The sequence below is a fragment of the Triturus cristatus genome, chromosome 6, assembly GCF_964204655.1.
Source record: "Triturus cristatus chromosome 6, aTriCri1.1, whole genome shotgun sequence".
NCBI lineage: Eukaryota > Metazoa > Chordata > Amphibia > Caudata > Salamandridae > Triturus > Triturus cristatus.
Genome location: NC_140589.1, coordinates 810,559 through 954,737, shown reverse-complemented (window position 1 = coordinate 954,737; position 144,179 = coordinate 810,559).

Below are 144,179 nucleotides of genomic sequence, written 5' to 3'. Positions count from 1 at the left end.
AAGCTCACACTCGGCCCGGGTGTAGGCAGCACAAGGCCCTCCTGTGACCAGTGCAAACACAAACACCAAGACAACAAGGTCAGATATCTAGGACAGGAACTCACACTCACTGTCATGGCAGCATGCTCCATGGGAGGACAGCTACATCACCTGGGAGCCCCAGGGCCAAATCACACTACACACACCAGCAGGCCCTGTGACACACACCCCTTACACAAGCAGACACTCCCGGGACAGGCAATGGATTTACCCACTGCAACAATGGACATTTAACACAACAAGACCAATATATAGCCGAAGAAGCATCCAAGCCAAAAATCTACATGTCAAAGACTCAGGAGAACATATCAATCTGCCCCCCGCAACATACCCATCCACAAGTGAACATTGAGGAGAATGCTAGGCACATACAACTACCTGGAGGAACAGTGCCAACTCCAATGTGTATGAAACATGCATGTTGCATGAAACAGCATTAACATTGTCTGTCTCTCACACACAGGGCAACGTGATGAATCTCCCCCCAACAATGGGGGAGAAGAATCACAGTCCCAGGCTCGGGAGGAACCTGATCCCACCGGCAGCGACGCCTCTCAACACTCCGTGGATGACCCCGACCGACCTGGTCCCTCTGGTGTCCAAGCCCCTGCAGCACCTGGTTCAGGAACATCTGTGGCAACCACCACCCCCATTCCTGCCACATCCCAGGAGACACCGGGGAGCCCTGCCCGCAGTGAACAACTGAGCCAGTCTGACCAGGAGGGACAAGGTGCGGCGGGCACCCAGGAGGAGGCAGACAACACCGCCACTGTCATCCCTCAGGGGTCCCGTAGACCCAATGTGCCCACAACGGCAGGCCAGGCTCGTGTGGGCAGGGGTGGTGGGAGTGGAGGCAGGCGAAGGCGAGAACCTGACCAGCCAGCTGAAGGGACCGGTATGTCACACCTACACAACATCATGGATGCATACCGGCGTGACACCAGGGAGTTCAGCCAGGTAGTGGTGACCCTCACAGAGATGAAGAACCAGCAGGCCGAGCAACACGCCAGTCAACAAGAACACCAAGGACGGATGGAGGCAAGACTGGTTGAGCTCCTGGCGGTGCAAAGGGACATAAGCCATTCACTCCGTCAGATCTCCGACAACATGGGCAACCCTCCCTGTGCCACCAGGCGCAGACCACCACCAGCCACAGGGAGGGAGGAGGAGGAGGATTCGTCCAACGGAGCGTCCCAAGCATCGTCAAGGCCTGCATCTGAGGGTCCCGCGAGGAAGGTGGGTCATCCACGGAAAAGACCGTGAGAGGCAGCGGCCCATCCACATCTCCCAGGTCACCTGGCCTGGCACCTGGCCTTCATGTGCGACAGCATCACCTCATTGACTGACATCATCTGCCACATGGACCTGCTGGTCACAGTCTGACCAATGATGCCAAACACTGTGGTCTGGACTCTGATGACTTCAAATGGCAAGGATCCCATCTCCCCCTGTGAACTTTGGATTCTATGGTCCCTGCATTGCACCTTTTTCTGTGCACAAATCACGCCCCAGAGCTATAATTAAAAAATTAATACTTGAAATTTTATGTTGCAGTCATTTAGCATGAGTCCACAACATACGTGTGGGGATATGTACCTGACTTCTAATTCATCCAAGTGCCTAGACTCTTTCCCCTTGATTACTTTGGAAACCGCACAGACATTGGCACAAAAAATAAAATCCGGCTCCCCGTGCGACCCTGCCCCCCCAGGCCCACTGAATCTTGCCAGTACTGCTATTCTCCCCACGCTCCTGGAGCTCACAAACTCCTCCATAATCAGTGGGATAGTCCCTCCAACATGGAAGCATGCTATGGTGCGGGCCCTGCTGAAAAAACCTTCTTTAGACCCAGCTAATCCCAGCAATTATCGTCCGATCTCGTTACTCCCCTGGGCATCGAAAATTCTGGAGAAACATGTCAATACCACCCTGACAATGTTTTTTGAAGAAAACCATCTCCTCGACCCCTCCCAAACAGGTTTCCGTACCAAACATGGAACTGAGACGGCGTTACTGGCTGTGACTGAGGAGGCAAGACGGCTCCTGGATCGAGGAGGATCAGTGGCAGTGATCCTCCTCGATCTAAGTGCCGCATTTGACACGGTGCATCACAAAATCTTGCTAACTCGTCTTGCCAACCTAGGAGTGACCGGAGATGCCCTGACATGGTTCAATTCTTTTCTGTCCAACAGAACCTTTCAGGTCTTCGATGGCACATCACGCTCATCCATTCGTCCCTTGGGATGTGGAGTCCCCCAGGGCTCCTCCTTAAGCCCTACGCTCTTCAACGCTTACATGAGGCCACTGGCTGAGGTTGTCCGTCCGCATGGTGTAAAGATCATTTCCTATGCGGACGACACCCAGCTGGTGGTCTCCCTGGCAGAGAAGAGCGGCCTCCAGGCACCACCAGACCTAGCGGCTTGTCTGGAGGACGTAAAGAAGTGGATGATGAGCTCCTGTCTAAAGTTGAATGACGACAAAACTGAGCTGATGATCCTGGGCACAGCCTCCCCCGTCTCCATAGAGCCGAGCTGGCCGTCAAGCATGGGAGTGGCTCCACCCTCCAGAGATAACATCAAAAGCTTAGGGGTCTGGCTCGACAAGTCTCTGAGCTTTAACACACAGGCCACTAAGATCTCAGCCACCTGTTTTGGCCTCCTCAGAGTGATCAAGAAAGTCCTTCCCCTCCTCTGCTTCGAGGCCAAACAGATAATTATACAGGGCCTTATCCAATCCCGCTTGGATTTTAACAACGCCTTATACCTAGGAGCCCCGGATTACACCCTACAGAAGCTCCAACGCACCCAAAACTGTGCTGCCAGAGCACTGTTGGGCATCCCCCGGAGGACCTCAGTGAGAACCAGCTTGAGGACCTTGCACTGGCTACCTATCAGGGACAGAGTAAGATTCAAATCGCTCTGCATTGCCCACCAGACTTTTTGGGAAACGGGCCCAGACATCAACCGACCCCTGATTGCTCCCTATAGGCCGAATAAATCCCTCCGCTCTTCTACAGCATTCCTGGCTGAGATCCCCAGAACTCGCAGAGTTAGAGCAGGAGGACGCTCCTTCTCGTATAACGTCTCCAAACTCTGGAACTCACTCCCTTTGCAGCTAAGAAACAACCCCAACCTGACCACTTTCCGTAAACAACTAAAAACCCTGCTGTTTAATGCCTAGCTAGTAACCTCAAGAGGGTCCCGTCTGTTCCAGCGCCTGGACGCCTCAGGGCAACTGTAGCGCTTTATAAATCTAATTTTCATTTCATTTCATTTCATTTCATGTCAAAGTATGCCTGAGTGTGGAACTAACTCCAGCCATCCATACACTTGGGTCTGAGTCCGGTCGAGGACACACATGAGTCACAATGTATCACCAAATACAGACATGGAGCCCAATAGTCATCCGTGATGGCCTCAAGCTGCTGAGGGGGGGCTTGCAATACTGCTCAGACAGACCAATTTGGAAGAGTATCATGAAGGTGTAGAGGTCATGGGTCATGTTGATGTGCCCGGGGAGGGAGTCCCAGGTCTGTTTGGCGAGGTGGGAGAACTATCTCCTGCATGCAGTTTTTATGTGGATGTGATGAATGGTGGCCAGGCCAAGGTGGGCTGCATGGAGTTGGGCCAACTGGGTGTTGGATGACAGACGTCCAAGGTCGGTTTTGGGTCTAGGGTTGTGGACTGAGTGTGGTTGAGGAGTCTTAAGGTGATCCAGCAGCAGACAGTGAGCTAATGTAGCTATCTCAGGTGGACGGTGATGTGGCTGGGGCGGGGGATGTTGAAGATGAGGTGTGAGGATGCACCCTGAATGTGGAGAAGTTCTCCTGCAGTTTTGCTGTTGTTTTCCGTAGAGGCCGGTGCTGTAGTTGAGCCGGCTGGTGTCGTGGACCTGGAGGACGGTCTGTCTTGCCTTGGAGTGGATCTATCTGTGGATCATTTGCAGCATGTGGAGGGTGTTGCAGCATGAGGTACAAATGGTGGTGAGTTGCATGGTAATTGTGAGCGATGGGTCCGTGATGAACACCAGCTTGCATGCGTGGCCACTGGGTGCTGGTGCGGTGCCCAGTCCAGTGGGACACAAGGAGTTGACCCAGCCGTAAGGGGACAATCCTCAGATGAGGACCTCAGTCCTGTCCAAGTCCAGCCTCAGGTGGCTGATGTTCAGCCATTCGTCAATGGATCTCATGCCTTCTTGAAGTTTGGATCTGGCAATGGCTGGGTCTTTGGTGAGTTTGAGGAGCAGCTGGGTGTCAATGGCATACGAGATGATGATGAGGTCGTGTGCGCATGTGATGGTGGAGAGAGGGGTCATGGAGACAATGAAGATCGTCATGCTGAGAGAAGATCCCTGGGGCATGGGCCAGATGACCCCAGTGTACTACATGCTGCAGGGTGGAGGCAGACTCCCTGGGCCTTGCTGGTGAGCTACTCTCTGATTTAATCCTGGGCCCTCCTCTGGATACCAGTGTTGGAGATATGTGAGCTGACAGTGTGGTAGCACATGGTGTAGAATGCCGTTGAGAGGTCAAGGGGGGGTGGGCTCACCATTGTTGAGCAGGGCAAATTTGTCATTGGTGGTGGCAATGATGACGGTTGCAGTGGTGTGATTACTGTGGAAGATGGTCTGGTGCCGGTTGCCTGGAGCAGTTTGCGTGGAGGAAATTTGTCATTTGCTTGTTGAGTGTCTTTGTGATGACATTTGCTGGGTAGGGAAGCAGAGTGATGTTCCAGGAGATCCTGCGGTACTGCCGTCCGTTGTTTAAGAATGGCCTGGGTCTCTGCATGCCTCCAGCACACATGGAATGTGGCAAACTCAAAGGAGACATTCATGACGCGCTGGACGTGGGCTTAAAGGATGGGGAATGATGTGGTTGAGATGTTGTGTGGGAAGGGGCCTGATGGAGAGCCAGAGTGGATGGTGCACATGACCCAGATTGTGTACTTGCTGCTGACGGGAGTCCAGAACCTGAGGGGGGTTTGTCCTGCGGATAATAGTGCTGTCTGCCTTTGTGTGCCAAGGCTGTCGCGTATGGCCATGAGCTTGCAGTGGTACAAAGTTGCAAGGGATGTGATCTGCCTTTCAAGGGTGGGGTGTCTTGGATGGAGATCTGCTGTCAGTTCACTCACAATGCTGATGAGCTCCTTGATGTCGTGTGTCTAGGTGTCTCGGCACTATCTGAAGGATCTCCTTGCTGATGATATGGTGATGGCTGTGTGTGGTGTTTTCCAGGGCTGTAAGGTAAATGATGGCTCTTTGTGTTGCAAGGTTTTCTCAAGAGTCCGGCTAGGTATGTAGGAGTCCAGTAGGTCAGCCTTGTCCCAGGTGCCTTAACTGTTGTTGTGCTCCACAGGAAAGTCCGTCAATGTGGCAAGATTGTTGGATCAGTTGCTGATCCAGTGCGTGAGGTTGCAGGGTGTGGCGGTGGTGTTGTTTCGAGTGTCCCACACAGCTTGTCTGTGGTGACTTACATCAAGCATCTTTGGGGTATCGGTAGCGGGGTGTGGGGCAGTGTGTTGCTTGTCGGAGACGTGGATTAAAATGTTGATGGACCAATGATGGATGGTGGTGTGGTTCTCCTCCAGCAAGAAGTTACTGGCCCCCAGCCACATGTAGCCTGTGGAGGTGAAGGCGTGCGTGCAGATGTACGTGTTGATGGCTTAGCGGAATTGTGGATGTAGGCCTGGAGATCTGTAGATGAGTGTTACTCTGAGGGTTGCCAGGGAGTTGCTGCAAAACCGGATTTGTGACTCTGAGGGTGTACTTGTGAATAAATTGCAATTCATCCTCCGGGATTGTCGTTGCCGTCCCTGCGGGTGATCTTGGATCCGTCTGAGATGGCAATGAAGAAGTCGTGTGCTGAGGATGTTTTTGTCCAGGTTACTATCATGAAGGCGATGTGTGGGGCTGTTGTGTTGAGGAGGTAACAGAGTCCAATGGCGTGCTGGTGGACGGAGCGTGTGTGGAGTAGGAGGCACATGACCTGGTTGTTCTGACAGGGTCTGGTAGGCTGGGCAGCGCTGTGTAGGCAGTTGGAGTTGCACATTCAGCATGCGAAGGTGTCGTGTGTGCGCTTAGAGGTTGCCTGATAGCAGGCGGATGAATGTCTGGAGGACATTGCTTGGAGTTTGGCTGCAGCATGAGCCTGTTGTGTGACGTGGGTCATGCAAAGACCAGAGGGTCATGCACTGTGCACATTGCAGGCGCAGACGGTCCTGCCTTTGGCACGGCGTTGGCGCAACAGTGGCACAGAAAAGCTGCTGGCTGCATTTAGAATGGGTGGAGGGGGAAGGGTTCAGCATTTTGGAGGCGTGTGGGTTGCAGAATCAGGGCACACGGTGGGGCGGTGCCACAGGTGAGGCAGCAGCAGGTGGAAGGGGTGAGAAATTAGGCAAAAAGTAGCCCACAAAGACAAGGAGGTCAGAAAGGCACAGTGCAACAGGTGTATGTAAAGGAAGGAGTGTCAGGTTACTCATAGGTCACTCCGGGAAAATGTATGAACAATCACCAAAAATGACGGCCACAGGATCAGGCAACAAAATGCGGAGCTGCGCACAGGAGACACACCATCAGCAGGTGTTCACGTCCTGTTGTGGGGAGCAAGCTGCACAAATACATACACAACCAGGTACTTCATGCACAATAGATATTATTAGCCATGACGAACTGCATGCATGTTGCCGAAGTACACATACACATATATGCTCAATCTTTGACATTTATGCCATAGATGATGCATGCAAAGTGGCAAGAGGTCTGCAGTGACAGAGATGAGGCACTTTGGATTGTGCTGAACACCTTTATTGTTGTTGTTGTTGTAGTAACTTTATTCGATATAAAAAAAATATCATAAAAGTATAATACGGTGCATATAAAACAGTTTAAAACCCACTACAACAATGGCTTCATTCTTTATACAGATAAAACAGTAAAAAATAAATAAATATATATATATATATATATATATATATATATATATATATATATATATATATATATACAGCATTTTCCCACTCCCCCGTTGCATGATGAAAATAGACAATGGTGTTCATGCAGGGTCAGGAGGGTAGATGGTTACACTTATGGTTGGTACGCCTTAAGGAGCTTACGTCTTATCCTCCAGGCCCAGCCCAGGTATTTGGCAGTACCACAGATAACACTGGGGACTGATGTTTCATAGGTCAGGAGGCGCAGCGCCACCCTGGACGACCTAGTGCCCAGATTATTACAAACCGGTTTCAGCCATCTTAATCTTGGCTGCCTGTACGCCTGACAAGAAAACATAAAATGGCCAATGGACTCTGCGGGCGAAGCACAGCCTGGGCAGCCTTTAGGGCTCTCAATTACCTTACTCCAGCCAGATTGAAACTCATGAAGTGGGAGGGTACCATATCTCATTTTTAGGTATAGTAACCTATCTCCAGGAGATTCGATCAGGTCCATAAGGGGTTCCATACTGGGAGCGGGTTTCACGTCTAGAAAATTCCCAGTTAGGACACCCTTCTGATTTCTTAGAGTGTCGATCGTGACCCATTCCCAATAGATCTTTTTTATCGTTGATTTAGGAGGCGGGAGCTGACTCTCCCAAGCCTCTTCCAGGCCTATCTTCTGCAGCTGTTTTTTCAGATTCGATACCCAGGGGATCTTGTGCTCTGCTCCAAGTTTTAATAACTCGTCCAGGGCAGAAGCATAGTGGTAAAGTTCAGAAGACCTTCTAAGCCTTGTGCAATATAATATAGGGCGCAGCCTAGCCACATTGCTGATGTTATGTCTACCGAGATCACTGCGAAGCGGAACTAGCGGGGTAGACAGAGGAAGCGAGACTGTGTCCCTAAAGAACTTATTCTCGGATTTAAGCAACTCTGTTAGATTTTCAAATCCCCACAGTTCCGCCCCGTAGAGGGCCGCTGACATGGCCTTCCCCTCATAGGCATTGACTGCCGCAGCTATTGGCCTGCTGTATGAAAGCCTCTGATGTTTCGCTATTGCCCCTGAGACTCTTTTATGGATAAGGAGCATTTTGGACAAATGGGGGGCCCATTTAAGCTTATTATTGACCCTCACTCCTAGGTAATCAAAAGCCTCCACTAGCTCCAGTGTAGTGTTATTTATCTTGATGTTATTCCTAAAGCTTTTTGAGGGTGACAGCGTCATCAGCTTGGTTTTTGTTGTATTTATTTTCAAGCCCCTGATGTCGCAGAACTGGGAGAAACGGGACAACAATCTTTGTAAGCCCATAGGGCTTTTTGATATCAACAGAGTGTCGTCAGCAAAGAGCAGGGTAGGTGTTTTTTCCCCGCACAGGGTTGGGGCGTCGGCCATGTCGTCTTTCAAATGGTCTGCCACCCCATTTATGAAAAGAGAGAACAGGGTCGGGGCTAACACACTACCCTGGCGGACCCCTTTCTCAACAGCTATCTCCTCTGTGAGCTGCCCCTGGTGTCCCCACCTGACTTTTGCGAAATTGCCTTCATGGAGGCATTTGAGGAGGTCCAGGATTAGTGGAGGGATGCCCAAATCGCACAGCACCTGCCACAGTTTTAATCGTGGGACCAGGTCGAAGGCCGTTTTTAAATCAATAAACGCCAGATAAAGGCTGCCTTTTTCAATAGTAACAGATTTCCAGTATATTGTGCAAAATCTGAAAACCTGGTCAATAGTTCCTACTCCTTCCCTAAATCCTGCTTGAAAATGACTCAAAATACCCTCCTTGTCTACCCAAGCCTTGATCCTGGTCAGGAGGACTCTGCCAACCACTTTTTGTATCACGTCGATTAAACTAATCGGTCTGTAGTTGGCAGGGTCCTCCCTGTCACCTTTCTTGTAGATGGCCACCACCTCCACCCCTTTCCATGAATCCGGAACTGGGTATCCTGAAGCTAGTTTGTTTAGAGTCCGAAGGATGAACTCTGCCCAAAGATCTTTTTCATGGAGCAGAAGGTCGCCAGGGAGACCGTCGGGTCCAGCAGCCTTCCCCGGAGCGATCATATTGATCGCAGAAAAGACCTCTGTTAGCCCAAACTGGGCCCCTATCTCCAAGGATACAGAATACTCTGCCACCGGGGTCTGCTCTTCTAAAACCGCTCTTTCCCTATGTGAGTAGAGATCAGAGAAATGTACATGCCATTGACTCCCCGTAATGTGATTCGGGATTGGATCCGCCCCTCCCCTATCACTGATGTTAATAAGATTCCAGAAGGGGGTTGAATCTTTCAGTAAGGCTGCAGACTTTATTTCCTGCCAGTGGGTTTCATCCCACAGTCGCTTTGCCTTCCTTATAGCTTTGTAGTAGATTTTCCGGGCATTGACAATGGATGGCTGTTCCTTGGATTTTATGGCTCGAGATAAAATCTGTCTCTTTTCCCTGCAATCAGGTGAAAACCAAGGGTTTTCTGTCTTTGGGGGGGGGAAGCTTATGGACCCCCTTTTCATGCAACTCAAAGAACTTCCCCACCCTTGCCACAGTCTGTTGATATGCTTCTAAGAAATCTTTAGAAGAAAGGGCCTGTGACAAACAGCCCATGGGCGTGTCCAAAGCTACTGTACCTTCATTCACTATCCTTTCAATTTTACTCGGGTCCATCTCTCGCTTTACTACCCTAGGCCACTTGAGGCGCCTATTGCAGTTAGTCGGGACAACCTCTCTTGCCCCAGGCCTCTGCTTATTTGAGGGCTCAATAGAAGTAGTGACCGGCTCGCGCCTGAGTTGCATGGCCAGCGGGTTGTGGTCGCTCTCACACTGAGATAACTTCCATGTCGATAAGATCCGGCCACAACTCGGTGCCCAACAAGATGTAATCAATGCGCGAGGGGGCACCAGTTCCCGTGAAGGTAGGGGCTCCCAAACTATCTGAACGAGTTCTCCCATTTATCGCCCTCAGATTAAACTCCAGGGTTAAAGCGTTGAGTTGCACAGCTCTCTTAGTCCATTTCTTTATTGGCGGGAGAGTTAGTTGGGGTATACCCTGCTTAGAGTCAGCATCTCCAATGCCCAGGATGTCATCGCTGCTCAGGGGCTCAAAAGTACAATTGAGATCCCCAGCAACGATGACATCCGCCTGAGTGGTAATGGCTGTGAGTTCAGACTCAAGAGCTGATACAGTAGAGCTTGCTTGTGCACCGGGGGTCCCTCTAGCATAGATATTAAATATTTCGAGGGGAGATTGATGGCCAACCCCGTTGATGGATATATGCAGAAAGTCAAAAGACTCTTGACTGCCCAGTTCAAGCTGATGTTGACCCAGATTAAAAGGCCCCCCGAGGGTCGTCCTCATATGGACCTAATTGCGGGGATAGAGAAGGTAGTGAACCCTGATCTATGCAGGGGGACCAGACTCCAGGTTTCCTGAAAGAGGATGACATCGAATTTATCGATGAAATCACTCCAGACAGGATCTATGAGATTCCTCTTTAGCCCTGCAACATTCCACGATAAAAACTTAATGACTCCCGGGGGAATGGGTATTGAAGGAGTCCCCACATCCACCACCATGCTAACTTGGCACCCCTCGCCAGCTACCATAGTCTCGACAATTTCACCCAGACCATTTAGAAACATGTTGGGAGAAGAAGTGGTGTTCAGGACTGGCCCCTCGTTAGTATGAAATACATGTAAATGTAAGGGGGGTCTTGTTTGAGAATTAGATAGTCAGTCCACTTGTCTTAGACCAGAGTCCTCTCCCTCCCTCAGGTGGGTCCAAGCAGGAAACCTGCGAATCTGAATTGAAGAGTGAGCGGGGGTGATGACCTGTACTCAAGTAGTAATAAATTATCTGCTAGGGCAGGGTCCCTAAATGCAATCTCTACACAATCAGTAATAGCATCCGCCCGTGATAACCTTCTTACCCGTATTATGTCCTCTCTAATAATCGATCTACACCCTCTAACATGTCTCAGCCAGTGGATAGCTTTGTTATGTAGTCGTGTTAACTGGCGTATGAAGTGATAGATTGTTATTACTCCGTCTAAAAGGCAGGAGAAAACTAGAGGGGCGCCTATTGAGAGAATTTATAATTGGGGTCCTTGCTGACTCGGGGCGTCTTGTCATGTCTGCATATGACTCAATAGGGCCAATTATTCTGATATTATTATCCTCACTGTGAGCCCCCCCCCCCCATATACGGAATCAACATTGGTTTTTGAGGGGATTAGCTTTGGTGGAACAAACTTCTTCATAGAAGGGACAACCCCAGAAATTGGTGAAAGAACGGGGGGTGTCGGGGGAGGTACTTGGCTTGCAACGAGGCTCTCCACCCTCTTATTAAGATCCCCCACCAGCTCCTCTAGTCTCTTAATTCCATCTTGAAGCGCCACCAGGGTATCGACATCAGACCTGATAGAGGTCACAAGATCCACATTAGGCTTTTCTGCAAAATTAGTGGAGTAAGATAGATCAGAATCGAGGGGGGCAAACCTATTAGAACATAGAATAGGTTGAGGGGCACAATCAAGGATAGCTGGGCCAGCTTCTATATCATTCATAGTGCCCGTAATCTGTGCAGGGGTGACTTGAGGATCAGGGATTGTTTTGGTAGGGGCGGAGATGATACATTGTTGTTTGTTCAGACGCTGACTAGAAAACATAGATGGAATTGTATTCTTATGATTTGGGGCGGTATTGACTGTCTTACTCCCCACCTGCCCACCGCCCAATGATTTCTCACATTCATTAACAATCTCCTCAATTCTAGTCAAGACACAATTCATGACAGCGTGAGTAGTTTTCTTCGCTTTTTTACCCTTTTTGCTACTGCCCATCAATCCTCCCTCTGCAGCTTTCCATTTACCCATAGTGGGAGCCCAACACCCAGAGAGAAGGACACAAGATGAATGGCAACACACAATGTTACGAAAACTGGGTCGTGGATAGTTGACAATGTCACGAGCCCCCACGGGAATACGTATATTTTCCTTGGGCGGGACACAGTACCGTAGCTCTTGGGCAGCTAGTAATCGTCAGTATCCTCGGGTTAGGGGGGTGGCTCGGCCCGGCCTCCTCTGGCCACAGACGGCCCGCCCTTTGCCCGGGCTTAGCCCGGCGCACCCCGCGCGCATCCTCGCAGGACGAAGGTACAGGCTCAGTTTTAAGCGCTTCCTGGCGCGTTGTTATGAGGCGGCCGCCCCGGAGGATCTTGGGTCTTGTAGTCCGGCGTCGCTGGACCCAGCCGGCCAAACCAGAGTGCTAAGACCCCCAGAAGGAGCAGGTCGTCGGTCAGAAGAGCGGAGCAAAGCCCATCCCCTTAGGAGCAGGTAAGAAACAGCGGCAGACCCGCACTGCCAGACAGGGACCAACAGCTCACCACCGGACTCTGCAACAAGCCCAGTTTTAAGCACCTCCTGGCGCGTTGGTATGAGGCGTCCGCCCCGGAGGATCTTGGGTCTTGTAGTCCGGCGTCGCTGGACCCAGCCGGCCAAACCAGAGTGCTAAGACCCCGAGAAGGAGCAGGTCGTCGGTCAGAAGAGCGGAGCAAAGCCCATCCCCTTAGGAGCAGATAAGAAACAGCGGCACTGCCAGACAGGAACCAACAGCTCACACCTTTATTCCACATACACACACAAAGGGAAATGCATCCATATGAACAGATTTACAGGTCAGTTGACAGAACATGTGAGACATACGCTGGCCCCCCCTTCACAACACGGATAATGTAAATCCCAATGTACTGGCATACAAGTTAAGGGGATGAGCCAAACACATCCTGCTGCACATGGAGAGGCTGCAATTCCCCATAGAGCCTGTTGTTGTGATGTCCCACACTATGTCCACCAGTAGAATCCGCAATGTTTCAGAGGCAAGGTTTACACACATTGATGCCTACATCAGACGCCATACTCCACTACAGATGACTGTGAAGAAGGGTGACTATCATGTCATGGGAGTGATGCTACATGTTATATGCTCCATGGTGAGAAGACATGTATGCATGTTACCACAACATGCACAGAAGCAGGCCCACACATTCCCAACCCGTACCAACACCAAAAAGCCTTGCTGCAATTCTTACCCAAACTGACATTTCCACATGTCCGTGCATGAAACGCTGATTCAGCACACGTTGCAATCCTCATGAGGAATAGCAGGAGGACAACGATGACACGAGCAGACAACAGGCGCAAAAACCTGGGAATGACAGACACACAAGAAGTCACCGAAAACAATTCTCGCCGCACACCTGGACATTTACAAAACATGAACATTGTTGGACACATGTAAATTTCAAAGAAAGTCTCTCCGCAAAACTGTATGGCATGACATCATCACTCGAGTGACACATCAGAACACACATCAAAGTCACTTTGCATTCAGTCAGCTGGACACACACATTGCAACACATGCCACTCAATGCTACAAGCTTGCACACTCATACCCAGTGACTCACCATTATGAGAAAAAGTTGCATATGAGCTGACTCCGGATATCATCATCCTCCTCCTCCTCCTCATTAGCCTCATGAGCAAGCCCTTGATCCTCCACGGGTGGATGTTCCTGCTCATCCGGATCCAGGATGAGTGGCACTGCCTTCTCAACTGCCATGTTGTGCAGCATGCAGCACACAAGGAAGATTTGGCACACCTTCTCTGGGGCATAAGGGAGGGACTCGTCTGTCTTGTCCAGGCACCGGAATCGGCTCTTCAGGAGTCCAAACGTCCTCTCAATCACTCGCCTGGTCTGCCCGTGTGCATTGTTGTACCGGTGATCTGCAGCTGTTCTTGGGTTGCAGAGAGGTGTCAGCAGCCATGGCATGTTGGGATAGCCAGAGTCCCCTACATGGTAACATCATGTAAATAAGTGGGTCAGGAGATGCTGTAAGAGCCAAAGATACCGCACCACACAGGACAAACAGAGTATACCCACCAACAAGACATGCTCATTCGTTGTGCAGCCGCAGCATCATTTGTGGCACCCTGCTATGCCTCATGATGTAGGCATTGTGTGCTGATCCTGGAAAACGTGCACAGACATGGGAAATCAGCATGTTAGCAAGACACACCACAAGGGCCTTTATCGAGTGGTAATGTTTTCGATTGCGATAGGCTTGTTCCTGTGCCTGTGGTGGTACCAAAGCCACATGTGTACCATCAATGGACCCAATTACATGGGGCATCCCTCCCAGGGCATAGAAATCGCCCTTGACATCTGTCAACTCCTCAGGAGTAGGATAATTGATGAATTCATCAAGGTGCTCCAACATGGCTGCTAAAACATTATGCAGGACACGGCTGAACATTGTCTGTGACATCCCACCCACATCAGCTATAGTCAATTGAAACATACCTGTGGCAAAAAAATGTAGGGCTGACATCACCTTCATCTTGGGGGTCAGCGCAGTAGGATACCTGTGTCGCGGTTGGAGGTGTGGTGCCAGCTTGTCAGTCGAGTCCACAATCAACTGGCAAGTGAATCTGTAATGGCGGATGCAGGCACGTTCCCTCATTGCACCCAAGTCTGGCATTGTTCTTGGGACAGGCTGTGCCCTGCAAGAGATTGTTTGTAAGAATGAAGATTGAGAGTCTGCCAATATCAATGTCAATGAACATAGCACATGCTACACTGCTAATACACATCAGGTAACTATGGAGTCGGGTGTGTGCAATACATACAGGACACATATGCCAGCTTGCTGGCCCTCCAGATACACCTGTTGATTGTCAAGTCTACATGACATGCCCTGAAATGCCCTGAAATGAGCTGGGGGCCAGTCTGAGTCAAGAGCCACAGACATCACCGGAGTGACACACAACCACATAGCTGCATTGGAAGGATGTCATCTCATCCAGACAGCTGACTGCAAGGCACACGCACAGGTCACATGGAATGTCAAATGTACATATCAAACACAGTGTGATGAAGGTGTACACGTGACAACACAAAGACACAGCCATTAAGACAACGCACACATGTATGATTGGGAAAATATGATGTCCGATGCACACAGACCCTACAGCCGTGGGAATCCACATGTGGCATGGTGTGCGTAGATGTGTTCCATGCCCATCTCCACACAGACCCCTGTTGGATGCACCAACAGCAGATGCAGTTGACGGGACACTGACATCAAGCTCATGGGAACACATGACACACACCTGACATAGTCACAAAGGGGCACGCTGATCGTGACATGTCAGTTGATAGAGTGTCCCTGTCCCTGGCATCAGGAGACAGGTGCGGGTGTTGATGACTGTGCCATTCCACTGCTGCTGTGCATGACACAGTTGGACTACAGACACACATGTGGAAAGTGTCAAGGTGATGTGTGCCACATAGTGCCCCATCACACATGACATGTGTCCACAGGTCATCACACATCAATTGTGCAACTTGATGAGATGACCTGTGCAATATCACTGGCTAAAACCCAGATCTGTGACTGGGGGTGAATGTTTTGCCATTGTGCAACATTCCGTCCATCATCTTGTGTGTTTTGCTGTTCACCCTATGTGGGAAGGGTATGCTCAGACGTGAGTCCCGAGCTCACTACGCCACTGGAATCGAGCTATCCTGGCTGATGATGGCTGATAGCCAGAAACCGGTCCTAGGATGCATGATTCCGGTCCAAGGAAGACATGGCTTGGCAGTTCGGGCTGGACTGTTCCCATGAGGCACAGGGTCAAGACTGATTTGCATATGGCCATGTCTGAACTGGGGTGGCGTGGTGAGCAAAATAACGATGGATTAAACCCAGATCTGTGACTGAGGGTGAATGTTTTGCCATTGTGCAACATTCCGTCCATCATCTTGTGTGTTTTGCTCAATATCACTGGCTGCCACACCTAGGGCCTGCACATGAAAGTATGCAATGACAAGTACTTGATGGACATCCTTGTGCGACTCGTAGCCCTCCATTCCTGGCATGTGTACGCCTGTATTACCATTGTAAGCGTGTGAAATGCGTACCCGTACGTGTACTACTACTGCGTACACGTACATGTACTACTAGTGCGTACCCGTACGTGTACTACTAGTGCGTACACGTACGTGTGCACACTAGTAGTACACGTATGTGTACGCACTAGTAGTGCGTACCCGTACGTGTACTAGTAGTACACGTACGTGTACGCACTAGTAGTACACGTACATGTCAAACGCACTGTACTACTAGTGCGTACACGTATGTGTACTACTAGTGTGTACACGTATGTGTACGCACTAGTAGTACACGTACGTGTACGCACTTAGGGGCCGATTCACAGAACTAACTTAAGACAAAATCCTAAACTTACTACTTTTGGTATTCACAGAAGTTAGGATTTTGTCTTAAGTTTGTCTTAAGTCTGTCTTAAGTCTGTCTTAAGTCTGTCTTAAGTTTGTCTTAAGTTTGTCTTAAGTCTGTCTTAAGACTGCCTTAACTCTGTCTTAAGTCTGTCTTAAGACTGTCTTAAGTCTGTCTTAAGTTTGTCTTAAGACAAACTTAAGACAAAATCCTAACTTCTGTGAATACCAAAAGTAGTAAGTTTAGGATTTTGTCTTAAGTTAGTTCTGTGAATCGGGCCCTGAATGTACTTCTACACTTTGGTTGATGGCCGTTTTAAAATGTACTACTGAAGGGATAAACTGGTATTTCACCATGTGCAAGTGAGAACTGAGATATGGTGCAGCTGTGTTACAGGGGAGGCTACTATAATGTAAAAAGGTAACTAATAAATAAAGTTGTGTTGTGTTTTGGTTTGGTGTAGAAGTGCATGTAGTTATATAGCTAGGTTCATCTGTAGATTTCAAACTGCAACATAACATAAAAACTGCTTTTGTGTATTATTATGTGTGAGTCAGTAGTAATATAGTTGGTATATTGGCAAGAGTAAATATTAAAACATGCCTTTTTTGACAGAAAAATATCGACATAACTACAGTTAGAATGCGTACAAAAGCTCGGACGAAAAAGAAACAGAAGCAACTACAGTATCTCTACAGACATGAGACACAAAAGCAGGAAATGCTGAAACAGCGGTGAAAGAAAAAGAGCTACTGGTAAGAGGACAAAGTAATTTCTTGAAAATGTATTTGGACACCTGCAAAGATTACAAAATAATGAATATAAAACGTAAACTATGAGAAAGAATAAGACTTGACAATATCTGTATTATAAGAACAGGAAAGGACGTAACAAAAATAGACACACCTGAACCAGGAGACAGAAGCAGTTTAAGGAAATCAGAGCCAGGATATTTTGTAGTAGAGTGATTGTAAATCTACTGAGAAATAGGAAGAAGTATAGAAGAAGGAGAGAGGCACTGAAACAGTAAGAACAATTTGAAGTAGTAGTTGATAAGGTCTTGAAGAGGAAGCTTTTCATTTTGATTAGAAATAGAATGAAGACTCTTGACAAAATGGTGTTGTACACGAGGAGACAAAGCCAGAAGAAAATCTTAGTGAATAGAAGTTACTTTGGTACAGTTTTTAGTGGAGAATGGATGCATACTTCTACTATAAGCCGTTATTTAATTAAGAAAGATATCTATAAGATAACACATTGATTCACACTATTAATGAAAGAGGACAATTTTATGAAATGAAAATGGCACTCCAATAGCAAGAGGTGATGGTATCTAGAAATGTAGAACAGGTTATTGCAGAAGATGTACAGGGAAGGCACAGTCTGTATACAAACAGAATTGTAGAGGTGTTTGCAGTGTTCAACAGCAATCCATTGATATAGTAATAACATGGCTATATATCTTTCCAAGGGGAAGTTTGAAACACAAAATAAGTACTTTACAAGCACCGGTCCTTGCAAGGTTAGAAAAGATAGAAATTTGGAGGGACACTCCCTACCTTGTTTATCAAAGAACGTGTGCCAAAGCACCTTTAATCATTTCAGGATGTAAGCTGTATACCTCTCCACAATGCAAATTTTAGTTAGTAGACAGTGCTATGTGAAAATTCCTGCTTTATGTTTAGGAGAAATGAATAGAAAAGAGCAGAGGAGGAGGTAAAGAAGGGAATAGAGCGCCTATTGGTGCATCACGGTACAGATCAGAAAAGGAAAAGTACCTGTTTGTGCATTCTTTAGGTTTTGAGGGCAGGGAGGTTTTCAAGAATCTTCCTAGTTTGGTTCTGGGGCACTGTGACGAAATCAGAATAGAGCACTTGTGCATGGTACTGTGGAAAGGTTTGTGATGATGTGCAGTTTTTCTTTTGTCCAGAGTGGACTCTAAGTCCTCTTATCGTTCAGCACCATCCTCTTCAGCATGACCTCAAGGACTTATAGCCCTCTTTCTTCAATATTCATACCTTCTGAAGTTCATGTCAGCAGCTAAGCAATTGAAACAAATGCTGTGGTCAGTGCAGAAAGTCTTTTTAACACAGGATTTGACTAGAGTTACAGCAAATAGATGAAAAGAGTTTCTTTTATTACTCCTTGCACTAAGATCGATGAATGCTTGATATGGCCTGGTTTATCTGTGCTTGTTTAAGTTCCTGTAGAAAGACAAAACAATGTTCTTTGACTCTCCAGATGAGTTTAAGTGATTTATCCATCTTCATAAAGGAGAAGGAATTGACCTTGGAAAAACCTGCTTTTTCTCATAAGTTGCATATTTTAATAATATTGGTTGTTTGGTTGATTCTCACAAGGTTTTGCTTTCTTGTGCTTGTCTTTAACAGGGGTCTTTTTGTTATTGGACAGCTCCCTCTCCATGGTGTTCCCTGTTGTTCATTGTGTCTTCCTGCCCCTGAATCCATGTAGTATATTTTCCCTCTACGTTGGTAAGTTCTTCTACTTTCTTCCACAACATGTTTAGTATTGTTCGTTGTTATGTTCTTTAGCCCTACCTTCATCCTCTCATATTTCTCTGGGGGCCTCTATGACATATGTATGTCTTCTCTGTGTTTCACCTCCGTATTATTACAATGGTTTGCTTTTCACTTTATTCCTGTGCATAATCATTAAAGTCTTATTGGCTTCTGCACATCTCTTTTTCTTATCATGTCACATTAATTTCTCTTTCTTTTTTCCTTCCTTCCTTTTCTTACTGTCTGATACTAAATATTCTGTTTGATATTTATTTTCCATGCCTTTAGTGTCCTTTTCTCAAATTTTTTTTGGGTGTTAGAATAGATTTGCTCTTTAGAATTAACGTGCCGATTCCGATCCTGAAAAAACCGGGTACGAACCGTCGGTCGGAGTTTTTTCTCCGTCCGACTTGTACCCGGTAAAAAAAACCCTACAAACTTGCTAGTACGATTCGTATGGAAAGACCATTTCCGTACGAGTCGGAAAAAACACCGACCGACTGTAAAAACACATACCAATGTGATCCGGGACAGCGCCGACGTGACGTCGGGACGCATGCAGGCTGCATTTCACGAACCAGGAAGTACGATTCGTACAAACACCAGTCCGGACGGCAACATTTTTACGGCACCCAAAAAAGTGCAGGAAAAGCGAAGTACGGCGCGATGCGAGCGGAATTGGGGGCCCGGTACGCAGCGAACCCCCCCAGCCCCCGTAGGTACGTGCCGACCCCCCCCAGCCCCCGCATCTATGCGCCGTCCCCCCCCAGCCCCCGCATGTACGCGTTGTCCCTCCAGCCCCGCATGTACGCGCCGTCCCCCCCCAGCCCCCGCATGTACGCGCTGTACCCCCACCCATGTATGTACGCGCCGTACCCCCACCCGTGTATGTACGCGCCGGGGCTGGGGGGGACGGCGCGTACATGCGGGGGCTGGGGGGGGTTCGGAGCGTACCGGGCACCTGTTTGGATGTCTCCATGGTTGCTATAGGAGTTCGCTCCGGACGGTGTCTGTTCCATATGGTTGTAAAATCGGAAGGACGGGACGGATCGTACTTGCGCGGTCGGACTTCATATTTCCGATTCGTACGGTAAATCGTCCGGGGATGTGTCGGACACATTTTCCGACCCGAGGACGTGTCGGGGAATTTTCCCAATGCGATTCGTATGGACTTTTTCCCATACGAATCGTACTTGCCAGTTTGTACGGTACTTGTGCGATTCGTACGGAAAAAAATCCGGATACAATTCGTACGGGGAAAATTTTTCCAGGATCGGAATCGGCACCAAAGTGTTACCTTTTCATACGTACCCTTTCAACATTTGTCCTTACGACGATGAGTAAGCTTCGCATTGTCTCTTGAATGTAAAAGGTTTACGTAACCCTATCAAAAAACAATGACTTCTCACACACTTGTCTTGAGTGGGTCATATTTTATGTTCCCATTTGAAAAATAACAAGAATGGTTTGGTTGTTTTGTTTCATATATCTCTTCATCTGGTTATTTAACAAGAGATAAAAGATGCGGAGGTCAGGTGGCTCCTTTTTCATCTCACTTTAAATAATACTCTGTTTCCTATTTATAATGTGCATGGCCCCATAGGTACAGATGTTCAATTCTGGGAAACCGTCTCAATCAAAATAATGTTATGTTCAGAAACAAATGTTATTTCTGGGGAGGGGGGGGGGGGGGGTGGGGGGGAGTGCAATCAGCTTATGGATCACCTTACAGCCAGAAGTTCTACTGTAAAATATGTGCCCAATTGGATGTAAAAAGTGATTAGAGAGTTCTAGTATCAAGAGGGTTACTAGATGCATGGAGGTGTTACCATCCAGATGACATGGAATATACTTTTCACTCTCCAGTTCACTGCTCTATATCCAGGATAGATTATATCTTCCTGACCTATAAATCACTTTGCTCCTAAGCTAATGCAAAAGTAGGCCATGCTTTAATTTCAAATCATGCACCAGTTATATTTGATCTCGATTTATTGCTGGATGTCTCCCGTTCCACTAGATGGTGTTTCAATAATAGCCTTTTAAGAGATAAAACATTTGTTAACAATTTTGAACAGTTCTCATGAGAATTGTTTGCCACTAATGTTTGCCCGGATACCACTTTTAAATTTGTGTGGGCTACATTTAAGGCTACCACCAGAGGCTATATTATAGATTATGTTGCGACCAAGAAAAAGAAGGCACATAAATAATCTCCTTTATTTCTGGCTTGCATTAAATAATTTGAACACAAATATTACACTTTCACTAATGAATCTACTGTAAAAGGGTGAATGACCTAAATATCGATTCCAAAATATAGAATTAACAGAATATCGAAAATCAAAATATAGATAGGTCAGAATATCGAAATAGGGGGGGCGTGGCTAGGCGCCCGAGGAGATGGCGGCGCCGGCGTGAAGGCTCCGTCCGCGCCAGAGTTTACGGGCGGTTTGCGCTTACGAAAAGGACAATGGAGAACTGCCTCTCGTCTCGGAAGGTCCCCGGAGTGTTCTGAGCCTCCCTTCAATACCGCGGTAAACCTGCTTCCTAATTTATTCACCTCAATCTCCCGGCCGCGGCTCTGCATCGGCCGCGACCGCCATTTTGTGGATGTGCTCGCCTGTCTCTTCAGCAGCGCGTCTATCACGTGCTCCACTCCGGGTTGCTGCATTGGATTTCACTCGCTTTCAGCACCTCTAGCACCTCAATTGCCATGGTTTTTTACTGTTTGGTGACTATTTGAACTGTTATCTGACAAAAATGTTTCCTGGACGTAATTTTGTTTTGCTCTCCTCACATCTGGCGGCCATTTTGAGCCTCTGCATCTGCGTTTCCTGGCACTGTTGCTTTTCAGGATTGGCGCTTTTTACATATCAAGGCGCCCTACTTGCTTCCTTTTTTTTTCTCTTTTTTTCTCACGTATTTTGAACCCTGTAACGTAGTTGCGCCTGCCCCCGGTTTGGTAGTGGGTGTCCACATTTCGCAGCCGCATCTATGGCCGAAGGTTCCAGCAAGCTCCAAAAGCGTAATTACATCAAAAACTCTAAGCTCTTTACGGAATTGGCTCAGTTGGAAGCTTCTCGGTCCCCTCCTACTAATGAGACGGCGCTGGACATGGAACCTTCCTCACAGTCTTCAGGAAAAATGACGCCTAAGCGTTTAAAAAAAGATCCGCCTTCGCCTCCCAAGTCATCTTCGACCATTTCGATGGAGTTACTTCTGGAAGAGATACGGGCCCTGTGCCCTTTCATGGAAGAAACCAACGCCAAGTTGCAGGTTCTCACTGATAATTGGACCCGGATGGATGAACGAGTGTCATCGGTAGAACGTGACGTCTCCTCTCTTCAGGGTTCCGCAGCCAAGGTTACACATATCCATGCGCAGATCTCCTCTCTCCAGAAGCAGGTGGAGGACTTGGAAAACCGGAATAGACGCAATAATCTTCGCCTTTACGGCCTGGTGGAAGGATGCGAGGGGAGCGATCCCATCACTTTCTTCAAGTCTTTTCTTCCCAAGATTTTGCACTTGCCTGAGGATACCCCACTCAATATCCAGCGTGCCCACAGGCTTGGTCGAGCATCCACCTCTCTCTCCACACCAGCGAAGCCTAGAGGTGTAATAATGTATTTCTTGGAGTACACGGATCTACTGAAAGTTCTTTCTACGGCCAGAGCCTCTCCCCGTATTACTTAGTCGGGCTCCACTTTGTTCTTTGCACAGGATTACGCCAGTGCTACTGCAAGTCGTCGTAAAGCCTTTTTGGACATGAGACCTGACCTTCGTTCCATTGGTGCTAGATATGGCCTTTCCCATCCTTGCCTATTCAAAGTCACCTATAATAATAAGACTACGACCTATGAGGAGCCTACTCGACTTCGGAGTTTCCTGAATTCCTGCGGCCAAGCGGATATGGAGCTTTCTGGTCCTTCCTCTTCTCATCCAACGTGACTTTCTTCTGAAGTCTTATACTGATGCTCCAATTTCTTACATTTGTTGTTTCTTTTTGTTTTTTCTAATTCCACTGTTCTTAAATGTGTTTGTTCTCTTGTTGAGTGCTTGTTCTCCATTGCAGTATTTATTATTGCTGATATGATTCCTTGGTTTGTTCTATTCTTTGTTTGTCTTATGCCCTTGTCATCTGCCGATATCTAACCTTATTACCTTTCTTTCTCCACAGATCAATGTTATGCGTTCCGTCCCGTTTCTCTGGTTGGACGTTTCCCTGACCCCGAGTGTCCTGCCTTCTCCAGTTGGTCCTACCCCCCTCTCCCCGCATTCACGTACGCCCTTGTCTGTTCCTGTTCCTGATTGTATCTCTCCTCAATTACCCCTTGTGAGTATTCCTCATTCTTTTTCTGACATGTTTGTTCTTGTTTTGTTTTTCCTTATTTTGATTCTTTTCTTCACACTTTCAGGTTTATTGGTGTCAGTACCCTTTACATGCCCGTTTTCTTCTTTCCTATCTCTCTTCTCCTTTATCTTTATCACCTGTTGGCTTCCTTGGTCACATTTCCTTCGTTTTCAATATATTCTCATCCTGCTACTTCATTCCTCCCTTGACTCCTTTATATATTTTTCTTCTTCTGTTATTTTTTTCTCTTCTCCTATTCATTCGTTGACCTTTTTGTGCTTTTTCTTTTTTTTCTCTCACCTGTCCTTACTTACGGAATTCTTTGCACTTCTTCTTACCTTTTCATGGATCTTAACTTCACCTTGGCTTTTCTCTATCTTCATGATATCTCTTAATCCTCCTTCCCTCTTCCTTCTTTTGCACGCTTCATCCTCTCTTTATTCTTATCTCTTTTTTCTTTTTTCCTTTTCTTATGTTTTCACTTTCCATGAGGCTTTTTCTCGATGTTTTAATTTTTCTTTGCATTATTTCTTTAATTTTTCTTAATGGCAGTACGTATTGTTTCCTGGAATGTTAAAGGTCTCCATTCTCCTATTAAGAGACAAAAAATTATTTCACATTTAGCCAAGTTGAATGTCGATATTGCCTTTTTTCAAGAAACCCATTTGTCTGACATTGAAGCTGCCAAGCTTAAAAGAGGTTGGGTAGGCAATGTATTCTCTGCTCCTGGTGATGCTAAAAGAAATGGTGTGGTTATATTAATTCGTAAATCTCTCTCTCACTCGCTCTTGATCTCTGAGTCGGATCCCGAGGGAAGATGGTTGTACGTCAAACTTTCCTCGAAGGGTATCCCCATCTCCCTTCTCAACATTTACGCACCCACTGGGCGTGACCCCGCCTTTTGGCGCACAATGGCTTCTCGCATTTCTGAATACGTTGATGATAATTTTATTATGGCGGGAGACTGCAACTTGCCCCTTGACCCCTTTTTGGATAGACATTCCAAAGTATCTTATATCCCTAATAAGTCTCACAAATTGTTTGCTCAAGCAATATCCCAGCACAAACTCATTGATGCCTGGCGTCTTTGTAACCCTACTACTAAGGAGTTTACCTTCTATTCCCCATCCCACCACTCACAGTCCCGTATTGATTACATTTTCCTTTCCCATCATATCTCACAATCCCTTACTCACGCTGACATTGGCCCCATCTTGTTTTCCGATCATGCCCCAGTGCTAGCCAACATTGATATCTTACCCAGGTCCACTGGACCAAAACGTTGGCGCTTTAATAACACTTTACTCCAAGATCCCAAGTTCACCACTTCCTTTGTTGAATTCACCACAGAGTTTTTTGTCATTAATGATACGCCCACTTTGCCCAAGCATGCTATCTGGGACGCTTATAAGGCTGCGGCCAGAGGTTTCATCATTGATTATGTGTCCAGAAAACGTAAGATCGCTCGTAAAATTGCAAATGATCTCTTCCTCAAGATTAAAAATTTGGAGCACTCTTTTTATACCTCTCATTCGCAGGAAAGTTTGACTACTCTTATTGAGGCTAAGATGCAATTTAATAAACAATCCACTGATGATGCCTCACTATATTTATTGAAATCTAGCTCAAAATTTTATGGGGGAAAGAACAAGGCGGGGAAGATTTTAGCCAATTATTTAAAAGTTAAGCAACACAGATTGAATATTGAATCTGTTTATGATGTTAATTCTGTTTTAAAGCATACAGATGTTGATATTTTAGAGGAATTTTCCAGTTTTTACTCCACGCTCTACTCTTCTGAAACTCATCCCTCCGCTCAAGACCTAGCTACCTTTTTTCCACCATTAAGGCACCTCCTCATTTTCCTGTTGATCTCTCCATTCTTGAATCACCCATTTCTGTTTCTGAATTACACATTGCACTTCAGTCACTTAAGAAGGATAAAGCTCCAGGTCCGGATGGATTTACAGTTGAATTTTATTTACACTTCTCTAAATTTCTATTACCTAGACTGCATTCTCTTATTGATTCTTTTATACTTAGTGGCACTTCCTCTGGCACTTTCTCAGACGCCCATATTTGTATCATACCTAAAGAAGGAAAAGACACCCAACATTGCAAGAATTACAGACCAATCTCTTTGGTTCACATTGACTACAAATTATACGCTAAATCTCTTGCTTTAAGATTAGATCCTTTTCTCCCTGAACTGTTGGGCCCGGAACAATCTGGATTTGTTAAGGGTCGTTTTATTACAGACAATACTAGACTTCTGTTTAATGTCCTGTCCAAATCCTCAAAGTTCCAGGATTCGCTAGCGGCAATTGCTTTGGACGCAGAGAAAGCGTTTGACAGAGTAGAGTGGACTTTCCTCTTCTCCGCCCTCAGATGGTTCGGGTTTGGTCCTAATTTTATCTCTTTTGTTTCTTTTCTTTATTCCAGCCCCAGAGCAGCGGTCTGTGCTAATGGTCTAGTCTCTTCTTTTTTCAGCTTAGGTAGAGGAGTCCGTCAGGGTTGTCCCCTCTCCCCTTTTCTTTTTAATCTAGCATTAGAACCCGTTCTTTCAAAACTTCGCCAAAATCCTAATCTACATGGTTTCCAAACCGCCCAAACAAATATTAAACTTGCTGCTTACGCTGATGATATCCTACTCTTTATGTCCAACCCTGCCATCTCTATTCCTGCGTTTTTCAATGAAGTCCGCAAGTACTCCCAAATTTCTGGTTACAAATTAAATACTGACAAATGCAAAATTCTACCCCTTACTAAATTTACCTTTAAACCTGATTTTGTTGCGTCTAATTTCACTTGGAGTCCCTCACATATTAAATACCTTGGTTTGTATATTGCCCCTTCTATCCCCGATACTATCTCATTATGCCTCACTAAATGTACTCAGAAATTATCCGACCTTACTTCCAGATGGCACCCACTCTACCTTTCTTGGTGGGGTCGCCTCGACACGATTAAAACGATGCTCTCCCCAATAGTTCTATACACCATATCCAATATTCCAGTACCTATCCCAGCTAAGTTTTTTAAGAAAATTAATACTGTTTTTTCTTCTTTCCTCTGGTCAGGCAAAAAAGCGCGTATGTCTTTAGGCAGACTACGTCTTCCTAAATCAGAGGGTGGGGTTAACTTTCCAGATTTTCCCGCTTACCACAAAGCATTTCTTTTGCGACAAGCCACTCTTTGGTTACGAGATCCTGCTGTATCTTCCCCCTTATGGCTTGTTCTTGAACGTCTTGCTTTATCCCCCTTCACCTTCGCTGAGTATCTCTCATTTTCTCGTAAGCCCCAGGTTCTTTCCACTCCCATTCATAAGTTCACAACCAAGCTTCTACTCTCCACGTCCCCCAGTCCCCCCTCTTCTGTAGCCGACTTTCTCAACACCACCATCTGGTATAATAATAGTATTCTCATTCATCAAAAACCCTTTTATTGGAAATCTTGGAGACAAAAGGGTTTGATTTGGGTGTCCCATCTCTTTTCTGGTTCCGACTTCTTACCTTTCCTCCTTCTTAGTCAAAAATTTGATCTTCCTCACTCCTTCCTTCGAAAATATACTCTACTTAAGTCTGCAATTATGTCCACATTTGCCAAACTCTCTACTTCCCCCAATCATCTTGATCTTCCCAGTTCTTCTGCGCACCTCCATTCTCTGTTACGCTCCCAGCCCACAGCCTCCTCAATCTATCACTCATTCCGCGTCACTCTTGCACCTAGACCAAAATCCACAGTAGAAGAACAATGGGAATCTGATTTTGGCATTTCTTGGCCCACCTCTTTGTGGGATAGACTGTGGTCCAAGCTCCGCAAGTCTTCCAGAGCTGCTTCCCTCACACAAACCCTCTTTTTTATCTACAATAGACTTCTCTTCTCACCCCATATGTTAAATAAGAGGTTTCCTCTAGTTCCTGACCTTTGCTGGTCTTGCTCGACCTCTAAAGCTACTCTTTTTCACATGCTTTTTTCCTGTACCGCCACGCACAACTTTTGGAAACAAGTCTGGACCCAAATTAATGTCATATTTCACACTGCACTTCCCTTCTCCCTTGTTAACATTTTTTTAGGTAGTCTCTCCCCTTGTTGGGCTGATATTGATTTTAATTTGCAAATTGTTGATTTATTGCTAGCTGTTGCATTTCAGCAAATTACGGTCAATTGGAAAAATTCTGCTACTGTGTCTTTTAGAGCATGGTGGTATAATGTATGTCACAATCATCGGCTAGATACTGTGTTTATCTACCCCCTCAATCTGGACAAAAAACGATAGGAACTCTGGCTCCCTGTAACCCTATACCTTGATAAGTGTGCTAAACGCTCGTCTCCTTCGTTTCATTTGCCCCCCTCTCAGCAAGAAGTCTCTAAACCTCCTTGATTGACCTTTATGTTCCTTTGCATTTATTATGTTACTTTTTACTGCATATTTGTCTAGTGCTGCTTTTGGTTGTATCGCCTCAATCATTTGTTATCTTTTAGTCTCATGTTTCTTTCCATAGTCATTTTTGGTTTGCTGCTGTTCTGACACCTTTATTTGTTTAATAAAACTCTTTTGAACTAAAAAAGAATATCGAAATAGGGGTACAAAATATCGATTTCCATAATATAGAATGTAAAAATATAGAATTCCATAATATCGAATTTTTTTTAGTGTTATGTATGGTAGTATATGTGTTAAAATTATGTATTATTTTTGTAATGTATGTTTACATTTTTTAAACTAATGAATATTATGTAATTTAATTTTTGCGTAATTTTATTACGTAGCGGGTTGTGGGTTTATAGGGGAATAGGGTGGGAAGTAATTTAATTATGGTAAATTAAATATTAATTATATTCATATGTTTTGATAATTAATTGATTGACAATTAATTATTAATTGGTCATTAATTGTTATTAATTGATAATTAATTTATATTAATTGATTAATTGATAATTATGTTAATTTTAATTTTGATTGTTAGCAGTGGGTTGTGGGTTTATAGGGGAATTGTGTGGGAAGTAATTTAAATGTAATAAAGTAAATATTAATTATTTAATTTATGTGTATTGATAATTAATTGATAATTCATTATTAATTGGTAATTAATTTGTGTTAATGGGTAATTAATTTGTATGAATTGCTAATGAATTTTTATTAATTGCTAAATGATTTTTATTAATTGATTAATTGATAATAATGTTAATTGTATTTTTTAGTATTGTGACCTCAGGACACCCCCGCGCCGCACGGCCACCAGCTGTAGCGTGTGCGTTCCCCCGCTGCTGTCCTCAGCCTCGCTGAGCCCGCCACGTCGACCCCGCCCCCCGCCGTAATATCTTGCGTGTGATTTACTCTTGTGCTGCTTTTTCAGTTTTTGCCATTCTGTACTGTCCCCCATATTGACTGCCTGTTTCCCATAGTGTGTGCCTTATCGTTGTTCTGTGCCGTTCTCTGTGCCCCTGTGTTAGAAGGCGACCTCAGAGGGGCCCGGAGGGGGCCCTGACTGCCCTGAGACCCACCCTCGAAGTATCGTAGCCGGGCACTGGCGAGAGATTCCTCCGGGAGGAACCTCAAATCTAGGATCTCACACTCGGCACCACACGACAGAGGGACACCACACGAGGAGTTCTTACGAGCAAATCTTTATCAAGTTAGAGTAGTAGGATCTTTATGATCCGCACGGCAAATATATACAAGCAGAGCGTGGGCTCTCAGAGTCTTGGAGGGGGGTAGGAGGTAGCGGGACAGTCTTTGGGGATATGGATCAAATGCAGGAGCGTACCCGGCGCACAGCTCACAATCCTCGAGCTGGAGGATACGCTTGTCGTCGTGGGGTCCGGCGGGACCAAGAGAGTCTGCAGGAGCCGCGAGTCACTCAACAAGGCTCGGATACAAGTTCGGTGGTCTTACGATCTTCAAAGAGCCGCGAGTCACTCAGCAGGGCTCAAGCACAAGTTCGGAGGTCTTACGATCTTCAGGGAGCCGCGAGTCACTCAGCAGGGCTCAAGCACAAGTTCGGAGGTCTTACGATCTTCAGGGAGCCGCGAGTCACTCAGCAGGGCTCAGGTACCAGTTCGGAGGTCTTACGATCTTCAGGGAGCCGCGAGTCACTCAGCAGGGCTCAGGTGTTCCAAGGCGAATCTGCCGGACGGTCCCCGAGCACCCCTTGTTATAGGGCGACCCCTCTTTGATGTCCGGAGTCTGTGCAGGCAGGGGTCTTGTCACCTGGGGGGTTGCTTGTTGGGGTTTCCTGCTATTGTCTTTTGATCCTTCCAGGGCCGGGTCGGGAGGAGTCCCAGACACCCAGCAGGCGTGGAGCCAGCCCTCGGGGAGGCCGGCAGGTCGATCGAAACCCACCGTCCCAGGGAAGCGCAGAGGTGTGATAGAAACTGCTCCTCCCTCTCTCATCCCAAGGGGAGCGTGATGTCCTCCAGCCGGAGTGGCGCCTCTAGACCAGGGTCGCGCTGGGGCCGGGCGGCCATCTTGGTGCATGAAGTGGGCACGCGGGCCCGGTGTGTCCGAAGGGAGGAAGGCCATGGATGGGGAAGTCCGGGTTGGGTGCGTGTGAGTTCTGGTGGGGAGGATCGGCTAGGCCGTGGGTTTGGGGGCTGGTGTGAGGTGCAGGGGTCAGGTCTAGCTATGGTACGATGGCCGGGTCTAACATGCGTCCCCCCCAGCTGAAAGCCGGAGAGAACTATCCATCTTCTTGGGGGTTCTCTTCGCTGAGGCGGAAGAACCGGGAGAGGCCATCGGCGTTGGCGTGGTCATTCCCAGGGCGATGTTCTACGGTGAAATCCATTCCCTGGAGGGAGATTGACCACCGTAGTAGCTTGGGGTTTTCTCCTCGCATCTGCATGAGCCATCGCAAGGGGCGATGGTCGGTTTGGACCTTGAAATGGGTGCCGAACAGGTAAGGGCGTAGTTTTTTGAGGGCCCAGACTACGGCAAATGCCTCTCGCTCGATGGTGCTCCATCTTTGTTCCCTGGGCAATAGCCTTCGGCTGAGGAAGGCCACGGGCTGGTCTAGACCTTGGTCATTCACCTGGGAGAGGACTGCCCCAATGCCATGCTCGGAGGCATCAGTCTGTACCACAAACTCCTTGGAGTAGTCGGGGGCCTGGAGGACGGGGGCAGTACACATGGCCGCTTTCAGGGCCTCGAACGCCTCTTGGCAGGCAGGGGACCATTGCACCTTCTTGGGCTGCTTTTTTGATTTGAGTCCCGTGAGGGGACCGACCAGGCTGCCGTAATTCCGGATGAACCTCCAGTAGTAGCCCGTGAGGCCCAGAAAGGCTCGAACCTCCGTTTGGGTAGTGGGGGGTTCCCAGGCTAGGATGGCGTCGATTTTGGGCTGCAGAGGGGCGACCTGCCCGCTTCCGACCTGGTGCCCCAGGTAGGTTACCGAACCTTGCCCAATCTGGCACTTGCTAGCTTTCATAGTGAGGCCTGCCTGGCGCATGGCGGTCAGCACCCTCCGAAGGTGCTGGAGGTGCTCACTCCACTCAGAACTAAAAACTGCGATATCGTCGAGATATGCGGCGCTGAATTTTTCCAGCCCGGCCAGGACTCTATTTACCAGTCGCTGAAAGGTGGCCGGGGCATTTTTCATCCCGAAAGGCATCACGCGAAAGCGATAGTGCCCATCCGGGGTGGAGAAGGCGGACCGCTCCTTGGCTCCTTCTGTGAGCGCAATTTGCCAGTAGCCACAGGTGAGATCGAAGGTACTGAGGAATCGAGCCGCCCCGAGCCGGTCAATGAGCTCGTCGGCTCGGTGAATGGGGTGGGCATCGGTTCGGGTGACTTCATTGAGTCCCCGGTAGTCCACGCAGAAGCGGAGTTCTGGCGCGACCCAGGGGGCGGCTGCTTTAGGGACCAGGACCACGGGGCTGGCCCAGGGGCTATCTGAGGGCTCGATTACGCCTAGGGTCAACATTTTCGAGACTTCAGCCTGGATACAGGACCGGACCCGATCAGGGACTCGGTAGGCCCGGTGTCTCACTGGCGGACTGTCCCCGGTATCCACGTCATGGACACACCAGTCGGTGACCCTAGGGACCAGGGAGAAGAGGTCCGAAAACTGCCCTAGGAGCTGGCGGCAATCTTCCCATTGCTGGGGAGTGAGAGACGGGGAGAGGTTCACTCCTTTTACGGAGCCGTCCTTCTCTTTGGTACACAGGAGATCGGGGAGAGGATCGGACTCCTCCTCGGCCCCGTCATCGGTGGCCAGCAGCAGACTCAGCTCCGTCCGCACGAAGTGGGGCTTGAGGCGGTTCACGTGGAGGACCCGGAGGGGGTCCCGGGGGGACTGGACGTCCACTAAGTACGTGACCTGGCTCTTCCGCTCAACCACTTTGAAGGGCCCTGTCCATTTATCCTGGAGGGCGCAGGGTTTCACTGGGGCAATGACCCATACCAGCTGGCCCGGCTGAAACTCGACCAGAGTGGCGTTCTGGTCGTACCAGCGCTTCATCTCTTCCTGACTCGCCTCCAGGTTGGCCTCGGCCATCTCTCGGAACCTTCTAGTCTGATTTCGGAGGGTCAGAACATACCGGAACACATCTCGGGGGGGGCCTCGAGGCGCCGCCTCCCAGCCTTCCTTGACCAGGCTGAGGGGCCCCCTGACGGGGTGCCCGTAGAGTAACTCAAAGGGGCTGAACCCCAAGGATTTCTGGGGAACTTCGCGGTATGCGAATAGGAGGCAGGGGAGCAGGATGTCCCACTTACGCCGGAGGGGCTCTTCCAGGCCCGCGATCATCCCATTCAGAGTCCGGTTAAACCGCTCTACCAGGCCGTTCCCCTGGGGGTGGTACGGGGTGGTGAATTTATAGGACACCCCGCATTGTTGCCACAAAGACTTCATGTATCGGGATATAAAGTTGGTACCGCAATCGCTCACGACCTCGCGGGGGAAACCCATGCGGGAGAAGATTCCCATCAACGCCCGGCCCACCACGGGGGCCGTGACGGTGTGCAGGGGGATGGCCTCAGGGTAACGGGTGGCATGGTCCACCAGGACGAGGATGAACCGGTGCCCTTGGGAAGTTGGGGGGTCCAGGGGCCCTACAATGTCGATCCCGACCCGCTCAAAAGGGGTACTGACGACAGGGAAGGGTTGGAGGGGAGCCTTGCTCTTCCCTCCGCTCTTCCCACTGGCCTGGCACGTGGGACAGGACTTGCAGTGGGCTCCTACATCGGCTTTTATCCGGGGCCAATAGAAGTGGGTCACGAGGCGACTGTACGTTTTGTCCTGGCCCAAGTGGCCTGCGAGGGGGACATCGTGGGCCAAGCCCAGGAGGAGGTTTCGGAAGCGTAGGGGTACCACCAGCACCCGGCCGGACCCTAGCTCCACCGACTTCTGTTCACTGTACAGGAGGTCATTCTCCCAGTACATCCGGTGCGTCCCCGTCTGGTCACCCGCGGCCTGGGCCTCTGCCTGTTGCCGGGGCCCGTCCAGGGAGGGACAGGAAGCCTGCTCTCGGCAGAACTCTTCTCGGGAGGGGCCCCCCTCGTGGCGCCACTGGGCTAATTCGGGCAGATCGCCGAACTCGGTGACTGGGGTGGAGTCGGAAGGCAGGGGTTCGTCACTGCCGATCGACTCCTCTGGTGGGGTAATGGGGGGACCCTCGGCTGGGACCATCCTATCTTCAGGGGTCAGGGCGTCGTCGACTTCCCTCAGGGGGGTCAGTCGGGCCGCCATGGATCGAGTGGTGGCGCACACCCACTCAGGGAGGCCCATCATCCCTAGATGGGTCTTGCGCTCAACCTGTCCCCAGGGGGAACTTTCCAGGTCGTTCCCCAGGAGACAGTCGACGGGCTGGGAGGTTCTCACTGCAACCTTCAGTTTACCGACCACCCCTCCCCACTCAAAGGGCACCAGGGCTACTTTACATAGGCTTTCTGTGTTGTCGGCTGAGATGACAGGGCAAAAGACGTTGGGGAGGACCTGGTCTTCGTGTACTAAATGGCTAAGGACACCGGTGATGCTGGCCCCTGTGTCCCGGAGGGCTTCTACTTGGTGGCCATTGATCGTTACGAGCTGCCCATATTTCTTTGTGTTAGAGGGCAGGAGGCTCCCAGGGACCATCTCCCTATCTCCTAAGGATACTAGTGCCATAGCGGCGGGTTCCCACTCCTCGGCCTCCTCAACCTCCTCCCCCAGGGCTACATTGGCGATCTGTCTAGCAGGGGGTGCTGCCTGGGTGGTGCGTGGGGCCATGGGGCATTCAGGGTCGTTGGCGTAATGCCCGGGTTTCTGGCAACGGAAACAAGTGATGGTTACCCGGTGCCCCCGTCTAAGGGGGGGGCCGGATACAGCAGGTGGGGGTGCCGGGAAGGGTGGAGGTTGGGACTTCGGGGGACTAGCCTGGGACTCTCTCTGCCCTCCCTGGTTTCCCCCCCCTCTCTGGCGGGGTGGTCCCTGACTGGCTCGGGGGTACTCTCCTACAGGGCTCCGGGAGACCCGGGTGTTGGTCCAGCGATCCGCCTCGACAGCCAGCTTCCTTGGGTCCGTGAGCTTGCTGTCGAGCAGATGCTGGCGGAGTTCTACAAAGCAGTTGGCCGCCAGGTGTTCCCACAACATAAGGTCGGTTAGTTCTTCTAGGGTGGTTACCTTGCTGCCCTTGATCCAACCATCGAAGGCGCGGCTGAAGAAATTCACATATTCCACCCAGGTGGTACCCGGGATCTTCCGGCAGTCCCAGAACCGTTGGCGGTACATCTCCGGGGTGAGGCCGTACCTTGTGAGGAGGGCCGCTTTCATGTGTTCATAGGACGTTTGCATGGAGGCGGGTAGGTCGAGCAGGGTGTCTCTCCCTTCGCTCAGGAATCGTCCCCATAACCCAGCCCCCCAATCCTTCTGTGGGACCCGATGGGAGGTCATGGCGACCTCGTAGGCCCGGAACCACTGCTGAATGTCATCATTTTTAAAATATTCTTTGACCACATCCTTGGGGATGTGGACCTTCTGTTCCATTGGGGCGGCCGCCTCCCGGTTCCCCGGGGGCCGCGTTTCTCCGCTTTTTGCTTTCAGTTCTATTTCCTTCAGGCTGCGTTCATGCTCCAGTTGAAGTCTCTTTCCCTCGTGTTCTCGTTGGAGTTTCTTCTCTTCCAGCTCTCCTTGTACTCGCAACTGTTCTACTGCTAGCTTTTTCTCGGCTAATTTCAGCTCGCCCTCAATTTTGAGTTTCGCTAATTCGAGCTCGTGATGGCGACTTTTTTCTCTAGGCCCCCGTCTGGTACGAAGCCTCGCACCTGGTTGTTGCTGCGTTCTCCTTGGGAGGGTCCAGCTTCGTCGTGGGGTTCCCCCGCTCCTTCTGGCCGGGAGGCCCCTGAATCCACCCAAGCTTTCAGTGCCTTTTGCATATCTTCTTTAGTGTTGAGACCAGTGGTAGCGATTCTGAGTTCCTTACAGAATTGTTTTAGTTCTTTGTGAGTGTACGCTTCCAGCTGTTCCACCTGGAACACGGTACTGGCGTTGTCTTCTATGAGAACCACGGCGTTTCCTTCTGCCATCTTTGTCGGTAGTGCGTCAGCCGTTCGATCTCTAGATTATGGGCCCGAATCCCACCGCTGCCACCAATGTTAGAAGGCGACCTCAGAGGGGCCCGGAGGGGGCCCTGACTGCCCTGAGACCCACCCTCGAAGTATCGTAGCCGGGCACTGGCGAGAGATTCCTCCGGGAGGAACCTCGAATCTAGGATCTCACACTCGGCACCACACGACAGAGGGACACCACACGAGGAGTTCTTACGAGCAAATCTTTATCAAGTTAGAGTAGTAGGATCTTTATGATCCGCACGGCAAATATATACAAGCAGAGCAAGGGCTCTCAGAGTCTTGGAGGGGGGTAGGAGGTAGCGGGACAGTCTTTGGGGATATGGATCAAATGCAGGAGCGTACCCGGCGCACAGCTCACAATCCTCGAGCTGGAGGATACGCTTGTCGTCGTGGGGTCCGGCGGGACCAAGAGAGTCTGCAGGAGCCGCGAGTCACTCAGCAAGGCTCGGATACAAGTTCGGTGGTCTTACAATCTTCGAGGAGCCACGAGTCACTCAGCAGGGCTCAAGCACAAGTTCGGAGGTCTTACGATCTTCAGGGAGCCGCGAGTCACTCAGCAGGGCTCAAGCACAAGTTCGGAGGTCTTACGATCTTCAGGGAGCCGCGAGTCACTCAGCAGGGCTCAGGTACCAGTTCGATCGACCTGCCGGCCTCCCCGAGGGCTGGCTCCACGCCTGCTGGGTGTCTGGGACTCCTCCCGACCCGGCCCTGGAAGGATCAAAAGACAATAGCAGGAAACCCCAACAAGCAACCCCCCAGGTGACAAGACCCCTGCCTGCACAGACTCCGGACATCAAAGAGGGGTCGCCCTATAACAAGGGGTGCTCGGGGACCGTCCGGCAGATTCGCCTTGGAACACCTGAGCCCTGCTGAGTGACTCGCGGCTCCCTGAAGATCGTAAGACCTCCGAACTGGTACCTGAGCCCTGCTGAGTGACTCGCGGCTCCCTGAAGATCGTAAGACCTCCGAACTTGTGCTTGAGCCCTGCTGAGTGACTCGCGGCTCCCTGAAGATCGTAAGACCTCCGAACTTGTGCTTGAGCCCTGCTGAGTGACTCGCGGCTCCTTGAAGATCGTAAGACCACCGAACTTGTATCCGAGCCTTGTTGAGTGACTCGCGGCTCCTGCAGACTCTCTTGGTCCCGCCGGACCCCACGACGACAAGCGTATCCTCCAGCTCGAGGATTGTGAGCTGTGCGCCGGGTACGCTCCTGCATTTGATCCATATCCCCAAAGACTGTCCCGCTACCTCCTACCCCCCTCCAAGACTCTGAGAGCCCACGCTCTGCTTGTATATATTTGCCGTGCGGATCATAAAGATCCTACTACTCTAACTTGATAAAGATTTGCTCGTAAGAACTCCTCGTGTGGTGTCCCTCTGTCGTGTGGTGCCGAGTGTGAGATCCTAGATTTGAGGTTCCTCCCGGAGGAATCTCTCGCCAGTGCCCGGCTACGATACTTCGAGGGTGGGTCTCAGGGCAGTCAGGGCCCCCTCCGGGCCCCTCTGAGGTCGCCTTCTAACACAGGGGCACAGAGAACGGCACAGAACAACGATAAGGCACACACTATGGGAAACAGGCAGTCAATATGGGGGACAGTACAGAATGGCAAAAACTGAAAAAGCAGCACAAGAGTAAATCACACGCAAGATATTACGGCGGGGGGCGGGGTCGACGGGGCGGGCTCAGCGAGGCTGAGGACAGCAGCGGGGGAACGCACACGCTACAGCTGGTGGCCGTGCGGCGCGGGGGTGTCCTGAGGTCACAATACTAAAAAATACAATTAACATTATTATCAATTAATCAATTAATAAAAATCATTTAGCAATTAATAAAAATTCATTAGCAATTCATACAAATTAATTACCTATTAACACAAATTAATTACCAATTAATAATGAATTATCAATTAATTATCAATACACATAAATTAAATAATTAATATTTACTTTATTACATTTAAATTACTTCCCACCCAATTCCCCTATAAACCCACAACCCGCTGCTAACAATCAAAATTAAAATTAACATAATTATCAATTAATCAATTAATATAAATTAATTATCAATTAATAACAATTAATGACCAATTAATAATTAATTGTCAATCAATTAATTATCAAAACATATGAATATAATTAATATTTAATTTACCATAATTAAATTACTTCCCACCCTATTCCCCTATAAACCCACAACCCGCTACGTAATAAAATTACGCAAAAATTAAATTACATAACATTCATTAGTTTAAAAAATGTAAACATACATTACAAAAATAATACATAATTTTAACACATATACTACCATACATAACACTAAAAAAAATTCGATATTATGGAATTCTATATTTTTACATTCTATATTATGGAAATCGATATTTTGTACCCCTATTTCGATATTCTTTTTTAGTTCAAAAGAGTTTTATTAAACAAATAAAGGTGTCAGAACAGCAGCAAACCAAAAATATAGCAGTAACATGAGCATTGAAGTAAAATATGACTATGGAAAGAAACATGAGACTAAAAGATAACAAATGATTGAGGCTATACAACCAAAAGCAGCACTAGACAAATATGCAGTAAAAAGTAACATAATAAATGCAAAGGAACATAAAGGTCAATCAAGGAGGTTTAGAGACTTCTTGCTGAGAGGGGGGCAAATGAAACGAAGGAGACGAGCGTTTAGCACACTTATCAAGGTATAGGGTTACAGGGAGCCAGAGTTCCTGTCGTTTTTTGTCCAGATTGAGGGGGTAGATAAACACAGTATCTAGCCGATGATTGTGACATACATTATACCACCATGCTCTAAAAGACACAGTAGCAGAATTTTTCCAATTGACCGTAATTTGCTGAAATGCAACAGCTAGCAATAAATCAACAATTTGCACATTAAAATCAATATCAGCCCAACAAGGGGAGAGACTACCTAAAAAAATGTTAACAAGGGAGAAGGGAAGTGCAGTGTGAAATATGACATTAATTTGAGCCAAGACTTGTTTCCAAAAGTTGTGCGTGGCGGTACAGGAAAAAAGCATGTGAAAAAGAGTAGCTTTAGAGGTCGAGCAAGACCAGCAAAGGTCAGGAACTAGAGGAAACCTCTTATTTAACATATGGGGTGAGAAGAGAAGTCTATTGTAGATAAAAAAGAGGGTTTGTGTGAGGGAAGCAGCTCTGGAAGACTTGCGGAGCTTGGACCACAGTCTATCCCACAAAGAGGTGGGCCAAGAAATGCCAAAATCAGATTCCCATTGTTCTTCTACTGTGGATTTTGGTCTAGGTGCAAGAGTGACGCGGAATGAGTGATAGATTGAGGAGGCTGTGGGCTGGGAGCGTAACAGAGAATGGAGGTGCGCAGAAGAACTGGGAAGATCAAGATGATTGGGGGAAGTAGAGAGTTTGGCAAATGTGGACATAATTGCAGACTTAAGTAGAGTATATTTTCGAAGGAAGGAGTGAGGAAGATCAAATTTTTGACTAAGAAGGAGGAAAGGTAAGAAGTCGGAACCAGAAAAGAGATGGGACACCCAAATCAAACCCTTTTGTCTCCAAGATTTCCAATAAAAGGGTTTTTGATGAATGAGAATACTATTATTATACCAGATGGTGGTGTTGAGAAAGTCGGCTACAGAAGAGGGGGGACTGGGGGACGTGGAGAGTAGAAGCTTGGTTGTGAACTTATGAATGGGAGTGGAAAGAACCTGGGGCTTACGAGAAAATGAGAGATACTCAGCGAAGGTGAAGGGGGATAAAGCAAGACGTTCAAGAACAAGCCATAAGGGGGAAGATACAGCAGGATCTCGTAACCAAAGAGTGGCTTGTCGCAAAAGAAATGCTTTGTGGTAAGCGGGAAAATCTGGAAAGTTAACCCCACCCTCTGATTTAGGAAGACGTAGTCTGCCTAAAGACATACGCGCTTTTTTGCCTGACCAGAGGAAAGAAGAAAAAACAGTATTAATTTTCTTAAAAAACTTAGCTGGGATAGGTACTGGAATATTGGATATGGTGTATAGAACTATTGGGGAGAGCATCGTTTTAATCGTGTCGAGGCGACCCCACCAAGAAAGGTAGAGTGGGTGCCATCTGGAAGTAAGGTCGGATAATTTCTGAGTACATTTAGTGAGGCATAACGAGATAGTATCGGGGATAGAAGGGGCAATATACAAACCAAGGTATTTAATATGTGAGGGACTCCAAGTGAAATTAGACGCAACAAAATCAGGTTTAAAGGTAAATTTAGTAAGGGGTAGAATTTTGCATTTGTCAGTATTTAATTTGTAACCAGAAATTTGGGAGTACTTGCGGACTTCATTGAAAAACGCAGGAATAGAGATGGCAGGGTTGGACATAAAGAGTAGGATATCATCAGCGTAAGCAGCAAGTTTAATATTTGTTTGGGCGGTTTGGAAACCATGTAGATTAGGATTTTGGCGAAGTTTTGAAAGAACGGGTTCTAATGCTAGATTAAAAAGAAAAGGGGAGAGGGGACAACCCTGACGGACTCCTCTACCTAAGCTGAAAAAAGAAGAGACTAGACCATTAGCACAGACCGCTGCTCTGGGGCTGGAATAAAGAAAAGAAACAAAAGAGATAAAATTAGGACCAAACCCGAACCATCTGAGGGCGGAGAAGAGGAAAGTCCACTCTACTCTGTCAAACGCTTTCTCTGCGTCCAAAGCAATTGCCGCTAGCGAATCCTGGAACTTTGAGGATTTGGACAGGACATTAAACAGAAGTCTAGTATTGTCTGTAATAAAACGACCCTTAACAAATCCAGATTGTTCCGGGCCCAACAGTTCAGGGAGAAAAGGATCTAATCTTAAAGCAAGAGATTTAGCGTATAATTTGTAGTCAATGTGAACCAAAGAGATTGGTCTGTAATTCTTGCAATGTTGGGTGTCTTTTCCTTCTTTAGGTATGATACAAATATGGGCGTCTGAGAAAGTGCCAGAGGAAGTGCCACTAAGTATAAAAGAATCAATAAGAGAATGCAGTCTAGGTAATAGAAATTTAGAGAAGTGTAAATGAAATTCAACTGTAAATCCATCCGGACCTGGAGCTTTATCCTTCTTAAGTGACTGAAGTGCAATGTGTAATTCAGAAACAGAAATGGGTGATTCAAGAATGGAGAGATCAACAGGAAAATGAGGAGGTGCCTTAATGGTGGAAAAAAAGGTAGCTAGGTCTTGAGCGGAGGGATGAGTTTCAGAAGAGTAGAGCGTGGAGTAAAAACTGGAAAATTCCTCTAAAATATCAACATCTGTATGCTTTAAAACAGAATTAACATCATAAACAGATTCAATATTCAATCTGTGTTGCTTAACTTTTAAATAATTGGCTAAAATCTTCCCCGCCTTGTTCTTTCCCCCATAAAATTTTGAGCTAGATTTCAATAAATATAGTGAGGCATCATCATTGGATTGTTTATTAAATTGCATCTTAGCCTCAATAAGAGTAGTCAAACTTTCCTGCGAATGAGAGGTATAAAAAGAGTGCTCCAAATTTTTAATCATGAGGAAGAGATCATTTGCAATTTTACGAGCGATCTTACGTTTTCTGGACACATAATCAATGATGAAACCTCTGGCCGCAGCCTTATAAGCGTCCCAGATAGCATGCTTGGGCAAAGTGGGCGTATCATTAATGACAAAAAACTCTGTGGTGAATTCAACAAAGGAAGTGGTGAACTTGGGATCTTGGAGTAAAGTGTTATTAAAGCGCCAACGTTTTGGTCCAGTGGACCTGGGTAAGATATCAATGTTGGCTAGCACTGGGGCATGATCGGAAAACAAGATGGGGCCAATGTCAGCGTGAGTAAGGGATTGTGAGATATGATGGGAAAGGAAAATGTAATCAATACGGGACTGTGAGTGGTGGGATGGGGAATAGAAGGTAAACTCCTTAGTAGTAGGGTTACAAAGACGCCAGGCATCAATGAGTTTGTGCTGGGATATTGCTTGAGCAAACAATTTGTGAGACTTATTAGGGATATAAGATACTTTGGAATGTCTATCCAAAAAGGGGTCAAGGGGCAAGTTGCAGTCTCCCGCCATAATAAAATTATCATCAACGTATTCAGAAATGCGAGAAGCCATTGTGCGCCAAAAGGCGGGGTCACGCCCAGTGGGTGCGTAAATGTTGAGAAGGGAGATGGGGATACCCTTCGAGGAAAGTTTGACGTACAACCATCTTCCCTCGGGATCCGACTCAGAGATCAAGAGCGAGTGAGAGAGAGATTTACGAATTAATATAACCACACCATTTCTTTTAGCATCACCAGGAGCAGAGAATACATTGCCTACCCAACCTCTTTTAAGCTTGGCAGCTTCATTGTCAGACAAATGGGTTTCTTGAAAAAAGGCAATATCGACATTCAACTTGGCTAAATGTGAAATAATTTTTTGTCTCTTAATAGGAGAATGGAGACCTTTAACATTCCAGGAAACAATACGTACTGCCATTAAGAAAAATTAAAGAAATAATGCAAAGAAAAATTAAAACATCGAGAAAAAGCCTCATGGAAAGTGAAAACATAAGAAAAGGAAAAAAGAAAAAAGAGATAAGAATAAAGAGAGGATGAAGCGTGCAAAAGAAGGAAGAGGGAAGGAGGATTAAGAGATATCATGAAGATAGAGAAAAGCCAAGGTGAAGTTAAGATCCATGAAAAGGTAAGAAGAAGTGCAAAGAATTCCGTAAGTAAGGACAGGTGAGAGAAAAAAAAGAAAAAGCACAAAAAGGTCAACGAATGAATAGGAGAAGAGAAAAAAATAACAGAAGAAGAAAAATATATAAAGGAGTCAAGGGAGGAATGAAGTAGCAGGATGAGAATATATTGAAAACGAAGGAAATGTGACCAAGGAAGCCAACAGGTGATAAAGATAAAGGAGAAGAGAGATAGGAAAGAAGAAAACGGGCATGTAAAGGGTACTGACACCAATAAACCTGAAAGTGTGAAGAAAAGAATCAAAATAAGGAAAAACAAAACAAGAACAAACATGTCAGAAAAAGAATGAGGAATACTCACAAGGGGTAATTGAGGAGAGATACAATCAGGAACAGGAACAGACAAGGGCGTACGTGAATGCGGGGAGAGGGGGGTAGGACCAACTGGAGAAGGCAGGACACTCGGGGTCAGGGAAACGTCCAACCAGAGAAACGGGACGGAACGCATAACATTGATCTGTGGAGAAAGAAAGGTAATAAGGTTAGATATCGGCAGATGACAAGGGCATAAGACAAACAAAGAATAGAACAAACCAAGGAATCATATCAGCAATAATAAATACTGCAATGGAGAACAAGCACTCAACAAGAGAACAAACACATTTAAGAACAGTGGAATTAGAAAAAACAAAAAGAAACAACAAATGTAAGAAATTGGAGCATCAGTATAAGACTTCAGAAGAAAGTCACGTTGGATGAGAAGAGGAAGGACCAGAAAGCTCCATATCCGCTTGGCCGCAGGAATTCAGGAAACTCCGAAGTCGAGTAGGCTCCTCATAGGTCGTAGTCTTATTATTATAGGTGACTTTGAATAGGCAAGGATGGGAAAGGCCATATCTAGCACCAATGGAACGAAGGTCAGGTCTCATGTCCAAAAAGGCTTTACGACGACTTGCAGTAGCACTGGCGTAATCCTGTGCAAAGAACAAAGTGGAGCCCGACTAAGTAATACGGGGAGAGGCTCTGGCCGTAGAAAGAACTTTCAGTAGATCCGTGTACTCCAAGAAATACATTATTACACCTCTAGGCTTCGCTGGTGTGGAGAGAGAGGTGGATGCTCGACCAAGCCTGTGGGCACGCTGGATATTGAGTGGGGTATCCTCAGGCAAGTGCAAAATCTTGGGAAGAAAAGACTTGAAGAAAGTGATGGGATCGCTCCCCTCGCATCCTTCCACCAGGCCGTAAAGGCGAAGATTATTGCGTCTATTCCGGTTTTCCAAGTCCTCCACCTGCTTCTGGAGAGAGGAGATCTGCGCATGCATATGTGTAACCTTGGCTGCGGAACCCTGAAGAGAGGAGACGTCACGTTCTACCGATGACACTCGTTCATCCATCCGGGTCCAATTATCAGTGAGAACCTGCAACTTGGCGTTGGTTTCTTCCATGAAAGGGCACAGGGCCCGTATCTCTTCCAGAAGTAACTCCATCGAAATGGTCGAAGATGACTTGGGAGGCGAAGGCGGATCTTTTTTTAAACGCTTAGGCGTCATTTTTCCTGAAGACTGTGAGGAAGGTTCCATGTCCAGCGCCGTCTCATTAGTAGGAGGGGACCGAGAAGCTTCCAACTGAGCCAATTCCGTAAAGAGCTTAGAGTTTTTGATGTAATTACGCTTTTGGAGCTTGCTAGAACCTTCGGCCATAGATGCGGCTGCGAAATGTGGACACCCACTACCAAACCGGGGGCAGGCGCAACTACGTTACAGGGTTCAAAATACGTGAGAAAAAAAGAGAAAAAAAAAGGAAGCAAGTAGGGCGCCTTGATATGTAAAAAGCGCCAATCCTGAAAAGCAACAGTGCCAGGAAACGCAGATGCAGAGGCTCAAAATGGCCGCCAGATGTGAGGAGAGCAAAACAAAATTACGTCCAGGAAACATTTTTGTCAGATAACAGTTCAAATAGTCACCAAACAGTAAAAAACCATGGCAATTGAGGTGCTAGAGGTGCTGAAAGCGAGTGAAATCCAATGCAGCAACCCGGAGTGGAGCACGTGATAGACGCGCTGCTGAAGAGACAGGCGAGCACATCCACAAAATGGCGGTCGCGGCCGATGCAGAGCCGCGGCCGGGAGATTGAGGTGAATAAATTAGGAAGCAGGTTTACCGCGGTATTGAAGGGAGGCTCAGAACACTCCGGGGACCTTCCGAGACGAGAGGCAGTTCTCCATTGTCCTTTTCGTAAGCACAAACCGCCCGTAAACTCTGGCGCGGACGGAGCCTTCACGCCGGCGCCGCCATCTCCTCGGGCGCCTAGCCACGCCCCCCCTATTTCGATATTCTGACCTATCTATATTTTGGTTTTCGATATTCTGTTAATTCTATATTTTGGAATCGATATTTAGGTCATTCACCCTTTTACAGTAGATTCATTAGTGAAAGTGTAATATTTGTGTTCAAATTGTTTAATGCAAGCCAGAAATAAAGGAGATTATTTATGTGCCTTCTTTTTCTTGGTCGCAACATAATCTATAATATAGCCTCTGGTGGTAGCCTTAAATGTAGCCCACACAAATTTAAAAGTGGTATCCGGGCAAACATTAGTGGCAAACAATTCTCATGAGAACTGTTCAAAATTGTTAACAAATGTTTTATCTCTTAAAAGGCTATTATTGAAACACCATCTAGTGGAACGGGAGACATCCAGCAATAAATCGAGATCAAATATAACTGGTGCATGATTTGAAATTAAAGCATGGCCTACTTTTGCATTAGCTTAGGAGCAAAGTGATTTATAGGTCACGAAGATATAATCTATCCTGGATATAGAGCAGTGAACTGGAGAGTGAAAAGTATATTCCATGTCATCTGGATGGTAACACCTCCATGCATCTAGTAACCCTCTTGATACTAGAACTCTCTAATCACTTTTTACATCCAATTGGGCACATATTTTACAGTAGAACTTCTGGCTGTAAGGTGATCCATAAGCTGATTGCACTCCCCCCCACCCCCCCCCCTCCCCAGAAATAACATTTGTTTCTGAACATAACATTATTTTGATTGAGACGGTTTCCCAGAATTGAACATCTGTACCTATGGGGCCATGCACATTATAAATAGGAAACAGAGTATTATTTAAAGTGAGATGAAAAAGGAGCCACCTGACCTCCGCATCTTTTATCTCTTGTTAAATAACCAGATGAAGAGATATATGAAACAAAACAACCAAACCATTCTTGTTATTTTTCAAATGGGAACATAAAATATGACCCACTCAAGACAAGTGTGTGAGAAGTCATTGTTTTTTGATAGGGTTACGTAAACCTTTTACATTCAAGAGACAATGCGAAGCTTACTCATCGTCGTAAGGACAAATGTTGAAAGGGTACGTATGAAAAGGTAACACTTTGGTGCCGATTCCGATCCTGGAAAAATTTTCCCCGTACGAATTGTATCCGGATTTTTTTCCGTACGAATCGCACAAGTACCGTACAAACTGGCAAGTACGATTCGTATGGGAAAAAGTCCATACGAATCGCATTGGGAAAATTCCCCGACACGTCCTCGGGTCGGAAAATGTGTCCGACACATCCCCGGACGATTTACCGTACGAATCGGAAATATGAAGTCCGACCGCGCAAGTACGATCCGTCCCGTCCTTCCGATTTTACAACCATATGGAACAGACACCGTCCGGAGCGAACTCCTATAGCAACCATGGAGACATCCAAACAGGTGCCCGGTACGCTCCGAACCCCCCCCAGCCCCCGCATGTACGCGCCGTCCCCCCCAGCCCCGGCGCGTACATACACGGGTGAGGGTACGGCGCGTACATACACGGGTGGGGGTACAGCGCGTACATGCGGGGGCTGGGGGGGGGACGGCGCGTACATGCGGGGCTGGAGGGACAACGCGTACATGCGGGGGCTGGGGGGGGACGGCGCATAGATGCGGGGGCTGGGGGGGGTCGGCACGTACCTACGGGGGCTGGGGGGGTTCGCTGCGTACCGGGCCCCCAATTCCGCTCGCATCGCGCCGTACTTCGCTTTTCCTGCACTTTTTTGGGTGCCGTAAAAATGTTGCCGTCCGGACTGGTGTTTGTACGAATCGTACTTCCTGGTTCGTGAAATGCAGCCTGCATGCGTCCCGACGTCACGTCGGCGCTGTCCCGGATCACATTGGTATGTGTTTTTACAGTCGGTCGGTGTTTTTTCCGACTCGTACGGAAATGGTCTTTCCATACGAATCGTACTAGCAAGTTTGTAGGGTTTTTTTTACCGGGTACGAGTCGGACGGAGAAAAAACTCCGACCGACGGTTCGTACCCGGTTTTTTCAGGATCGGAATCGGCACGTTAATTCTAAAGAGCAAATCTATTCTAACACCCAAAAAAAATTTGAGAAAAGGACACTAAAGGCATGGAAAATAAATATCAAACAGAATATTTAGTATCAGACAGTAAGAAAAGGAAGGAAGGAAAAAAGAAAGAGAAATTAATGTGACATGATAAGAAATAGAGATGTGCAGAAGCCAATAAGACTTTAATGATTATGCACAGGAATAAAGTGAAAAGCAAACCATTGTAATAATACGGAGGTGAAACACAGAGAAGACATACATATGTCATAGAGGCCCCCAGAGAAATATGAGAGGATGAAGGTAGGGCTAAAGAACATAACAACGAACAATACTAAACATGTTGTGGAAGAAAGTAGAAGAACTTACCAACGTAGAGGGAAAATATACTACATGGATTCAGGGGCAGGAAGACACAATGAACAACAGGGAACACCATGGAGAGGGAGCTGTCCAATAACAAAAAGACCCCTGTTAAAGACAAGCACAAGAAAGCAAAACCTTGTGAGAATCAACCAAACAACCAATATTATTAAAATATGCAACTTATGAGAAAAAGCAGGTTTTTCCAAGGTCAATTCCTTCTCCTTTATGAAGATGGATAAATCACTTAAACTCATCTGGAGAGTCAAAGAACATTGTTTTGTCTTTCTACAGGAACTTAAACAAGCACAGATAAACCAGGCCATATCAAGCATTCATCGATCTTAGTGCAAGGAGTAATAAAAGAAACTCTTTTCATCTATTTGCTGTAACTCTAGTCAAATCCTGTGTTAAAAAGACTTTCTGCACTGACCACAGCATTTGTTTCAATTGCTTAGCTGCTGACATGAACTTCAGAAGGTATGAATATTGAAGAAAGAGGGCTATAAGTCCTTGAGGTCATGCTGAAGAGGATGGTGCTGAACGATAAGAGGACTTAGAGTCCACTCTGGACAAAAGAAAAACTGCACATCATCACAAACCTTTGCCACAGTACCATGCACAAGTGCTCTATTCTGATTTCGTCACAGTGCCCCAGAACCAAACTAGGAAGATTCTTGAAAACCTCCCTGCCCTCAAAACCTAAAGAATGCACAAACAGGTACTTTTCCTTTTCTGATCTGTACCGTGATGCACCAATAGGCGCTCTATTCCCTTCTTTACCTCCTCCTCTGCTCTTTTCTATTCATTTCTCCTAAACATAAAGCAGGAATTTTCACATAGCACTGTCTCCTAACTAAAATTTGCATTGTGGAGAGGTATACAGCTTACATCCTGAAATGATTAAAGGTGCTTTGGCACACGTTCTTTGATAAACAAGGTAGGGAGTGTCCCTCCAAATTTCTATCTTTTCTAACCTTGCAAGGACCGGTGCTTGTAAAGTACTTATTTTGTGTTTCAAACTTCCCCTTGGGAAGATATATAGCCATGTTATTACTATATCAATGGATTGCTGTTGAACACTGCAAACACCTCTACAATTCTGTTTGTATACAGACTGTGCCTTCCCTGTACATCTTCTGCAATAACCTGTTCTACATTTCTAGATACCATCACCTCTTGCTATTGGAGTGCCATTTTCATTTCATAAAATTGTCCTCTTTCATTAATAGTGTGAATCAATGTGTTATCTTATAGATATCTTTCTTAATTAAATAACGGCTTATAGTAGAAGTATGCATCCATTCTCCACTAAAAACTGTACCAAAGTAACTTCTATTCACTAAGATTTTCTTCTGGCTTTGTCTCCTCGTGTACAACACCATTTTGTCAAGAGTCTTCATTCTATTTCTAATCAAAATGAAAAGCTTCCTCTTCAAGACCTTATCAACTACTACTTCAAATTGTTCTTACTGTTTCAGTGCCTCTCTCCTTCTTCTATACTTCTTCCTATTTCTCAGTAGATTTACAATCACTCTACTACAAAATATCCTGGCTCTGATTTCCTTAAACTGCTTCTGTCTCCTGGTTCAGGTGTGTCTATTTTTGTTACGTCCTTTCCTGTTCTTATAATACAGATATTGTCAAGTCTTATTCTTTCTCATAGTTTACGTTTTATATTCATTATTTTGTAATCTTTGCAGGTGTCCAAATACATTTTCAAGAAATTACTTTGTCCTCTTACCAGTAGCTCTTTTTCTTTCACCGCTGTTTCAGCATTTCCTGCTTTTGTGTCTCATGTCTGTAGAGATACTGTAGTTGCTTCTGTTTCTTTTTCGTCCGAGCTTTTGTACGCATTCTAACTGTAGTTATGTCGATATTTTTCTGTCAAAAAAGGCATGTTTTAATATTTACTCTTGCCAATATACCAACTATATTACTACTGACTCACACATAATAATACACAAAAGCAGTTTTTATGTTATGTTGCAGTTTGAAATCTACAGATGAACCTAGCTATATAACTACATGCACTTCTACACCAAACCAAAACACAACACAACTTTATTTATTAGTTACCTTTTTACATTATAGTAGCCTCCCCTGTAACACAGCTGCACCATATCTCAGTTCTCACTTGCACATGGTGAAATACCAGTTTATCCCTTCAGTAGTACATTTTAAAACGGCCATCAACCAAAGTGTAGAAGTACATTCAGGGCCCGATTCACAGAACTAACTTAAGACAAAATCCTAAACTTACTACTTTTGGTATTCACAGAAGTTAGGATTTTGTCTTAAGTTTGTCTTAAGACAAACTTAAGACAGACTTAAGACAGTCTTAAGACAGACTTAAGACAGAGTTAAGGCAGTCTTAAGACAGACTTAAGACAAACTTAAGACAAACTTAAGACAGACTTAAGACAGACTTAAGACAGACTTAAGACAAACTTAAGACAAAATCCTAACTTCTGTGAATACCAAAAGTAGTAAGTTTAGGATTTTGTCTTAAGTTAGTTCTGTGAATCGGCCCCTAAGTGCGTACACGTACGTGTACTACTAGTGCGTACCCGTACGTGTACTACTAGTGCGTACACATACGTGTACACACTAGTAGTACACATACGTGTACGCACTAGTAGTACAGTGCGTTTGACATGTACGTGTACTACTAGTGCGTACACGTACGTGTACTACTAGTACACGTACGGGTACGCACTACTAGTGCGTACACATACGTGTACTACTAGTGTGTACACGTACGTGTACGCACTAGTAGTACACGTACGGGTACGCACTAGTAGTACATGTACGTGTACGCAGTAGTAGTACACGTACGGGTACGCATTTCACACGCTTACAATGGTAATACAGGCGTACACATGCCAGGAATGGAGGGCTACGAGTCGCACAAGGATGTCCATCAAGTACTTGTCATTGCATACTTTCATGTGCAGGCCCTAGGTGTGGCAGCCAGTGATATTGAGCAAAACACACAAGATGATGGACGGAATGTTGCACAATGGCAAAACATTCACCCTCAGTCACAGATCTGGGTTTAATCCATCGTTATTTTGCTCACCACGCCACCCCAGTTCAGACATGGCCATATGCAAATCAGTCTTGACCCTGTGCCTCATGGGAACAGTCCAGCCCGAACTGCCAAGCCATGTCTTCCTTGGACCGGAATCAAGCATCCTAGGACCGGTTTCTGGCTATCAGCCATCATCAGCCAGGATAGCTCGATTCCAGTGGCGTAGTGAGCTCGGGACTCACGTCTGAGCATACCCTTCCCACATAGGGTGAACAGCAAAACACACAAGATGATGGACGGAATGTTGCACAATGGCAAAACATTCACCCCCAGTCACAGATCTGGGTTTTAGCCAGTGATATTGCACAGGTCATCTCATCAAGTTGCACAATTGATGTGTGATGACCTGTGGACACATGTCATGTGTGATGGGGCACTATGTGGCACACATCACCTTGACACTTTCCACATGTGTGTCTGTAGTCCAACTGTGTCATGCACAGCAGCAGTGGAATGGCACAGTCATCAACACCCGCACCTGTCTCCTGATGCCAGGGACAGGGACACTCTATCAACTGACATGTCACGATCAGCGTGCCCCTTTGTGACTATGTCAGGTGTGTGTCATGTGTTCCCATGAGCTTGATGTCAGTGTCCCGTCAACTGCATCTGCTGTTGGTGCATCCAACAGGGGTCTGTGTGGAGATGGGCATGGAACACATCTACGCACACCATGCCACATGTGGATTCCCACGGCTGTAGGGTCTGTGTGCATCGGACATCATATTTTCCCAATCATACATGTGTGCGTTGTCTTAATGGCTGTGTCTTTGTGTTGTCACGTGTACACCTTCATCACACTGTGTTTGATATGTACATTTGACATTCCATGTGACCTGTGCGTGTGCCTTGCAGTCAGCTGTCTGGATGAGATGACATCCTTCCAATGCAGCTATGTGGTTGTGTGTCACTCCGGTGATGTCTGTGGCTCTTCACTCAGACTGGCCCCCAGCTCATTTCAGGGCATGTCATGTAGACTTGACAATCAACAGGTGTATCTGGTTTTTTGTCGGAGGGCCAGCAAGCTGGCATATGTGTCCTGTATGTATTGCACACACCCGACTCCATAGTTACCTGATGTGTATTAGCAGTGTAGCATGTGCTATGTTCATTGACATTGATATTGGCAGACTCTCAATCTTCATTCTTACAAACAATCTCTTGCAGGGCACATCCTGTCCCAAGAACAATGCCAGACTTGGGTGCAATGAGGGAACGTGCCTGCATCCGCCATTACAGATTCACTTGCCAGTTGATTGTGGACTCGACAGACAAGCTGGCACCACACCTCCAACCGCGACACAGGTATCCTACTGCGCTGACCCCCAAGATGAAGGTGATGTCAGCCCTACATTTTTTTGCCACAGGTATGTTTCAATTGACTATAGCTGATGTGGGTGGGATGTCACAGACAATGTTCAGCCGTGTCCTGCATAATGTTTTAGCAGCCATGTTGGAGCACCTTGATGAATTCATCAATTATCCTACTCCTGAGGAGTTGACAGATGTCAAGGGCGATTTCTATGCCCTGGGAGGGATGCCCCATGTAATTGGGTCCATTGATGGTACACATGTGGCTTTGGTACCACCACAGGCACAGGAACAAGCCTATCGCAATCGAAAACATTACCACTCGATAAAGGCCCTTGTGGTGTGTCTTGCTAACATGCTGATTTCCCATGTCTGTGCACGTTTTCCAGGATCAGCACACAATGCCTACATCATGAGGCATAGCAGGGTGCCACAAATGATGCTGCGGCTGCACAACGAATGAGCATGTCTTGTTGGTGGGTATACTCTGTTTGTCCTGTGTGGTGCGGTATCTTTGGCTCTTACAGCATCTCCTGACCCACTTATTTACATGATGTTACCATGTAGGGGACTCTGGCTATCCCAACATGCCATGGCTGCTGACACCTCTCTGCAACCCAAGAACAGCTGCAGATCACCGGTACAACAATGCACACGGGCAGACCAGGCGAGTGATTGAGAGGACGTTTGGACTCCTGAAGAGCCGATTCCGGTGCCTGGACAAGACAGACGAGTCCCTCCCTTATGCCCCAGAGAAGGTGTGCCAAATCTTCCTTGTGTGCTGCATGCTGCACAACATGGCAGTTGAGAAGGCAGTGCCACTCATCCTGGATCCGGATGAGCAGGAACATCCACCCGTGGAGGATCAAGGGCTTGCTCATGAGGCTAATGAGGAGGAGGAGGAGGATGATGATATCCGGAGTCAGCTCATATGCAACTTTTTCTCATAATGGTGAGTCACTGGGTATGAGTGTGCAAGCTTGTAGCATTGAGTGGCATGTGTTGCAACATGTGTGTCCAGCTGACTGAATGCAAAGTGACTTTGATGTGTGTTCTGATGTGTCACTCGAGTGATGATGTCATGCCATACAGTTTTGCGGAGAGACTTTCTTTGAAATTTACATGTGTCCAACATTGTTCATGTTTTGTAAATGTCCAGGTGTGCGGTGAGAATTGTTTTCGGTGACTTCTTGTGTGTCTGTCATTCCCAGGTTTTTGCGCCTGTTGTCTGCTCGTGTCATCGTTGTCCTCCTGCTATTCCTCATGAGGATTGCAACATGTGCTGAATCAGCGTTTCATGCACGGACATGTGGAAATGTCAGTTTGGGTAAGAATTGCAGCAAGGCTTTTTGGTGTTGGTACGGGTTGGGAATGTGTGGGCCTGCTTCTGTGCATGTTGTGGTAACATGCATACATGTCTTCTCACCATGGAGCATATAACATGTAGCATCACTCCCATGACATGATAGTCACCCTTCTTCACAGTCATCTGTAGTGGAGTATGGCGTCTGATGTAGGCATCAATGTGTGTAAACCTTGCCTCTGAAACATTGCGGATTCTACTGGTGGACATAGTGTGGGACATCACAACAACAGGCTCTATGGGGAATTGCAGCCTCTCCATGTGCAGCAGGATGTGTTTGGCTCATCCCCTTAACTTGTATGCCAGTACATTGGGATTTACTTTATCCGTGTTGTGAAGGGGGGGCCAGCGTATGTCTCACATGTTCTGTCAACTGACCTGTAAATATGTTCATATGGATGCATTTCCCTTTGTGTGTGTATGTGGAATAAAGGTGTGAGCTGTTGGTTCCTGTCTGGCAGTGCCGCTGTTTCTTATCTGCTCCTAAGGGGATGGGCTTTGCTCCGCTCTTCTGACCGACGACCTGCTCCTTCTCGGGGTCTTAGCACTCTGGTTTGGCCGGCTGGGTCCAGCGACGCCGGACTACAAGACCCAAGATCCTCCGGGGCGGACGCCTCATACCAACGCGCCAGGAGGTGCTTAAAACTGGGCTTGTTGCAGAGTCCGGTGGTGAGCTGTTGGTCCCTGTCTGGCAGTGCGGGTCTGCCGCTGTTTCTTACCTGCTCCTAAGGGGATGGGCTTTGCTCCGCTCTTCTGACCGACGACCTGCTCCTTCTGGGGGTCTTAGCACTCTGGTTTGGCCGGCTGGGTCCAGCGACGCCAGACTACAAGACCCAAGATCCTCCGGGGCGGCCACCTCATAACAACGCGCCAGGAAGCGCTTAAAACTGAGCCTGTACCTTCGTCCTGCGAGGATGCGCGCGGGGTGCGCCGGGCTAAGCCCGGGCAAAGGGCGGGCCGTCTGTGGCCAGAGGAGGCCGGGCCGAGCCACCCCCCTAACCCGAGGATACTGACGATTACTAGCTGCCCAAGAGCTACGGTACTGTGTCCCGCCCAAGGAAAATATACGTATTCCCGTGGGGGCTCGTGACATTGTCAACTATCCACGACCCAGTTTTCGTAACATTGTGTGTTGCCATTCATCTTGTGTCCTTCTCTCTGGGTGTTGGGCTCCCACTATGGGTAAATGGAAAGCTGCAGAGGGAGGATTGATGGGCAGTAGCAAAAAGGGTAAAAAAGCGAAGAAAACTACTCACGCTGTCATGAATTGTGTCTTGACTAGAATTGAGGAGATTGTTAATGAATGTGAGAAATCATTGGGCGGTGGGCAGGTGGGGAGTAAGACAGTCAATACCGCCCCAAATCATAAGAATACAATTCCATCTATGTTTTCTAGTCAGCGTCTGAACAAACAACAATGTATCATCTCCGCCCCTACCAAAACAATCCCTGATCCTCAAGTCACCCCTGCACAGATTACGGGCACTATGAATGATATAGAAGCTGGCCCAGCTATCCTTGATTGTGCCCCTCAACCTATTCTATGTTCTAATAGGTTTGCCCCCCTCGATTCTGATCTATCTTACTCCACTAATTTTGCAGAAAAGCCTAATGTGGATCTTGTGACCTCTATCAGGTCTGATGTCGATACCCTGGTGGCGCTTCAAGATGGAATTAAGAGACTAGAGGAGCTGGTGGGGGATCTTAATAAGAGGGTGGAGAGCCTCGTTGCAAGCCAAGTACCTCCCCCGACACCCCCCGTTCTTTCACCAATTTCTGGGGTTGTCCCTTCTATGAAGAAGTTTGTTCCACCAAAGCTAATCCCCTCAAAAACCAATGTTGATTCCGTATATGGGGGGGGGGCTCACAGTGAGGATAATAATATCAGAATAATTGGCCCTATTGAGTCATATGCAGACATGACAAGACGCCCCGAGTCAGCAAGGACCCCAATTATAAATTCTCTCAATAGGCGCCCCTCTAGTTTTCTCCTGCCTTTTAGACGGAGTAATAACAATCTATCACTTCATACGCCAGTTAACACGACTACATAACAAAGCTATCCACTGGCTGAGACATGTTAGAGGGTGTAGATCGATTATTAGAGAGGACATAATACGGGTAAGAAGGTTATCACGGGCGGATGCTATTACTGATTGTGTAGAGATTGCATTTAGGGACCCTGCCCTAGCAGATAATTTATTACTACTTGAGTACAGGTCATCACCCCCGCTCACTCTTCAATTCAGATTCGCAGGTTTCCTGCTTGGACCCACCTGAGGGAGGGAGAGTGGACTGACTATCTAATTCTCAAACAAGACCCCCCTTACATTTACATGTATTTCATACTAACGAGGGGCCAGTCCTGAACACCACTTCTTCTCCCAACATGTTTCTAAATGGTCTGGGTGAAATTGTCGAGACTATGGTAGCTGGCGAGGGGTGCCAAGTTAGCATGGTGGTGGATGTGGGGACTCCTTCAATACCCATTCCCCCGGGAGTCATTAAGTTTTTATCGTGGAATGTTGCAGGGCTAAAGAGGAATCTCATAGATCCTGTCTGGAGTGATTTCATCGATAAATTCGATGTCATCCTCTTTCAGGAAACCTGGAGTCTGGTCCCCCTGCATAGATCAGGGTTCACTACCTTCTCTATCCCCGCAATTAGGTCCATATGAGGACGACCCTCGGGGGGCCTTTTAATCTGGGTCAACATCAGCTTGAACTGGGCAGTCAAGAGTCTTTTGACTTTCTGCATATATCCATCAACGGGGTTGGCCATCAATCTCCCCTCGAAATATTTAATATCTATGCTAGAGGGACCCCTGGTGCACAAGCAAGCTCTACTGTATCAGCTCTTGAGTCTGAACTCACAGCCATTACCACTCAGGCGGATGTCATCGTTGCTGGGGATCTCAATTGTACTTTTGAGCCCCTGAGCAGCGATGACATCCTGGGCATTGGAGATGCTGACTCTAAGCAGGGTATACCCCAACTAACTCTCCCGCCAATAAAGAAATGGACTAAGAGAGCTGTGCAACTCAACGCTTTAACCCTGGAGTTTAATCTGAGGGCGATAAATGGGAGAACTCGTTCAGATAGTTTGGGAGCCCCTACCTTCACGGGAACTGGTGCCCCCTCGCGCATTGATTACATCTTGTTGGGCACCGAGTTGTGGCCGGATCTTATCGACATGGAAGTTATCTCAGTGTGAGAGCGACCACAACCCGCTGGCCATGCAACTCAGGCGCGAGCCGGTCACTACTTCTATTGAGCCCTCAAATAAGCAGAGGCCTGGGGCAAGAGAGGTTGTCCCGACTAACTGCAATAGGCGCCTCAAGTGGCCTAGGGTAGTAAAGCGAGAGATGGACCCGAGTAAAATTGAAAGGATAGTGAATGAAGGTACAGTAGCTTTGGACACGCCCATGGGCTGTTTGTCACAGGCCCTTTCTTCTAAAGATTTCTTAGAAGCATATCAACAGACTGTGGCAAGGGTGGGGAAGTTCTTTGAGTTGCATGAAAAGGGGGTCCATAAGCTTCCCCCCCCCAAAGACAGAAAACCCTTGGTTTTCACCTGATTGCAGGGAAAAGAGACAGATTGTATCTCGAGCCATAAAATCCAAGGAACAGCCATCCATTGTCAATGCCCGGAAAATCTACTACAAAGCTATAAGGAAGGCAAAGCGACTGTGGGATGAAACCCACTGGCAGGAAATAAAGTCTGCAGCCTTACTGAAAGATTCAACCCCCTTCTGGAATCTTATTAACATCAGTGATAGGGGAGGGGCGGATCCAATCCCGAATCACATTACGGGGAGTCAATGGCATGTACATTTCTCTGATCTCTACTCACATAGGGAAAGAGCGGTTTTAGAAGAGCAGACCCCGGTGGCAGAGTATTCTGTATCCTTGGAGATAGGGGCCCAGTTTGGGCTAACAGAGGTCTTTTCTGCGATCAATATGATCGCTCCGGGGAAGGCTGCTGGACCCGACGGTCTCCCTGGCGACCTTCTGCTCCATGAAAAAGATCTTTGGGCAGAGTTCATCCTTCGGACTCTAAACAAACTAGCTTCAGGATACCCAGTTCCGGATTCATGGAAAGGGGTGGAGGTGGTGGCCATCTACAAGAAAGGTGACAGGGAGGACCCTGCCAACTACAGACCGATTAGTTTAATCGACGTGATACAAAAAGTGGTTGGCAGAGTCCTCCTGACCAGGATCAAGGCTTGGGTAGACAAGGAGGGTATTTTGAGTCATTTTCAAGCAGGATTTAGGGAAGGAGTAGGAACTATTGACCAGGTTTTCAGATTTTGCACAATATACTGGAAATCTGTTACTATTGAAAAAGGCAGCCTTTATCTGGCGTTTATTGATTTAAAAACGGCCTTCGACCTGGTCCCACGATTAAAACTGTGGCAGGTGCTGTGCGATTTGGGCATCCCTCCACTAATCCTGGACCTCCTCAAATGCCTCCATGAAGGCAATTTCGCAAAAGTCAGGTGGGGACACCAGGGGCAGCTCACAGAGGAGATAGCTGTTGAGAAAGGGGTCCGCCAGGGTTGTGTGTTAGCCCCGACCCTGTTCTCTCTTTTCATAAATGGGGTGGCAGACCATCTGAAAGACGACATGGCCGACGCCCCAACCCTGTGCGGGGAAAAAACACCTACCCTGCTCTTTGCTGACGACACTCTGTTGATATCAAAAAGCCCTATGGGCTTACAAAGATTGTTGTCCCGTTTCTCCCAGTTCTGCGACATCAGGGGCTTGAAAATAAATACAACAAAAACCAAGCTGATGACGCTGTCACCCTCAAAAAGCTTTAGGAATAACATCAAGATAAATAACACTACACTGGAGCTAGTGGAGGCTTTTGATTACCTAGGAGTGAGGGTCAATAATAAGCTTAAATGGGCCCCCCATTTGTCCAAAATGCTCCTTATCCATAAAAGAGCCTCAGGGGCAATAGCGAAACATCAGAGGCTTTCATACAGCAGGCCAATAGCTGCGGCAGTCAATGCCTATGAGGGGAAGGCCATGTCAGCGGCCCTCTACGGGGCGGAACTGTGGGGATTTGAAAATCTAACAGAGTTGCTTAAATCCGAGAATAAGTTCTTTAGGGACACAGTCTCGCTTCCTCTGTCTACCCCGCTAGTTCCGCTTCGCAGTGATCTCGGTAGACATAACATCAGCAATGTGGCTAGGCTGCGCCCTATATTATATTGGACAAGGCTTAGAAGGTCTTCTGAACTTTACCACTATGCTTCTGCCCTGGACGAGTTATTAAAACTTGGAGCAGAGCACAAGATCCCCTGGGTATCGAATCTGAAAAAACAGCTGCAGAAGATAGGCCTGGAAGAGGCTTGGGAGAGTCAGCTCCCGCCTCCTAAATCAACGATAAAAAAGATCTATTGGGAATGGGTCACGATCGACACTCTAAGAAATCAGAAGGGTGTCCTAACTGGGAATTTTCTAGACGTGAAACCCGCTCCCAGTATGGAACCCCTTATGGACCTGATCGAATCTCCTGGAGATAGGTTACTATACCTAAAAATGAGATATGGTACCCTCCCACTTCATGAGTTTCAATCTGGCTGGAGTAAGGTAATTGAGAGCCCTAAAGGCTGCCCAGGCTGTGCTTCGCCCGCAGAGTCCATTGGCCATTTTATGTTTTCTTGTCAGGCGTACAGGCAGCCAAGATTAAGATGGCTGAAACCGGTTTGTAATAATCTGGGCACTAGGTCGTCCAGGGTGGCGCTGCGCCTCCTGACCTATGAAACATCAGTCCCCAGTGTTATCTGTGGTACTGCCAAATACCTGGGCTGGGCCTGGAGGATAAGACGTAAGCTCCTTAAGGCGTACCAACCATAAGTGTAACCATCTACCCTCCTGACCCTGCATGAACACCATTGTCTATTTTCATCATGCAACGGGGGAGTGGGAAAATGCTGTATATATATATATATATATATATATATATATATATATATATATATATATATATATATATATATATATATATATTTATTTATTTTTTACTGTTTTATCTGTATAAAGAATGAAGCCATTGTTGTAGTGGGTTTTAAACTGTTTTATATGCACCGTATTATACTTTTATGATATTTTTTTTTATATCGAATAAAGTTACTACAACAACAACAACAATAAAGGTGTTCAGCACAATCCAAAGTGCCTCATCTCTGTCACTGCAGACCTCTTGCCACTTTGCATGCATCATCTATGGCATAAATGTCAAAGATTGAGCATATATGTGTATGTGTACTTCGGCAACATGCATGCAGTTCGTCATGGCTAATAATATCTATTGTGCATGAAGTACCTGGTTGTGTATGTATTTGTGCAGCTTGCTCCCCACAACAGGACGTGAACACCTGCTGATGGTGTGTCTCCTGTGCGCAGCTCCGCATTTTGTTGCCTGATCCTGTGGCCGTCATTTTTGGTGATTGTTCATACATTTTCCCGGAGTGACCTATGAGTAACCTGACACTCCTTCCTTTACATACACCTGTTGCACTGTGCCTTTCTGACCTCCTTGTCTTTGTGGGCTACTTTTTGCCTAATTTCTCACCCCTTCCACCTGCTGCTGCCTCACCTGTGGCACCGCCCCACCGTGTGCCCTGATTCTGCAACCCACACGCCTCCAAAATGCTGAACCCTTCCCCCTCCACCCATTCTAAATGCAGCCAGCAGCTTTTCTGTGCCACTGTTGCGCCAACGCCGTGCCAAAGGCAGGACCGTCTGCGCCTGCAATGTGCACAGTGCATGACCTCTGGTCTTTGCATGACCCACGTCACACAACAGGCTCATGCTGCAGCCAAACTCCAAGCAATGTCCTCCAGACATTCATCCGCCTGCTATCAGGCAACCTCTAAGCGCACACACGACACCTTCGCATGCTGAATGTGCAACTCCAACTGCCTACACAGCGCTGCCCAGCCTACCAGACCCTGTCAGAACAACCAGGTCATGTGCCTCCTACTCCACACACGCTCCGTCCACCAGCACGCCATTGGACTCTGTTACCTCCTCAACACAACAGCCCCACACATCGCCTTCATGATAGTAACCTGGACAAAAACATCCTCAGCACACGACTTCTTCATTGCCATCTCAGACGGATCCAAGATCACCCGCAGGGACGGCAACGACAATCCCGGAGGATGAATTGCAATTTATTCACAAGTACACCCTCAGAGTCACAAATCCGGTTTTGCAGCAACTCCCTGGCAACCCTCAGAGTAACACTCATCTACAGATCTCCAGGCCTACATCCACAATTCCGCTAAGCCATCAACACGTACATCTGCACGCACGCCTTCACCTCCACAGGCTACATGTGGCTGGGGGCCAGTAACTTCTTGCTGGAGGAGAACCACACCACCATCCATCATTGGTCCATCAACATTTGAATCCACGTCTCCGACAAGCAACACACTGCCCCACACCCCGCTACCGATACCCCAAAGATGCTTGATGTAAGTCACCACAGACAAGCTGTGTGGGACACTCGAAACAACACCACCGCCACACCCTGCAACCTCACGCACTGGATCAGCAACTGATCCAACAATCTTGCCACATTGACGGACTTTCCTGTGGAGCACAACAACAGTTAAGGCACCTGGGACAAGGCTGACCTACTGGACTCCTACATACCTAGCCGGACTCTTGAGAAAACCTTGCAACACAAAGAGCCATCATTTACCTTACAGCCCTGGAAAACACCACACACAGCCATCACCATATCATCAGCAAGGAGATCCTTCAGATAGTGCCGAGACACCTAGACACACGACATCAAGGAGCTCATCAGCATTGTGAGTGAACTGACAGCAGATCTCCATCCAAGACACCCCACCCTTGAAAGGCAGATCACATCCCTTGCAACTTTGTACCACTGCAAGCTCATGGCCATACGCGACAGCCTTGGCACACAAAGGCAGACAGCACTATTATCCGCAGGACAAACCCCCCTCAGGTTCTGGACTCCCGTCAGCAGCAAGTACACAATCTGGGTCATGTGCACCATCCACTCTGGCTCTCCATCAGGCCCCTTCCCACACAACATCTCAACCACATCATTCCCCATCCTTTAAGCCCACGTCCAGCGCGTCATGAATGTCTCCTTTGAGTTTGCCACATTCCATGTGTGCTGGAGGCATGCAGAGACCCAGGCCATTCTTAAACAACGGACGGCAGTACCGCAGGATCTCCTGGAACATCACTCTGCTTCCCTACCCAGCAAATGTCATCACAAAGACACTCAACAAGCAAATGACAAATTTCCTCCACGCAAACTGCTCCAGGCAACCGGCACCAGACCATCTTCCACAGTAATCACACCACTGCAACCGTCATCATTGCCACCACCAATGACAAATTTGCCCTGCTCAACAATGGTGAGCCCACCCCCCCTTGACCTCTCAACGGCATTCTACACCATGTGCTACCACACTGTCAGCTCACATATCTCCAACACTGGTATCCAGAGGAGGGCCCAGGATTAAATCAGAGAGTAGCTCACCAGCAAGGCCCAGGGAGTCTGCCTCCACCCTGCAGCATGTAGTACACTGGGGTCATCTGGCCCATGCCCCAGGGATCTTCTCTCAGCATGACGATCTTCATTGTCTCCATGACCCCTCTCTCCACCATCACATGCGCACACGACCTCATCATCATCTCGTATGCCATTGACACCCAGCTGCTCCTCAAACTCACCAAAGACCCAGCCATTGCCAGATCCAAACTTCCAGAAGGCATGAGATCCATTGACGAATGGCTGAACATCAGCCACCTGAGGCTGGACTTGGACAGGACTGAGGTCCTCATCTGAGGATTGTCCCCTTACGGCTGGGTCAACTCCTTGTGTCCCACTGGACTGGGCACCGCACCAGCACCCAGTGGCCACGCATGCAAGCTGGTGTTCATCACGGACCCATCGCTCACAATTACCATGCAACTCACCACCATTTGTACCTCATGCTGCAACACCCTCCACATGCTGCAAATGATCCACAGATAGATCCACTCCAAGGCAAGACAGACCGTCCCCCAGGTCCACGACACCAGCCGGCTCAACTACAGCACCGGCCTCTACGGAAAACAACAGCAAAACTGCAGGAGAACTTCTCCACATTCAGGGTGCATCCTCACACCTCATCTTCAACATCCCCCGCCCCAGCCACATCACCGTCCACCTGAGATAGCTACATTAGCTCACTGTCTGCTGCTGGATCACCTTAAGACTCCTCAACCACACTCAGTCCACAACCCTAGACCCAAAACCGACCTTGGACGTCTGTCATCCAACACCCAGTTGGCCCAACTCCATGCAGCCCACCTTGGCCTGGCCACCATTCATCACATCCACATAAAAACTGCATGCAGGAGATAGTTCTCCCACCTCGCCAAACAGACCTGGGACTCCCTCCCCGGGCACATCAACATGACCCATGACCTCTACACCTTCATGATACTCTTCCAAATTGGTCTGTCTGAGCAGTATTGCAAGCCCCCCCTCAGCAGCTTGAGGCCATCACGGATGACTATTGGGCTCCATGTCTGTATTTGGTGATACATTGTGACTCATGTGTGTCCTCGACCGGACTCAGACCCAAGTGTATGGATGGCTGGAGTTAGTTCCACACTCAGGCATACTTTGACATATCCCCACACGTATGTTGTGGACTCATGCTAAATGACTGCAACATAAAATTTCAAGTATTAATTTTTTAATTATAGCTCTGGGGCGTGATTTGTGCACAGAAAAAGGTGCAATGCAGGGACCATAGAATCCAAAGTTCACAGGGGGAGATGGGATCCTTGCCATTTGAAGTCATCAGAGTCCAGACCACAGTGTTTGGCATCATTGGTCAGACTGTGACCAGCAGGTCCATGTGGCAGATGATGTCAGTCAATGAGGTGATGCTGTCGCACATGAAGGCCAGGTGCCAGGCCAGGTGACCTGGGAGATGTGGATGGGCCGCTGCCTCTCACGGTCTTTTCCGTGGATGACCCACCTTCCTCGCGGGACCCTCAGATGCAGGCCTTGACGATGCTTGGGACGCTCCGTTGGACGAATCCTCCTCCTCCTCCCTCCCTGTGGCTGGTGGTGGTCTGCGCCTGGTGGCACAGGGAGGGTTGCCCATGTTGTCGGAGATCTGACGGAGTGAATGGCTTATGTCCCTTTGCACCGCCAGGAGCTCAACCAGTCTTGCCTCCATCCGTCCTTGGTGTTCTTGTTGACTGGCGTGTTGCTCGGCCTGCTGGTTCTTCATCTCTGTGAGGGTCACCACTACCTGGCTGAACTCCCTGGTGTCACGCCGGTATGCATCCATGATGTTGTGTAGGTGTGACATACCGGTCCCTTCAGCTGGCTGGTCAGGTTCTCGCCTTCGCCTGCCTCCACTCCCACCACCCCTGCCCACACGAGCCTGGCCTGCCGTTGTGGGCACATTGGGTCTACGGGACCCCTGAGGGATGACAGTGGCGGTGTTGTCTGCCTCCTCCTGGGTGCCCGCCGCACCTTGTCCCTCCTGGTCAGACTGGCTCAGTTGTTCACTGCGGGCAGGGCTCCCCAGTGTCTCCTGGGATGTGGCAGGAATGGGGGTGGTGGTTGCCACAGATGTTCCTGAACCAGGTGCTGCAGGGGCTTGGACACCAGAGGGACCAGGTCGGTCGGGGTCATCCACGGAGTGTTGAGAGGCGTCGCTGCCGGTGGGATCAGGTTCCTCCCGAGCCTGGGACTGTGATTCTTCTCCCCCATTGTTGGGGGGAGATTCATCACGTTGCCCTGTGTGTGAGAGACAGACAATGTTAATGCTGTTTCAATCAACATGCATGTTTCATACACATTGGAGTTGGCACTGTTCCTCCAGGTAGTTGTATGTGCCTAGCATTCTCCTCAATGTTCACTTGTGGATGGGTATGTTGCGGGGGGCAGATTGATATGTTCTCCTGAGTCTTTGACATGTAGATTTTTGGCTTGGATGCTTCTTCGGCTATATATTGGTCTTGTTGTGTTAAATGTCCATTGTTGCAGTGGGTAAATCCATTGCCTGTCCCGGGAGTGTCTGCTTGTGTAAGGGGTGTGTGTCACAGGGCCTGCTGGTGTGTGTAGTGTGATTTGGCCCTGGGGCTCCCAGGTGATGTAGCTGTCCTCCCATGGAGCATGCTGCCATGACAGTGAGTGTGAGTTCCTGTCCTAGATATCTGACCTTGTTGTCTTGGTGTTTGTGTTTGCACTGGTCACAGGAGGGCCTTGTGCTGCCTACACCCGGGCCGAGTGTGAGCTTTCTTGTCAGTACTTTCCCAATCCCTGTGCATTGCGCATGGTGCTCGGGTATGTACCTGGGCCATATGGGATGAGGGCAATTGTGTCTGATTTGGAGTTCAACAATGCGTTTGGTGCCACCCACCCTCCCAGCATACCGGACAGCCATTCTTGGGTTTGTGCTTCGTGTAGCATGGGACATAGCATGGCCTTGCTTTCTCAATGGGGCATGCACATGTTAGTGGCATTAGCGTTGTTTTTGACTGTGGTTCTGGCGGGTGAGGGCTTGGGGGTAGTTGCGTGCATTTGGTGTAGTTGGGGTGTGGATGCCATTACCCCCATGTTACATAAGTTGTTTGTGTACTCACCAGGCTCTGGAAGTCCTTGAAGTCCATGTACTCCCACCGGCGGAAGCAGGGCCATCACCTTCTCCTCCCAGGGATGGAAATGTACTGGTCTGCGGGGCCCACCACCTCCAGTGATGTTGCTCTGGGCGTAGTCTTTATTCATTTTTCGCTTAACCGCCCTCCGCGGATCGTACCACCTGGCTTGGCATTCAGTCCTGGTCCTTCTGATGGGTGCAACAGCATTCACCCTATCGACGATCCTCTGCCACAGGCGTGATTTTTCGGCTATGCTGGTCTGTCTGACCAATGTTCCAAACAGCTGTGGCTCGACTCTGATGCCTTCATTGACAAGGATCTCCAGCTCCTCCCTTGTGAACTTTGGATTCTTGCCTGTGGGCATGGTGTGGGGTGAGGGTGTGGATGGTTGTTGGTGTGTGGGTCTGAATGTGACGGTGTGGGTCTGAATGTGAAGAGGGGGTATGTGTGAAGAAGGTTGTGTGAAGGTGTATATGTTAAGGTGGATGGGTGCAGTTGTTGGTGTGTGCTCTCTAGCTGCAGTGAGTCTGTTGCAAAGGCTCATGGTTTGTGTGTATGGGCCCTTTTTATTGGTCCATTTGTGGGTGGGCCTCAGTTTGAATTTTTGGTGGGTGTGTTATAAGGGGTGATTGTGAGTTTGCCCCTCTGTTTGCCTGTTTGGATGTGTCCAGGTCAGTCATTTCCATTGTTTGTGCAGTGTAGACATGTTTTGTGGTGTTGTGCGAGTCGAATAGACCCTCCTTGTGCTGTTTTACAGTGTCCTTGGTTCAGTACGGTACAGGGGTACGAGTCGTACAGGCACACACCCCCATGCGTTGTGTATGTACAGTGCGTACACGGATATTGCTATGTACGGTGCGTACATCGCCATTGCTATGTACGGTGTGTACACTGCCATTGCTATGTACGGTGTGTACACTGCCATTGCTATGTACGGTGCGTACACCGACATTGCTATGTACGGTGCATACACCGCCATTGCTATGTACAGTACGTACACCGCCATCGCTATGTACGGTGCGTACACCGACTTTGCTATGTACGGTGTGTACACCGCCATTGCTATGTACGGTGCGTACACCGCCATTGCTATATATGGTGCGTACACCGACATTGCTATGTACGATGCGTACACCGCCATTGCTTATGTACGGTGTGTACACCGACAATGCATATGTACGGTGCGTACACCACCATTGCTTATGTACGGTGCGTACACCGACATTGCATATGTACAAGTCATTCCCGTGTACGGGACGTTTTCCGTACAATTCGTAAATCGGAAGTCCGGTCCGGATCGTACTTGTACGGTCGGACTGTATTTTTAGGCTTCGTACGTAAAAGTGTCCGGGTCTGTCTCGTACAACTTTTCCCGCTCTGATTCGTACGGATTGGGCTGATCCGTATGTATTTTTCACATACGAATCGTACTTCATGGGTCGGACGGGACTTGTACGATTCGTATGGAAAAATTTACCGATAAGAGTCGTACGGGAAAAAAAAATACAGGATCGGAATCGGCCCCTATGTGTGCTGCACAATGCAACACACATAGAAAGAGGAAAAAATTAGAAGAAATGAAGATACATCTCCTTGTTACGCCTCACTTGGGGAGATGTAATATTTTGACATATTCCCAGCTTTACATGTCCTGGTAAATCTGGGAATACATCAAAACTATGGGAGTTGCATGGGATCACCCACTGCAGTTCCCATGGAACACGACCGTTGAGCAGAGTAAAGAGATTGAATTACTCCATATTTGTAAAGCCATTCAACGCCATGCAATGTGGCTTTGCGTGGCTTCATAAGTATGACTTTGAGCTTTGCGTGGTGCAAGCATGATGCAAGGCCCTCGAAAATATTCCCCCAGATATATGAACGAGGACTCTGTAAGGAAGCATACCACTTAGAATTCCAGGAGCTTATTTACAAGCCCATTGCACTGCCGGTGCATCACTTTTCTTGATGCACCAGTGGCGCAGTGTGCCTGCCCATATTTACAAGGCCACGTAGAGTCACCCTGCATGACTTTTCATGGTCTTGTAAATATGGGCCTCTTTCACGTATTACTCTGCGAGAACGGAGAGTTCGATGGGTGTTGCTATGAGTGTTACCATGCAACATCCATGGAACCTGACACATTCCCAAATTTACAAACTATCGTAAAACTGGGAATGTTTCAGAATTCTACGACTCCCCAGAGGAGGCGTAGGAGTGGTGCAATGAGGAGAAATACTCCTATTTCTCCTCATTATTTGTTCTTTCTATGTGTGCTGCATTCTGCAGCTCACATAGAAGGAGCAAAACATTATTAATGATTGTTTTTGTGCAGGAAGGTCTCCCTCCCTGAACAACAAAAGTCATCCCCGCAACGCTGGCACCCTTTCACCATGGAGCAAGGGTGTCTGTGTTGGAACATGGCTGATGTTTGTGCACCAGTACAGTTCACTGACAGAATATCGACCCTGCAAATACCAAGATACAAAGATATTGGGACCGAAACATCGATCACAAAAATATCGCCATCATATCTTTATAGTGGTGATTTCAAAAATATCAGGGGGAGAAATATTTATGTCATTAATATAGTTATATTAAATACCGGTTCTTAAATACATATAAAATAAGATAATGCATATTAAATATATTCAATAGTAAGATTAATAAAAAAAAATCATATTTAATATATATCTAAAAAAATATAACAAATAAACTTAACACATATATATATATAATAATTCATATATATATTTACATATATCTAGTTAAAAAGTTATTAAACTAATATTTTAAATTTATATTATAATTTTAAAAATAATATAAAAACAGATATACATACATATATACATATACCATTGACATAAATTCTTTAAAAAACAAACCGTTTTAATTAAATAAAAAAATAAACAAACTTAACATTTAGGAAGCATGTTTTTACATGTTAAAAATAGTATAATTTTAAATAAACAAAAACATAATAATATAAATTTGAGACCCTCACAGGTGAGTAGCGTGCTTTATAAACCCCCTGATTGATTGATTGATAAATTATAGCAGCAGACAATAAATTCGAAAATATAAAATTCAATACATATACTATTCCTGCAACAATTTGTACCAAACTACGCATACTATTAAAATAAATATTAAAAAAGTGTACTGCTCCCACATCTCACAACTTAATAAAAATAAAACTGGTTAAAATGTACAAATCTCCCTCCAATAAATGCAACAGAAGTAAAAGGGTTGTATTGAGGATAGATGATATTTACTGTATCCATTCCAGCCAGTACAACAGTAGAAAAACTGTTGGAGTGCGAAAGTGTAACATTTACTATTCCAATTCCAATCACTACAACAGTAGGGAAAGTGTTAGATTGTGCAGGGTTAAAATGTACTATTCCTACCACAATGAGTGTAACAGTAGGAAAGTGTTGGATAGCAGTGGGATACAATTTACTATTCCCACTCTAGCTTGTACAACAGTGGGGAAAGTGTTGGATTGTAGATGGGTAAAATTTACTTTCCCCACTCCAATAAGTGCAGCAGTAGGGAAAGTGTTGCAATGCTGAGGGGTAAAATTTACTTTCCCCACTCCAGTAAGTGCAACAGTAGGGAAAGTGTTGGATAGCAGAGGGGTAACATTTAGGGGCCGATTCCGATCCTGTAAAAAGGCTGTACGAATTGTTGTACGGAGCGTTTTCTCTGTACGACTCGTTCCCGGTAAACTCATCTTACAACCTAGGAAGTACGATTCGTACAGAAAGCCTTTTTCTGTACGAATCGTACAAAAGACCATACGGCTAAAAAAAACAAAGATTCTGATCCGGAACTGCTTGTACGTGACGTCCTGACGTATTTAAGCAGCAGTTTCCAGCCCAGCAAGTATGATTCGTCCCTACGGCACTACGTACGTCTCTTTGATTACAGGAGCGAAAAACAGAATCCTACAAACGGAGCCCCGGTACGTGACGTACACGCCATGAACCCCGTCGTACGTGTCATCCCGGTGCTCTTGGCCTACGACCTGGTGCACAGCACCTGACGCACACGCCGCAGAAGGTGAGAACAACACCCAGGGGCCAGGGTGGGGGTGAGGGGCAGGAAACATACCCCATACTCAAAGCCAAACCTATAATATGGAGGTCATACATTACCACCAGGGTCTGGTCACTTTGGGGGGCGTGTCCAGCAACCCCTGCATACCGCAACAACGGAAGTGGATGTGTACGGGGCATACCACACGTACCCCTACGGCACAGTAGAACTGTGATACGGACCGTACACACGCAATGAATGCGCGGGTACGGTGTGTACCACACGTACCCCTACGGCACAATAGAACTGTGATACGGACCGTACACACGCAATGAATGCGTGGGTACGGTGCGTGTCACACGTACCCCTATGGCACAGTAGAACTGTGATACGGACCGTACACACGCAATGAATGCGTGGGTACGGTGCGTACCACACGTACCCCTACGGCACAGTAGAACTGTGATACGGACCGTACACACACAATGAATGCGTGGGTACGGTGCGTACCACACGTACCCCTACGGCACAGTACAACTGTGATACGGACCGTACACATGCAATGAATGCGTGGGTACGGTGCATGTCACAAGTACTCCTACGGCACCATTAGAACTGTGATACGGACCGTACACACGCAATGAATGCGTGGGTACGGTGTGTACCACACGTACCCCTACGGCACCATTAGAACTGTGATACGGACCGTACACACGCAATGAATGCGTGGGTACGGTCTCGTACCACACGTACCCCTACGGCACCATTAGAACTGTGATACGGACCGTACACATGCAATGAATGCGTGGGTACGGTGCGTACCACACGTACCCCTACAGCACCATTGGGACTGTGATATGGACCGTACACACGCAATGAATGCGTAGGTACGGTGCGTACCACACGTACCCCTACGGCACCATTTGAACAGTGATACTGACCCTACACACGCAATGAATGAGTGGGTACGGTGCATACCACACGTACCCCTACGGCACCATTAGAACAGTGATATGGACCGTACACACGCAATGAATGCATGGGTACGGTGCGTGTCACACGTACCCCTACGGCACAGTACAACTGTGATACGGACCGTACACACGCAATGAATGCGTGGGTACGGTGCGTGTCACACATACCCCGTTACGGCAGCAGTACATTTGGGATACGAGGCATACACACGCCAGGAATGTGGGCTTTAGAGGACTGGCCCAGCATGTTACCTTCATATTGGTGTGTGTGTAGGTCCAGGCCAGCAGTGTACTGCTCCAAGGGGGTGCGTGGGTGGGTGCATATGACTCCCAGCAGTGTCCAGATATATGAGGGGTGGGTGCAGAGGACTCCCAGCTGTGTCCATACATATGAGGGGTGGGTGCATATGACTCCCAGCAGTGGACTGCAATATGAGGGGTGGGTGCATATGACTCCCAGCAGTGTCCAAACATATGAGGGGTGGGTGCATATGACTACCAGCAGTGGACAGAGATATGGGGGTGGGTGCAGAGGACTCCCAGCAGTGCCCAGACATATGAGGGGTGGGCACATATGACTCCCAGCAGTGGCCTGCAATCTGAGGGGTGGGTGCAGAGGACTCCCAGCAGTGGACAGGCATATGAGGGGTGGGCGCATATGACTCCCAGCAGTGGCCTGCAATATGAGGGGTGGGTGTAGAGGACTCCCAGCAGTGTCCAGACATAGGAGGGGGGGTGCATATGACTCCCAGCAGTGGCCTGCAATATGAGTGGTGGGTGCAGAGGACTCCCGGCAGTGTCCAGACATATGAGGGGTGGGTGCATATGACTACCAGCAGTGGACAGAGATATGGGGGTGGGTGCAGAGGACTCCCAGCAGTGGACAGACATATGAGGGGTGAGCGCATATGACTATCAGCAGTGGCCTGCAATATGAGGGGTGGGTGCAGAGGACTCCCAGCCGTGTCCAGACATATGAGGGGTGGGCGCATATGACTCCCAGCAGTGTTCAGACATATGAGGGGTGGGTGCATATGACTCCCAGCAGTGGCCTGCAATATGAGGGGTGGGTGCAGAGGACTACCAGCAGTGAACAGACATATGAGGGGTGGGTGCATATGACTACCAGCAGTGGACAGAGATATGGGGGTGGGTGCAGAGGATTCACAGCAGTGTCCAGACATATGAGGGGTGGGTGCATATGACTCCCAGCAATGGCCTGCAATATGAGGGGTGGGTGCATATGACTCCCAGCAGTGTCCAGACATATGAGGGGTGGGTGCATATGACTACCAGCAGTGGACAGAGATATGGGGGTGGGTGCAGAGGACTCCCAGCAGTGGACAGACATATGAGGGGTGAGCGCATATGACTATCAGCAGTGGCCTGCAATATGAGGGGTGGGTGCAGAGGACTCCCAGCCATGTCCAGACATATGAGGGGTGGGCGCATATGACTCCCAGCAGTGTTCAGACATATGAGGGGTGGGTGCATATGACTCCCAGCAGTGGCCTGCAATATGAGGGGTGGGTGCAGAGGACTACCAGCAGTGAACAGGCATATGAGGGGTGGGCGCATATGACTCCCAGCAGTGGCCTGCAATATGAGGGGTGGGTGTAGAGGACTCCCAGCAGTGTCCAGACATAGGAGGGGGGGTGCATATGACTCCCAGCAGTGGCCTGCAATATGAGTGGTGGGTGCAGAGGACTCCCGGCAGTGTCCAGACATATGAGGGGTGGGTGCATATGACTACCAGCAGTGGACAGAGATATGGGGGTGGGTGCAGAGGACTCCCAGCAGTGGACAGACATATGAGGGGTGAGCGCATATGACTATCAGCAGTGGCCTGCAATATGAGGGGTGGGTGCAGAGGACTCCCAGCCGTGTCCAGACATATGAGGGGTGGGCGCATATGACTCCCAGCAGTGTTCAGACATATGAGGGGTGGGTGCATATGACTACCAGCAGTGGACAGAGATATGGGGGTGGGTGCAGAGGATTCACAGCAGTGTTCAGACATATGAGGGGTGGGTGCATATGACTCCCAGCAATGGCCTGCAATATGAGGGGTGGGTGCATATGACTCCCAGCAGTGTCCAGACATATGAGGGGTGGGTGCATATGACTACCAGCAGTGGACAGAGATATGGGGGTGGGTGCAGAGGACTCCCAGCAGTGGACAGAGATATGGGGGGTGTACATCATTATCAGATGACCACACCTACATGGTGGTATGGACGCATCCCTAACTTTGGACTATGATGATAGTGCTATTACAACACATCACTGACAGCAGTGTCCCACTCCCAGGAGGATGGATGTCTTTCACACACTGCATGACATACCACATGTGGGTGTGAAGACATATAACACATGCATACCCACCCATGGCGGATGCAGCACAATACACACCCTGCATTCATGCCAACAGACTGTATAGTCATGCAACTGCATACAAAACTAAGATAGCCAAAGGGAACACACACTTTCACGCACATCCCAGGAGTTATAGGAATGTTCAGGTGCTGGTCCAGCCACCAAGATGTTGTCTCTCATGGAAGGAATAGGGTTCAATTCCACTAGATACAATGCCCACAATTGTGAGTCAGGTGCACAAATACCCTGCAAAACAAGTACCATTTGTGTGGTAGGCCGTGATTACACACATGCATAGTGCTGAAAAGGGGCAATTTGTCCCTGAAGGCATTCCTACATACCCAAAACACAAGTACAGTGACTTGCAAGGATGGCACAGACGATTCAGCAGGAGACATTGGTGAGCAGGCATGGTCATTGTTGAAGGGATCCGTCACCAACAAAGGAAATGTTGACACAGGTCAGCACAACAATTGTGCAACTGTTTTCAGGGAAGATGTCAGGTGCCACAGAGGAAGGAACACTCCTTGGGACAATGTCTCCAAACAAAATGAACACACACTACCAATGATTATTTGCATACACATTGTGATGGCACACAGATACCATGGTCTACCTCATGACCATCATACAAAAACATTTCTCAGAACCCTAACACATTACCAGAACACCAACTCCAGGAGCCTCATCACCAACATCAAGTACCTGAAATGCAATAGTGTTGAAAGTAAAAGAAAATGCTTTATTCAGCACAAAAACAAAAAACACAAATAGACTATTTACAAAGGCCAATGGCCAGTCCCTTTCTCAAGTCCAAGGGTGGTCGTAGGGGACCGCGTCCACCCCTACCTTGCCTGCACAAAGGAACCTCAAGGTTTGTCGACTGGGGGGGCATCATCTGTGGCAGTACCAGGCACCGCAGGGACAGGAGGGGGATGGGTAGGTGTGGTGGGTGCAGGGGTGGACGTCTCCACCACAGGGGGTGGGGCAGCGCCAAAGATGGAGGTGAGCTCGGCGCTGCACACTGCTGCTAGGACGTCCATCCTAACCCCTGCACCTGAAGATACCCCAGGGCCAACGGAGGGTGTGGTGGGCGAGGGATGGGGTGCAGCGCTCTTGGGGGAGGGGGTGGACATGGTGGGGGACTCAACTCTTGTGCCCGGGGACTTCCTCGCCCGCTTGTGGGGTGATGGCTCAGTGGGGGCGAGGTCCAGCTCACCCATAAAGATCTCCTTGGGTGAGAGTTTGGCAGGGGAGCTAAGGGGAGTGGTTTTGGAGGAACAGGGTTGTGAGGACTGCGGACTGCGACTGTGGCTGCGTGTATGTCATCTGCCCCCAGACCCTGTAGGTGTGCCTACATCCCCTGAGTGTGCGTGCCAGAAGGTGTGCGCTGTGCCTTACTTGGGGGTGTGCTGGATGTGTCTGGTGGGGTGCGTGCCCTTGACTGTCTGGGTGTGCGTTGGGCAGGCATGGGAGAGGGAAGTGTGGATGGGTCCGGGGTAGGGGGGGAACGGAGCGCTGCAGGAGAGTAACTGCTGCCGTCAGGAAAGAGTCCATTGACCGCAGAATCCTGCGTTGGTCAGACATCGTTGCTGACATGCCCTCCATGAACGACACCATCTGTGTGATCAGTTTAGTGTGTCCATGGAGGACATTCAGCACCGATGCCTGCCCAACCTGCAACTGCCGCAGTATGTCCACAGACTCTTCACTAAGTGCAGCAGGGGTGACAGAGGCAGGGGGTGCGGTGCCTGGGCCGAAGGAGACATGGTGGGCCTCTGCACGGACAGGAGGGACGGAAGCAACTGAGAGGGCAGAGATGGTAATGGAGGAGGCGGGGACAGATGTGGGGATGCTGCCAGTTGGTGTTGAAGCCTCCGCCTCCTCAAGGAGGTCAGCGTTGAACCCGTCGGCGTCGTAGCTGCTCTCGCCTCCAGACAGTTCCTCCGACTGACTCCCCTCCCCCTCCGTGCCACTGGCTCCTTCTGACTCCACAGCACTGGTGGCACTGTCGCTGGGTCCCTCCTCCAGGTCCATGCAGGTGTCTCCCTCGGTTGCGGATGATGATGCTGTGGGCAAGGAGAAGAAACCGAAATGCATCAGTCACCTGTATACATCTGACACATGAGCAAAAAAACAATTGGTCACAGTGCATATCAGGCAATGCATCATGAGTAACAGCTAGATTTCTCCGCACATATGTAAGCCCTGTACTGCCCAGTTGGTAGACCCACTATACCACTTGGACACCAGGAAGAAAAGAACACACCAGGTCACAACTTGAATGAGAAATACACTGAGAAGCTAGTGTCTGTGAACCGGCGAGCACAGCAATACAATGAAGTCATGCCACCTCTTGTTTACCCTGAAAGAAACAGTAGTGGTGCACCCAAGATAAACTAACACACCTCAATACTCAAGGTGTCACCACAGTCAGAGACCTGTAAGTACTTTGGAACACAAAACGAAAAAATGTTGTTACCTTGGGACTCACAATACTTTACACAATCGACGTGTTTTGAATGTGGCAATTCGCCATTTCGTGAAAAGAACACTTATGTGCCTGCATGAAATATGTCGCACAAGGCAGTGCACACAAAAGTACATTTACACTGTCATTGAAGAAGCTGGCACCTTTTCTAAGAAGCCACTGTTAGAAAGAAATGGTGTTGCAGAAAGTACATATACATGGGCCCACGGAGGTCTTGATGTCTTGAGACTCGTTAGTTTGTATCACCAACAACAAAAGAGTCTCACAAAATCAAGACCACTGTGGGAACATGTATATGGAGAATCTGCAACACCATTTAATTCTAACAGTGGCTTCTTTGAAAAGGTGCCAGCGTGTTCCATGAAAGTGGAAATGTCGTTCGGTGTGCACTTCCTTGGGAGACTTTTTTCATGCAGGCACATCAGTGTTCTTAACACAAATCATCAAATTTCCACATTTAAAACATGAAGAACTGTTGACAAGTGCTGTGAGTGCCAAGGGACACTTTTTTAGAGTAACAACTTGAATTATGTCAGTTGTCACATGGCCATCCGTCACGTTATTACACAGTTGGCTACACATATGACCTACTGCCTGTCATCTGGAGTGGCACACATGTCCACACCCAGGACAATGCATTAGCTAATGGGCCTGCAATTGGGTTGTAAAAAAAGCCTAGCTGTACTGTGGGGACACTCTCAAGCCAGAATGTACACACAGATGTCAGCACACAAAGTCCAAACTGCTTTGCATCTGAACCTCACACAGGTGCCAAAAATGTATGAGCAGGAGTCATGTTCTTAAAAAACTGACACAGGCTGCAAAGCACGAACATTAAGCACTGGCCAGCATCACAGGGGCGCTGCACGGTGATTCTTTGTACAGCCAATTCTCACGCACAAGTCAGACCTGGCAATGAAAAATCAGGGTTGCACATGTATGCCTCTTCTGCACCCCCCCCATACCCACACTAGTAGTACACCTACTGGTACGCACTAGTAGTACACGTACGTGTCAAACGCACTGTACTACTAGTGTGTACATGTACGTGTACGCACTAGTAGTACACATACGTGTACACACTAGTAGTACATGTACGGGTACGCACTAGTAGTACACGTACGTGTATGCAGTAGTAGTACACGTACAGGTACGCATTTCACACGCTTACAATGGTAATACAGGCGTACACATGCCAGGAATGGAGGGCTACGAGTCGCACAAGGATGTCCATCAAGTACTTGTCATTGCATACTTTCATGTGCAGGTCCTAGGTGTGGCAGCCAGTGATATTGCACAGGTCATCTCATCTATTTGCACAATTGATGTGTGATGACCTGTGGACACATGTCATGTGTGATGGGGCACTATGTGGCATACATAACCTTGACACTTGCCACATGTGTGTCTGTAGTCCAACTGTGTCATGCAGAGCAGCAGTGGGATGGCACAGTCATCAACACCCGCACCTGTCTCCTGATGCCAGGGACAGGGACACTCTATCAACTGACATGTCACGATCAGCGTGCCCCTTTGTGACTATGTCAGGTGTGTGTCATGTGTTCCCATGAGCTTGATGTCAGTGTCCCATCAACTGCATCTGCTGTTGGTGCATCCAACAGGGGTCTGTGTGGAGATGGGCATGGAACACATCTACCCACACCATGCCACATGTGGATTCCCACGGCTGTAGGGTCTGTGTGCATCGGACATCATATTTTCCCAGTCATACATGTGTGCGTTGTCTCAATGGCTGTGTCTTTGTGTTGTCACATGTACACCTTCATCGCACTGTGTTTGATATGTACATTTGACATTCCATGTGACCTGTGCGTGTGCCTTGCAGTCAGCTGTCTGGATGAGATGACATCCTTCCAATGCAGCTATGTGGTTGTGTGTCACTCCAGTGATATCTGTGGCTCTTCACTCAGACTGGCCCCCAGCTCATTTCAGGGCATGTCATGTAGACTTGACAATCAACAGGTGTATCTGGCTTTTTGTCGGAGTGCCAGCAGCTGGCATATGTGTCCTGTATGTATTGCACACACCCGACTCCATAGTTACCTGATGTGTATTAGCAGTGTAGCATGTGCTATGTTAATTGACATTGATATTGGCAGACTCAATCTTCATTCTTACAAACAATGTCTTGCAGGGCACAGCCTGTCCGAAGAACAATGCCAGACTTGGGTGCCATGAGGGAACGTGCCTGCATCCACCGTTACAGATTCACTCGCCAGTTGATTGAGGACTTGACAGACAAGCTGGCACCACACCTCCAACCGCGACACAGGTATCCTACTGTGCTGACCCCCAAGATGAAGGTGATGGTAGCACTACATTTTTTTGCCACGGGTACGTTTCAATTCACCATAGCTGATGTTGGTGGGATGTCACAGACAATGTTCAGCCGTGTCCTGCGTGATGTTTTAGCAGCCATGTTGGAGCACCTTGATGAATTCATCCAATTTCCTACTCCTAAGGAGTTGACAGATGTCAAGGGTGATTTCTATGCCCTGGGAGGGATGCCCCATGTAATTGGGTCCATTGATGGTACACATGTGGCTTTGGTACCACCACAGGCACAGGAACAAGCCTATCGCAATAGAAAACATTACCACTCGATAAATGCCCGTGTGGTGTGTCTTGCTAACATGCTGATTTTCCATGTCTGTGCACGTTTTCCAGGATCAGCACACGATGCCTACATCATGAGGCGTAGCAGGGTGCCACAAATGATGCTGCTGCTGCACAACGAACGAGCATGTCTTGTTGGTGGGTATACTCTGTTTGTCCTGTATGTTGCGGTATCTTTGGCCCTTACGGCATCTCCTGACCCACTAATTTACATGATGTTTCCATATAGGGGACTCTGGCTATCCCAACATGCCATGGCTGCTGACACCTCTCCGCAACCCAAGAACAGCTGCAGATCACCGGTACAACAATGCACACGGGCAGACCAGGCGAGTGATTGAGAGGACGTTTGGACTCCTGAAGAGCCGATTCCGGTGCCTGGACAAGACAGGTGGGTCCCTCCCTTATGCCCCGGAGAAGGTCTGCCAAATCTTCCTCGTGTGCTGCATGCTGCACAACATGGCAGTTGAGAAGGCAGTGCCACTCATCCTGGATCTGGATGAGCAGGAACATCCACCCGTGGAGGATCAAGGGCTTGCTCACGAGGCTAGTGATGAGGAGGAGGAGGAGGATGATATCCAGAGTCAGCTCATACGCAACTTCTTCTCATATGCAAGCTTGTAGCATTGAGTGGCATGTGTTGCAATGGGTGTGTCCAGCTGACTGAATGCAAAGTGACTTTGATGTGTGTTCTGATGTGTCACTCGAGTGATGATGTCATGTCACACAGTTTTGCGGAGAGACTTTCTTTGAAATTGACATGTGTCCAACATTGTTCATGTTTTGTAAATGTCCATGTGTGCTGCGAGAATTGTTTTAGGAGACTTCTTGTGTGTCTGTCATTCCCAGGTTTTTGCGCCTGTTGTTCTGCTCCTGTCATCGTTGTCCTCCTGCTATTCCTCATGAGGATTGCAATGTGTGCTGAATCAGCGTTCCATGCACGGACATGTGGAAATGTCAGTTTGGGTAAGGATTGCAGCAAGGCTTTTTGGTATTGGTACGGGTTGGGAATGTGTGGGCCTGCTTCTGTGCATGTTGTGGTAGCATGCATACATGTCTTCTCACCATGGAGCATATAACATGTAGCATCACTCCCATGACATGATAGTCACCCTTCTTGACAGTCATCTGTAGTGAGTGTGGCGTCTGATGAAGGCATCAATGTGTGTAAACCTTGCCTCTGAAACATTGCGGATGCTACGGGTGGACATAGTGTGGGACATCACAACAACAGGCTCTATGGGGAATTGCAGCCTCTCCGTGTGCAGCAGGATGTGTTTGGCTCATCCCCTTAACTTGTGTGCCAGTTCATTGGGATTGACATCATCCGTGTTGTGAAGGGTGGGTCCAGCGTATGTCCCACATGTTCTGTCAACTGACCTGTGAGTCTGTTCATATGGATGCATTTCCCTTTGTGTGTGTATGTGGAATAAAGGTGTTCAGCACAATCCAAAGTGCCTCATCTCTGCACTGCAGCTCTCTTGCCAGTTTGCATGCGTCATGTATGGCATAATTGTCAAATATTGAGCATATGTGTGTATGTGTACTTCAGCAACTTGCATGCAGTTCTTCATGGCTAATAATATCTATTGTGCATGAAGTACCTGGTTGTGTATGTATTTGTGCAGGTTGCTCCCCACAACGGGACGTGAACGCATGCTGATCGTGTGTCTCCTGTGCGCAGCTCTGCATTTTCGTTGCCTGAACCTGTGGCCGTCATTTTTGGTGATTGTTCATACATTTTCTCGGAGTGACCCATGAGTAACCTGACACTCCTTCATTTACATACTCCTGTTGCACTGTGCCTTTCTGACCTCCTTGTCTTTGTGTGCTACTTTTTGCCTAATTTCTCACACCTTCCACCTGCTGCTGCCTCACCTGCGGCACCGCCCCACTGAGTGCCCTGATTCTGCAACCCACATGCCTCCAAAATGCTCAGCCCTTCCCCCCCCACCCATTCTAAATGCAGTCAGCAGCTTTTCTGTGCCACTGTTGCGCCAACGCCGTGCCAAAGGCAGGACCGTCTGCGCCTGCAACGTGCACAGTGCATGACCCTCTGGTCTTTGCATTACCCACGTCACACAACAGGCTCATGCTGCAGCCAACCTCCAAGCACTGTCCTCCAGACAATCATCCGCCTGCTATCATGCAACTCCTAAGCGCACACACAACACCTTTGCATGCTGAGTGTGCAACTCCAAATGCCTACACAGCGCTGCCCAGCCTACCAGACCCTGTCAGAACAACCAGGTCATGTGCCTCCTACTCCACACCCGCTCCGTCCACCAGCACGACATTGGACTCTGTTACCTCCTCAACACAACAGCCCCACACATCACCTTCATGACAGTAACCTGGACAAAGTGATCCTCAGCACACGAGTTCTTCATTGCCATCTCAGACAGATACAAGATCACCCGCAGGGACGGCACCAACAATCCCGGAGGATGAATTGCAATTTATTCACAAGTACACCCTCAGAGTCACAAATCCGGTTTTGCAGCAACTCCCTGGCAACCCTCAGAGTAACACACATCTACAGATCTCCAGGCCTACATCCACAATTCCGCTAAGCCATCAACACGTACATCTGCACGCACGCCCTCACCTCCACAGGCTACATGTTGCTGGGGGCCAGTAACTTCTTGCTGGAGGAGAACCACACCACCATCCATCATTGGTCCATCAACATTTGAATCCACGTCTCCGACAAGCAAGACACTGCCCCACACCCCGCTACCGATCCCCCAAAGATGCTTGATGTAAGTCACCACAGACAAGCTGTGTGGGACACTCGAAACAACACCACCGCCACACCCTGCAACCTCACGCACTGGATCAGCAACTGATCCAACAATCTTGCCTCATTGACGGACTTTCCTGTGAAGCACAACAACAGTTAAGGCACCTGGGACAAGGCAGACCTACTGGACTCCTACAGACCTAGCCGGACTCTTGTGCAAACCTTGCAACACAAAGAGCCATCATTTACCTTACAGCCCTGGAAAACACCACACACAGACATCACCATTTCATCAGCAAGGACAAGTGGAGATCCTTCAGATAGTGCGAGACACCAAAACACACGACATCAAGGAGCTCATTAGCATTGTAAGTGAACTGACAGCAGATCTCCATCTCCACCCTTGCAAGGCAGATCACATCCCTTGCAACTATGTACCACTGCAAGCTCATGGCCATACACGACAGCCTTGGCACACAGAGGCAGACAGCACTATTATCCGCAGGACAAACCCCCCTCAGGTTCTGGACTCCCGTCAGCAGCAAGTACACAATCTGGGTCATGTGCACCATCTACTCTGGCTCTCCATCAGGCCCCTTCCCACACAACATCTCAACCACATCATTCCCCATCCTTGAAGCCCACGTCCAGCGCGTCATGAATGTCTCCTTTGAGTTTGCCACATTCCATGGGTGCTGGAGGCATGTAGAGACCCAGGCCCTTCTTAAACAACGGACAGCAGTACCGCAGGATCTCCTGGAACAACACTCTGCTTCCCTACCCAGCAAATGTCATCACGAAGACACTCAACAAGCAAATGACAAATTTCCTCCACGCAAACTGCTCCAGGCAACCGGCACCAGACCATCTTCCACAGTAATCACACCACTGCAACCATCATCATTGCCACCACCAACAACAACTTTGCCCTGCTCAACAATGGTGAGACCACCTCCCTTGACCTCTCCACAGCATTCTACACCATGTGCTACCACACTGTCAGCTCACACATCTCCAACACTGGTATCCGGAGGAGGGCCCAGGATTAAATCAGAAAGTAGCTCACCAGCAAGGCCCAGGGAGTCTGCCTCCACTCTGCAGCATGTAGTACACTGGCGTCCTCTGGCACAATGCAGGGACCATAGAATCCAAAGTTCACAGGTGTTCTTGTTGACTGGTGTGTTGCTCGGCCTGCTGGTTCTTCATCTCTGTGAGGGTCACCACTACCTGGCTGAACTCCCTGATGTCACGCCGGTATGCATCCATGATGTTGTGTATGTGTGACATAACGATCCCTTCAGCTGGCTGGTTAGGTTCTCGCCTTCGCCTTCGCCTTCCTCCACTCCCACCACCCCTGCCCACACGAGCCTGGCCTGCCGTTGTGGGCACATCGGGTCTATGGGACCCCTGAGGGATGGCAGTGGCGGTGCTGTCTGCCTCCTCCTGGGTGCCCGCCGCACCTTGTCACTCCTAGTCAGACTGGCTCAGTTGTTCACTGCGGGCAGGGCTCCTCGGTGTCTACTGGGATGTGGCAGGAATGTGGGTGGTGGTTGGCACAGATGTTCCTGAACCAGGTTCTGCAGGGGCTTGGACACCAGAGGGTCCGGGTCGGTCGGGGTCATCCACGGAGTGTTGAGAGGCGTCGCTGCCGGTGGGATTAGGTTCCTCCCGAGCCTGGGACTGTGATTCTTCCCCCCATTGTTGGGGGGAGATTCATTCCGTTGCCCTGTGTGTGAGAGACAGACAATGTTAATGCTGTTTCATGCAACATGCATGTTTCATACACATTCAAGTTGGCACTGTTCCTCCAGGTAGTTGTATGTGCCTAGCATTCTCCTCAATGTTCACTTGTGGATGGGTATGTTGCGGGGGACAGATTGATATGTTCTCCTGAGTCTTTGACATATAGATTTTTGGCTTGGATGCTTCTTCGGCTATGTATTGGTCTTGTTGTGTTACATGTCCATTGTGACAGTGGGTAAATCCATTGCCTGTCCCGGGGGTGTCTGCTTGTGTAAGGGGTGTGCGTGGCAGGGCCTGCTGGTCTGTGTAGTGTGATTTGGCACTGGGGCTCCCAGGTGATGTAGCTGTCCCCCCATGGAGCATGCTGCCATGACAGTGAGTGTGAGTTCCTGTCCTAGATATCTGACCGTGTTGTCTTGGTGTTTGTGTTTGCACTGGTCACAGGAGGGCCTACACCCGGGCCGAGTGTGAGCTATCTTGTCAGTACTTTCCCAATCCCTGTGCATTGCACATGGTGCATGGGTATGTACCTGGGCCATATGGGATGAGGGCAATTGTGTCTGATTTGGAGTTCAACAATGTATTTTGTGCCACCCACCCTCCCAGCATACCGGGCATCCATTCTTGGGTTGGTGCTTCGTGTAGCATGGGACATAGCATGGCCTTGCTTTCTCAATGGGGCATACACGTGTTAGTGACATTAGCGTTGTTTTTGACTGTGGTTCTGGCCGGTGAGGGCTTGGGGGTAGTTGCGTGCATTTGGTGTAGTTGGGGTGTGGATGCCATTACCCCCATGTTACATAAGTTGTTTGTGTACTCACCAGGCTCTGCGACTCCTTCGACTCCGTGTACTCCCACCGGCGGAAGCAGGGCCATCACAGGTTTTTTTTTGTCCTCATATGCCATTAGATGTACCCAGAGCAGTTTTTATTTACTCTACGGCCCTCCTTTTGATTGGCACCAGCAAGAGAGCTCTGATCTAAATGGGTGCACTTTACACAAAACCTCTCGTTTTCGGTCTGTTCGGTTCTTCTATCTGGTTAGCCCCTGGAACCGACCCGAGTGGTGAAGAAACTCTATGTAAAGGCATAATCATTGGACAGATGAATCTCTGATGTCAAAGATTATCAAGCCAACCCATGCACGGCAACCAAAAATCTTTTTTCCTCTTCCAAATGGCCCTATCCAATTTCATTGTATACTTAATCGAATTTACCCAGTCTAAAAAAGTCGGGGGAGTGCTCTTAATCAAGCATTTACAAATTTCTCTCCGAGCAAGTAAGGTAAGGTAGAGAGATAACTTACTTTTATCTGAAGATAACAACTCATAATTTGGTAAAAATATACCACAAAATATTAACGTTATGCTCACCTGGATGTCAAAACCAAACATGGCTTCCATACCTTCAATGACAGAACCTCAAAACTGATGTAACATTCGGCAGCTTAAAAACATATGCTCATCGTCTGCGTTTTCCTGCTGACATTTTGGACAGCAGGGAATAGGTCCTCTCGCAAATTTGGAGAGCTTGAGAGGGGACCAATATCCCCTGTGAAGAGAAAAGAGATGATTTCTCCTTAAATTGGCAGCTTGTACTGTGGAATACAGTGAATCATAAGATACTTGCCATATTTCTTCTGTACTGGATCCGGGCAAGCACTCGCCCCACAACTGCGATGGAAGGATAAAATCGCCGTCAGCCAAGTCAATCATGAGCCACTGTAAATTGGCCACCTCCTTCTTATTCCGCTTTCTCGTACTCAGAGCCGTCTCTAGTTTATTTGAACCGCCCACCGCTATACCGATCGCCTGGGACCAACTTTTTATTTGTAGATATTTGAATTTCGATAGTTCACTGTCTGTGATGTTACTCAAATCTTCCCAAGATAACAGAGAACCCTCAGGACTGAGTTGAGCCCAGCAGTTTTTCCTGACTGATTTTAACGGGGTTACCAGCGAATCTTTAGTCCACTCCGGTGAGCCCGGGGAGTCCCAAATATGCGCCATAGCACTATAACAGCTAATTTTTAAAAGCTTTCTGATTTTAAACCAAGTAGTAACTAAATCCCTTAGAGACTTCAGACGTACCTTCTTAAAAAAACCTGGGTCTCCAAATTTGTATATGAAGGCTTGATCTCCTCCTTTTGTATCCCAGAGCATCTCTTTAAACATTCTCCCAATGTCTGAGTCATCTGGTTCACTCATAAGCATTTTCCCTGCCCTCTTTAAAAATACCCATGCATAGAAGATTAGGTCTGGCGTACATAACTCTCCCTTACTTTTCTTTCTCCGCAGTTTTTTCCATGAAATTCTTATACCAATAGCTACATATGGCGCTGAGGTTTGGGGTATCGCCAAGAGTCTTTATCTTCAACAGGAAGAGAATAGATTTTGCAAGGCGTTATTAGGCATACCAATCTCCACACCTCAATAATCTTGTCATAAGGAACTTGACCTGAATTTTATAGAAGATTTTATTAGGGCTCGTCCAGCCCTTTTTTGGCTATCTGTTTGGAAGAACTCGGCCGCATCCTTAACGAGAGAGATCATAAGCAATTGTATTGGATGCGAGAAAGGGAAGGATATTCCATGGTTGTCAGAGGTGTATCGAAGTTTATGTAGTGTCAACAAAGGTAGTGTCTTCTTAAATCCCAGCACAGCCGAGACTTTGCATAAAAATGATCTTAGGAGTGCACTTTATTCGCTATATAGAACAGAAAGGATTGAAAGAAAATCTAAGAAATCCCTCGTCCATAGCTATATGACCATCGAACAGCCCGCGCATCCCCTGGCCAACTATCTTCCCCTGTCTATGAGCCATTGGGAGAGGAGTCTTCTATTTCGCCTAAGGGCAGGTAATGTTAAATTTGTATTATGTTTTCCTCTCGGCCGTCACCCGAATCTTGACCACTCACCCTGCCCGTGTGATGGCCTGAGTGGCCAATCTATTTTACATTTTCTGTTTCTTTGTAAATATTATTTAAAGTACACTAAGTGGCTTTTAATTCCGTTTTTTAAATCGTTTGCGCCCCTTAATCTGGAAAATGCTTACCTGAGGTTACTTACGAAGAGCTGGTCTTTCGCACAGGCACTTTCTTGAGAATTGCTGCTCGAGCACGTCCGATGATGTCTAATCCTTGTGTCCTTAATTATCTGTATATTCACTTTTGTACTAATCTGATATATTTTGTTATTGTGTTTTTCATGTACTCTCCCTGTGCATTTTAAAACTTGTTATGCTGCTGTGCTTTTATTAATACAATGTTATCCGAATAAAGTGTTTTGATGATGATGAATGGGCAAATGATGTATTTTCAAGCAAATTCGAGATATCAAAAAGGTTAATAAAGCAGTTGTGGAAGTATACTTATGACATCAATAAAGAGATTTCATATGATAACGTAGGTAGAGGCTTAAACAGTATAACCAGAGAACTTCACTCCACAACCGCCAAACACACTGACTCACCTGCAAGCACTCTATGTTGATTTACTTTTGCCTTCTCAATATTTTGACAACTCTGTACCTCCTTCTCACCATTTGCACAGAATCAAAATTGCAACTGGAATAAGTGGCCATTGCTCTGTTTGTTCAGCAGAGAAGCCAAGGAATGGTTTGTCCAAGTATTCTGAACACCTTTTTGAGCCACTGACAGGGACTGTGAAAACTGTGCACTGCCTTCAGCCTTTGCTCCGGAGCACTCCATGGGTGTCCATTAAAAACGCCTGACGGCGACTGAGTTGAAAGTATGCACTGTACTGAAGAAATATGCTGCACAATAAAATACAGAAATAAAACATCCCGGAAATAGTGCGCAATCCTAAGGAATGCAAGATTAAGTAAAACATGTGAAATATAAACACTCCGTGGTGGGGCTCCGGGCTAGGGTTTAGGGCCGGGCATTAGGGTTTAGGGCTCAGGGCTAGGGTTTAAGGCTCCCTTTTAGGGCTTAGGGCTCCGGGCTAGGGTTTCGGGCTCCGTGGTGGGGCTCCGGGCTAGGGTTTAGGGCCGGGCATTAGGGTTTAGGGCTCAGGGCTAGGGTTTAAGGCTCCCTTTTAGGGCTTAGGGCTCCGGGCTAGGGTTTCGGGCTCCGTGGTGGGGCTCCGGGCTAGGGTTTAGGGCCGGGCATTAGGGTTTAGGGCTCAGGAACCCTAGCCCGGAGCCCTAAGCCCTAAGCCCTAAAGGGGAGCCTTAGACCCTAGCCCTGAGCCCTAAACCCTAATGCCCGGCCCTAAACCCTAGCCCGGAGCCCCACCACGGAGTGTTTATATTTCACATGTTTTACTTAATCTTGCATTCCTTAGGATTGCGCACTATTTCCGGGATGTTTTATTTCTGTATTTTATTGTGCAGCATATTTCTTCAGTACAGTGCATACTTTCAACTCAGTCGCCGTCAGGCGTTTTTAATGGACACCCATGGAGTGCTCCGGAGCAAAGGCTGAAGGCAGTGCACAGTTTTCACAGTCCCTGTCAGTGGCTCAAAAAGGTGTTCAGAATACTTGGACAAACCATTCCTTGGCTTCTCTGCTGAACAAACAGAGCAATGGCCACTTATTCCAGTTGCAATTTTGATTCTGTGCAAATGGTGAGAAGGAGGTACAGAGTTGTCAAAATATTGAGAAGGCAAAAGTAAATCAACATAGAGTGCTTGCAGGTGAGTCAGTGTGTTTGGCGGTTGTGGAGTGAAGTTCTCTGGTTATACTGTTTAAGCCTCTACCTACGTTATCATATGAAATCTCTTTATTGATGTCATAAGTATACTTCCACAACTGCTTTATTAACCTTTTTGATATCTCGAATTTGCTTGAAAATACATCATTTGCCCATTCATCATCATCAAAACACTTTATTCGGATAACATTGTATTAATAAAAGCACAGCAGCATAACAAGTTTTAAAATGCACAGGGAGAGTACATGAAAAACACAATAACAAAATATATCAGATTAGTACAAAAGTGAATATACAGATAATTAAGGACACAAGGATTAGACATCATCGGACGTGCTCGAGCAGCAATTCTCAAGAAAGTGCCTGTGCGAAAGACCAGCTCTTCGTAAGTAACCTCAGGTAAGCATTTTCCAGATTAAGGGGCGCAAACGATTTAAAAAACGGAATTAAAAGCCACTTAGTGTACTTTAAATAATATTTACAAAGAAACAGAAAATGTAAAATAGATTGGCCACTCAGGCCATCACACGGGCAGGGTGAGTGGTCAAGATTCGGGTGACGGCCGAGAGGAAAACATAATACAAATTTAACATTACCTGCCCTTAGGCGAAATAGAAGACTCCTCTCCCAATGGCTCATAGACAGGGGAAGATAGTTGGCCAGGGGATGCGCGGGCTGTTCGATGGTCATATAGCTATGGACGAGGGATTTCTTAGATTTTCTTTCAATCCTTTCTGTTCTATATAGCGAATAAAGTGCACTCCTAAGATCATTTTTATGCAAAGTCTCGGCTGTGCTGGGATTTAAGAAGACACTACCTTTGTTGACACTACATAAACTTCGATACACCTCTGACAACCATGGAATATCCTTCCCTTTCTCGCATCCAATACAATTGCTTATGATCTCTCTCGTTAAGGATGCGGCCGAGTTCTTCCAAACAGATAGCCAAAAAAGGGCTGGACGAGCCCTAATAAAATCTTCTATAAAATTCAGGTCAAGTTCCTTATGACAAGATTATTGAGGTGTGGAGATTGGTATGCCTAATAACGCCTTGCAAAATCTATTCTCTTCCTGTTGAAGATAAAGACTCTTGGCGATACCCCAAACCTCAGCGCCATATGTAGCTATTGGTATAAGAATTTCATGGAAAAAACTGCGGAGAAAGAAAAGTAAGGGAGAGTTATGTACGCCAGACCTAATCTTCTATGCATGGGTATTTTTAAAGAGGGCAGGGAAAATGCTTATGAGTGAACCAGATGACTCAGACATTGGGAGAATGTTTAAAGAGATGCTCTGGGATACAAAAGGAGGAGATCAAGCCTTCATATACAAATTTGGAGACCCAGGTTTTTTTAAGAAGGTACGTCTGAAGTCTCTAAGGGATTTAGTTACTACTTGGTTTAAAATCAGAAAGCTTTTAAAAATTAGCTGTTATAGTGCTATGGCGCATATTTGGGACTCCCCGGGCTCACCGGAGTGGACTAAAGATTCGCTGGTAACCCCGTTAAAATCAGTCAGGAAAAACTGCTGGGCTCAACTCAGTCCTGAGGGTTCTCTGTTATCTTGGGAAGATTTGAGTAACATCACAGACAGTGAACTATCGAAATTCAAATATCTACAAATAAAAAGTTGGTCCCAGGCGATCGGTATAGCGGTGGGCGGTTCAAATAAACTAGAGACGGCTCTGAGTACGAGAAAGCGGAATAAGAAGGAGGTGGCCAATTTACAGTGGCTCATGATTGACTTGGCTGACGGCGATTTTATCCTTCCATCGCAGTTGTGGGGCGAGTGCTTGCCCGGATCCAGTACAGAAGAAATATGGCAAGTATCTTATGATTCACTGTATTCCACAGTACAAGCTGCCAATTTAAGGAGAAATCATCTCTTTTCTCTTCACAGGGGATATTGGTCCCCTCTCAAGCTCTCCAAATTTGCGAGAGGACCTATTCCCTGCTGTCCAAAATGTCAGCAGGAAAACGCAGACGATGAGCATATGTTTTTAAGCTGCCGAATGTTACATCAGTTTTGAGGTTCTGTCATTGAAGGTATGGAAGCCATGTTTGGTTTTGACATCCAGGTGAGCATAACGTTAATATTTTGTGGTATATTTTTACCAAATTATGAGTTGTTATCTTCAGATAAAAGTAAGTTATCTCTCTACCTTACCTTACTTCCTCGGAGAGAAATTTGTAAATGCTTGATTAAGAGCACTCCCCCGACTTTTTTAGACTGGGTAAATTCGATTAAGTATACAATGAAATTGGATAGGGCCATTTGGAAGAGGAAAAAAGATTTTTGGTTGCCGTGCATGGGTTGGCTTGATAATCTTTGACATCAGAGATTCATCTGTCCAATGATTATGCCTTTACATAGAGTTTCTTCACCACTCGGGTCGGTTCCAGGGGCTAACCAGATAGAAGAACCGAACAGACCGAAAACGAGAGGTTTTGTGTAAAGTGCACCCATTTAGATCAGAGCTCTCTTGCTGGTGCCAATCAAAAGGAGGGCCGTAGAGTAAATAAAAACTGCTCTGGGTACATCTAATGGCATATGAGGACAAAAAAAAACCTGTGATGGCCCTGCTTCCGCCGGTGGGAGTACACGGAGTCGAAGGAGTCGCAGAGCCTGGTGAGTACACAAACAACTTATGTAACATGGGGGTAATGGCATCCACACCCCAACTACACCAAATGCACGCAACTACCCCCAAGCCCTCACCGGCCAGAACCACAGTCAAAAACAACGCTAATGTCACTAACACGTGTATGCCCCATTGAGAAAGCAAGGCCATGCTATGTCCCATGCTACACGAAGCACCAACCCAAGAATGGATGCCCGGTATGCTGGGAGGGTGGGTGGCACAAAATACATTGTTGAACTCCAAATCAGACACAATTGCCCTCATCCCATATGGCCCAGGTACATACCCATGCACCATGTGCAATGCACAGGGATTGGGAAAGTACTGACAAGATAGCTCACACTCGGCCCGGGTGTAGGCCCTCCTGTGACCAGTGCAAACACAAACACCAAGACAACACGGTCAGATATCTAGGACAGGAACTCACACTCACTGTCATGGCAGCATGCTCCATGGGGGGACAGCTACATCACCTGGGAGCCCCAGTGCCAAATCACACTACACAGACCAGCAGGCCCTGCCACGCACACCCCTTACACAAGCAGACACCCCCGGGACAGGCAATGGATTTACCCACTGTCACAATGGACATGTAACACAACAAGACCAATACATAGCCGAAGAAGCATCCAAGCCAAAAATCTATATGTCAAAGACTCAGGAGAACATATCAATCTGTCCCCCGCAACATACCCATCCACAAGTGAACATTGAGGAGAATGCTAGGCACATACAACTACCTGGAGGAACAGTGCCAACTTGAATGTGTATGAAACATGCATGTTGCATGAAACAGCATTAACATTGTCTGTCTCTCACACACAGGGCAACGGAATGAATCTCCCCCCAACAATGGGGGGAAGAATCACAGTCCCAGGCTCGGGAGGAACCTAATCCCACCGGCAGCGACGCCTCTCAACACTCCGTGGATGACCCCGACCGACCCGGACCCTCTGGTGTCCAAGCCCCTGCAGAACCTGGTTCAGGAACATCTGTGCCAACCACCACCCACATTCCTGCCACATCCCAGTAGACACCGAGGAGCCCTGCCCGCAGTGAACAACTGAGCCAGTCTGACTAGGAGTGACAAGGTGCGGCGGGCACCCAGGAGGAGGCAGACAGCACCGCCACTGCCATCCCTCAGGGGTCCCATAGACCCGATGTGCCCACAACGGCAGGCCAGGCTCGTGTGGGCAGGGGTGGTGGGAGTGGAGGAAGGCGAAGGCGAGAACCTAACCAGCCAGCTGAAGGGATCGTTATGTCACACATACACAACATCATGGATGCATACCGGCGTGACATCAGGGAGTTCAGCCAGGTAGTGGTGACCCTCACAGAGATGAAGAACCAGCAGGCCGAGCAACACACCAGTCAACAAGAACACCTGTGAACTTTGGATTCTATGGTCCCTGCATTGTGCCAGAGGACGCCAGTGTACTACATGCTGCAGAGTGGAGGCAGACTCCCTGGGCCTTGCTGGTGAGCTACTTTCTGATTTAATCCTGGGCCCTCCTCCGGATACCAGTGTTGGAGATGTGTGAGCTGACAGTGTGGTAGCACATGGTGTAGAATGCTGTGGAGAGGTCAAGGGAGGTGGTCTCACCATTGTTGAGCAGGGCAAAGTTGTTGTTGGTGGTGGCAATGATGATGGTTGCAGTGGTGTGATTACTGTGGAAGATGGTCTGGTGCCGGTTGCCTGGAGCAGTTTGCGTGGAGGAAATTTGTCATTTGCTTGTTGAGTGTCTTCGTGATGACATTTGCTGGGTAGGGAAGCAGAGTGTTGTTCCAGGAGATCCTGCGGTACTGCTGTCCGTTGTTTAAGAAGGGCCTGGGTCTCTACATGCCTCCAGCACCCATGGAATGTGGCAAACTCAAAGGAGACATTCATGACGCGCTGGACGTGGGCTTCAAGGATGGGGAATGATGTGGTTGAGATGTTGTGTGGGAAGGGGCCTGATGGAGAGCCAGAGTAGATGGTGCACATGACCCAGATTGTGTACTTGCTGCTGACGGGAGTCCAGAACCTGAGGGGGGTTTGTCCTGCGGATAATAGTGCTGTCTGCCTCTGTGTGCCAAGGCTGTCGTGTATGGCCATGAGCTTGCAGTGGTACATAGTTGCAAGGGATGTGATCTGCCTTGCAAGGGTGGGGATGGAGATCTGCTGTCAGTTCACTTACAATGCTAATGAGCTCCTTGATGTCGTGTGTTTTGGTGTCTCGCACTATCTGAAGGATCTCCACTTGTCCTTGCTGATGAAATGGTGATGTCTGTGTGTGGTGTTTTCCAGGGCTGTAAGGTAAATGATGGCTCTTTGTGTTGCAAGGTTTGCACAAGAGTCCGGCTAGGTCTGTAGGAGTCCAGTAGGTCTGCCTTGTCCCAGGTGCCTTAACTGTTGTTGTGCTTCACAGGAAAGTCCGTCAATGAGGCAAGATTGTTGGATCAGTTGCTGATCCAGTGCGTGAGGTTGCAGGGTGTGGCGGTGGTGTTGTTTCGAGTGTCCCACACAGCTTGTCTGTGGTGACTTACATCAAGCATCTTTGGGGGATCGGTAGCGGGGTGTGGGGCAGTGTCTTGCTTGTCGGAGACGTGGATTCAAATGTTGATGGACCAATGATGGATGGTGGTGTGGTTCTCCTCCAGCAAGAAGTTACTGGCCCCCAGCAACATGTAGCCTGTGGAGGTGAGGGCGTGCGTGCAGATGTACGTGTTGATGGCTTAGCGGAATTGTGGATGTAGGCCTGGAGATCTGTAGATGTGTGTTACTCTGAGGGTTGCCAGGGAGTTGCTGCAAAACCGGATTTGTGACTCTGAGGGTGTACTTGTGAATAAATTGCAATTCATCCTCCGGGATTGTTGGTGCCGTCCCTGCGGGTGATCTTGTATCTGTCTGAGATGGCAATGAAGAACTCGTGTGCTGAGGATCACTTTGTCCAGGTTACTGTCATGAAGGTGATGTGTGGGGCTGTTGTGTTGAGGAGGTAACAGAGTCCAATGTCGTGCTGGTGGACGGAGCGGGTGTGGAGTAGGAGGCACATGACCTGGTTGTTCTGACAGGGTCTGGTAGGCTGGGCAGCGCTGTGTAGGCATTTGGAGTTGCACACTCAGCATGCAAAGGTGTTGTGTGTGCGCTTAGGAGTTGCATGATAGCAGGCGGATGATTGTCTGGAGGACAGTGCTTGGAGGTTGGCTGCAGCATGAGCCTGTTGTGTGACGTGGGTAATGCAAAGACCAGAGGGTCATGCACTGTGCACGTTGCAGGCGCAGACGGTCCTGCCTTTGGCACGGCGTTGGCGCAACAGTGGCACAGAAAAGCTGCTGACTGCATTTAGAATGGGTGGGGGGGGAAGGGCTGAGCATTTTGGAGGCATGTGGGTTGCAGAATCAGGGCACTCAGTGGGGCGGTGCCGCAGGTGAGGCAGCAGCAGGTGGAAGGTGTGAGAAATTAGGCAAAAAGTAGCACACAAAGACAAGGAGGTCAGAAAGGCACAGTGCAACAGGAGTATGTAAATGAAGGAGTGTCAGGTTACTCATGGGTCACTCCGAGAAAATGTATGAACAATCACCAAAAATGACGGCCACAGGATCAGGCAACAAAATGCAGAGCTGCGCACAGGAGACACACGATCAGCATGCGTTCACGTCCCGTTGTGGGGAGCAACCTGCACAAATACATACACAACCAGGTACTTCATGCACAATAGATATTATTAGCCATGAAGAACTGCATGCAAGTTGCTGAAGTACACATACACACATATGCTCAATATTTGACAATTATGCCATACATGACGCATGCAAACTGGCAAGAGAGCTGCAGTGCAGAGATGAGGCACTTTGGATTGTGCTGAACACCTTTATTCCACATACACACACAAAGGGAAATGCATCCATATGAACAGACTCACAGGTCAGTTGACAGAACATGTGGGACATACGCTGGACCCACCCTTCACAACACGGATGATGTCAATCCCAATGAACTGGCACACAAGTTAAGGGGATGAGCCAAACACATCCTGCTGCACACGGAGAGGCTGCAATTCCCCATAGAGCCTGTTGTTGTGATGTCCCACACTATGTCCACCCGTAGCATCCGCAATGTTTCAGAGGCAAGGTTTACACACATTGATGCCTTCATCAGACGCCACACTCACTACAGATGACTGTCAAGAAGGGTGACTATCATGTCATGGGAGTGATGCTACATGTTATATGCTCCATGGTGAGAAGACATGTATGCATGCTACCACAACATGCACAGAAGCAGGCCCACACATTCCCAACCCGTACCAATACCAAAAAGCCTTGCTGCAATCCTTACCCAAACTGACATTTCCACATGTCCGTGCATGGAACGCTGATTCAGCACACATTGCAATCCTCATGAGGAATAGCAGGAGGACAACGATGACAGGAGCAGAACAACAGGCGCAAAAACCTGGGAATGACAGACACACAAGAAGTCTCCTAAAACAATTCTCGCAGCACACATGGACATTTACAAAACATGAACAATGTTGGACACATGTCAATTTCAAAGAAAGTCTCTCCGCAAAACTGTGTGACATGACATCATCACTCGAGTGACACATCAGAACACACATCAAAGTCACTTTGCATTCAGTCAGCTGGACACACCCATTGCAACACATGCCACTCAATGCTACAAGCTTGCATATGAGAAGAAGTTGCGTATGAGCTGACTCTGGATATCATCCTCCTCCTCCTCCTCATCACTAGCCTCGTGAGCAAGCCCTTGATCCTCCACGGGTGGATGTTCCTGCTCATCCGGATCCAGGATGAGTGGCACTGCCTTCTCAACTGCCATGTTGTGCAGCATGCAGCACACGAGGAAGATTTGGCAGACCTTCTCCGGGGCATAAGGGAGGGACCCACCTGTCTTGTCCAGGCACCGGAATCGGCTCTTCAGGAGTCCAAACGTCCTCTCAATCACTCGCCTGGTCTGCCCGTGTGCATTGTTGTACCGGTGATCTGCAGCTGTTCTTGGGTTGCGGAGAGGTGTCAGCAGCCATGGCATGTTGGGATAGCCAGAGTCCCCTATATGGAAACATCATGTAAATTAGTGGGTCAGGAGATGCCGTAAGGGCCAAAGATACCGCAACACACAGGACAAACAGAGTATACCCACCAACAAGACATGCTCGTTCGTTGTGCAGCAGCAGCATCATTTGTGGCACCCTGCTACGCCTCATGATGTAGGCATCGTGTGCTGATCCTGGAAAACGTGCACAGACATGGAAAATCAGCATGTTAGCAAGACACACCACACGGGCATTTATCGAGTGGTAATGTTTTCTATTGCGATAGGCTTGTTCCTGTGCCTGTGGTGGTACCAAAGCCACATGTGTACCATCAATGGACCCAATTACATGGGGCATCCCTCCCAGGGCATAGAAATCACCCTTGACATCTGTCAACTCCTTAGGAGTAGGAAATTGGATGAATTCATCAAGGTGCTCCAACATGGCTGCTAAAACATCACGCAGGACACGGCTGAACATTGTCTGTGACATCCCACCAACATCAGCTATGGTGAATTGAAACGTACCCGTGGCAAAAAATGTAGTGCTACCATCACCTTCATCTTGGGGGTCAGCACAGTAGGATACCTGTGTCGCGGTTGGAGGTGTGGTGCCAGCTTGTCTGTCAAGTCCTCAATCAACTGGCGAGTGAATCTGTAACGGTGGATGCAGGCACGTTCCCTCATGGCACCCAAGTCTGGCATTGTTCTTCGGACAGGCTGTGCCCTGCAAGACATTGTTTGTAAGAATGAAGATTGAGTCTGCCAATATCAATGTCAATTAACAAAGCACATGCTACACTGCTAATACACATCAGGTAACTATGGAGTCGGGTGTGTGCAATACATACAGGACACATATGCCAGCTGCTGGCACTCCGACAAAAAGCCAGATACACCTGTTGATTGTCAAGTCTACATGACATGCCCTGAAATGAGCTGGGGGCCAGTCTGAGTGAAGAGCCACAGATATCACTGGAGTGACACACAACCACATAGCTGCATTGGAAGGATGTCATCTCATCCAGACAGCTGACTGCAAGGCACACGCACAGGTCACATGGAATGTCAAATGTACATATCAAACACAGTGCGATGAAGGTGTACATGTGACAACACAAAGACACAGCCATTGAGACAACGCACACATGTATGACTGGGAAAATATGATGTCCGATGCACACAGACCCTACAGCCGTGGGAATCCACATGTGGCATGGTGTGGGTAGATGTGTTCCATGCCCATCTCCACACAGACCCCTGTTGGATGCACCAACAGCAGATGCAGTTGATGGGACACTGACATCAAGCTCATGGGAACACATGACACACACCTGACATAGTCACAAAGGGGCACGCTGATCGTGACATGTCAGTTGATAGAGTGTCCCTGTCCCTGGCATCAGGAGACAGGTGCGGGTGTTGATGACTGTGCCATCCCACTGCTGCTCTGCATGACACAGTTGGACTACAGACACACATGTAGCAAGTGTCAAGGTTATGTATGCCACATAGTGCCCCATCACACATGACATGTGTCCACAGGTCATCACACATCAATTGTGCAAATAGATGAGATGACCTGTGCAATATCACTGGCTGCCACACCTAGGACCTGCACATGAAAGTATGCAATGACAAGTACTTGATGGACATCCTTGTGCGACTCGTAGCCCTCCATTCCTGGCATGTGTACGCCTGTATTACCATTGTAAGCGTGTGAAATGCGTACCTGTACGTGTACTACTACTGCATACACGTACGTGTACTACTAGTGCGTACCCGTACATGTACTACTAGTGTGTACACGTATGTGTACTACTAGTGCGTACACGTACATGTACACACTAGTAGTACAGTGCGTTTGACACGTACGTGTACTACTAGTGCGTACCAGTAGGTGTACTACTAGTGTGGGTATGGGGGGGGTGCAGAAGAGGCATACATGTGCAACCCTGATTTTTCATTGCCAGGTCTGACTTGTGCGTGAGAATTGGCTGTACAAAGAATCACCGTGCAGCGCCCCTGTGATGCTGGCCAGTGCTTAATGTTCGTGCTTTGCAGCCTGTGTCAGTTTTTTAAGAACATGACTCCTGCTCATACATTTTTGGCACCTGTGTGAGGTTCAGATGCAAAGCAGTTTGGACTTTGTGTGCTGACATCTGTGTGTACATTCTGGCTTGAGAGTGTCCCCACAGTACAGCTAGGCTTTTTTTACAACCCAATTGCAGGCCCATTAGCTAATGCATTGTCCTGGGTGTGGACATGTGTGCCACTCCAGATGACAGGCAGTAGGTCATATGTGTAGCCAACTGTGTAATAACGTGACGGATGGCCATGTGACAACTGACATAATTCAAGTTGTTACTCTAAAAAAGTGTCCCTTGGCACTCACAGCACTTGTCAACAGTTCTTCATGTTTTAAATGTGGAAATTTGATGATTTGTGTTAAGAACACTGATGTGCCTGCATGAAAAAAGTCTCCCAAGGAAGTGCACACCGAACGACATTTCCACTTTCATGGAACACGCTGGCACCTTTTCAAAGAAGCCACTGTTAGAATTAAATGGTGTTGCAGATTCTCCATATACATGTTCCCACAGTGGTCTTGATTTTGTGAGACTCTTTTGTTGTTGGTGATACAAACTAACGAGTCTCAAGACATCAAGACCTCCGTGGGCCCATGTATATGTACTTTCTGCAACACCATTTCTTTCTAACAGTGGCTTCTTAGAAAAGGTGCCAGCTTCTTCAATGACAGTGTAAATGTACTTTTGTGTGCACTGCCTTGTGCGACATATTTCATGCAGGCACATAAGTGTTCTTTTCACGAAATGGCGAATTGCCACATTCAAAACACGTCGATTGTGTAAAGTATTGTGAGTCCCAAGGTAACAACATTTTTTCGTTTTGTGTTCCAAAGTACTTACAGGTCTCTGACTGTGGTGACACCTTGAGTATTGAGGTGTGTTAGTTTATCTTGGGTGCACCACTACTGTTTCTTTCAGGGTAAACAAGAGGTGGCATGACTTCATTGTATTGCTGTGCTCGCCGGTTCACAGACACTAGCTTCTCAGTGTATTTCTCATTCAAGTTGTGACCTGGTGTGTTCTTTTCTTCCTGGTGTCCAAGTGGTATAGTGGGTCTACCAACTGGGCAGTACAGGGCTTACATATGTGCGGAGAAATCTAGCTGTTACTCATGATGCATTGCCTGATATGCACTGTGACCAATTGTTTTTTTGCTCATGTGTCAGATGTATACAGGTGACTGATGCATTTCGGTTTCTTCTCCTTGCCCACAGCATCATCATCCGCAACCGAGGGAGACACCTGCATGGACCTGGAGGAGGGACCCAGCGACAGTGCCACCAGTGCTGTGGAGTCAGAAGGAGCCAGTGGCACGGAGGGGGAGGGGAGTCAGTCGGAGGAACTGTCTGGAGGCGAGAGCAGCTACGACGCCGACGGGTTCAACGCTGACCTCCTTGAGGAGGCGGAGGCTTCAACACCAACTGGCAGCATCCCCACATCTGTCCCCGCCTCCTCCATTACCATCTCTGCCCTCCCAGTTGCTTCCGTCCCTCCTGTCCGTGCAGAGGCCCACCATGTCTCCTTCGGCCCTGGCACCGCACCCCCTGCCTCTGTCACCCCTGCTGCACTTAGTGAAGAGTCTGTGGACATACTGCGGCAGTTGCAGGTTGGGCAGGCATCGGTGCTGAATGTCCTCCATGGACACACTAAACTGATCACACAGATGGTGTCGTTCATGGAGGGCATGTCAGCAACGATGTCTGACCAACGCAGGATTCTGCGGTCAATGGACTCTTTCCTGACGGCAGCAGTTACTCTCCTGCAGCGCTCCGTTCCCCCCCTACCCTGGACCCATCCACACTTCCCTCTCCCATGCCTGCCCAACGCACACCCAGACAGTCAAGGGCACGCACCCCACCAGACACATCCAGCACACCCCCAAGTAAGGCACAGCGCACACCTTCTGGCACGCACACTCAGGGGATGTAGGCACACCTACAGGGTCTGGGGGCAGATGACATACACGCAGCCACAGTCGCAGTCCGCAGTCCTCACAACCCTGTTCCTCCAAAACCACTCCCCTTAGCTCCCCTGCCAAACTCTCACCCAAGGAGATCTTTATGGGTGAGCTGGACCTCGCCCCCACTGAGCCATCACCCCACAAGCGGGCGAGGAAGTCCCCGGGCACAAGAGTTGAGTCCCCCACCATGTCCACCCCCTCCCCCAAGAGCGCTGCACCCCATCCCTCGCCCACCACACCCTCCGTTGGCCCTGGGGTATCTTCAGGTGCAGGGGTTAGGATGGACGTCCTAGCAGCAGTGTGCAGCGCCGAGCTCACCTCCATCTTTGGCGCTGCCCCACCCCCTGTGGTGGAGACGTCCACCCCTGCACCCACCACACCTACCCATCCCCCTCCTGTCCCTGCGGTGCCTGGTACTGCCACAGATGATGCCCCCCCAGTCGACAAACCTTGAGGTTCCTTTGTGCAGGCAAGGTAGGGGTGGACGCGGTCCCCTACGACCACCCTTGGACTTGAGAAAGGGACTGGCCATTGGCCTTTGTAAATAGTCTATTTGTGTTTTTTGTTTTTGTGCTGAATAAAGCATTTTCTTTTACTTTCAACACTATTGCATTTCAGGTACTTGATGTTGGTGATGAGGCTCCTGGAGTTGGTGTTCTGGTAATGTGTTAGGGTTCTGAGAAATGTTTTTGTATGATGGTCATGAGGTGGACCATGGTATCTGTGTGCCATCACAATGTGTATGCAAATAATCATTGGTAGTGTGTGTTCATTTTGTTTGGAGACATTGTCCCAAGGAGTGTTCCTTCCTCTGTGGCACCTGACATCTTCCCTGCAAACAGTTGCACAATTGTTGTGCTGACCTGTGTCAACATTTCCTTTGTTGGTGACGGATCCCTTCAACAATGACCATGCCTGCTCACCAATGTCTCCTGCTGAATCGTCTGTGCCATCCTTGCAAGTCACTGTACTTGTGTTTTGGGTATGTAGGAATGCCTTCAGGGACAAATTGCCCCTTTTCAGCACTATGCATGTGTGTAATCACGGCCTACCACACAAATGGTACTTGTTTTGCAGGGTATTTGTGCACCTGACTCACAATTGTGGGCATTGTATCTAGTGGAATTGAACCCTATTCCTTCCATGAGAGACAACATCTTGGTGGCTGGACCAGCACCTGAACATTCCTATAACTCCTGGGATGTGCGTGAAAGTGTGTGTTCCCTTTGGCTATCTTAGTTTTGTATGCAGTTGCATGACTATACAGTCTGTTGGCATGAATGCAGGGTGTGTATTGTGCTGCATCCGCCATGGGTGGGTATGCATGTGTTATATGTCTTCACACCCACATGTGGTATGTCATGCAGTGTGTGAAAGACATCCATCCTCCTGGGAGTGGGACACAGCTGTCAGTGATGTGTTGTAATAGCACTATCATCATAGTCCAAAGTTAGGGATGCGTCCATACCACCATGTAGGTGTGGTCATCTGATAATGATGTACACCCCCCATATCTCTGTCCACTGCTGGGAGTCCTCTGCACCCACCCCCATATCTCTGTCCACTGCTGGTAGTCATATGCACCCACCCCTCATATGTCTGGACACTGCTGGGAGTCATATGCACCCACCCCTCATATTGCAGGCCATTGCTGGGAGTCATATGCACCCACCCCTCATATGTCTGGACACTGCTGTGAATCCTCTGCACCCACCCCCATATCTCTGTCCACTGCTGGTAGTCATATGCACCCACCCCTCATATGTCTGTTCACTGCTGGTAGTCCTCTGCACCCACCCCTCATATTGCAGGCCACTGCTGGGAGTCATATGCACCCACCCCTCATATGTCTGAACACTGCTGGGAGTCATATGCGCCCACCCCTCATATGTCTGGACACGGCTGGGAGTCCTCTGCACCCACCCCTCATATTGCAGGCCACTGCTGATAGTCATATGCGCTCACCCCTCATATGTCTGTCCACTGCTGGGAGTCCTCTGCACCCACCCCCATATCTCTGTCCACTGCTGGTAGTCATATGCACCCACCCCTCATATGTCTGGACACTGCCGGGAGTCCTCTGCACCCACCCCTCATATTGCAGGCCACTGCTGGGAGTCATATGCACCCCCCCTCCTATGTCTGGACACTGCTGGGAGTCCTCTACACCCACCCCTCATATTGCAGGCCACTGCTGGGAGTCATATGCGCCCACCCCTCATATGCCTGTCCACTGCTGGGAGTCCTCTGCACCCACCCCTCAGATTGCAGGCCACTGCTGGGAGTCATATGTGCCCACCCCTCATATGTCTGGGCACTGCTGGGAGTCCTCTGCACCCACCCCCATATCTCTGTCCACTGCTGGTAGTCATATGCACCCACCCCTCATATGTTTGGACACTGCTGGGAGTCATATGCACCCACCCCTCATATTGCAGTCCACTGCTGGGAGTCATATGCACCCACCCCTCATATGTATGGACACAGCTGGGAGTCCTCTGCACCCACCCCTCATATATCTGGACACTGCTGGGAGTCATATGCACCCACCCACGCACCCCCTTGGAGCAGTACACTGCTGGCCTGGACCTACACACACACCAATATGAAGGTAACATGCTGGGCCAGTCCTCTAAAGCCCACATTCCTGGCGTGTGTATGCCTCGTATCCCAAATGTACTGCTGCCGTAACGGGGTATGTGTGACACGCACCGTACCCACGCATTCATTGCGTGTGTACGGTCCGTATCACAGTTGTACTGTGCCGTAGGGGTACGTGTGACACGCACCGTACCCATGCATTCATTGCGTGTGTACGGTCCATATCACTGTTCTAATGGTGCCGTAGGGGTACGTGTGGTATGCACCGTACCCACTCATTCATTGCGTGTGTAGGGTCAGTATCACTGTTCAAATGGTGCCGTAGGGGTACGTGTGGTACGCACCGTACCTACGCATTCATTGCGTGTGTACGGTCCGTATCACAGTCCCAATGGTGCTGTAGGGGTACGTGTGGTACGCACCGTACCCACGCATTCATTGCATGTGTACGGTCCGTATCACAGTTCTAATGGTGCCGTAGGGGTACGTGTGGTACGAGACCGTACCCACGCATTCATTGCGTGTGTACGGTCCGTATCACAGTTCTAATGGTGCCGTAGGGGTACGTGTGGTACACACCATACTCACGCATTCATTGCGTGTGTACGGTCCGTATCACAGTTCTAATGGTGCTGTAGGAGTACTTGTGACATGCACCGTACCCACGCATTCATTGCATGTGTACGGTCCGTATCACAGTTGTACTGTGCCGTAGGGGTACGTGTGGTACGCACCGTACCCACGCATTCATTGTGTGTGTACGGTCCGTATCACAGTTCTACTGTGCCGTAGGGGTACGTGTGGTACGCACCGTACCCACGCATTCATTGCGTGTGTACGGTCCGTATCACAGTTCTACTGTGCCATAGGGGTACGTGTGACACGCACCGTACCCACGCATTCATTGCGTGTGTACGGTCCGTATCACAGTTCTATTGTGCCGTAGGGGTACGTGTGGTACACACCGTACCCGCGCATTCATTGCGTGTGTACGGTCCGTATCACAGTTCTACTGTGCCGTAGGGGTACGTGTGGTATGCCCCGTACACATCCACTTCCGTTGTTGCGGTATGCAGGGGTTGCTGGACACGCCCCCCAAAGTGACCAGACCCTGGTGGTAATGTATGACCTCCATATTATAGGTTTGGCTTTGAGTATGGGGTATGTTTCCTGCCCCTCACCCCCACCCTGGCCCCTGGGTGTTGTTCTCACCTTCTGCGGCGTGTGCGTCAGGTGCTGTGCACCAGGTCGTAGGCCAAGAGCACCGGGATGACACGTACGACGGGGTTCATGGCGTGTACGTCACGTACCGGGGCTCCGTTTGTAGGATTCTGCTTTCCCGGCTGTTTTTCGCTCCTGTAATCAAAGAGACGTACGTAGTGCCGTAGGGACGAATCATACTTGCTGGGCTGGAAACTGCTGCTTAAATACGTCAGGACGTCACGTACAAGCAGTTCCGGATCAGAATCTTTGTTTTTTTTAGCCGTATGGTCTTTTGTACGATTCGTACAGAAAAAGGCTTTCTGTACGAATCGTACTTCCTAGGTTGTAAGATGAGTTTACCGGGAACGAGTCGTACAGAGAAAACGCTCCGTACAACAATTCGTACAGCCTTTTTACAGGATCGGAATCGGCCCCTAAATGTTACCCCTCTGCTATCCAACACTTTCCCTACTGTTGCACTTACTGGAGTGGGGAAAGTAAATTTTACCCCTCAGCATTGCAACACTTTCCCTACTGCTGCACTTATTGGAGTGGGGAAAGTAAATTTTACCCATCTACAATCCAACACTTTCCCCACTGTTGTACAAGCTAGAGTGGGAATAGTAAATTGTATCCCACTGCTATCCAACACTTTCCTACTGTTACACTCATTGTGGTAGGAATAGTACATTTTAACCCTGCACAATCTAACACTTTCCCTACTGTTGTAGTGATTGGAATTGGAATAGTAAATGTTACACTTTCGCACTCCAACAGTTTTTCTACTGTTGTACTGGCTGGAATGGATACAGTAAATATCATCTATCCTCAATACAACCCTTTTACTTCTGTTGCATTTATTGGAGGGAGATTTGTACATTTTAACCAGTTTTATTTTTATTAAGTTGTGAGATGTGGGAGCAGTACACTTTTTTAATATTTATTTTAATAGTATGCGTAGTTTGGTACAAATTGTTGCAGGAATAGTATATGTATTGAATTTTATATTTTCGAATTTATTGTCTGCTGCTATAATTTATCAATCAATCAATCAGGGGGTTTATAAAGCACGCTACTCACCTGTGAGGGTCTCAAATTTATATTATTATGTTTTTGTTTATTTAAAATTATACTATTTTTAACATGTAAAAACATGCTTCCTAAATGTTAAGTTTGTTTATTTTTATATTTAATTAAAACGGTTTGTTTTTTAAAGAATTTATGTCAATGGTATATGTATATATGTATGTATATCTGTTTTTATATTATTTTTAAAATTATAATATAAATTTAAAATATTAGTTTAATAACTTTTTAACTAGATATATGTAAATATATATATGAATTATTATATATATATATATGTGTTAAGTTTATTTGTTATATTTTTTTAGATATATATTAAATATGATTTTTTTTTATTAATCTTACTATTGAATATATTTAATATGCATTATCTTATTTTATATGTATTTAAGAACCGGTATTTAATATAACTATATTAATGACATAAATATTTCTCCCCCTGATATTTTTGAAATCACCACTATAAAGATATGATGGCGATATTTTTGTGATCGATGTTTCGGTCCCAATATCTTTGTATCTTGGTATTTGCAGGGTCGATATTCTGTCAGTGAACTGTACTGGTGCACAAACATCAGCCATGTTCCAACACAGACACCCTTGCTCCATGGTGAAAGGGTGCCAGCGTTGCGGGGATGACTTTTGTTGTTCAGGGAGGGAGACCTTCCTGCACAAAAACAATCATTAATAATGTTTTGCTCCTTCTATGTGAGCTGCAGAATGCAGCACACATAGAAAGAACAAATAATGAGGAGAAATAAGAGTATTTCTCCTCATTGCACCACTCCTACGCCTCCTCTGGGGAGTCGTAGAATTCTGAAACATTCCCAGTTTTACGATAGTTTGTAAATTTGGGAATGTGTCAGGTTCCATGGATGTTGCATGGTAACACTCATAGCAACACCCATCGAACTCTCCGTTCTCGCAGAGTAATACGTGAAAGAGGCCCATATTTACAAGACCATGAAAAGTCATGCAGGGTGACTCTACGTGGCCTTGTAAATATGGGCAGGCACACTGCGCCACTGGTGCATCAAGAAAAGTGATGCACCGGCAGTGCAATGGGCTTGTAAATAAGCTCCTGGAATTCTAAGTGGTATGCTTCCTTACAGAGTCCTCGTTCATATATCTGGGGGAATATTTTCGAGGGCCTTGCATCATGCTTGCACCACGCAAAGCTCAAAGTCATACTTATGAAGCCACGCAAAGCCACATTGCATGGCGTTGAATGGCTTTACAAATATGGAGTAATTCAATCTCTTTACTCTGCTCAACGGTCGTGTTCCATGGGAACTGCAGTGGGTGATCCCATGCAACTCCCATAGTTTTGATGTATTCCCAGATTTACCAGGACATGTAAAGCTGGGAATATGTCAAAATATTACATCTCCCCAAGTGAGGCGTAACAAGGAGATGTATCTTCATTTCTTCTAATTTTTTCCTCTTTCTATGTGTGTTGCATTGTGCAGCACACATAGGGGCCGATTCCGATCCTGTATTTTTTTTTCCCGTACGACTCTTATCGGTAAATTTTTCCATACGAATCGTACAAGTCCCGTCCGACCCATGAAGTACGATTCGTATGTGAAAAATACATACGGATCAGCCCAATCCGTACGAATCAGAGCGGGAAAAGTTGTACGAGACAGACCCGGACACTTTTACGTACGAAGCCTAAAAATACAGTCCGACCGTACAAGTACGATCCGGACCGGACTTCCGATTTACGAATTGTACGGAAAACGTCCCGTACACGGGAATGACTTGTACATATGCAATGTCGGTGTACGCACCGTACATAAGCAATGGTGGTGTACGCACCGTACATATGCATTGTCGGTGTACACACCGTACATAAGCAATGGCGGTGTACGCATCGTACATAGCAATGTCGGTGTACGCACCATATATAGCAATGGCGGTGTACGCACCGTACATAGCAATGGCGGTGTACACACCGTACATAGCAATGTCGGTGTACGCACCGTACATAGCGATGGCGGTGTACGTACTGTACATAGCAATGGCGGTGTATGCACCGTACATAGCAATGTCGGTGTACGCACCGTACATAGCAATGGCAGTGTACACACCGTACATAGCAATGGCAGTGTACACACCGTACATAGCAATGGCGATGTACGCACCGTACATAGCAATATCCGTGTACGCACTGTACATACACAACGCATGGGGGTGTGTGCCTGTACGACTCGTACCCCTGTACCGTACTGAACCAAGGACACTGTAAAACAGCACAAGGAGGGTCTATTCGACTCGCACAACACCACAAAACATGTCTACACTGCACAAACAATGGAAATGACTGACCTGGACACATCCAAACAGGCAAACAGAGGGGCAAACTCACAATCACCCCTTATAACACACCCACCAAAAATTCAAACTGAGGCCCACCCACAAATGGACCAATAAAAAGGGCCCATACACACAAACCATGAGCCTTTGCAACAGACTCACTGCAGCTAGAGAGCACACACCAACAACTGCACCCATCCACCTTAACATATACACCTTCACACAACCTTCTTCACACATACCCCCTCTTCACATTCAGACCCACACCGTCACATTCAGACCCACACACCAACAACCATCCACACCCTCACCCCACACCATGCCCACAGGCAAGAATCCAAAGTTCACAAGGGAGGAGCTGGAGATCCTTGTCAATGAAGGCATCAGAGTCGAGCCACAGCTGTTTGGAACATTGGTCAGACAGACCAGCATAGCCGAAAAATCACGCCTGTGGCAGAGGATCGTCGATAGGGTGAATGCTGTTGCACCCATCAGAAGGACCAGGACTGAATGCCAAGCCAGGTGGTACGATCCGCGGAGGGCGGTTAAGCGAAAAATGAATAAAGACTACGCCCAGAGCAACATCACTGGAGGTGGTGGGCCCCGCAGACCAGTACATTTCCATCCCTGGGAGGAGAAGGTGATGGCCCTGCTTCCGCCGGTGGGAGTACATGGACTTCAAGGACTTCCAGAGCCTGGTGAGTACACAAACAACTTATGTAACATGGGGGTAATGGCATCCACACCCCAACTACACCAAATGCACGCAACTACCCCCAAGCCCTCACCCGCCAGAACCACAGTCAAAAACAACGCTAATGCCACTAACATGTGCATGCCCCATTGAGAAAGCAAGGCCATGCTATGTCCCATGCTACACGAAGCACAAACCCAAGAATGGCTGTCCGGTATGCTGGGAGGGTGGGTGGCACCAAACGCATTGTTGAACTCCAAATCAGACACAATTGCCCTCATCCCATATGGCCCAGGTACATACCCGAGCACCATGCGCAATGCACAGGGATTGGGAAAGTACTGACAAGAAAGCTCACACTCGGCCCGGGTGTAGGCAGCACAAGGCCCTCCTGTGACCAGTGCAAACACAAACACCAAGACAACAAGGTCAGATATCTAGGACAGGAACTCACACTCACTGTCATGGCAGCATGCTCCATGGGAGGACAGCTACATCACCTGGGAGCCCCAGGGCCAAATCACACTACACACACCAGCAGGCCCTGTGACACACACCCCTTACACAAGCAGACACTCCCGGGACAGGCAATGGATTTACCCACTGCAACAATGGACATTTAACACAACAAGACCAATATATAGCCGAAGAAGCATCCAAGCCAAAAATCTACATGTCAAAGACTCAGGAGAACATATGAATCTGCCCCCCGCAACATACCCATCCACAAGTGAACATTGAGGAGAATGCTAGGCACATACAACTACCTGGAGGAACAGTGCCAACTCCAATGTGTATGAAACATGCATGTTGCATGAAACAGCATTAACATTGTCTGTCTCTCACACACAGGGCAACGTGATGAATCTCCCCCCAACAATGGGGGAGAAGAATCACAGTCCCAGGCTCGGGAGGAACCTGATCCCACCGGCAGCGACGCCTCTCAACACTCCGTGGATGACCCCGACCGACCTGGTCCCTCTGGTGTCCAAGCCCCTGCAGCACCTGGTTCAGGAACATCTGTGGCAACCACCACCCCCATTCCTGCCACATCCCAGGAGACACCGGGGAGCCCTGCCCGCAGTGAACAACTGAGCCAGTCTGACCAGGAGGGACAAGGTGCGGCGGGCACCCAGGAGGAGGCAGACAACACCGCCACTGTCATCCCTCAGGGGTCCCGTAGACCCAATGTGCCCACAACGGCAGGCCAGGCTCGTGTGGGCAGGGGTGGTGGGAGTGGAGGCAGGCGAAGGCGAGAACCTGACCAGCCAGCTGAAGGGACCGGTATGTCACACCTACACAACATCATGGATGCATACCGGCGTGACACCAGGGAGTTCAGCCAGGTAGTGGTGACCCTCACAGAGATGAAGAACCAGCAGGCCGAGCAACACGCCAGTCAACAAGAACACCAAGGACGGATGGAGGCAAGACTGGTTGAGCTCCTGGCGGTGCAAAGGGACATAAGCCATTCACTCCGTCAGATCTCCGACAACATGGGCAACCCTCCCTGTGCCACCAGGCGCAGACCACCACCAGCCACAGGGAGGGAGGAGGAGGAGGATTCGTCCAACGGAGCGTCCCAAGCATCGTCAAGGCCTGCATCTGAGGGTCCCGCGAGGAAGGTGGGTCATCCACGGAAAAGACCGTGAGAGGCAGCGGCCCATCCACATCTCCCAGGTCACCTGGCCTGGCACCTGGCCTTCATGTGCGACAGCATCACCTCATTGACTGACATCATCTGCCACATGGACCTGCTGGTCACAGTCTGACCAATGATGCCAAACACTGTGGTCTGGACTCTGATGACTTCAAATGGCAAGGATCCCATCTCCCCCTGTGAACTTTGGATTCTATGGTCCCTGCATTGCACCTTTTTCTGTGCACAAATCACGCCCCAGAGCTATAATTAAAAAATTAATACTTGAAATTTTATGTTGCAGTCATTTAGCATGAGTCCACAACATACGTGTGGGGATATGTCAAAGTATGCCTGAGTGTGGAACTAACTCCAGCCATCCATACACTTGGGTCTGAGTCCGGTCGAGGACACACATGAGTCACAATGTATCACCAAATACAGACATGGAGCCCAATAGTCATCCGTGATGGCCTCAAGCTGCTGAGGGGGGGCTTGCAATACTGCTCAGACAGACCAATTTGGAAGAGTATCATGAAGGTGTAGAGGTCATGGGTCATGTTGATGTGCCCGGGGAGGGAGTCCCAGGTCTGTTTGGCGAGGTGGGAGAACTATCTCCTGCATGCAGTTTTTATGTGGATGTGATGAATGGTGGCCAGGCCAAGGTGGGCTGCATGGAGTTGGGCCAACTGGGTGTTGGATGACAGACGTCCAAGGTCGGTTTTGGGTCTAGGGTTGTGGACTGAGTGTGGTTGAGGAGTCTTAAGGTGATCCAGCAGCAGACAGTGAGCTAATGTAGCTATCTCAGGTGGACGGTGATGTGGCTGGGGCGGGGGATGTTGAAGATGAGGTGTGAGGATGCACCCTGAATGTGGAGAAGTTCTCCTGCAGTTTTGCTGTTGTTTTCCGTAGAGGCCGGTGCTGTAGTTGAGCCGGCTGGTGTCGTGGACCTGGGGGACGGTCTGTCTTGCCTTGGAGTGGATCTATCTGTGGATCATTTGCAGCATGTGGAGGGTGTTGCAGCATGAGGTACAAATGGTGGTGAGTTGCATGGTAATTGTGAGCGATGGGTCCGTGATGAACACCAGCTTGCATGCGTGGCCACTGGGTGCTGGTGCGGTGCCCAGTCCAGTGGGACACAAGGAGTTGACCCAGCCGTAAGGGGACAATCCTCAGATGAGGACCTCAGTCCTGTCCAAGTCCAGCCTCAGGTGGCTGATGTTCAGCCATTCGTCAATGGATCTCATGCCTTCTTGAAGTTTGGATCTGGCAATGGCTGGGTCTTTGGTGAGTTTGAGGAGCAGCTGGGTGTCAATGGCATACGAGATGATGATGAGGTCGTGTGCGCATGTGATGGTGGAGAGAGGGGTCATGGAGACAATGAAGATCGTCATGCTGAGAGAAGATCCCTGGGGCATGGGCCAGATGACCCCAGTGTACTACATGCTGCAGGGTGGAGGCAGACTCCCTGGGCCTTGCTGGTGAGCTACTCTCTGATTTAATCCTGGGCCCTCCTCTGGATACCAGTGTTGGAGATATGTGAGCTGACAGTGTGGTAGCACATGGTGTAGAATGCCGTTGAGAGGTCAAGGGGGGGTGGGCTCACCATTGTTGAGCAGGGCAAATTTGTCATTGGTGGTGGCAATGATGACGGTTGCAGTGGTGTGATTACTGTGGAAGATGGTCTGGTGCCGGTTGCCTGGAGCAGTTTGCGTGGAGGAAATTTGTCATTTGCTTGTTGAGTGTCTTTGTGATGACATTTGCTGGGTAGGGAAGCAGAGTGATGTTCCAGGAGATCCTGCGGTACTGCCGTCCGTTGTTTAAGAATGGCCTGGGTCTCTGCATGCCTCCAGCACACATGGAATGTGGCAAACTCAAAGGAGACATTCATGACGCGCTGGACGTGGGCTTAAAGGATGGGGAATGATGTGGTTGAGATGTTGTGTGGGAAGGGGCCTGATGGAGAGCCAGAGTGGATGGTGCACATGACCCAGATTGTGTACTTGCTGCTGACGGGAGTCCAGAACCTGAGGGGGGTTTGTCCTGCGGATAATAGTGCTGTCTGCCTTTGTGTGCCAAGGCTGTCGCGTATGGCCATGAGCTTGCAGTGGTACAAAGTTGCAAGGGATGTGATCTGCCTTTCAAGGGTGGGGTGTCTTGGATGGAGATCTGCTGTCAGTTCACTCACAATGCTGATGAGCTCCTTGATGTCGTGTGTCTAGGTGTCTCGGCACTATCTGAAGGATCTCCTTGCTGATGATATGGTGATGGCTGTGTGTGGTGTTTTCCAGGGCTGTAAGGTAAATGATGGCTCTTTGTGTTGCAAGGTTTTCTCAAGAGTCCGGCTAGGTATGTAGGAGTCCAGTAGGTCAGCCTTGTCCCAGGTGCCTTAACTGTTGTTGTGCTCCACAGGAAAGTCCGTCAATGTGGCAAGATTGTTGGATCAGTTGCTGATCCAGTGCGTGAGGTTGCAGGGTGTGGCGGTGGTGTTGTTTCGAGTGTCCCACACAGCTTGTCTGTGGTGACTTACATCAAGCATCTTTGGGGTATCGGTAGCGGGGTGTGGGGCAGTGTGTTGCTTGTCGGAGACGTGGATTCAAATGTTGATGGACCAATGATGGATGGTGGTGTGGTTCTCCTCCAGCAAGAAGTTACTGGCCCCCAGCCACATGTAGCCTGTGGAGGTGAAGGCGTGCGTGCAGATGTACGTGTTGATGGCTTAGCGGAATTGTGGATGTAGGCCTGGAGATCTGTAGATGAGTGTTACTCTGAGGGTTGCCAGGGAGTTGCTGCAAAACCGGATTTGTGACTCTGAGGGTGTACTTGTGAATAAATTGCAATTCATCCTCCGGGATTGTCGTTGCCGTCCCTGCGGGTGATCTTGGATCCGTCTGAGATGGCAATGAAGAAGTCGTGTGCTGAGGATGTTTTTGTCCAGGTTACTATCATGAAGGCGATGTGTGGGGCTGTTGTGTTGAGGAGGTAACAGAGTCCAATGGCGTGCTGGTGGACGGAGCGTGTGTGGAGTAGGAGGCACATGACCTGGTTGTTCTGACAGGGTCTGGTAGGCTGGGCAGCGCTGTGTAGGCAGTTGGAGTTGCACATTCAGCATGCGAAGGTGTCGTGTGTGCGCTTAGAGGTTGCCTGATAGCAGGCGGATGAATGTCTGGAGGACATTGCTTGGAGTTTGGCTGCAGCATGAGCCTGTTGTGTGACGTGGGTCATGCAAAGACCAGAGGGTCATGCACTGTGCACATTGCAGGCGCAGACGGTCCTGCCTTTGGCACGGCGTTGGCGCAACAGTGGCACAGAAAAGCTGCTGGCTGCATTTAGAATGGGTGGAGGGGGAAGGGTTCAGCATTTTGGAGGCGTGTGGGTTGCAGAATCAGGGCACACGGTGGGGCGGTGCCACAGGTGAGGCAGCAGCAGGTGGAAGGGGTGAGAAATTAGGCAAAAAGTAGCCCACAAAGACAAGGAGGTCAGAAAGGCACAGTGCAACAGGTGTATGTAAAGGAAGGAGTGTCAGGTTACTCATAGGTCACTCCGGGAAAATGTATGAACAATCACCAAAAATGACGGCCACAGGATCAGGCAACAAAATGCGGAGCTGCGCACAGGAGACACACCATCAGCAGGTGTTCACGTCCTGTTGTGGGGAGCAAGCTGCACAAATACATACACAACCAGGTACTTCATGCACAATAGATATTATTAGCCATGACGAACTGCATGCATGTTGCCGAAGTACACATACACATATATGCTCAATCTTTGACATTTATGCCATAGATGATGCATGCAAAGTGGCAAGAGGTCTGCAGTGACAGAGATGAGGCACTTTGGATTGTGCTGAACACCTTTATTGTTGTTGTTGTTGTAGTAACTTTATTCGATATAATAAAAAATATCATAAAAGTATAATACGGTGCATATAAAACAGTTTAAAACCCACTACAACAATGGCTTCATTCTTTATACAGATAAAACAGTAAAAAATAAATAAATATATATATATATATATATTCACTGAAAAAACCATAGGTTTCACACATGTTATAGTTAGTGGAAATTTTACTGATAAAAAACCAATGAAATTCCCCCGTTATAGTTAGTGCAGGCAACTATAACTCACGCGACCGCAATCCTCTGCTGATGCTAATACTGTATTTAGACAATTATTTGCCCATGTCTTCTTCCATACATTTTTAGCTATACATATATTACAAATATTTTTTTTTCATAAAGACACATATGTCATCAGCAGAAGATTGCGGTCGCGTGAGTTATAGTTGCCTGCACTAACTATAACGGGGGAATTTCATTGGTTTTTTATCAGTAAAATTTCCACTAACTATAACATGTGTGAAACCTATGGTTTTTTCAGTGAATTTGCAAGGTTTTTTAAATGCTAATTCCTAACTATAACGTGTGTGAAACCTATGGTTTTTTCAGTGAATTTGTACGGTTTTTTAAATGCTAAGTTACTTTACGCCATTCGTGGCGTGCGCGCCCACTTAACGCAGTTCGTTCCGTGCGCGCACGGTGCACTTCGCGCACCGTGCGCGCACTTTACGCAGTTAGTGCCGTGCACGCACGGTGGGCACGCGGTGCGATGACAAAGCAAGAAAGCACGTCAACAAATCTGTTTCTGCTTTCCTCCGTGACTATGGTATGGGTGCCATTTACCACAACAACTTGCGTTATGACATGCAAGACATTTATAGAGGAGATGGTGTGCACTTCAATGATGAAGGGAACAGAGTCTTCCTCTTGAACCTTAGACTCTGCATCGGTACTTACTTGTAGGTACCACTAAAAAATCATTTCATAAACACAACGGCTCTTTTTAGAGCCCCCTAATATCTAAACACTTAAATCTGATTTTCATTTTTTTTTTTTTTTCTACCGTACGCTTACCGTAAGCTTACCGTACGCGTACCCCGTGATTTTTTTTAAAATCAATAAATGTTTTTTTTGTACTTTTCTGTCCTTATTTGACCCCCTTACAAATGTTAGGGGGTCTGTAACTCTCCTCATTGCCCCCTTTCCTTGTTTTCACTCTTTTTTTTCCAGAGTGAAATACACAAAATGGCGGCCGCCGCTTCCTGGTTTCGGCCGATTCGAATGTTTACTAAGATCTAAGAGCCAATCAGAATCGCGCTCGCGCACGCCACCGTACGCTTACCGTAAGCGTACGGTAAGCGTACCGTAAGCGGGCTCAGATATATATATTGATTTAAAGGCTATTTTCTCAGAATCTACTGAACAGATTTACACCAAACCTACAAAAGGCACTTCCTTGACCTAGGGACTACCTCTCTGCCAAATTTTGAGTAATTCTGTTTAGCCGTTCGGGCTGTAGCTCGTTCTAAAGGTCCTATGGAAAAATGCATGGGAAAAACGCGTTTTGGGACCCCCCTTTTATCTCAGCCCCCGCTTGACGGATCCCCCCGAGACTTTCAGGGTAGGAGCGGAGCGTAGCGCCCCACCTATTTTGAGAAATTCGCGAGGATTCGTCGACCGGCGCCAAAGTTATTCAAAATAGAATGTTGAGGTTTTCCTATGGAAACGTGGTCCTAACTATAACTACCTACTGGCGACCGCCAGTAGGTAATATATATATATATATACAGCATTTTCCCACTCCCCCGTTGCATGATGAAAATAGACAATGGTGTTCATGCAGGGTCAGGAGGGTAGATGGTTACACTTATGGTTGGTACGCCTTAAGGAGCTTACGTCTTATCCTCCAGGCCCAGCCCAGGTATTTGGCAGTACCACAGATAACACTGGGGACTGATGTTTCATAGGTCAGGAGGCGCAGCGCCACCCTGGACGACCTAGTGCCCAGATTATTACAAACCGGTTTCAGCCATCTTAATCTTGGCTGCCTGTACGCCTGACAAGAAAACATAAAATGGCCAATGGACTCTGCGGGCGAAGCACAGCCTGGGCAGCCTTTAGGGCTCTCAATTACCTTACTCCAGCCAGATTGAAACTCATGAAGTGGGAGGGTACCATATCTCATTTTTAGGTATAGTAACCTATCTCCATGAGATTCGATCAGGTCCATAAGGGGTTCCATACTGGGAGCGGGTTTCACGTCTAGAAAATTCCCAGTTAGGACACCCTTCTGATTTCTTAGAGTGTCGATCGTGACCCATTCCCAATAGATCTTTTTTATCGTTGATTTAGGAGGCGGGAGCTGACTCTCCCAAGCCTCTTCCAGGCCTATCTTCTGCAGCTGTTTTTTCAGATTCGATACCCAGGGGATCTTGTGCTCTGCTCCAAGTTTTAATAACTCGTCCAGGGCAGAAGCATAGTGGTAAAGTTCAGAAGACCTTCTAAGCCTTGTCCAATATAATATAGGGCGCAGCCTAGCCACATTGCTGATGTTATGTCTACCGAGATCACTGCGAAGCGGAACTAGCGGGGTAGATAGAGGAAGCGAGACTGTGTCCCTAAAGAACTTATTCTCGGATTTAAGCAACTCTGTTAGATTTTCAAATCCCCTCAGTTCCGCCCCGTAGAGGGCCGCTGACATGGCCTTCCCCTCATAGGCATTGACTGCCGCAGCTATTGGCCTGCTGTATGAAAGCCTCTGATGTTTCGCTATTGCCCCTGAGACTCTTTTATGGATAAGGAGCATTTTGGACAAATGGGGGGCCCATTTAAGCTTATTATTGACCCTCACTCCTAGGTAATCAAAAGCCTCCACTAGCTCCAGTGTAGTGTTATTTATCTTGATGTTATTCCTAAAGCTTTTTGAGGGTGACAGCGTCATCAGCTTGGTTTTTGTTGTATTTATTTTCAAGCCCCTGATGTCGCAGAACTGGGAGAAACGGGACAACAATCTTTGTAAGCCCATAGGGCTTTTTGATATCAACAGAGTGTCGTCAGCAAAGAGCAGGGTAGGTGTTTTTTCCCCGCACAGGGTTGGGGCGTCGGCCATGTCGTCTTTCAAATGGTCTGCCACCCCATTTATGAAAAGAGAGAACAGGGTCGGGGCTAACTCACAACCCTGGCGGACCCCTTTCTCAACAGCTATCTCCTCTGTGAGCTGCCCCTGGTGTCCCCACCTGACTTTTGCGAAATTGCCTTCATGGAGGCATTTGAGGAGGTCCAGGATTAGTGGAGGGATGCCCAAATCGCACAGCACCTGCCACAGTTTTAATCGTGGGACCAGGTCGAAGGCCGTTTTTAAATCAATAAACGCCAGATAAAGGCTGCCTTTTTCAATAGTAACAGATTTCCAGTATATTGTGCAAAATCTGAAAACCTGGTCAATAGTTCCTACTCCTTCCCTAAATCCTGCTTGAAAATGACTCAAAATACCCTCCTTGTCTACCCAAGCCTTGATCCTGGTCAGGAGGACTCTGCCAACCACTTTTTGTATCACATCGATTAAACTAATCGGTCTGTAGTTGGCAGGGTCCTCCCTGTCACCTTTCTTGTAGATGGCCACCACCTCCACCCCTTTCCATGAATCCGGAACTGGGTATCCTGAAGCTAGTTTGTTTAGAGTCCGAAGGATGAACTCTGCCCAAAGATCTTTTTCATGGAGCAGAAGGTCGCCAGGGAGACCGTCGGGTCCAGCAGCCTTCCCCGGAGCGATCATATTGATCGCAGAAAAGACCTCTGTTAGCCCAAACTGGGCCCCTATCTCCAAGGATACAGAATACTCTGCCACCGGGGTCTGCTCTTCTAAAACCGCTCTTTCCCTATGTGAGTAGAGATCAGAGAAATGTACATGCCATTGACTCCCCGTAATGTGATTCGGGATTGGATCCGCCCCTCCCCTATCACTGATGTTAATAAGATTCCAGAAGGGGGTTGAATCTTTCAGTAAGGCTGCAGACTTTATTTCCTGCCAGTGGGTTTCATCCCACAGTCGCTTTGCCTTCCTTATAGCTTTGTAGTAGATTTTCCGGGCATTGACAATGGATGGCTGTTCCTTGGATTTTATGGCTCGAGATAAAATCTGTCTCTTTTCCCTGCAATCAGGTGAAAACCAAGGGTTTTCTGTCATTGGGGGGGGGAAGCTTATGGACCCCCTTTTCATGCAACTCAAAGAACTTCCCCACCCTTGCCACAGTCTGTTGATATGCTTCTAAGAAATCTTTAGAAGAAAGGGCCTGTGACAAACAGCCCATGGGCGTGTCCAAAGCTACTGTACCTTCATTCACTATCCTTTCAATTTTACTCGGGTCCATCTCTCGCTTTACTACCCTAGGCCACTTGAGGCGCCTATTGCAGTTAGTCGGGACAACCTCTCTTGCCCCAGGCCTCTGCTTATTTGAGGGCTCAATAGAAGTAGTGACCGGCTCGCGCCTGAGTTGCATGGCCAGCGGGTTGTGGTCGCTCTCACACTGAGATAACTTCCATGTCGATAAGATCCGGCCACAACTCGGTGCCCAACAAGATGTAATCAATGCGCGAGGGGGCACCAGTTCCCGTGAAGGTAGGGGCTCCCAAACTATCTGAACGAGTTCTCCCATTTATCGCCCTCAGATTAAACTCCAGGGTTAAAGCGTTGAGTTGCACAGCTCTCTTAGTCCATTTCTTTATTGGCGGGAGAGTTAGTTGGGGTATACCCTGCTTAGAGTCAGCATCTCCAATGCCCAGGATGTCATCGCTGCTCAGGGGCTCAAAAGTACAATTGAGATCCCCAGCAACGATGACATCCGCCTGAGTGGTAATGGCTGTGAGTTCAGACTCAAGAGCTGATACAGTAGAGCTTGCTTGTGCACCGGGGGTCCCTCTAGCATAGATATTAAATATTTCGAGGGGAGATTGATGGCCAACCCCGTTGATGGATATATGCAGAAAGTCAAAAGACTCTTGACTGCCCAGTTCAAGCTGATGTTGACCCAGATTAAAAGGCCCCCCGAGGGTCGTCCTCATATGGACCTAATTGCGGGGATAGAGAAGGTAGTGAACCCTGATCTATGCAGGGGGACCAGACTCCAGGTTTCCTGAAAGAGGATGACATCGAATTTATCGATGAAATCACTCCAGACAGGATCTATGAGATTCCTCTTTAGCCCTGCAACATTCCACGATAAAAACTTAATGACTCCCGGGGGAATGGGTATTGAAGGAGTCCCCACATCCACCACCATGCTAACTTGGCACCCCTCGCCAGCTACCATAGTCTCGACAATTTCACCCAGACCATTTAGAAACATGTTGGGAGAAGAAGTGGTGTTCAGGACTGGCCCCTCGTTAGTATGAAATACATGTAAATGTAAGGGGGGTCTTGTTTGAGAATTAGATAGTCAGTCCACTTGTCTTAGACCAGAGTCCTCTCCCTCCCTCAGGTGGGTCCAAGCAGGAAACCTGCGAATCTGAATTGAAGAGTGAGCGGGGGTGATGACCTGTACTCAAGTAGTAATAAATTATCTGCTAGGGCAGGGTCCCTAAATGCAATCTCTACACAATCAGTAATAGCATCCGCCCGTGATAACCTTCTTACCCGTATTATGTCCTCTCTAATAATCGATCTACACCCTCTAACATGTCTCAGCCAGTGGATAGCTTTGTTATGTAGTCGTGTTAACTGGCGTATGAAGTGATAGATTGTTATTACTCCGTCTAAAAGGCAGGAGAAAACTAGAGGGGCGCCTATTGAGAGAATTTATAATTGGGGTCCTTGCTGACTCGGGGCGTCTTGTCATGTCTGCATATGACTCAATAGGGCCAATTATTCTGATATTATTATCCTCACTGTGAGCCCCCCCCCCCATATACGGAATCAACATTGGTTTTTGAGGGGATTAGCTTTGGTGGAACAAACTTCTTCATAGAAGGGACAACCCCAGAAATTGGTGAAAGAACGGGGGGTGTCGGGGGAGGTACTTGGCTTGCAACGAGGCTCTCCACCCTCTTATTAAGATCCCCCACCAGCTCCTCTAGTCTCTTAATTCCATCTTGAAGCGCCACCAGGGTATCGACATCAGACCTGATAGAGGTCACAAGATCCACATTAGGCTTTTCTGCAAAATTAGTGGAGTAAGATAGATCAGAATCGAGGGGGGCAAACCTATTAGAACATAGAATAGGTTGAGGGGCACAATCAAGGATAGCTGGGCCAGCTTCTATATCATTCATAGTGCCCGTAATCTGTGCAGGGGTGACTTGAGGATCAGGGATTGTTTTGGTAGGGGCGGAGATGATACATTGTTGTTTGTTCAGACGCTGACTAGAAAACATAGATGGAATTGTATTCTTATGATTTGGGGCGGTATTGACTGTCTTACTCCCCACCTGCCCACCGCCCAATGATTTCTCACATTCATTAACAATCTCCTCAATTCTAGTCAAGACACAATTCATGACAGCGTGAGTAGTTTTCTTCGCTTTTTTACCCTTTTTGCTACTGCCCATCAATCCTCCCTCTGCAGCTTTCCATTTACCCATAGTGGGAGCCCAACACCCAGAGAGAAGGACACAAGATGAATGGCAACACACAATGTTACGAAAACTGGGTCGTGGATAGTTGACAATGTCACGAGCCCCCACGGGAATACGTATATTTTCCTTGGGCGGGACACAGTACCGTAGCTCTTGGGCAGCTAGTAATCGTCAGTATCCTCGGGTTAGGGGGGTGGCTCGGCCCGGCCTCCTCTGGCCACAGACGGCCCGCCCTTTGCCCGGGCTTAGCCCGGCGCACCCCGCGTGCATCCTCGCAGGACGAAGGTACAGGCTCAGTTTTAAGCGCTTCCTGGCGCGTTGTTATGAGGCGGCCGCCCCGGAGGATCTTGGGTCTTGTAGTCCGGCGTCGCTGGACCCAGCCGGCCAAACCAGAGTGCTAAGACCCCCAGAAGGAGCAGGTCGTCGGTCAGAAGAGCGGAGCAAAGCCCATCCCCTTAGGAGCAGGTAAGAAACAGCGGCAGACCCGCACTGCCAGACAGGGACCAACAGCTCACCACCGGACTCTGCAACAAGCCCAGTTTTAAGCACCTCCTGGCGCGTTGGTATGAGGCGTCCGCCCCGGAGGATCTTGGGTCTTGTAGTCCGGCGTCGCTGGACCCAGCCGGCCAAACCAGAGTGCTAAGACCCCGAGAAGGAGCAGGTCGTCGGTCAGAAGAGCGGAGCAAAGCCCATCCCCTTAGGAGCAGATAAGAAACAGCGGCACTGCCAGACAGGAACCAACAGCTCACACCTTTATTCCACATACACACACAAAGGGAAATGCATCCATATGAACAGATTTACAGGTCAGTTGACAGAACATGTGAGACATACGCTGGCCCCCCCTTCACAACACGGATAATGTAAATCCCAATGTACTGGCATACAAGTTAAGGGGATGAGCCAAACACATCCTGCTGCACATGGAGAGGCTGCAATTCCCCATAGAGCCTGTTGTTGTGATGTCCCACACTATGTCCACCAGTAGAATCCGCAATGTTTCAGAGGCAAGGTTTACACACATTGATGCCTACATCAGACGCCATACTCCACTACAGATGACTGTGAAGAAGGGTGACTATCATGTCATGGGAGTGATGCTACATGTTATATGCTCCATGGTGAGAAGACATGTATGCATGTTACCACAACATGCACAGAAGCAGGCCCACACATTCCCAACCCGTACCAACACCAAAAAGCCTTGCTGCAATTCTTACCCAAACTGACATTTCCACATGTCCGTGCATGAAACGCTGATTCAGCACACGTTGCAATCCTCATGAGGAATAGCAGGAGGACAACGATGACACGAGCAGACAACAGGCGCAAAAACCTGGGAATGACAGACACACAAGAAGTCACCGAAAACAATTCTCGCCGCACACCTGGACATTTACAAAACATGAACAATGTTGGACACATGTAAATTTCAAAGAAAGTCTCTCCGCAAAACTGTATGGCATGACATCATCACTCGAGTGACACATCAGAACACACATCAAAGTCACTTTGCATTCAGTCAGCTGGACACACACATTGCAACACATGCCACTCAATGCTACAAGCTTGCACACTCATACCCAGTGACTCACCATTATGAGAAAAAGTTGCATATGAGCTGACTCCGGATATCATCATCCTCCTCCTCCTCCTCATTAGCCTCATGAGCAAGCCCTTGATCCTCCACGGGTGGATGTTCCTGCTCATCCGGATCCAGGATGAGTGGCACTGCCTTCTCAACTGCCATGTTGTGCAGCATGCAGCACACAAGGAAGATTTGGCACACCTTCTCTGGGGCATAAGGGAGGGACTCGTCTGTCTTGTCCAGGCACCGGAATCGGCTCTTCAGGAGTCCAAACGTCCTCTCAATCACTCGCCTGGTCTGCCCGTGTGCATTGTTGTACCGGTGATCTGCAGCTGTTCTTGGGTTGCAGAGAGGTGTCAGCAGCCATGGCATGTTGGGATAGCCAGAGTCCCCTACATGGTAACATCATGTAAATAAGTGGGTCAGGAGATGCTGTAAGAGCCAAAGATACCGCACCACACAGGAAAAAACAGAGTATACCCACCAACAAGACATGCTCATTCGTTGTGCAGCCGCAGCATCATTTGTGGCACCCTGCTATGCCTCATGATGTAGGCATTGTGTGCTGATCCTGGAAAACGTGCACAGACATGGGAAATCAGCATGTTAGCAAGACACACCACAAGGGCCTTTATCGAGTGGTAATGTTTTCGATTGCGATAGGCTTGTTCCTGTGCCTGTGGTGGTACCAAAGCCACATGTGTACCATCAATGGACCCAATTACATGGGGCATCCCTCCCAGGGCATAGAAATCGCCCTTGACATCTGTCAACTCCTCAGGAGTAGGATAATTGATGAATTCATCAAGGTGCTCCAACATGGCTGCTAAAACATTATGCAGGACACGGCTGAACATTGTCTGTGACATCCCACCCACATCAGCTATAGTCAATTGAAACATACCTGTGGCAAAAAAATGTAGGGCTGACATCACCTTCATCTTGGGGGTCAGCGCAGTAGGATACCTGTGTCGCGGTTGGAGGTGTGGTGCCAGCTTGTCTGTCGAGTCCACAATCAACTGGCAAGTGAATCTGTAATGGCGGATGCAGGCACGTTCCCTCATTGCACCCAAGTCTGGCATTGTTCTTGGGACAGGCTGTGCCCTGCAAGAGATTGTTTGTAAGAATGAAGATTGAGAGTCTGCCAATATCAATGTCAATGAACATAGCACATGCTACACTGCTAATACACATCAGGTAACTATGGAGTCGGGTGTGTGCAATACATACAGGACACATATGCCAGCTTGCTGGCCCTCCGACAAAAAACCAGATACACCTGTTGATTGTCAAGTCTACATGACATGCCCTGAAATGAGCTGGGGGCCAGTCTGAGTGAAGAGCCACAGACATCACCGGAGTGACACACAACCACATAGCTGCATTGGAAGGATGTCATCTCATCCAGACAGCTGACTGCAAGGCACACGCACAGGTCACATGGAATGTCAAATGTACATATCAAACACAGTGTGATGAAGGTGTACACGTGACAACACAAAGACACAGCCATTAAGACAACGCACACATGTATGATTGGGAAAATATGATGTCCGATGCACACAGACCCTACAGCCGTGGGAATCCACATGTGGCATGGTGTGCGTAGATGTGTTCCATGCCCATCTCCACACAGACCCCTGTTGGATGCACCAACAGCAGATGCAGTTGACGGGACACTGACATCAAGCTCATGGGAACACATGACACACACCTGACATAGTCACAAAGGGGCACGCTGATCGTGACATGTCAGTTGATAGAGTGTCCCTGTCCCTGGCATCAGGAGACAGGTGCGGGTGTTGATGACTGTGCCATTCCACTGCTGCTGTGCATGACACAGTTGGACTACAGACACACATGTGGAAAGTGTCAAGGTGATGTGTGCCACATAGTGCCCCATCACACATGACATGTGTCCACAGGTCATCACACATCAATTGTGCAACTTGATGAGATGACCTGTGCAATATCACTGGCTAAAACCCAGATCTGTGACTGGGGGTGAATGTTTTGCCATTGTGCAACATTCCGTCCATCATCTTGTGTGTTTTGCTGTTCACCCTATGTGGGAAGGGTATGCTCAGACGTGAGTCCCGAGCTCACTACGCCACTGGAATCGAGCTATCCTGGCTGATGATGGCTGATAGCCAGAAACCGGTCCTAGGATGCTTGATTCCGGTCCAAGGAAGACATGGCTTGGCAGTTCGGGCTGGACTGTTCCCATGAGGCACAGGGTCAAGACTGATTTGCATATGGCCATGTCTGAACTGGGGTGGCGTGGTGAGCAAAATAACGATGGATTAAACCCAGATCTGTGACTGAGGGTGAATGTTTTGCCATTGTGCAACATTCCGTCCATCATCTTGTGTGTTTTGCTCAATATCACTGGCTGCCACACCTAGGGCCTGCACATGAAAGTATGCAATGACAAGTACTTGATGGACATCCTTGTGCGACTCGTAGCCCTCCATTCCTGGCATGTGTACGCCTGTATTACCATTGTAAGCGTGTGAAATGCGTACCCGTACGTGTACTACTACTGCGTACACGTACATGTACTACTAGTGCGTACCCGTACGTGTACTACTAGTGCGTACACGTACGTGTGCACACTAGTAGTACACGTATGTGTACGCACTAGTAGTGCGTACCCGTACGTGTACTAGTAGTACACGTACGTGTACGCACTAGTAGTACACGTACATGTCAAACGCACTGTACTACTAGTGCGTACACGTATGTGTACTACTAGTGTGTACACGTATGTGTACGCACTAGTAGTACACGTACGTGTACGCACTTAGGGGCCGATTCACAGAACTAACTTAAGACAAAATCCTAAACTTACTACTTTTGGTATTCACAGAAGTTAGGATTTTGTCTTAAGTTTGTCTTAAGTCTGTCTTAAGTCTGTCTTAAGTCTGTCTTAAGTTTGTCTTAAGTTTGTCTTAAGTCTGTCTTAAGACTGCCTTAACTCTGTCTTAAGTCTGTCTTAAGACTGTCTTAAGTCTGTCTTAAGTTTGTCTTAAGACAAACTTAAGACAAAATCCTAACTTCTGTGAATACCAAAAGTAGTAAGTTTAGGATTTTGTCTTAAGTTAGTTCTGTGAATCGGGCCCTGAATGTACTTCTACACTTTGGTTGATGGCCGTTTTAAAATGTACTACTGAAGGGATAAACTGGTATTTCACCATGTGCAAGTGAGAACTGAGATATGGTGCAGCTGTGTTACAGGGGAGGCTACTATAATGTAAAAAGGTAACTAATAAATAAAGTTGTGTTGTGTTTTGGTTTGGTGTAGAAGTGCATGTAGTTATATAGCTAGGTTCATCTGTAGATTTCAAACTGCAACATAACATAAAAACTGCTTTTGTGTATTATTATGTGTGAGTCAGTAGTAATATAGTTGGTATATTGGCAAGAGTAAATATTAAAACATGCCTTTTTTGACAGAAAAATATCGACATAACTACAGTTAGAATGCGTACAAAAGCTCGGACGAAAAAGAAACAGAAGCAACTACAGTATCTCTACAGACATGAGACACAAAAGCAGGAAATGCTGAAACAGCGGTGAAAGAAAAAGAGCTACTGGTAAGAGGACAAAGTAATTTCTTGAAAATGTATTTGGACACCTGCAAAGATTACAAAATAATGAATATAAAACGTAAACTATGAGAAAGAATAAGACTTGACAATATCTGTATTATAAGAACAGGAAAGGACGTAACAAAAATAGACACACCTGAACCAGGAGACAGAAGCAGTTTAAGGAAATCAGAGCCAGGATATTTTGTAGTAGAGTGATTGTAAATCTACTGAGAAATAGGAAGAAGTATAGAAGAAGGAGAGAGGCACTGAAACAGTAAGAACAATTTGAAGTAGTAGTTGATAAGGTCTTGAAGAGGAAGCTTTTCATTTTGATTAGAAATAGAATGAAGACTCTTGACAAAATGGTGTTGTACACGAGGAGACAAAGCCAGAAGAAAATCTTAGTGAATAGAAGTTACTTTGGTACAGTTTTTAGTGGAGAATGGATGCATACTTCTACTATAAGCCGTTATTTAATTAAGAAAGATATCTATAAGATAACACATTGATTCACACTATTAATGAAAGAGGACAATTTTATGAAATGAAAATGGCACTCCAATAGCAAGAGGTGATGGTATCTAGAAATGTAGAACAGGTTATTGCAGAAGATGTACAGGGAAGGCACAGTCTGTATACAAACAGAATTGTAGAGGTGTTTGCAGTGTTCAACAGCAATCCATTGATATAGTAATAACATGGCTATATATCTTCCCAAGGGGAAGTTTGAAACACAAAATAAGTACTTTACAAGCACCGGTCCTTGCAAGGTTAGAAAAGATAGAAATTTGGAGGGACACTCCCTACCTTGTTTATCAAAGAACGTGTGCCAAAGCACCTTTAATCATTTCAGGATGTAAGCTGTATACCTCTCCACAATGCAAATTTTAGTTAGGAGACAGTGCTATGTGAAAATTCCTGCTTTATGTTTAGGAGAAATGAATAGAAAAGAGCAGAGGAGGAGGTAAAGAAGGGAATAGAGCGCCTATTGGTGCATCACGGTACAGATCAGAAAAGGAAAAGTACCTGTTTGTGCATTCTTTAGGTTTTGAGGGCAGGGAGGTTTTCAAGAATCTTCCTAGTTTGGTTCTGGGGCACTGTGACGAAATCAGAATAGAGCACTTGTGCATGGTACTGTGGCAAAGGTTTGTGATGATGTGCAGTTTTTCTTTTGTCCAGAGTGGACTCTAAGTCCTCTTATCGTTCAGCACCATCCTCTTCAGCATGACCTCAAGGACTTATAGCCCTCTTTCTTCAATATTCATACCTTCTGAAGTTCATGTCAGCAGCTAAGCAATTGAAACAAATGCTGTGGTCAGTGCAGAAAGTCTTTTTAACACAGGATTTGACTAGAGTTACAGCAAATAGATGAAAAGAGTTTCTTTTATTACTCCTTGCACTAAGATCGATGAATGCTTGATATGGCCTGGTTTATCTGTGCTTGTTTAAGTTCCTGTAGAAAGACAAAACAATGTTCTTTGACTCTCCAGATGAGTTTAAGTGATTTATCCATCTTCATAAAGGAGAAGGAATTGACCTTGGAAAAACCTGCTTTTTCTCATAAGTTGCATATTTTAATAATATTGGTTGTTTGGTTGATTCTCACAAGGTTTTGCTTTCTTGTGCTTGTCTTTAACAGGGGTCTTTTTGTTATTGGACAGCTCCCTCTCCATGGTGTTCCCTGTTGTTCATTGTGTCTTCCTGCCCCTGAATCCATGTAGTATATTTTCCCTCTACGTTGGTAAGTTCTTCTACTTTCTTCCACAACATGTTTAGTATTGTTCGTTGTTATGTTCTTTAGCCCTACCTTCATCCTCTCATATTTCTCTGGGGGCCTCTATGACATATGTATGTCTTCTCTGTGTTTCACCTCCGTATTATTACAATGGTTTGCTTTTCACTTTATTCCTGTGCATAATCATTAAAGTCTTATTGGCTTCTGCACATCTCTTTTTCTTATCATGTCACATTAATTTCTCTTTCTTTTTTCCTTCCTTCCTTTTCTTACTGTCTGATACTAAATATTCTGTTTGATATTTATTTTCCATGCCTTTAGTGTCCTTTTCTCAAATTTTTTTTGGGTGTTAGAATAGATTTGCTCTTTAGAATTAACGTGCCGATTCCGATCCTGAAAAAACCGGGTACGAACCGTCGGTCGGAGTTTTTTCTCCGTCCGACTCGTACCCGGTAAAAAAAACCCTACAAACTTGCTAGTACGATTCGTATGGAAAGACCATTTCCGTACGAGTCGGAAAAAACACCGACCGACTGTAAAAACACATACCAATGTGATCCGGGACAGCGCCGACGTGACGTCGGGACGCATGCAGGCTGCATTTCACGAACCAGGAAGTACGATTCGTACAAACACCAGTCCGGACGGCAACATTTTTACGGCACCCAAAAAAGTGCAGGAAAAGCGAAGTACGGCGCGATGCGAGCGGAATTGGGGGCCCGGTACGCAGCGAACCCCCCCAGCCCCCGTAGGTACGTGCCGACCCCCCCCAGCCCCCGCATCTATGCGCCGTCCCCCCCAGCCCCCGCATGTACGCGTTGTCCCTCCAGCCCCGCATGTACGCGCCGTCCCCCCCAGCCCCCGCATGTACGCGCTGTACCCCCACCCGTGTATGTACGCGCCGTACCCCCACCCGTGTATGTACGCGCCGGGGCTGGGGGGGACGGCGCGTACATGCGGGGGCTGGGGGGGGTTCGGAGCGTACCGGGCACCTGTTTGGATGTCTCCATGGTTGCTATAGGAGTTCGCTCCGGACGGTGTCTGTTCCATATGGTTGTAAAATCGGAAGGACGGGACGGATCGTACTTGCGCGGTCGGACTTCATATTTCCGATTCGTACGGTAAATCGTCCGGGGATGTGTCGGACACATTTTCCGACCCGAGGACGTGTCGGGGAATTTTCCCAATGCGATTCGTATGGACTTTTTCCCATACGAATCGTACTTGCCAGTTTGTACGGTACTTGTGCGATTCGTACGGAAAAAAATCCGGATACAATTCGTACGGGGAAAATTTTTCCAAGATCGGAATCGGCACCAAAGTGTTACCTTTTCATACGTACCCTTTCAACATTTGTCCTTACGACGATGAGTAAGCTTCGCATTGTCTCTTGAATGTAAAAGGTTTACGTAACCCTATCAAAAAACAATGACTTCTCACACACTTGTCTTGAGTGGGTCATATTTTATGTTCCCATTTGAAAAATAACAAGAATGGTTTGGTTGTTTTGTTTCATATATCTCTTCATCTGGTTATTTAACAAGAGATAAAAGATGCGGAGGTCAGGTGGCTCCTTTTTCATCTCACTTTAAATAATACTCTGTTTCCTATTTATAATGTGCATGGCCCCATAGGTACAGATGTTCAATTCTGGGAAACCGTCTCAATCAAAATAATGTTATGTTCAGAAACAAATGTTATTTCTGGGGAGGGGGGGGGGGGGGTGGGGGGGAGTGCAATCAGCTTATGGATCACCTTACAGCCAGAAGTTCTACTGTAAAATATGTGCCCAATTGGATGTAAAAAGTGATTAGAGAGTTCTAGTATCAAGAGGGTTACTAGATGCATGGAGGTGTTACCATCCAGATGACATGGAATATACTTTTCACTCTCCAGTTCACTGCTCTATATCCAGGATAGATTATATCTTCCTGACCTATAAATCACTTTGCTCCTAAGCTAATGCAAAAGTAGGCCATGCTTTAATTTCAAATCATGCACCAGTTATATTTGATCTCGATTTATTGCTGGATGTCTCCCGTTCCACTAGATGGTGTTTCAATAATAGCCTTTTAAGAGATAAAACATTTGTTAACAATTTTGAACAGTTCTCATGAGAATTGTTTGCCACTAATGTTTGCCCGGATACCACTTTTAAATTTGTGTGGGCTACATTTAAGGCTACCACCAGAGGCTATATTATAGATTATGTTGCGACCAAGAAAAAGAAGGCACATAAATAATCTCCTTTATTTCTGGCTTGCATTAAACAATTTGAACACAAATATTACACTTTCACTAATGAATCTACTGTAAAAGGGTGAATGACCTAAATATCGATTCCAAAATATAGAATTAACAGAATATCGAAAATCAAAATATAGATAGGTCAGAATATCGAAATAGGGGGGGCGTGGCTAGGCGCCCGAGGAGATGGCGGCGCCGGCGTGAAGGCTCCGTCCGCGCCAGAGTTTACGGGCGGTTTGCGCTTACGAAAAGGACAATGGAGAACTGCCTCTCGTCTCGGAAGGTCCCCGGAGTGTTCTGAGCCTCCCTTCAATACCGCGGTAAACCTGCTTCCTAATTTATTCACCTCAATCTCCCGGCCGCGGCTCTGCATCGGCCGCGACCGCCATTTTGTGGATGTGCTCGCCTGTCTCTTCAGCAGCGCGTCTATCACGTGCTCCACTCCGGGTTGCTGCATTGGATTTCACTCGCTTTCAGCACCTCTAGCACCTCAATTGCCATGGTTTTTTACTGTTTGGTGACTATTTGAACTGTTATCTGACAAAAATGTTTCCTGGACGTAATTTTGTTTTGCTCTCCTCACATCTGGCGGCCATTTTGAGCCTCTGCATCTGCGTTTCCTGGCACTGTTGCTTTTCAGGATTGGCGCTTTTTACATATCAAGGCGCCCTACTTGCTTCCTTTTTTTTTTCTCTTTTTTTCTCACGTATTTTGAACCCTGTAACGTAGTTGCGCCTGCCCCCGGTTTGGTAGTGGGTGTCCACATTTCGCAGCCGCATCTATGGCCGAAGGTTCCAGCAAGCTCCAAAAGCGTAATTACATCAAAAACTCTAAGCTCTTTACGGAATTGGCTCAGTTGGAAGCTTCTCGGTCCCCTCCTACTAATGAGACGGCGCTGGACATGGAACCTTCCTCACAGTCTTCAGGAAAAATGACGCCTAAGCGTTTAAAAAAAGATCCGCCTTCGCCTCCCAAGTCATCTTCGACCATTTCGATGGAGTTACTTCTGGAAGAGATACGGGCCCTGTGCCCTTTCATGGAAGAAACCAACGCCAAGTTGCAGGTTCTCACTGATAATTGGACCCGGATGGATGAACGAGTGTCATCGGTAGAACGTGACGTCTCCTCTCTTCAGGGTTCCGCAGCCAAGGTTACACATATGCATGCGCAGATCTCCTCTCTCCAGAAGCAGGTGGAGGACTTGGAAAACCGGAATAGACGCAATAATCTTCGCCTTTACGGCCTGGTGGAAGTATGCGAGGGGAGCGATCCCATCACTTTCTTCAAGTCTTTTCTTCCCAAGATTTTGCACTTGCCTGAGGATACCCCACTCAATATCCAGCGTGCCCACAGGCTTGGTCGAGCATCCACCTCTCTCTCCACACCAGCGAAGCCTAGAGGTGTAATAATGTATTTCTTGGAGTACACGGATCTACTGAAAGTTCTTTCTACGGCCAGAGCCTCTCCCCGTATTACTTAGTCGGGCTCCACTTTGTTCTTTGCACAGGATTACGCCAGTGCTACTGCAAGTCGTCGTAAAGCCTTTTTGGACATGAGACCTGACCTTCGTTCCATTGGTGCTAGATATGGCCTTTCCCATCCTTGCCTATTCAAAGTCACCTATAATAATAAGACTACGACCTATGAGGAGCCTACTCGACTTCGGAGTTTCCTGAATTCCTGCGGCCAAGCGGATATGGAGCTTTCTGGTCCTTCCTCTTCTCATCCAACGTGACTTTCTTCTGAAGTCTTATACTGATGCTCCAATTTCTTACATTTGTTGTTTCTTTTTGTTTTTTCTAATTCCACTGTTCTTAAATGTGTTTGTTCTCTTGTTGAGTGCTTGTTCTCCATTGCAGTATTTATTATTGCTGATATGATTCCTTGGTTTGTTCTATTCTTTGTTTGTCTTATGCCCTTGTCATCTGCCGATATCTAACCTTATTACCTTTCTTTCTCCACAGATCAATGTTATGCGTTCCGTCCCGTTTCTCTGGTTGGACGTTTCCCTGACCCCGAGTGTCCTGCCTTCTCCAGTTGGTCCTACCCCCCTCTCCCCGCATTCACGTACGCCCTTGTCTGTTCCTGTTCCTGATTGTATCTCTCCTCAATTACCCCTTGTGAGTATTCCTCATTCTTTTTCTGACATGTTTGTTCTTGTTTTGTTTTTCCTTATTTTGATTCTTTTCTTCACACTTTCAGGTTTATTGGTGTCAGTACCCTTTACATGCCCGTTTTCTTCTTTCCTATCTCTCTTCTCCTTTATCTTTATCACCTGTTGGCTTCCTTGGTCACATTTCCTTCGTTTTCAATATATTCTCATCCTGCTACTTCATTCCTCCCTTGACTCCTTTATATATTTTTCTTCTTCTGTTATTTTTTTCTCTTCTCCTTTTCATTCGTTGACCTTTTTGTGCTTTTTCTTTTTTTTCTCTCACCTGTCCTTACTTACGGAATTCTTTGCACTTCTTCTTACCTTTTCATGGATCTTAACTTCACCTTGGCTTTTCTCTATCTTCATGATATCTCTTAATCCTCCTTCCCTCTTCCTTCTTTTGCACGCTTCATCCTCTCTTTATTCTTATCTCTTTTTTCTTTTTTCCTTTTCTTATGTTTTCACTTTCCATGAGGCTTTTTCTCGATGTTTTAATTTTTCTTTGCATTATTTCTTTAATTTTTCTTAATGGCAGTACGTATTGTTTCCTGGAATGTTAAAGGTCTCCATTCTCCTATTAAGAGACAAAAAATTATTTCACATTTAGCCAAGTTGAATGTCGATATTGCCTTTTTTCAAGAAACCCATTTGTCTGACATTGAAGCTGCCAAGCTTAAAAGAGGTTGGGTAGGCAATGTATTCTCTGCTCCTGGTGATGCTAAAAGAAATGGTGTGGTTATATTAATTCGTAAATCTCTCTCTCACTCGCTCTTGATCTCTGAGTCGGATCCCGAGGGAAGATGGTTGTACGTCAAACTTTCCTCGAAGGGTATCCCCATCTCCCTTCTCAACATTTACGCACCCACTGGGCGTGACCCCGCCTTTTGGCGCACAATGGCTTCTCGCATTTCTGAATACGTTGATGATAATTTTATTATGGCGGGAGACTGCAACTTGCCCCTTGACCCCTTTTTGGATAGACATTCCAAAGTATCTTATATCCCTAATAAGTCTCACAAATTGTTTGCTCAAGCAATATCCCAGCACAAACTCATTGATGCCTGGCGTCTTTGTAACCCTACTACTAAGGAGTTTACCTTCTATTCCCCATCCCACCACTCACAGTCCCGTATTGATTACATTTTCCTTTCCCATCATATCTCACAATCCCTTACTCACGCTGACATTGGCCCCATCTTGTTTTCCGATCATGCCCCAGTGCTAGCCAACATTGATATCTTACCCAGGTCCACTGGCCCAAAACGTTGGCGCTTTAATAACACTTTACTCCAAGATCCCAAGTTCACCACTTCCTTTGTTGAATTTACCACAGAGGTTTTTGTCATTAATGATATGCCCACTTTGCCCAAGCATGCTATCTGGGACGCTTATAAGGCTGCGGCCAGAGGTTTCATCATTGATTATGTGTCCAGAAAACGTAAGATCGCTCGTAAAATTGCAAATGATCTCTTCCTCAAGATTAAAAATTTGGAGCACTCTTTTTATACCTCTCATTCGCAGGAAAGTTTGACTACTCTTATTGAGGCTAAGATGCAATTTAATAAACAATCCACTGATGATGCCTCACTATATTTATTGAAATCTAGCTCAAAATTTTATGGGGGAAAGAACAAGGCGGGGAAGATTTTAGCCAATTATTTAAAAGTTAAGCAACACAGATTGAATATTGAATCTGTTTATGATGTTAATTCTGTTTTAAAGCATACAGATGTTGATATTTTAGAGGAATTTTCCAGTTTTTACTCCACGCTCTACTCTTCTGAAACTCATCCCTCCGCTCAAGACCTAGCTACCTTTTTTTCCACCATTAAGGCACCTCCTCATTTTCCTGTTGATCTCTCCATTCTTGAATCACCCATTTCTGTTTCTGAATTACACATTGCACTTCAGTCACTTAAGAAGGATAAAGCTCCAGGTCCGGATGGATTTACAGTTGAATTTTATTTACACTTCTCTAAATTTCTATTACCTAGACTGCATTCTCTTATTGATTCTTTTATACTTAGTGGCACTTCCTCTGGCACTTTCTCAGACGCCCATATTTGTATCATACCTAAAGAAGGAAAAGACACCCAACATTGCAAGAATTACAGACCAATCTCTTTGGTTCACATTGACTACAAATTATACGCTAAATCTCTTGCTTTAAGATTAGATCCTTTTCTCCCTGAACTGTTGGGCCCGGAACAATCTGGATTTGTTAAGGGTCGTTTTATTACAGACAATACTAGACTTCTGTTTAATGTCCTGTCCAAATCCTCAAAGTTCCAGGATTCGCTAGCGGCAATTGCTTTGGACGCAGAGAAAGCGTTTGACAGAGTAGAGTGGACTTTCCTCTTCTCCGCCCTCAGATGGTTCGGGTTTGGTCCTAATTTTATCTCTTTTGTTTCTTTTCTTTATTCCAGCCCCAGAGCAGCGGTCTGTGCTAATGGTCTAGTCTCTTCTTTTTTCAGCTTAGGTAGAGGAGTCCGTCAGGGTTGTCCCCTCTCCCCTTTTCTTTTTAATCTAGCATTAGAACCTGTTCTTTCAAAACTTCGCCAAAATCCTAATCTACATGGTTTCCAAACCGCCCAAACAAATATTAAACTTGCTGCTTACGCTGATGATATCCTACTCTTTATGTCCAACCCTGCCATCTCTATTCCTGCGTTTTTCAATGAAGTCCGCAAGTACTCCCAAATTTCTGGTTACAAATTAAATACTGACAAATGCAAAATTCTACCCCTTACTAAATTTACCTTTAAACCTGATTTTGTTGCGTCTAATTTCACTTGGAGTCCCTCACATATTAAATACCTTGGTTTGTATATTGCCCCTTCTATCCCCGATACTATCTCGTTATGCCTCACTAAATGTACTCAGAAATTATCCGACCTTACTTCCAGATGGCACCCACTCTACCTTTCTTGGTGGGGTCGCCTCGACACGATTAAAACGATGCTCTCCCCAATAGTTCTATACACCATATCCAATATTCCAGTACCTATCCCAGCTAAGTTTTTTAAGAAAATTAATACTGTTTTTTCTTCTTTCCTCTGGTCAGGCAAAAAAGCGCGTATGTCTTTAGGCAGACTACGTCTTCCTAAATCAGAGGGTGGGGTTAACTTTCCAGATTTTCCCGCTTACCACAAAGCATTTCTTTTGCGACAAGCCACTCTTTGGTTACGAGATCCTGCTGTATCTTCCCCCTTATGGCTTGTTCTTGAACGTCTTGCTTTATCCCCCTTCACCTTCGCTGAGTATCTCTCATTTTCTCGTAAGCCCCAGGTTCTTTCCACTCCCATTCATAAGTTCACAACCAAGCTTCTACTCTCCACGTCCCCCAGTCCCCCCTCTTCTGTAGCCGACTTTCTCAACACCACCATCTGGTATAATAATAGTATTCTCATTCATCAAAAACCCTTTTATTGGAAATCTTGGAGACAAAAGGGTTTGATTTGGGTGTCCCATCTCTTTTCTGGTTCCGACTTCTTACCTTTCCTCCTTCTTAGTCAAAAATTTGATCTTCCTCACTCCTTCCTTCGAAAATATACTCTACTTAAGTCTGCAATTATGTCCACATTTGCCAAACTCTCTACTTCCCCCAATCATCTTGATCTTCCCAGTTCTTCTGCGCACCTCCATTCTCTGTTACGCTCCCAGCCCACAGCCTCCTCAATCTATCACTCATTCCGCGTCACTCTTGCACCTAGACCAAAATCCACAGTAGAAGAACAATGGGAATCTGATTTTGGCATTTCTTGGCCCACCTCTTTGTGGGATAGACTGTGGTCCAAGCTCCGCAAGTCTTCCAGAGCTGCTTCCCTCACACAAACCCTCTTTTGTATCTACAATAGACTTCTCTTCTCACCCCATATGTTAAATAAGAGGTTTCCTCTAGTTCCTGACCTTTGCTGGTCTTGCTCGACCTCTAAAGCTACTCTTTTTCACATGCTTTTTTCCTGTACCGCCACGCACAACTTTTGGAAACAAGTCTGGACCCAAATTAATGTCATATTTCACACTGCACTTCCCTTCTCCCTTGTTAACATTTTTTTAGGTAGTCTCTCCCCTTGTTGGGCTGATATTGATTTTAATGTGCAAATTGTTGATTTATTGCTAGCTGTTGCATTTCAGCAAATTACGGTCAATTGGAAAAATTCTGCTACTGTGTCTTTTAGAGCATGGTGGTATAATGTATGTCACAATCATCGGCTAGATACTGTGTTTATCTACCCCCTCAATCTGGACAAAAAACGACAGGAACTCTGGCTCCCTGTAACCCTATACCTTGATAAGTGTGCTAAACGCTCGTCTCCTTCGTTTCATTTGCCCCCCTCTCAGCAAGAAGTCTCTAAACCTCCTTGATTGACCTTTATGTTCCTTTGCATTTATTATGTTACTTTTTACTGCATATTTGTCTAGTGCTGCTTTTGGTTGTATAGCCTCAATCATTTGTTATCTTTTAGTCTCATGTTTCTTTCCATAGTCATATTTTACTTCAATGCTCATGTTACTGCTATATTTTTGGTTTGCTGCTGTTCTGACACCTTTATTTGTTTAATAAAACTCTTTTGAACTAAAAAAGAATATCGAAATAGGGGTACAAAATATCGATTTCCATAATATAGAATGTAAAAATATAGAATTCCATAATATCGAATTTTTTTTAGTGTTATGTATGGTAGTATATGTGTTAAAATTATGTATTATTTTTGTAATGTATGTTTACATTTTTTAAACTAATGAATGTTATGTAATTTAATTTTTGCGTAATTTTATTACGTAGCGGGTTGTGGGTTTATAGGGGAATAGGGTGGGAAGTAATTTAATTATGGTAAATTAAATATTAATTATATTCATATGTTTTGATTGACAATTAATTATTAATTGGTCATTAATTGTTATTAATTGATAATTAATTTATATTAATTGATTAATTGATAATTATGTTAATTTTAATTTTGATTGTTAGCAGCGGGTTGTGGGTTTATAGGGGAATTGGGTGGGAAGTAATTTAAATGTAATAAAGTAAATATTAATTATTTAATTTATGTGTATTGATAATTAATTGATAATTCATTATTAATTGGTAATTAATTTGTGTTAATGGGTAATTAATTTGTATGAATTGCTAATGAATTTTTATTAATTGCTAAATGATTTTTATTAATTGATTAATTGATAATAATGTTAATTGTATTTTTTAGTATTGTGACCTCAGGACACCCCCGCGCCGCACGGCCACCAGCTGTAGCGTGTGCGTTCCCCCGCTGCTGTCCTCAGCCTCGCTGAGCCCGCCCCGTCGACCCCGCCCCCCGCCGTAATATCTTGCGTGTGATTTACTCTTGTGCTGCTTTTTCAGTTTTTGCCATTCTGTACTGTCCCCCATATTGACTGCCTGTTTCCCATAGTGTGTGCCTTATCGTTGTTCTGTGCCGTTCTCTGTGCCCCTGTGTTAGAAGGCGACCTCAGAGGGGCCCGGAGGGGGCCCTGACTGCCCTGAGACCCACCCTCGAAGTATCGTAGCCGGGCACTGGCGAGAGATTCCTCCGGGAGGAACCTCAAATCTAGGATCTCACACTCGGCACCACACGACAGAGGGACACCACACGAGGAGTTCTTACGAGCAAATCTTTATCAAGTTAGAGTAGTAGGATCTTTATGATCCGCACGGCAAATATATACAAGCAGAGCGTGGGCTCTCAGAGTCTTGGAGGGGGGTAGGAGGTAGCGGGACAGTCTTTGGGGATATGGATCAAATGCAGGAGCGTACCCGGCGCACAGCTCACAATCCTCGAGCTGGAGGATACGCTTGTCGTCGTGGGGTCCGGCGGGACCAAGAGAGTCTGCAGGAGCCGCGAGTCACTCAACAAGGCTCGGATACAAGTTCGGTGGTCTTACGATCTTCAAGGAGCCGCGAGTCACTCAGCAGGGCTCAAGCACAAGTTCGGAGGTCTTACGATCTTCAGGGAGCCGCGAGTCACTCAGCAGGGCTCAAGCACAAGTTCGGAGGTCTTACGATCTTCAGGGAGCCGCGAGTCACTCAGCAGGGCTCAGGTACCAGTTCGGAGGTCTTACGATCTTCAGGGAGCCGCGAGTCACTCAGCAGGGCTCAGGTGTTCCAAGGCGAATCTGCCGGACGGTCCCCGAGCACCCCTTGTTATAGGGCGACCCCTCTTTGATGTCCGGAGTCTGTGCAGGCAGGGGTCTTGTCACCTGGGGGGTTGCTTGTTGGGGTTTCCTGCTATTGTCTTTTGATCCTTCCAGGGCCGGGTCGGGAGGAGTCCCAGACACCCAGCAGGCGTGGAGCCAGCCCTCGGGGAGGCCGGCAGGTCGATCGAAACCCACCGTCCCAGGGAAGCGCAGAGGTGTGATAGAAACTGCTCCTCCCTCTCTCATCCCAAGGGGAGCGTGATGTCCTCCAGCCGGAGTGGCGCCTCTAGACCAGGGTCGCGCTGGGGCCGGGCGGCCATCTTGGTGCATGAAGTGGGCACGCGGGCCCGGTGTGTCCGAAGGGAGGAAGGCCATGGATGGGGAAGTCCGGGTTGGGTGCGTGTGAGTTCTGGTGGGGAGGATCGGCTAGGCCGTGGGTTTGGGGGCTGGTGTGAGGTGCAGGGGTCAGGTCTAGCTATGGTACGATGGCCGGGTCTAACATGCGTCCCCCCCAGCTGAAAGCCGGAGAGAACTACCCATCTTCTTGGGGGTTCTCTTCGCTGAGGCGGAAGAACCGGGAGAGGCCATCGGCGTTGGCGTGGTCATTCCCAGGGCGATGTTCTACGGTGAAATCCATTCCCTGGAGGGAGATTGACCACCGTAGTAGCTTGGGGTTTTCTCCTCGCATCTGCATGAGCCATCGCAAGGGGCGATGGTCGGTTTGGACCTTGAAATGGGTGCCGAACAGGTAAGGGCGTAGTTTTTTGAGGGCCCAGACTACGGCAAATGCCTCTCGCTCGATGGTGCTCCATCTTTGTTCCCTGGGCAATAGCCTTCGGCTGAGGAAGGCCACGGGCTGGTCTAGACCTTGGTCATTCACCTGGGAGAGGACTGCCCCGATGCCATGCTCGGAGGCATCAGTCTGTACCACAAACTCCTTGGAGTAGTCGGGGGCCTGGAGGACGGGGGCAGTACACATGGCCGCTTTCAGGGCCTCGAACGCCTCTTGGCAGGCAGGGGACCATTGCACCTTCTTGGGCTGCTTTTTTGATTTGAGTCCCGTGAGGGGACCGACCAGGCTGCCGTAATTCCGGATGAACCTCCAGTAGTAGCCCGTGAGGCCCAGAAAGGCTCGAACCTCCGTTTGGGTAGTGGGGGGTTCCCAGGCTAGGATGGCGTCGATTTTGGGCTGCAGAGGGGCGACCTGCCCGCTTCCGACCTGGTGCCCCAGGTAGGTTACCGAACCTTGCCCAATCTGGCACTTGCTAGCTTTCACAGTGAGGCCTGCCTGGCGCATGGCGGTCAGCACCCTCCGAAGGTGCTGGAGGTGCTCACTCCACTCAGAACTAAAAACTGCGATATCGTCGAGATATGCGGCGCTGAATTTTTCCAGCCCGGCCAGGACTCTATTTACCAGTCGCTGAAAGGTGGCCGGGGCATTTTTCATCCCGAAAGGCATCACGCGAAAGCGATAGTGCCCATCCGGGGTGGGGAAGGCGGACCGCTCCTTGGCTCCTTCTGTGAGCGCAATTTGCCAGTAGCCACAGGTGAGATCGAAGGTACTGAGGAATCGAGCCGCCCCGAGCCGGTCAATGAGCTCGTCGGCTCGGTGAATGGGGTGGGCATCGGTTCGGGTGACTTCATTGAGTCCCCGGTAGTCCACGCAGAAGCGGAGTTCTGGCGCGACCCAGGGGGCGGCTGCTTTAGGGACCAGGACCACGGGGCTGGCCCAGGGGCTATCTGAGGGCTCGATTACGCCTAGGGTCAACATTTTCGAGACTTCAGCCTGGATACAGGACCGGACCCGATCAGGGACTCGGTAGGCCCGGTGTCTCACTGGCGGACTGTCCCCGGTATCCACGTCATGGACACACCAGTCGGTGACCCTAGGGACCAGGGAGAAGAGGTCCGAAAACTGCCCTAGGAGCTGGCGGCAATCTTCCCATTGCTGGGGAGTGAGAGACGGGGAGAGGTTCACTCCTTTTACGGAGCCGTCCTTCTCTTTGGTACACAGGAGATCGGGGAGAGGATCGGACTCCTCCTCGGCCCCGTCATCGGTGGCCAGCAGCAGACTCAGCTCCGTCCGCACGAAGTGGGGCTTGAGGCGGTTCACGTGGAGGACCCGGAGGGGGTCCCGGGGGGACTGGACGTCCACTAAGTACGTGACCTGGCTCTTCCGCTCAACCACTTTGAAGGGCCCTGTCCATTTATCCTGGAGGGCGCAGGGTTTCACTGGGGCAATGACCCATACCAGCTGGCCCGGCTGAAACTCGACCAGAGTGGCGTTCTGGTCGTACCAGCGCTTCATCTCTTCCTGACTCGCCTCCAGGTTGGCCTCGGCCATCTCTCGGAACCTTCTAGTCTGATTTCGGAGGGTCAGAACATACCGGAACACATCTCGGGGGGGGCCTCGAGGCGCCACCTCCCAGCCTTCCTTGACCAGGCTGAGGGGCCCCCTGACGGGGTGCCCGTAGAGTAACTCAAAGGGGCTGAACCCCAAGGATTTCTGGGGAACTTCGCGGTATGCGAATAGGAGGCAGGGGAGCAGGATGTCCCACTTACGCCGGAGGGGCTCTTCCAGGCCCGCGATCATCCCATTCAGAGTCCGGTTAAACCGCTCTACCAGGCCGTTCCCCTGGGGGTGGTACGGGGTGGTGAATTTATAGGACACCCCGCATTGTTGCCACAAAGACTTCATGTATCGGGATATAAAGTTGGTACCGCAATCGCTCACGACCTTGCGGGGGAAACCCATGCGGGAGAAGATTCCCATCAACGCCCGGCCCACCACGGGGGCCGTGACGGTGCGCAGGGGGATGGCCTCAGGGTAACGGGTGGCATGGTCCACCAGGACGAGGATGAACCGGTGCCCTTGGGAAGTTGGGGGGTCCAGGGGCCCTACAATGTCGATCCCGACCCGCTCAAAAGGGGTACTGACGACAGGGAAGGGTTGGAGGGGAGCCTTGCTCTTCCCTCCGCTCTTCCCACTGGCCTGGCACGTGGGACAGGACTTGCAGTGGGCTCCTACATCGGCTTTTATCCGGGGCCAATAGAAGTGGGTCACGAGGCGACTGTACGTTTTGTCCTGGCCCAAGTGGCCTGCGAGGGGGACATCGTGGGCCAAGCCCAGGAGGAGGTTTCGGAAGCGTAGGGGTACCACCAGCACCCGGCCGGACCCTAGCTCCACCGACTTCTGTTCACTGTACAGGAGGTCATTCTCCCAGTACATCCGGTGCGTCCCCGTCTGGTCACCCGCGGCCTGGGCCTCTGCCTGTTGCCGGGGCCCGTCCAGGGAGGGACAGGAAGCCTGCTCTCGGCAGAACTCTTCTCGGGAGGGGCCCCCCTCGTGGCGCCACTGGGCTAATTCGGGCAGATCGCCGAACTCGGTGACTGGGGTGGAGTCGGAAGGCGGGGGTTCGTCACTGCCGATCGACTCCTCTGGTGGGGTAATGGGGGGACCCTCGGCTGGGACCATCCTATCTTCAGGGGTCAGGGCGTCGTCGACTTCCCTCAGGGGGGTCAGTCGGGCCGCCATGGATCGAGTGGTGGCGCACACCCACTCAGGGAGGCCCATCATCCCTAGATGGGTCTTGCGCTCAACCTGTCCCCAGGGGGAACTTTCCAGGTCGTTCCCCAGGAGACAGTCGACGGGCTGGGAGGTTCTCACTGCAACCTTCAGTTTACCGACCACCCCTCCCCACTCAAAGGGCACCAGGGCTACTTTACATAGGCTTTCTGTGTTGTCGGCTGAGATGACAGGGCAAAAGACGTTGGGGAGGACCTGGTCTTCGTGTACTAAATGGCTAAGGACACCGGTGATGCTGGCCCCTGTGTCCCGGAGGGCTTCTACTTGGTGGCCATTGATCGTTACGAGCTGCCCATATTTCTTTGTGTTAGAGGGCAGGAGGCTCCCGGGGACCATCTCCCTATCTCCTAAGGATACTAGTGCCATAGCGGCGGGTTCCCACTCCTCGGCCTCCTCAACCTCCTCCCCCAGGGCTACATTGGCGATCTGTCTAGCAGGGGGTGCTGCCTGGGTGGTGCGTGGGGCCATGGGGCATTCAGGGTCGTTGGCGTAATGCCCGGGTTTCTGGCAACGGAAACAAGTGATGGTTACCCGGTGCCCCCGTCTAAGGGGGGGGCCGGATACAGCAGGTGGGGGTGCCGGGAAGGGTGGAGGTTGGGACTTCGGGGGACTAGCCTGGGACTCTCTCTGCCCTCCCTGGTTTCCCCCCCCTCTCTGGCGGGGTGGTCCCTGACTGGCTCGGGGGTACTCTCCTACAGGGCTCCGGGAGACCCGGGTGTTGGTCCAGCGATCCGCCTCGACAGCCAGCTTCCTTGGGTCCGTGAGCTTGCTGTCGAGCAGATGCTGGCGGAGTTCTACAAAGCAGTTGGCCGCCAGGTGTTCCCACAACATAAGGTCGGTTAGTTCTTCTAGGGTGGTTACCTTGCTGCCCTTGATCCAACCATCGAAGGCGCGGCTGAAGAAATTCACATATTCCACCCAGGTGGTACCCGGGATCTTCCGGCAGTCCCAGAACCGTTGGCGGTACATCTCCGGGGTGAGGCCGTACCTTGTGAGGAGGGCCGCTTTCATGTGTTCATAGGACGTTTGCATGGAGGCGGGTAGGTCGAGCAGGGTGTCTCTCCCTTCGCTCAGGAATCGTCCCCATAACCCAGCCCCCCAATCCTTCTGTGGGACCCGATGGGAGGTCACGGCGACCTCGTAGGCCCGGAACCACTGCTGAATGTCATCATTTTTAAAATATTCTTTGACCACATCCTTGGGGATGTGGACCTTCTGTTCCATTGGGGCGGCCGCCTCCCGGTTCCCCGGGGGCCGCGTTTCTCCGCTTTTTGCTTTCAGTTCTATTTCCTTCAGGCTGCGTTCATGCTCCAGTTGAAGTCTCTTTCCCTCGTGTTCTCGTTGGAGTTTCTTCTCTTCCAGCTCTCCTTGTACTCGCAACTGTTCTACTGCTAGCTTTTTCTCGGCTAATTTCAGCTCGCCCTCAATTTTGAGTTTCGCTAATTCGAGCTCGTGATGGCGACTTTTTTCTCTAGGCCCCCGTCTGGTACGAAGCCTCGCACCTGGTTGTTGCTGCGTTCTCCTTGGGAGGGTCCAGCTTCGTCGTGGGGTTCCCCCGCTCCTTCTGGCCGGGAGGCCCCTGAATCCACCCAAGCTTTCAGTGCCTTTTGCATATCTTCTTTAGTGTTGAGACCAGTGGTAGCGATTCTGAGTTCCTTACAGAATTGTTTTAGTTCTTTGTGAGTGTACGCTTCCAGCTGTTCCACCTGGAACACGGTACTGGCGTTGTCTTCTATGAGAACCACGGCGTTTCCTTCTGCCATCTTTGTCGGTAGTGCGTCAGCCGTTCGATCTCTAGATTATGGGCCCGAATCCCACCGCTGCCACCAATGTTAGAAGGCGACCTCAGAGGGGCCCGGAGGGGGCCCTGACTGCCCTGAGACCCACCCTCGAAGTATCGTAGCCGGGCACTGGCGAGAGATTCCTCCGGGAGGAACCTCGAATCTAGGATCTCACACTCGGCACCACACGACAGAGGGACACCACACGAGGAGTTCTTACGAGCAAATCTTTATCAAGTTAGAGTAGTAGGATCTTTATGATCCGCACGGCAAATATATACAAGCAGAGCGTGGGCTCTCAGAGTCTTGGAGGGGGGTAGGAGGTAGCGGGACAGTCTTTGGGGATATGGATCAAATGCAGGAGCGTACCCGGCGCACAGCTCACAATCCTCGAGCTGGAGGATACGCTTGTCGTCGTGGGGTCCGGCGGGACCAAGAGAGTCTGCAGGAGCCGCGAGTCACTCAGCAAGGCTCGGATACAAGTTCGGTGGTCTTACAATCTTCAAGGAGCCACGAGTCACTCAGCAGGGCTCAAGCACAAGTTCGGAGGTCTTACGATCTTCAGGGAGCCGCGAGTCACTCAGCAGGGCTCAAGCACAAGTTCGGAGGTCTTACGATCTTCAGGGAGCCGCGAGTCACTCAGCAGGGCTCAGGTACCAGTTTGGAGGTCTTACGATCTTCAGGGAGCCGCGAGTCACTCAGCAGGGCTCAGGTGTTCCAAGGCGAATCTGCCGGACGGTCCCCGAGCACCCCTTGTTATAGGGCGACCCCTCTTTGATGTCCGGAGTCTGTGCAGGCAGGGGTCTTGTCACCTGGGGGGTTGCTTGTTGGGGTTTCCTGCTATTGTCTTTTGATCCTTCCAGGGCCGGGTCGGGAGGAGTCCCAGACACCCAGCAGGCGTGGAGCCAGCCCTCGGGGAGGCCGGCAGGTCGATCGAAACCCACCATCCCAGGGAAGCGCAGAGGTGTGCCAGACACCCAGCAGGTGTGGAGCCAGCCCTCGGGGAGGCCGGCAGGTCGATTGAAACCCACCGTCCCAGGGAAGCGCAGAGGTGTGATAGAAACTGCTCCTCCCTCTCTCATCCCAAGGGGAGCGCGATGTCCTCCAGCCGGAGTGGCGCCTCTAGGCCAGGGTCGCGCTGGGGCCGGGCGGCCATCTTGGTGCATGAAGTGGGCACGCGGGCCCGGTGTGTCCGAAGGGAGGAAGGCCATGGACGGGGAAGTCCGGGTTGGGTGCGTGTGAGTTCTGGTGGGGAGGATCAGCTAGGCCGTGGGTTTGGAGGCTGGTGTGAGAAGCAGGGGTCAGGTCTAGCTATGGTACGATGGCCGGGTCTAACACCCTGTGCCCCCCGCCCCGCTCCCTGCTTCCCGCCGCCTGCGTGCGGCCACGCCCCCTTTACCTTCTGCGCCCTCCCTGCTCCCGCCTCCCAGCTGCTCCTCCCTCCCTCCCACTTGGCCATAAATGGTGACCGTGCAGCGCAGGTGAGTGTGACCTGACCTCAGGACACCCCCGCGCCGCACGGCCACCAGCTGTAGCGTGTGCGTTCCCCCGCTGCTGTCCTCAGCCTCGCTGAGCCCGCCCCGTTGACCCTGCCCCCCGCCGTAATATCTTGCGTGTGATTTACTCTTGTGCTGCTTTTTCCGTTTTTGCCATTCTGTACTGTCCCCCATATTGACTGCCTGTTTCCCATAGTGTGTGCCTTATCGTTGTTCTGTGCCGTTCTCTGTGCCCCTGTGTCCCCCGCCCCGCTCCCCGCTTCCCGCCGCCTGCGTGCGGCCACGCCCCCTTTACCTTCTGTGCTCCCGCCTCCCAGCTGCTCCTCCCTCCCTCCCACTTGGCCATAAATGGTGACCGTGCAGCGCAGGTGAGTGTGACCTGACCTCAGGACACCCCCACGCCGCACGGCCACCAGCTGTAGCGTGTGCGTTCCCCCGCTGCTGTCCTCAGCCTCGCTGAGCCCGCCCCGTCGGCCCCCACCCCCCGCCGTAATATCTTGCGTGTGATTTACTCTTGTGCTGCTTTTTCCGTTTTTGCCATTCTGTACTGTCCCCCATATTGACTGCCTGTTTCCCATAGTGTGTGCCTTATCGTTGTTCTGTGCCGTTCTCTGTGCCCCTGTGCCCCCCGCCCCGCTCCCTGCTTCCCGCCGCCTGCGTGCGGCCATGCCCCCTTTACCTTCTGTGCCCTCCCCGCTCCCGCCTCCCAGCTGCTCCTCCCTCCTTCCCACTTGGCCATAAATGGTGACCGTGCAGCGCAGGTGAGTGTGACCTGACCTCAGGACACCCCCGCGCCGCACGGCCACCAGCTGTAGCGTGTGCGTTCCCCCGCTGCTGTCCTCAGCCTCGCTGAGCCCGCCCCGTCGACCCCGCCCCCGCCGTAATATCTTGCGTGTGATTTACTCTTGTGCTGCTTTTTCCGTTTTTGCCATTCTGTACTGTCCCCTATATTGACTGCCTGTTTCCCATAGTGTGTGCCTTATCGTTGTTCTGTGCCGTTCTCTGTGCCCCTGTGCCCCCCGCCCCGCTCCCCGCTTCCCGCCGCCTGCGTGCGGCCACGCCCCCTTTACCTTCTGTGCCCTCGCCGCTCCCGCCTCCCAGCTGCTCCTCCCTCCCTCCCACTTGGCCATAAATGGTGACCGTGCAGCGCAGGTGAGTGTGACCTGACCTTAGGACACCCCCGCACCGCACGGCCACCAGCTGTAGCGTGTGCGTTCCCCCGCTGCTGTCCTCAGCCTCGCTGAGCCCGCCCCGTCGACCCCGCCCCCGCCGTAATATCTTGCGTGTGATTTACTCTTGTGCTGCTTTTTCCGTTTTTGCCATTCTGTACTGTCCCCCATATTGACTGCCTGTTTCCCATGCCTTATCGTTGTTCTGTGCCGTTCTCTGTGCCCCTGTGCCCCCTGCCCCGCTCCCCGCTTCCCGCTGCCTGCGTGCGGCCACGCTCCCTTTACCTTCTGTGCCCTCCCCGCTCCCGCCTCCCAGCTGCTCCTCCCTCCCTCCCACTTCGCCATAAATGGCGACCGTGCATACGCGCAGCGTTGACGCGCAGCGGGCGCCCCGATTGTGCACCGAAGGCACGCCAAAGGTAAGCCCGTCTGCGCCCGTCCGCGCCTGGACCGCGCCCAGTGCCAGGACCCCTGGCCCCCGCAGATGCCAGCCCCCCCGCCGGACCTACACCACCACAGAACTCAACGCACTCAACACCGGACGGATCCCGGGATGCTACCGAGCCACCCCGAGACGAACCCACGGACCCTTCAGCTGCCACTCCTGCAAGTTCACCTGCATCCGGACCTGCACCGCACCCGCCAAGCCGAGCACCAGCAGCAACCACCTGAAGTGCATCCTGCTCAACACCCGCTCCGTCCACAGACACGCCGTCGAACTCTGGAACCTCCTCGACACCACATCCCCAGACGTGGCATTCCTCACGGAAACCTGGATGAACGCCTCCTCTGCACCCGACATCGCCATCGCCATCCCGGACGGATACAAGATCACCCGGAGGGACCGCGGCAACCAGACGGGAGGAGGCATCGCCATCATCCACAGGAACACCATCCACATCACGACCAACTCCGACGACACCCTCACCACCGCCGAACACCTGCACTTCCAGATACACACCGACCCCAAGACCACCTGTTAAATGGTAGCGGCAGTTTCAGTCGATAACCTTTCAAGTATTTGCCCGGCGGTAATCGCCTCTTATACCACTCGATAATTTACCAATGAAAGAGGCAGGCGCCGGAGACTGGAAGGCAGGAAACAAAGTTTTATTCCGTCGGAGCAGAACACATCAGATCAGACAGCAAGGTATCGTCACGAGGTGCTCTAACTGCATCTCTGAGACCTGGTCTCTTATACACTGGTTTATTGCTTTATTACATATAGTACATTCTTGAGATTCCCTTGATGCCTGAAAGAACATCCCCTGAAGCCCCGGCTCAGATCCGATCCCACACATAGATACAGTAGAAGTTCCCACCCTACCCGCAGTGGGAGATGGCTATCGCGCAGCAGGGAATTCCGCTAATTCCCGGGGGTGTGTGCAACTGGCCGGGTCTCAGGGGGTAGGGGCTTTGATCTACTGTAATCCCTTTGATGTGGGGTGTTTCCCTTACAGTAGGGGCCGTAAACTGCATCCGCAGGGCTAGGTGATGGCCTGGGACCAGTTCAGACAATGGGGCGCAGAGGAAGGGGGTTATCAAAGGAGAGGCATGACCATGTATGGGTTGTCGGTTGGAAGTGGTTCCGTAGCAGGGTCGCGCAGAAGGAGAGGGTTTATGGCCTGTATGAGAGAGCGGGGGTGGCCGGCGCGCGGGGGATGCTTGCAGCGCCAGGGGAAAGCGCTGGTGGTCGAGGGTGAGTGGGGAGAGAGTGGGGTGCCTAAAATGGCGGCCGTGCATTCGCTGTGCGTGGCGCTGGGGAGAGGCAAGATGGCGCAGATAATGTTCAGTTTGCACGCTAAATTTCCACAGTCCT